At 49.4% G+C, this 141,643-nt stretch overlaps 2 protein-coding genes and 2 long non-coding RNA genes across 18 annotated transcripts; 1 reads left to right on the top strand and 3 right to left on the bottom strand.

Annotated features, from left to right (window-relative positions):
• Positions 1 to 2,866: 2,866 nt before the first annotated feature.
• On the bottom strand, positions 2,867 to 19,668 carry LOC113937948. Of its 3 annotated transcripts, none has more exons than XR_003524767.2 (5): positions 19,519 to 19,668; positions 17,693 to 17,847; positions 12,390 to 12,482; positions 6,615 to 6,740; positions 2,867 to 6,353 (listed from the first exon to the last, which is right to left on the bottom strand). It is a non-coding gene; the product is annotated as an uncharacterized LOC113937948 (long non-coding RNA). The 3 variants fall into 3 exon arrangements; XR_003524765.2 differs by having other exon boundaries at positions 17,693 to 17,853; XR_003524766.2 differs by having other exon boundaries at positions 2,868 to 5,827; positions 17,693 to 17,853.
• Positions 19,669 to 19,758: 90 nt separating this feature from the next.
• ST3GAL5 (ST3 beta-galactoside alpha-2,3-sialyltransferase 5) lies at positions 19,759 to 68,909 on the top strand. 8 transcript variants are annotated; one of them, XM_027622935.1, is made up of 8 exons: positions 19,763 to 19,961; positions 45,005 to 45,128; positions 48,248 to 48,359; positions 56,100 to 56,144; positions 57,531 to 57,874; positions 61,965 to 62,151; positions 63,929 to 64,087; positions 67,692 to 68,909. In XM_027622935.1, the coding sequence occupies exons 1-8, from the start codon at positions 19,877 to 19,879 to the stop codon at positions 67,938 to 67,940; spliced, it is 1,305 nt and encodes a 434-aa protein (XP_027478736.1). In that variant the 5' UTR covers positions 19,763 to 19,876; the 3' UTR covers positions 67,941 to 68,909. The 8 variants fall into 8 exon arrangements, with proteins under 8 accessions (XP_027478739.1, XP_027478736.1, XP_027478740.1 ...); XM_027622937.1 differs by lacking the exon at positions 19,763 to 19,961 and adding an exon at positions 40,411 to 40,467 and having other exon boundaries at positions 67,692 to 68,089; XM_027622938.1 differs by lacking the exon at positions 63,929 to 64,087 and having other exon boundaries at positions 19,759 to 19,961.
• A 1,378-nt stretch (positions 68,910 to 70,287) lies between these two features.
• LOC113937950 lies at positions 70,288 to 83,945 on the bottom strand. Its single transcript, XR_003524768.2, has 2 exons — positions 83,683 to 83,945; positions 70,288 to 71,782 (listed from the first exon to the last, which is right to left on the bottom strand). It is a non-coding gene; the product is annotated as an uncharacterized LOC113937950 (long non-coding RNA).
• Positions 83,946 to 108,472: 24,527 nt separating this feature from the next.
• ATOH8 (atonal bHLH transcription factor 8) lies at positions 108,473 to 140,016 on the bottom strand. Of its 6 annotated transcripts, none has more exons than XM_027622902.1 (6): positions 138,503 to 140,016; positions 129,883 to 130,074; positions 126,483 to 126,715; positions 125,455 to 125,612; positions 124,983 to 125,031; positions 108,473 to 109,539 (listed from the first exon to the last, which is right to left on the bottom strand). In XM_027622902.1, exons 1-3 carry the CDS (start codon positions 139,271 to 139,273, stop codon positions 126,503 to 126,505), a joined length of 1,176 nt encoding a protein of 391 aa, XP_027478703.1. In that variant the 5' UTR covers positions 139,274 to 140,016; the 3' UTR covers positions 108,473 to 109,539; positions 124,983 to 125,031; positions 125,455 to 125,612; positions 126,483 to 126,502. The 6 variants fall into 6 exon arrangements, with proteins under 6 accessions (XP_027478703.1, XP_027478702.1, XP_027478708.1 ...); XM_027622901.1 differs by having other exon boundaries at positions 124,983 to 125,038; XM_027622903.2 differs by lacking the exon at positions 108,473 to 109,539 and adding an exon at positions 122,313 to 122,755 and having other exon boundaries at positions 124,983 to 125,038.
• Between the last annotated feature and the right edge of the window lie 1,627 nt (positions 140,017 to 141,643).

Here is a 141,643-nt window from a genome sequence, read left to right on the forward strand (position 1 = left end):
CCCAATAATCTTTTTCTTATTTACGTACATGTGTTTTTTCCTCGGGATCCCCCATGGAGTCTACCACATGCCTGGTTCAAAGGAGGAGTTCAAGAAGGGAATGAAAAAGAAATCAACAAAAGCCAACCGATGTCAGTTTGCCCAAAGGCCTTTTTTCCTTAAGAAAAATGTATGAGGCAGCTCTCAACCCCAGCACATCTATGTGTGACAGAAAGACTCCTCCTGGGGTTTTCATCTGCAAAAGAGAAGAGCACCAACTGCCCTGAGTTGTTGTAGTTTGAGCATAAAGTGGGCAGAGGAGGATGGGGTGGGGGTGGGGGGGGAGTAGAAAAGCTGGAGAGGTGTTGCTTCATCTTCTTAGAGGCAATCGGAGCCATCTGGACACCTGCCGAGGAGATGGAGGGCAAGTGTCCTGAGAGGGGAGTCCCTTGGGAGTGAGGGAAGTGGATTGAATGATAAAGAAACTCACAATCTACAGAAAGAAAGGGAACGCTGGAAAGGCCGGCAAGATGTAGAAACTTTCTTGCGAAACTAACATCATATAATGTCATTTACAATACTTCTCCCCCCTTTCAAAATGAATTGCAGGTAGCTGGGCCCTGGGCCCGCTGCCGGGGCCACTGTCATTGCTGGCCCTGGGGCCACCGAAGCCACAGGCCACTGGGTGCCCTAGCGGTCAGCCCCACCAGAAGGGATTCTGATTACATTGTTCAGTCTGGATTTAAAAGTCTCAGGGGAGTATCTGATTGGCTGTCTTTAGTTCATATGTCCATGCTTCTGCTGCCAAAGGTCAAGGGGAGTTTTCCACTGTCCCAGCATGCAGAGTGGGACCCTCTTGCAAGAGCAGATGCCCCACAATCAGGAAGCAGCCTCACATGCTGCACAATTATGACAAAAATATGTCTTCTCTAATTGAGACAATGATACCTACTTCTCAGGGTTGCTGGGAGTATTGAATAAGATCATTTGATTATTCTACCATCATATATAGAGTTATCGATAGTATTTCCAGCACTGTGCTAGGTGTTGGGTAGTGTCTCTAAGTTCTGCCATATACTAAGAATTCGATAAGTCATAACCATGTTAAGAAGCTATGACATGGGAGCGGAGGGGGAGAGAATGATGCTTAGGAGGGTTCTCAGCTAAACGCTTGATTGAGATCTGCCCTCTGTGCTTCCTGGAAGCCAAGAGAAATAGTCTAATGACAATAACCATAAATAGCTGATTTCTTGGATACTTTCTATGTACTAGGCACTGTGCTAAACATCACCCATGTATTATCTCACACTTAATCTTCATGACGATTCTATAAAGTAGATGTTATTATTATTACTCTGATTTTACAGATTATGAGAAAAGGTTCAGCATGGTTAAGTAACTTGGTCAAGATCAATCAATGAGTTAAAGGTGGCACCGGAATTTGTCTCATATCCCTTTGACCCCAGAGCCCAAACTATTAATCACTGCTCTATAATCCTCTCTAGCACCAAATGTCTGGGACAGACTACTGAGGGGCTGCCAGCTTCCACCGCCATGGACCAAGGCTTTGCAAGGCTCCTGAGGTCAATCTATTAAAGCTCCCATCTTTTTTCACATTTTTGTTCACCGGGCTGGTTTGCATTTTATGCAACTGATTTAAAATTCCCCTTTCTTTTTCCTTGCCTGGGAATAGTGGCAGAAGTAAATGAGAAGTAAGTGAGAAGGTGCTGAGGATGGATGGGGAGGGAGCGAAACCATTTACCCAGTCATGGTAGATTTGCCATGGCAGAGAGCCTGGCAGGAGATGGGCCTTTAATCATTAGTTTCCCATTAAATCTTGGAACCAGACCCTCCCTGGCATAATGCTGAGGAAGACAAGGGTGATTTTATGTTCAAAAATGTTGAGACTGGAAGGGACCTTAGAACCTTCTAGGCCAGCTGTTTTCCAACAGTTTTAAAGCGATGGAATCATACTTGAAAGGAAATCTTCACAAAAGCCCAGATTCTAAAAATAGACAAGAGCTATTCTGGCCAAAGGGAAGCTGGGGACCCAGAGCAGTTTGAGAATTACCGAGTCCAACACCTGTGATATGGGAGAGGAAACCTACCTGAAAGTGAGAATGACTTGTCCAAGGTCACACAGCCATTTAGCGGCGCAGCCAGCCCCCGGCTCCAGCCCCCAGCCCGAATGCAGCGCTTGTCTGTGAGAGCATGGCGCCCTGGCTCCTTCCAACTCAGCACCTCCCACTCTTGGGACTCCTCCCTCAGCCTCATGCGTGTCAAACAGAAGGAACTGTTTCCCTCAAAATGCTAGAAACCACTGGGGCCACGAGTAGTACCTCTCTGAGACCCTGTTGCAGAGGGACAGAGAACAGGGAGAGGTGGTCCCTCCCGCATTGCCAGAGGCAGCTGTGCACCGCTGGCATGAGGGCAGCTCTGCTTTTTAATAGGACGCCGTAGGATCATTGGTGATGTCCCTGGGGAAGGGGGTGGTTCTGAGGATGTGTATCCAGTGGAAACAGCAGTGATGTCTGTGCTGTGTGGTCAGGGTCTCAACAGGAAGCAAATGGCCTCTCAATGTGGCCATCTGAGGAGAGCTTGAGAAGGACCATTTACAACGCTGTGGGCAGTGGAGAGGGAAACCCACAAGGGGTGGTGAAGCTTTTACCTCCTCCCAGCCAGGGGACGAGTGAGGGAGTGGTTAGCATATGGGCCACCTGATAAGAGCTGTAGTCTCTCTCTCTCTTTTTTTTTTTAAGAATTTATTTATTTATTTGAGAGAGAGAGAGAGCGTGTGCACACAAGCAGGGGGCGGGGCAGAGGGAGAAGCAGGCTCCCCACTGAGCAGGGAGCCCCACATGGGGCATGATCACAGGACCCTGAGATCGTGACCTGAGCTAAAGGCAGCGAAAGCAGTGGCTTAACCCACTGAGCCACCCAGGCGCCCCAGTGCGCCAGCTGTAGACTTTCTTAGGAGAATCAGCCAACTCCCTGCAGGGAGGGAGCAGGGAATAAATACCCTGACCTCACGCTCCTCCAACCCCTGCCTCCAGTGCCTACCATGGGCTGAACCTGACCCAAAGCCAGGACAAAATGGCCTGGATGATACAACTCATCCGGACAGGCAAGCAGAATATATCCAAAATGGTGTCACCCCGGGGAAGCAGCAGTGTCCAGCAGACCTCGGAAAGAGCAGACCAGACTTGTTCATGAACAAACCTGAGCCACCCAGGCACCCCCAGAAATTCCCATGGGCACGGGCACTTTGCAGGGCTGGATGTAGGGAAGAAGCTGAGAAGTAAGGTCATGAAAACAACCTCATTTGTACCTATCAGGCCTGGGGAAACTCGCATAGTCCATTACATATGAGGTTGGCCGTGGAGGGAGAAGGCCCTGGTTGCAAGGGCAGGGGAAGTCCGGAAAGCTTCACTTGGCCCTCTGTGACCTCTTCATCCCCAGCACCTGGCTGTATGGGCAGGACTGCAATGCAGTTCTGAAGCTAATTGCCCTGAGTTAGTGCACACTACACGGGTGAAGGACGGTCTCCAGCGACACGGCCCTGGCTTCACATGCCAGACACAAGTTCAGGGGTCCCCAGGCCACCCACGCTTTGATCAACTGGCTACAGATTTGGGGGTTCCCACTCCCCCTGTGAGCATGTTTACTGGCATAATGCACCGAACTCAGAAAGGTGCTAGACTTACAACTTTGGTTTTATTATAAGGGTTATAGATCAGGACCAGCCAAATGAAGAGGCCCACGGGGAAAAGTCTGGGAGGGTCTCAAAGTCAGGGTGCCGAGTTGGCTGTGGCAGGTCAGGTGGGTGGACAACTCTCTCCAGATGCATCAACATCAGTTAGCCCACGAATGTACATGCAGTGATGTTTCTCAGGAAAGGATTTTATGAGGAGACAGCAGCACTAACATTTTGGAAGTAGGAAAGCAAACAGATGAGGAATAACGGACCAGGCAGACTTTTGAGCCCGATTCCAAGCCTGACCTGGAGAAAGCTAGGATGAACATTTCATTCCACAGGCTCCTCAAAAGGAGAAAGTGGGAGCCCCAGGAGCTTAGGACCAGCGGTCAGGGGGTCAGAAGGTCAGACTCAGATGGGTGGGGTTAAGTGCAGAGAGCTGGGAGAAGTGTGGTTTGAGGGGTAAACTTAAGTATGTGAATATGTAAATATATGCTTATATATGTAAATTACTTTGAACACACTGCCAGCAGTGTTTGCACTTGGGAGGCAGTCTCTAGGTCCCTTGAGGCAGGCTCTGACTCCTTCCGGCTGGGTGCCTGTCCCTGTCTTGCCCCAGCAGAAGTCTGTGGTTTTCCTCCCACGAGAGGGTAAGAGTGGGTCTCAGGATGGGGGGCTCTAAGTGCGGCATACAGCATGGAAAACAGAAGGATCAAGGACTGATGTTATTGATTTTTAAACTTAGGGACTCCCGGCCCTTCTTGCCGCTTGGGGCTTAAACACACACGCAGCCTGACCCCACCCTCCAGGCAAGAGCCTGGAAGATTCCTCTCTGGGGAGTCTGAGCAGCCCAAGAGGAAAAATCTAAAGACACGGCTAGCAGCTTGGGTCCCGTGGTAAACAGCCGGTCCAGATCCCCTACCATATGAGCGTGCTCCATCCATGCTCCCTTGGCTGATGAGGAAGTGCCACTCAGATGGGCTGCGGGGCTGGGGCAGGGGGGCACTGTGAGGGGTAAATTAAAGAACTTTGGGTGGAAGGAATGGTATAACAAATGTATAGAGACAGGCTATGGAGAGGTTTTTAAGAGAGGCGTGGGTAGGGCACTGGGCCAGGGAGCAGGGCAGGCAGGAGTAAGGGAAAAGTAGATGAGGTCCAAAAGGCTGGCTGGGCCTAGCAGGTGCCTGAGAGAGCACCGAGGCCAGCAGGAACAATGGGCCAATATCTGGGGTCAAATGCCTCTTTCTGGGGCTCTATACCCTGAACAGGCTGTGCCAACCTGGGGAAACAGTGTGGCCAGCCCAGGTCTGTACCAGCAGCTTCCCTGGGGACTAGGGGGAGGACAGCCTCCAAGGCCAGTCTTAGAGGATGGAAGTTAATTCGGTAGATAATGAGGAGCCTGAGGAGAGTTGGGAAACAGGAAGGTGACGTCTAGGATTGAGTTAGACTGATGGAAGAATGAATTTATGAACCAGACTCTGGGAGAGGCAATGGGGGGCTGCGCCAAAGTCAACAGGGAAAGTCTCAGATGAACCTGGGTCCGTATTCACGGGAGGAGGAGATGGGGGCCTAGGGAACAGAAATTGCTGGAAAAGGAGTGGAGGCCTTTGGATGGGAAACAAGAATGCGGATGGAATGCAGGAGGAAGTGTTGAGCAAGAGAGAAAGCAGCCACCGACCTATCCGAATACAGACAAATACCTGCACCAGGACAGGGGTCTTCAAACATTATGAAATTTTTGGCAGTCTTCTCTCCCTTCACCAGCGTAACACAGGAATTCAAGGAAAGAATTCTTTCCCTTTCCCAATGCTGTGGTGTGTTCGGCTCAGAACAGTCTCATGGACGCATCAGCTGGGTACCAAGCGAGTGTGACCAATGAAGGCCGTTTGTGAAGTTGGGTTCACCAGCAAGTGTTTGTCCTTGGACATTCTTCTCCCCTCAGCCTTCTACACAAAGACTTCCCTGACGTAGATACCAATGTCCATCCTTTCATGAGGAGAGATGGTGATGCCAGCAGAGTATCCAGTGAAGGAAGCAGGACCTCCCGCTGGGAGGATGCTCTTCACCAGCATGCCTGCGAACCTCGAATTTATTCCCTACTCTTTCCTCTGAAGGCAGGCATGGAACATCTTGGTTATAAGTGCAAATAATTGTCTGGAAGGAGAAACTAAAAGTTCATTATTAACCATTCACACTTTGGTTCACTTAGCAGGGCCCCGAGGAAGGAAGAGTTTCCAGGATAAATAATAATAAATGCTAATCACATTTGGAGTAACTGAAAGATTTTCACACTCATTATCTTGATCCTCAAGAGTAACACCGAGGGCCTTACAGGATTATTATCTCCCTCTTACAGCTGAGGGAATCAAGACCCAGAGAGGTTAAGGGACTTGCCCAAGAATACACAGTGGTTGCTGTTGGCAGAAGCGAGACTCGCACCCAGGGCTCCCGATGTCCAGTTTGGGGCCCTGTCCTCAGTGTGCATGGCAGGGAGGGGACTGTGACGGCCCCGGTGTGGGGCAGTATCCCAGGGTAAGGTGCAGTGGGGAGGGTATCCAGAGAACCCGAGAGAGAACAAGAGCTAGGGAGCTCCTCTGGGTACACCGCCACTGGCTAGGGTTTGAAGCCAAGGTCAGGATCCCCTAAATTCTGTCCATTGTCAAGGCCTCTTCCCTCAGCTCTGGGTGGGACAGAATAAAGAGAAGAGAATAGTGAGCAATAAGCCCCAGGCCACCCATCAATCCCACACCCAGCGCTCCATCCTAATTCTTTGCTCTCCTGGGGGGAGCCTGCCCTGGAAAGCCAACCTCCAGCTTTCCCAAGAGGTAAGATCACTGGGTAAGATCTTGGCCCCTTTGGAGAACCCCGTCCTGACAGCATGCGACCACCCTAGCTCACAGTTCAAGGTCCCTGAGGTGCTCAGAGCTGGGAATTGACTTACCTACGGGTGAGCCCATCATCAGTGGTAAACATGGAGGCCCCTCTTGGTATAGTGTGGCTGGATGCTCTCTACAACAGACTTGCCTCCCAAGCTCAGGCCCTGGACAGCTGCTCACAAGAACTATGTCTGAAAGAAAAAGGACATGGTCATAATTCTACATTCAAATGCCTAGATCCCAGATAAGCTGCCTCCTGAGGCCAAAGCTACCTTTCTGCAAGGAGGATCCATGCACATCCCTTCCCCCATGGGAGATCCATGCACAGAGGAAAAACCCAAGAGAAGGGACACTTTATAATTCCCAGGAGCTTTAACTTGACCTCAGACACTGGAGATCAGGAAGCCCTCCTTTATGTTCGAAGTCCAAGTGCTCTTTGGAGCTGGGCGCCTTCGGTCATTCAAAGAGCACTCTGAGCCCCATCCCCCTTCTGTTCCCTCTCATGCACACAGTGCCTGCACACTCACTCCGCAGTGTATGGGTCCGATGCTGCTCATCTAAGGACCTCAGCTGGAGGACCCATGACCCATAATGAAACTAGATGGCCATTTCCTCACCCCTTTCCAGCAGGGGAAGAACAAGAGACTGGGGGAGGCACCCCTGATTCCACCCTCAACTCAGACCCTCAACGTACCATTTTAAAATAAGTAATCGTTACAAGTTAGTAGGGTAGGAATTCATCTGTGACCTCTTAGAACATCTTTCATGCTTTAATGTTCTTAATGGCCTAATGAATGCAATTTAATTCAACATAGCACTGTGAAGGGTTTGGGTCAGGCTCGGGGCTGGGTGCTTGATCATTCCAAGGGGCTCAGCATGATCGTTCAGAGAAGGGACTGCGGTGTCGTCAAGGAAAAACACACATACAGCTCGTTACCACTTGGGCCAGTGCTAAGGTAGAGCTATGGGAGAATAGGGGAGGCAATGATTATTTCTGGACAGAGGGGAAAAGTTTCCACAGCGGGCTCATAGAGGAAGAGATGTTTGGGTCAGGCCTTTGGGCCTTCCCTGGGAGGGATTCATGATCAAAGGAGAGAAGTGAGCTGCAGGTATGTCTGAACAAAGGTATGGGTGCTGGGAGGGCTGATGCATGCCGTATTAGCAGTATTAGGTTAGGGGAGGGAAGAGATAAGGGAGCTGAGATCCGGTTCGGTCTGGGGCACAGTTAAAAAAAAAAAAAAAGATGATGACAGGGAAGAGAGGGGAAGAGAGAGGATTAGAAAGAGGACTTGCAGTATTGAACACCTGGGCACTGTTAGCAGAACTGACCAGTCTCTCCCCTGAGGAGCAGCATCCACTGTGAAAAACCCATTGAACCAGGGAGATCATTCCCAGCTCCGGCACTCAGCGCAGCGGCGGGGGGAGCTTGGATTCATGAGCTCCCTCCTGGGTCTCAGCTAGCACCTGTACAGAACAAGGACTGCATGCCTACCATTGGTGGTGCTTGATAGCACGTCCCTCCTAGCCGGAAACAGATGGCCGCATGAAAGGGGAAGTTGAAGAAGGCTGAGGAAGGGATTGTTTATAAAGGGATGGGCACAAAAGGGAGCCAAGAAATGGTAAAATGCCAGGGAATTGCAACATCTGGAGAGGCAAGAAGGTAACACTATTCACTGTAGAGACGGCTGCCCGGCCAGACCTATAGACTCTGATAGAGAATGGAGCCAACAACCAGCTGGGCTAGGGAGACATGCCCTGACTTCTAGCCCCGCTTCAGTGCCTCTCAGCTGAACACATGCAAAGGCAGAGGGCAAGGGAGCTGATGGAGGCAGTCCGTGGAGGTCAGCTTCCAGACAGAACAGGGGAAGCAATGGACCAGAAGGAGGCAACAGAGAATATCTCACACAGGTAGCCGACTGACAAATGTATTTGAATAGTTACATGTTTGTTTTAGTGTATAATAAAAGCAACGTAGCCACCCATCAAAGCTATGAGCTCATAGCTGTTATTTCTTAGGATAAGGCAAGAGTGGATATTTTATTTTAATTAATTTATTTGAGAGAAAGATAGAGAGCGTGCACAAGCAGGGGGAGAGGCAGAGGGAGAGGGACAAGCAGACTCCCCAATGAGCGGGGGACCCTGAGATCATGACCTGAGTGGAAGTCAGATGCTTAACCGACTGAGTCATCCAGGCGCCCCAAGAGTGGATCTTTAAATGTTAAAAGTTAGACAGTTGAAAGAAAAATATGAAGTGATAGTCCAGGTGGTACAAGAATATCGCAAAAATCACAAAGACCGCCTTTGTAAAACTGAAGTTTGGGAAATTTGGGCTGGGTGATAGAGAGGATTGCTTCCATTTCTGACTCTTTTTGAGTTTTTAAGTGTCTACATGTAGCTATACCGAGTACAAGGAAAATGCTGGGAACTGTCACAGGGTATTTTCAGATCATTTTAGTTCAGTAAAATGTTATAATCATGAGTAATTATGGTGAGATGAACCCAGGACTCCCCATCATTCCACTACTCTTTTAAGATTGCTCTTTGCCTTCTCTCGGAGGTTTAAAAACAAACCCTAAGCCACCAACAGACAGGAGCAAGAACATTCACAGCAGCACTCTTTGTTATAGTCTCCGACTTGAAACAACCCAAATGTCCATCAAGGGGATTTTATAAATTGGGGTATTTCCATACTATGCAACAATGGAAATGAACAAAGTAAAGCTGTATGCAGCAACATAGATGCAACTCCCAAACTCGATGTGAGCGAAAGGAACCAGACACAGAGTCCACACTGCAGGATTTCTTTTATGTAAAATTTGAAAACGGGCTGAAAAAAATCTAAGGGCTGGCAGTCACAAGAGTGGCTGCCATCACAGGAGGAAGGGGAGGGTGGTGACCAGAAGGAGCCACAAGGCAGGCTTTGGGAAGGTAGGCAATGTTCTGTTTTTTGACCAGTTTTTGACATGGTCTGTTCATTTAGAGATAATTCACTGAGCTTTGCATTGAAGATTTTGGAACTTTTTGGTAGGTCTCTTACCCTTCATTAAAAAAAAAAAAAAATCATTATTTTAAGTGTATATAAAATGGAAAAGCTATGATTTTTCCTTGTTGACTCTAGGAAAATGATCACAAAGGATGAGTGCCCCTCTGGGATGAGCAGAGGTGGTGACATGTTTCTGGTGATCCAAGGCTTGGTCACTTCTCCCATTTCTACCAACTCCCCTCTCCCACCTCCCTCAACTTCCATTGCTGGTAGAGCTCCTGCCATCTACAAACATTTCACAGGTGCCCACAGGATTGGCACAACAGTGCCAATTGTTTTCTAAATCTGCTTGTGTCTGGTTGACTAGATGACTGACATTAGCCACTGTTGGGAGTGTCCCTTCTTCTCCCAGGTGATGGTAGAAGAACTCTAGACCTTATATGGTACCAGGAAAGTAGGTTAGGGTCCTCCTCTGTTTTTTGGTTACCACTTACCTCTATGTCTGGTTCTGGACATCTGCTGCTCCAGGGCCCATGGAGAGGCCCTCATCACACACAGGCCAGCCATGGTCTCTACCACAGGACCTCCAGCTTCCTGCCCAGTTGTGGCCTTTAGTGGTCAGCACTTGGCCATCTTCAGGCATTCCTATAGAAGGTTCTTTACATCCAAGGGCATTTTAGGGGAATTGGGCATAGGTCTCACCTTCTTTAGGAGGCCATTCACTAGAGGTTGGGCAAGGGAAACCCAAATCCCTAGGGTAGAGCAACCCTGAGCGGCTGAAGGGAGGAGACAATACCCCTAATTCTTTGAGGACGAGACTTAGGGGAGTGAGAAGAAGGGAGCTAAATTTCTCACCAGGTTGTCTGCCCTACCCTCTGACAGCCAGGCAGTGTGCTCTATCCTGTGGTGTGTTCAGAGAAGATAAGACGCCCACCTGTAAGGACTTAACAGCTTTGTTGGTAATATGAGAGCATCGTTGAGTAAAGAAATGAAACCAAACCTGACCAAGCAAGGTAAGTTTTGAAGAGGCAGCAGAGCCGGGAATAGCCTTGCAAGCCGACCTTGCACACTCCACCAAATCAGTGTTTTCACATCATCACTTTTATTAGTCCAAATGTCACAAACCCTCAGGCCCTCCATGTGAAAGTTTTGTTTCACCATACATGTTCATTCTTGATGCAATTTTCTCAAAAACTTGAATTTGTGGCTTTATTTTAAAAACTGAGAAAACCAAAACCAACCAAAACCTCAGATTATAGCCTCTCTGGAAAACCAAAGATCTGGCAACACAGGGTGCTCAACGGTCACATGGCAGCGGTGGGCCAGACCTGAGCAGTGACTGTCCCCTTAGATAGGGCTTTCCAGCTGTGGAGTTCCCTCCTCTCGTCCCCACTTCCTATTGTCCCACGCCCAGCCCCCCTCCCTGGGTCCTGCTCCCAGGCATCTTATCTTTTAATAATAATAATAATAAAACTCAGTATCTTCCTCCTGCCAGGAGAATAAAGTCTAAACACCTTCGGCTGGTAAGCGGCTCAAATCCTGGTCCGTCTCATCTCCCATTGCTCCCCTACACGTTTTCCTCCCAATCTCAGGGTGCTCATGAATGATTTCCACGGTGTTGTGCATCCAGCTGGTTTTCTCAGAATCAAGTTTCACTTTTTAACTCTTTCACTTGTGCCTTTGATTCATATTCTACTTCTGACATCTCAGACCTTCCAAGATCATTGTCTTTCTCTCTAATGCATATCCCTTGGAAGTTCCACTACTTAGGGTATGTCCATCAATTTTTGTTGTCAGAAAATGCTTTTATTTTGCCCTTGATTTTGCAAGACGACTTGCTTATCTATTTATTTATTTATTTATAAAGATTTAATTATTTTAGACAGAGAGAGAGAGAGACAGACAGAGGGTGTGAGTGAGCACGAGCAGGGGGAGGGAGGGGGGAGAATCTCAAGCAGATTCCCGGCTGAGTGCGGAGCCTGACTGCAGAACATGGGGCTGGATCCCAGGACCCTGAGAACCTACGATCATTTTAAAAGGTTTTTGATCACAAAGAGGGTTTGAATTCCAGCCCCAAACATGCATAAGGACAGGCTTTTGATTAGAAATTCTCAGGGGAAATTTTGTTTTTCTTTTGGCTCCATTCTGAACTAAAATCGGGTATCTTGGGGTGCCTGGGTGGCTCAGTCGGTTAAGTGTCTGCCTTCGGCTCAGGTCATGATCCCAGGGTCCTGGGATGGAGCCCCACATCGGGCTCCTTATTCAGCGGGGAGTCTGCTTCTCCCTCTCCCTCTGCTGCTACCCCTTCTTGTGCACACACTCTCTCTCAAATAAATAAAATAAAAATGAAATAAAATAAAATCAGATATCTTAAGGCAAGTAATGGTCTATGGTGTGTAGGCCACTGTTTCCCTTGGGGAGCAAGATCTGACAATATCCACTAAAGTTTCTATCTTTTGAAGGTTCTGGGTATTCATAAGGATTTCCAGTCTACTCTCATATCCCACTTCAGTCTAAGTTTGTCCTCTTTCTAGCCCATTTGGCCAGAATTAACAGGGGCTCCACAACAAAGTCTGGCTCCTGCTCACTTCTCCGGGTTCACACTTGCCTCTGAGGGATTTCCTCCCATTCTTGCCAGCTCAGCCTTGCTGTATGTAAAAACAGGCTTTTAATAGTTTCCCCAGGATCTTAGGGATTTTTGACTTGGTGGATTTCTCCAGAATCTACTCTTCCATGTTTGTTGGAAACATGGCACTAACTTTTCTATCGTTTCCCAGCAGTCTCCCAGAATCCTTGCTCACCCTGTACCCTCCTCCTAGATTGATCTTCCTCATCTTCTCCATTTGCTAAATCTTACCGTGGTAGGCAGAATTCTAAGATGGTGCCCCAAATCTCTAGCCTCTGGTGGATGCACATTTTCTCCCAGTTATTCACTCGAACACGAATGCTGCTGGGAAGAGATTTAGCAGGTGTAATTAATGTCCTAAATCAGTTGATCTTAAGGATATTATCTGGGTGAGTGGGTCTGACTTAATCACACGAGGTTTTTTAAAAATAGAAAGTTTTGTCCAATTGGTAGTAGAAGAAAAAGTCATATAGCTGTTCTCTGGCTAGCCTGGAAGAAAGCAACCATCTATGTTGTGAACTTTCTATGGGGCCACACGGCAAGAACCCCTGGGCAGCCCCTAGGAGCTGAGGGTGGTCCTTGGCTGACAGCTTGCAAAGCAACCCCGAGGACTTCACTCCTGTAATGGCAAGGAAATAAATTCTGCCAAAACCCGGTGAGCTTGAGTGAGCACCCTGAGCCCACTTGAGAACTGCAGCCCTGGCTGACACCTTGATTTCCACCGTCACCTGAGACCCTGGGCAGAGAATTCGGTTACACTGGACCTGGACTCAAACTGTGAGGCTGTAGATTTGTGCTGTTTTAATCTGCTAAATTTGTGGTGATTTTTGACACAGCAATAGAAAAATGAACACAGCCCGAACTAATATACCTACCAATATACCCACCTCATCCTTCAAAGCCAGATTCAGTTGTCCCTTGAGCAGCTCTGAGGCAGTTCCAGTCCTGTCTCCACCCCCCCCCACCCCCCATGCCATGCTCTCATGACTCTTTGTGAATAGTCCTTCTGTTATATCTCATTGTGTTACTGGTTTCGCTTGTTCATTTGTTTTAAAGTGTCTTTCTCTTCGGTTAGACCATCTGACCTTTCGAGAAAGGACTGTGCCTTAGGTGAACTCTGGTGTCTGATGGCCCAAGTTCCAATCCTGGCTTTGCTACTTCTTAGCCATGTGACCTTTGGCAGTTTACTGCATGTCCCTAAGTTTCTCAAGCCTCAACTTCCTTAGATAAGATATGGGGATAAGAAGACCCTACCGCAAAGGGGGGTTGTGAAGATAAAATGAAATAGTTTTTGTACAGCACTTGGTGGCTTACCTGGCACATGAGAGGCCCTCGGTAAATGTTTGTGCAATGAATCTATGGGTGAAGGAAGGATGGAAAGAGGGCCTGCGGATGTGCCTGAATATGGGGCTTGCAATTTCTAAAAGGATTCAGTCTGTGTGGAACAGTTTCCTCAATCCAAGCTGCCCTCTGTCAACAGACAGCCTTCCCCTGATGTTTCCCTCCTTTGTTTCACTCCTGCTTTTTCCCCGTGATTGCTCACAGGAAACAATCCTAGAAAAACCTCAAGGGATTGACTTCCTTTGTGCTTCAGGGCAGCAGACGGTCTGTTCTGTTGGCTGTAGTTTGCTCCAGCCCCTGGGGACTGAGCCGGGGACAGCACTTCAGGAGGATGAGGATGGGAGTAGAACGGGAGGTGAAGCTCGCCAGGAGAAAAACACAAAGACAGTACCTGCAGGGAAACCCGACGAGACACTGGTAGAGGGTGAGGGATGGCTGACCCCCGGCCCCCGCCCCCCTTGCCTCCCATACAGCCTCAGTCTTGGCTGCTACAGCTGCCTTCCCTCCTTTCCTTCTGGCCACCTACAAAATAGTCACAACAGCATCACCCCTAACAGCTTCGAAGATGCCAGGCCCTAGGGAAGGCACGGCTTCTGTCTTGGTGTCAGATGAGAGCCATTTGGCAGGCGCAAAGAAACAGGCCATCTGGAAAAGCCTCTGAGACCTCAGTAATTGGAACCAATGACTCCCTTCAGTCTTATTTATTGTAAAAAACAACATTATAACAACATGAAAGGACATCTCTTACAAAGGAAAAAAAGATTACTCAAGATCCTACCACCCTAACACCACAACTGTTTTCTTTTTCCAAGTTTTCTTCTCGTTTTTGGCCACATGATAGAAGTTTGCATCAATCTGTGTCCTGTTTTTTGTTTTCACTTAATGTGGTATCCAAGCCTTTTTTAGTGTTGACCTAATCTTCACATTGGTCTCTCTCTCTCTCTCAACTGCAAATATTCCAGCCACTTTGATGGAGGCATAATTAATGATTCCTTAACCCTTGGGGATTCTTGCTCATCCCCTTGAATCTTTGAGGTTGGCTGTTGGCAAAGCTGTAAATGAAAGGAAGTTTGTCTTCCGGGCCTAGCTGCATCCCTTACAGATCCTTCTTCCTGCTAGCAATTTTAGCCCAAGATTTCTCTTGCCATATCCTGATGCCAATCTGCTCTCTAAGCTGGTGCCCTTTTCAAGGGCTTTTCAATAAATAATAAAATAGTTCTATTTTTTTTCCTTAAAAGAGCAATGCATGCTCATGTTGTCCAATTTGAGAAACACATAACAGCAAAAGAAAGTAAAACTCTGCTTTAACTTGGCTATGCAAGATCATATGCCACTGTTCCTTATTGTTCTCATAAGTATTGTTGGCACTTTTGACCCCAGTTGTCTGTGCTAGGTCCCTTTCCTCCCAGCCTCTGCTCTGCCTTCCAGCTTCCCTTCAGAAGCTACCTTACGTTGATGACATGATGAAAAAGCTGAATGAATAAACCCTAGAAAGTATACTATCCTGAGGCCTTAGGCCCCTATTGAGATAAAAATATTCAGAAACAGGTACACAAAACATCAAGGGGGCGCCTGAGGTTGCCTCCACTGACTCATAAACCTGGAGTATATAGAGGTAGGATGGGCTGCAGGGCTGGTTTGATCTAGTGGCTCAAAAATGTCATAATGAGAATGGTTTCTTTTTTTTTTTTAAGATTTTATTTATTTATTTGACAGAGAGAGACACAGCAAGAGAGGGAACACAAGCAGGGGGAGTGGGAGAGGGAGAGGGAGAAGCAGGCTTCCCACAAATCAGGGAGCCCGATGCGGACTCGATCCCAGGACCCCGGGGCCATGACCTGAGACAAAGGCAGACGCTTAATGACTGAGCCACCCAGGCGCCCCAAGAGAATGGTTTCTTTCTAACTTCCGTCTGACTTCCCTCAGCATTATTCTCTTCTAAGGTAAGTCCTTGTAGTCTAAAATGACTGCCTTAGCAGCAGCTTCCGAGGCTACCTACTGCCTGACTCCTGTATAGCTAGAGATGAGAGCATCTCTCTCCCACATCCCATACATTGGAGATCTCCTCTGACTGGGTCAATCTCATTCCTACGGCCACCCATGAATCAATCCTAGTGGCAAGGAGGATGGGTGGCTCAGACCAGCAGGTCTCAAGCTCTAGTCTTAGGACCCTTTACACTCCTAAAACTTACTGAGGATCCCAAAGAATCTTTTCAATGGAGGTTTAATCAATTGATATTTGCCAAACTATAAGTTAAATTTATTAAAATTAATAAAATAGGGCACGTGGGTGGCTCAGTCTGTTAAGTGTCTGCCTTTGGCTCAGGTCATGATCCCAGAGTCCCCAGGACCCCTGCTCAGTGGGGAGTCTGCTTCTCCATTTGCCCCTCCCCCTGCTCCTTCTCTCTCTCTCTCTCTCTCACTCACTCTCTCTCTCAAGTAAATAAATAAAATCTTAAAAAAATAAAATTAATAAAATAATAAAAAATAATAAATTTACATGTTATAACAAGTTAATTTAAAAGTAACTACGTTTTAAAAGGCATTAATATCCCCTCCAAAATAACTATGTTTTCCAAAACAAAAAGATGGTGAGAAGAATGGCTTTTTTTCCTACTTTTTAATTTGCAAGTCTCTTTAAATCTGGTTTAATAGAAGACAGCTGGATTTTCATATCTGCTTCTGTATTCAATCTGTTGCAAATCGTTTGGTTCAAGAACAGGAAGAAAATCTGCTTCACATCCATATGTAATTGGAAAAGGGAGGAGTATTTTAACAGCTTTTTAAGATAATTGTGGATATTCTTCTTTGGTACTATACGAAAACTCTACAAGAGGTCATATCTTAAAGGCTTGTTGCACTGTGGAATCTGAAACCTTATCTATGAACTTTTCATACGGTTTAAGTCCATTGTCTGCCTTGCATTTAAAATTAATCTTTAACCCATGTGTGATTTTGTAACATCACGCATTAGTCATCTGGAAAACCTTGATTCACTGAGTAAATGCAGGTCTTCCAAGTGTTGGCGCATCACACATGATCCATTATCCCCAAATCATATTGGTTAACATCACCATCAGTCCCATCAGAAAAGTCCTTAAATATTGAGAAGCTGTCCCATGGTTTATGTTTTATGGTTTATGTCCCTATAAACTCTTCCAAAATTCTAAATTTCTTTTGAAAGCTGGAATTTTTTCATCATTGGCAACCAGTAGGCCATCGTTGTCCTTGAAGAGACAGGCTCACTTAATTGATTGTCAAGAAAATGTCTACCAAATAACCATAATTTGTCAGGTGCTTTCTCAAGTAAAAATGGTGCTCCATGACCCCGACCCGTCACAAAACCAGCTAGTTCAGCTTGCAGCTACACCAGAGCTTTCCCCTGGACAACCACCATGCTTCAGTTCCCAGCAGAAGGGTTTTATATGCATTTTCCATTTTGTCATATAAAATACTAAAAAGATACATGCTTAACAGTTCAGATTTTAATAAATTTAGTAATATTCTTAAATGAAACTGCATTTTTTTAAATTAAAAAAATATAGGGCGCGTGGGTGGCTCAGTCGGTTGAGCGACTGCCTTCGGCTCAGGTCATGATCCTGGAGTCCTGGGATCGAGTCCCGCATCGGGCTCCCTGCTCAGCAGGGAGTCTGCTTCTCCCTCTGACCCTCCCCTCTCTCATGTGCTCTCTCTCTCTCATTGTTTCTCTCAAATGAATAAATAAAATCTTTAAAAAAAAAAGACTGAATATATTAAAAAAAAATATATATATATATACTTTTTTACCATGAGTGTGATGGTGAAGGGTATTAGTACAGTTCAGTGCCACCAAGTTGATTTGCGAAGGTACCAGTAGTTTTGCACACCTTCACCTCTGCACCATCAATGAGAAAGGTAAATTATGTCTTAGATAATTATGAAATAATTTTGACTTCAGAGATTCCCTGAAAGGTCCTCAGGGACCCCCTAGGGGTTCATGGACCATACTTTGAGAACCTCTGACCTAGACCAATCAGAGCTCACTCATAGAGTTAAGAGTGGGGCAAATTTACCTAAACCATATGTTGCATCACAGGGGAGGGGAGAGGGAGTGGATGTTGGGGGCAACCACAATGCCAGCTATCAGAATGACCTAAGTAATGAACACAAGGAACTAAAGAATTACAAAATCATGGTAGCTGTCCCGGACTTACAGTTTGGCCACTTTGCTCGTCAGGGTCCTGAGCTTTTTCTGAGACCAGCCAATGACTTGAAGAGATTCCAGGTAAGGCTTTGAGATCTAGTGGTTGATCCTAATCAACAGTTGGAGGATCTCTAGCTCAATGCAGAACAGTAGCTGAGGATGGCTCTGCAGCTAGTAAAAAGGATGCTTTAGGGCAGGGGCTTGTCAACTTCTCTTCCCACCAAATGTGAACGGGGTGAATGAGGTAGTGGGTGCAGGGTAAGCTTAACAGCCGGCCTGTTAGGCTAGGGCAGGAGGCAGTTTCAAGCTCTCTTTCTTTCTCACACCCACCTTACACCCACTCTTCCAAGCCAGGATACCCTGATCTTTATGTCAGCCATAATGCTTTCAAGGCATTTTATCGACAGGAGTATCTGGGAGAAAGGGGAAGAGCAGCTGAGGCAAAGAGAGGTAAAGAGTGTCTGATCAAGCTGGCTGGCCTTGGGCTGGTCTCCAAGAGAGAAGTGGTGAGGTGCTCAGCATTCTCCCTGCAGCTGTCATTACCATCCCATCCCCCCCCCACCCCACGCGCAGCTGCTCTGCTTGGGCAACCTTGGCCAATCCACTAGATTTAGATCTCTCAGTGACAGCTTTTCCTCCAATATTTTCAAAATGCTCCCGTGTCCTCACCTTAGAATAACCTGGAAACATTTTTATGGCAAATCCCTTTGGAAAGTATGACGGCAGAGTCCCCCCTCCACCCCCACCTTTTCCTTTCCAAGATTTCGCTTCTGACCTTTGTTACAGAGGCATTTGGTGGCAGAGCAAGGATCAGAACCTGCGCTTGGAGTGCCCCTTTCCATACCTCAGGAGTCTCCCTTGGTTCTGGAGAGGAAATGTCATACAATTTTTAAGTCATAAATATTAGTGAATCTCCAAATTCAAAAATTAAAGGGAGTTACAAAGAATTACAAAATTCTGTAATTTTGTAATTACAGAATTAATTACAGGTTACCTGTAACCTGTTGTTACAGGTAACAAAGGTCAGAAGCGAAAAAAATACATTTTTTCCAGCACCCCTGCCCCCACCGGGGAAAGAACACAGACATTTCCAAATTCTGTTGGGAGCTGTGCAATCTATTGCAAAAAAGAGAGACAAAACTCTCAGTTGACGTAAATACATTTGGCTCAGTGTCTAGGATCTTCCTTTTTAAAGCGGAACCGGTATCACCGGCACATGACCGCGATGCCCTGTACCTGAAAGGACATTCTGAAGGCAGACCAATTTCGCTGAGCTCACCGAGGAGTCAACAAGTCCTAAGGCACAGAAATGTCGCAGGCGCATTATACACATTCAGCTGTGTTAAAGAAATAACATACCAGTGCTTTAAACTCCCTTTAATTTTTGAATTTGGAGATTCACTAATATTTATGACTTAAAAAATTGTATGACATTTCCTCTCCAGAACCAAGGGAGACTCCTGAGGTATGGAAAGGGGCACTCCAAGCGCAGGTTCTGATCCTTGCTCTGCCACCAAATGCCCCAATGACTTAGGGTAACTCACTTCTGCTCTCTCGGTCTCAATTACCCATCTATGATACTAGGGGGTAATCACTATTTCCTTCTTCTCGGACACGTGGAACAACATAAAGATGTTTTGCCAGTCCCCAGACACACGCCCAGGCTGCCCTCGTGCAGTTCTCGAGGTCTCAGGGCCCCAGGAACTCTGAACCCTGGTCGGCCTGGGGGGTTGTGCTAGCAAGTGAAGCACGTGACTACGTAAAGCCCCTCCATTCACCGGCTCCGCAAGTACCAGTCCTACGCGCAGTAAAAGCCTACAATCATTCCAGCTGTACCTTTCGTGTCTTCACCAGCTAACCGCACGCAGAGTTCAAGTGACTGTGGGTGCCCGACACCCTAGCTCCTCCCAGGCCAGCAGCTGGGCAACGTCCTGCTGGGGACGCCCACCTCCCCCAACCGCCCTGGGTGGAGGGAGTCGCGCGTCCAGCGGGCGGGGCGGCAGCGGGACACCCCCCCGCGAGCTCCGATTGGTCTCTCCTGTCCTCGTGACTGCCGGTCCCGCCCCCACGTCCCTCCTCCGCATCCGCGCGGGGGAGCGGACGGTCTGGTGCTGAATGGGCGCGAGCGCGGCGCCGGGGACGGGCGGGGGCGTGGGGCCCGGGATTGGCGGCCGGCCGGCGCCCCCTCCTTAGCATGCGGACGAAGGCGGCGGGCGGCGCGGAGCGGCGTCCACTGCAGCTGCGAACCGAGGCGGTGGCGGCGGCACCTGCCGGCCGAGGTAAGTGGCGCAGCCCCCGTCTCGGCGTAGCGGGGCCCGCGGGCTGGGGGCGGCGGCGGCGATCAGTCCCTGCCCCTGCCTAGCTGGGCCTGGCGGCTCCGCCCCTGCCCCCGCGGGCAGCGCCCAGGGCACGGCGCCCCTAGACGCGCCTCGCGGGGGCGCAGGCTGAGCGTCGTGGCCGCGGGCCCCGTGGAAGGGGCGGGGGGCGCCGCGCCAGTGTGGACGTGGTGGAGGCTCAGGGGTGAACCGCCACGATGTCGGGTACAGCCGCAGTGGCCCTTTCTCCCCCGGCTTCCCTCAGCGGCTCGGGGTTTAATTCATTGCTGGAAGCTTCCTAGCCAGCGGAGCCGAGTTAACTCATTTCCCTGGAACGGGATTGGGGGACCCTTTGCAGGGTAACTAGCAGGTCCCAAACTGCCCATCGCATCCTTCGGAAAGGCGCGATGTGTGGCGTCTGCAGGTAGAAATTCGCCTGTGACCTTGCTTGCCCCCTCTCTGCAGTCAGCCCTACGGGAGAGACACATTTTGGTGACCCTTTGCTTTCCTCTGAATTGTAAGCGGTGACTTGACGTGGGCATGCATTCATTATACGCCGTTAGTGTGTAAGTAACGTAAGGTTTTCCGAGGGCATCTCTCAGAGGAGCCTGGCAAATAGGGGGAGGCGGGATCTTGTCCCTACCCCACACCAGCTGGGTGACCTTGGCCGACGCTGGTCCCCATGTGGGGCTCTGTTTCCCGGTCTCTACTGGAGGCTTGAGCTGCTGATGGCTGTGGTCTCTTCCAGGCCTCTGGTTCAGTGGTTCTCATCAGAGAATGTGTTTACCAGTGAAGAGAGTCCTGAAAATCAGTAGATGACTTGAAAAACGAATTTTATGTCCTCATGTCTTAATTCGTGTTCGTGGCCTTTGCTTAATTAGGTATCGTTCTTCTAAAAGAGAGAACAGTTTATGTGCTGCGTTTCAATCTGGCACACTTGGCTTGCCTGCTCGTGGTGCCAAGCAGGGAGCTGGGTGCTGGGGTTACAAAGAGGACGGAGACTCATCTCCTGCCCTCTGTTATTTAGCTTCGCTCTCCTCTTGGTTTATAACTGCTAGTTCTCTTCCATAGTGGGATGCGTGTCCTGAAACTGGAAGAGGAATCCATATCTGTTGAGTGAAGGAGCACAGACCCAAAAACATGATGGGTTGTGGTTTCACTTGTGTAATCCGGAAAGCTTGACAGCTTAGAAGAATGTCTTACATTTCTGGTCTTAAGGCCGGGATCACCTAAATTCCAGCCAGTGCTTGGACAGGAGACGGCTGTGAGCTGCCAGAGCCGTATAACCAGGATGTCATGAGGATTTTTTCGTGTCTGTCCATTGTGTGAATGCTGCTGCTTTTGTAAAATGAAATGAACCTTAGTTATGATCAGTAGCCATTTCTTCCTCAGGCCAGAAAAGAAATGGGTGAGCTGGGAAGGTGTAAGGGGGTTAATGGAAGAGTGAGAGGGCTGATAGGCATAAATTCCAAAAACTCACGTTTATGACTACCTATTTTGAAAATGCTTATGATTTTGGCACAGACTGCCAAGGTAGCCGCATGCTGTTTGGCAGCAGTGAGGGGAATGTATCTAGCAGGTTGGTTCCTGGGAGGTAAACAGACAATAAAAAGAGGTTCCCAGTTCTCGGTGGGAGTCCATCCAGGTGCTGGGGGTGGGGCAGAGGGGTGTGTCTTGGCAGTTCCTGGGAGTGTGTCCCAGCAGTTCCTGGGAAGGATCGAGGTTCATCTTCCACACCGTTCTAGCTCCTGAGGAATGATTTAATCTGAACTGCCTATGGAGGGTTGAAATCCTTCCCAGAGGGCATGCTCTGTGTCTTTAGTTTAGCTGGGCAGTGTTGGCAGAATAAAACCGCTGGGAAGATACACAATGATGGTACAAACTTCCTGACTGCTGAGAAAGAAGCTAGGGCTGGATCAGCGTGAATGGCCTAAGTTAGCAAAGGTATTCAAAATGGCGAGGGGGGCACAGATCACCAGCTGGGGGGGGGGCGGGGGAGAAGCCATAAATATGGGTGGTGACATGTGGACTCCCCAAGGAGAGAGACCCAGCTTAAGCACACATGCAGGGGGGCGGGGGGGCGGGGCAAGGAAGTTGTATAAGAGAGTGAGAGACAAATGAGGTTAGATGGGTCCAAGGACACTATGAGGCTTATCTGACCTGGAGAGCTTGCTTGCTTGCTTGCTTGCTTGCTTGCTTGCTTGCTTGCTTCCTTCCTTCCTTCTTCCTTCCTTCCTTCCTTCCTTCCTTCCCTTCCTTCCTTTCCTTCCCTTCCTTCCCTTCCTCATACACAATAGAAAAGTCGACATACTATAAGTGCACTGTTCACAAATTCTCCAAGCTGAACACAGCCATGCACTCAGATCAAGAGGCAGGAGCTCCCCATGTGCTCCCTTCCAGTCCCTACCTCCCCGAGGATAACCCGTGCCTGACCAAGGATCCCGCAGTGTCTACCATCTTTCCTCATGAGTAAGGTTTCTGATATTCACTCATGACGCTGCCTCTCGTTGTAGTGTGCTCACTCTCCTGGCTGATTTTGGTCATTGGGTGAATAATACGTCACGTACTTACTGTGCACTGTTGATGGACATTTGGGCTGTTTCCAGCATTTGGCTATCTATCACACGTAAGGCCGTTGTGACTGTTCTCTGATCTATCTTTGGCATACATTCCTGATGGGGGTATAATAGGTGTGTGATAAAGGGGTCATGGATGTGTGTATACTCAGCTTTGGGAGCTGCAGGCAAAGCTATTTTATTCTAATATCTGAGTAATTACATTGTTATTAGTATAGTGATCAATATGGTTATTAAATGGTAATTAGTGGTTCCTTTTTATTAGTATAGTGTTAGTACACCCTTCTATTAGCTGATGAGTGCAACATTGACTTTTCACCAAGGACACAGGCAGGAGTCCCCACCGGGAGTCGTGATCTGTTTCTACCTGGCTATGCCCCATATGCTCTTGGCAAGTGCAGTCACCTCCATGCCCCAGTCACCCCTGAGTCAGGCAGCAGGACAGGCTGAGCCGTGGGGAACCCAAGAACAATGTTGTCAGGGAAGAATTTCTCCGGCCAAACTGCTTTACCTTATCTCAGCTCTCAGCCTCCCTGCTGCAAACACTTCTGGGAACCTCTTCTCCCTATGCTTTTGTAATATTGTACTTTCTGTACTTGTTTCTACTTCTCTGACCTTCCGTCTCTGTACTTCTGGATTTCTGTATTTCTGGAATTCCCCCACATCCTAGAGGAGAAGCCCATTTCTTGGTTGGTCTTTTGAGGCCATACAAGATATTTTTGTTCTCTTCTTCCGGCATGGAAAAAATATCCAGGATTAAGTTATTGGATGGCTCACCAACTCCTATAACCTATAAATCCATTTTTTCCCTTCAAGTTTTTAGTATTTGGAATCATAATAGTTAAGTATCATATGATATGACTTGATTAATTCAAAGAGAAAATTGATAAAGATAACAAATAAAAAAGCTCTACTTTAGTGGAATAATAGTTCTGCCTTTTGAACATTAAGGCTGTTTTTAATACTAAGTGTCATTTTCATAATTAAAGGCTTAAATGTATTGAATTCAGACCAGAAATAGTTGTTCTATTGTATGTGTAGAATTCCTTCTTCCCTGGCCACCTTTTCTCAGCTTCTGCTTTTTTATTCTCTTCTGTCTTGTTCTTCACCTCCTTTTGGCTTTTCACAAGCATCTTGGTCTCCTTTCCTATCTAGACTCCAGCAGCAAGAGAGAAAGACAGAGTATGGTACTTTAACAGGTCTACCAACACTCTTCTCTCTTTGCTTGTTATTTTCTGCATTCAAGTCCTTAGTCTTCCAGGACTTGGTGGTTGGTGCAGGCTCCTTGCTTATCCTTTCTCTAGACCAGTGCTGTCCAGTGGAAAGATAATCCAAGCCACACATAATTTAAAATTTTCTAGTAGCTACATTTAAAAAATTAAAAAGAAACAGTACATCAGAGTTTCAATTTCTGAATAATATAAGAATTTCTAAACTTATGCACCTAATAACACAGCTTCAAACTATATAAAGTAAAAAGTAACAGAAGGATAAAAAAAGTAGACAAATCTGCCACCATAGTGGGAGATTTTAGCATACATCTTTGAGTAACTGATAGAACAAGCTGACTGAAAACAAATAAGCGATTATTCCAACAAACAATAAGCTTGATCACACTGATTATATAGAAAACATGGTCCCAGTGAGTGAAGATTATACTTTGAGTATATACCTGGTCATGAGGTAAGTCCTAACATATTTAAAAGAATCAGTATCATACAGACCAAGTTCTCTGAACATAATGCAACTAAATTATATCCGTTTTAAAAGATACTTTGAAAAATTTGAAAATTTCAGTTTGAAAATATTTAGATTTGAAAGATAAGTAATAATAATAAACATATATGTCCAAACTTGTAGGATGAGTTGTACACTTAAAAAAACTTGTGAGGTGCAACTAACTTGATATTTAGGAGGAAATATACAGTCTTAATTGCTCATATTAACAAGAAAAACGTCAAAAAGTAATGATTTAATTAGCTAAAGTAAGAAGTTAGGAGCATAACAATTAAAACAGATCCAATGAGGGGTGCCTGGGTGGCTCAGTTGGTTAAGTGTCTACCTTCCACTCAGTTCATGATCCTGGGGTCCTGGGATTGAACCCTGCATCGGGGCCTGCTTCTCCTTCATTACACTCTCTGTGCTTATGCTCTGTCTCGCTCTGTCAAATAAAAAAAAATTTTTTAAAGTAGATCCAATGAAATATAAAAAAGGAAACTTTAAAAAAACAGGTGAAATTAATATTTTTTTTTTAAGTAGGCGCCACGCCTAGCATGGAGCATAGCTCAGGGCTTGAACTCATGACCCTGAGATCAAGACCTGAGCTGATATCAAGAGTTGGACAATTAATCAGTTGAGCGGCACCCCATGAAATAAATTTAATTTTTTAAATAAGATTTTATTTATTTATTAGAGAATGAGAAAGAGAGAGAGCATGAGAAGGGGGAGGTTCAGAGGGAGAAGCAGACTCCCTGCTGAGCAGGGAGCCTGATGCGGGGCTCTATCCCAGGACGCTGGGATCATGATCTGAGCTGAAGGCAGACGCTTAACCGACTGAACCACCCAGGTGCCCCTGAAATTAATTTTAATAATATATTTTAGTTAACTCAGTATGTCCACTATATTATGAAATCAATATAAAAATTGTCAATGAGTTATTTCAATTCTTTTGTTCATACTAAGTCTTCAAAGCCCGGTGTGTATCTTACTTATATAGGGCACATCTTGATTTGGTGTGGCCACATTTGGAGCACTTAATGGCCACATGTGGCTAGTGGCAACTGTGTTGGACAGCACAGCTCTGCATCTTAGCCTGTAAACACTGAGCTGATTTGTCTTGATAAAGGGGGCAGAGCTAACCAGAGCTAACTCTGGTGGTGAGGTTCAGTTGTCTGCCAAGCAAATAATAGGATCATAGGAATCTAGCAGTGTTTTTTGGTTGGCAAAGAGGGAGTGTGCCCTTCGTGAAAATCTTGTTAAACTCACCCCCCTCCCAGCAAACCCACATGCTACAACACATAGATAGGGACAGAAAAAAAGATAAATGCTGCCCTGACTCACTTTATCCTCACCTGTTCTAGACATGTTTCATATATGTATGTCACATTTATTTATATCTGTCAACTCACTTAACTTTCACAAAAGCCGTGTGAGTTTGGTGTCATCATTATCCCCATTTTACAAATGAGGATTTTGAGGCTCAGAGAAGTTAAGAAACTAAGAAACTATAGGGGACAGAACCTAGAGGAAGTGTCTAGGGGGCATTCTGACTCAGGCCGTCTGACCTGGAGGTGGTAAGGAGGCAGATGCATCCCTCCCATGCCTGAGAACAGCTCCTGTCACCATTCTTGAGAAGGTCAGCTGTGGTGGCTGAGATGGCTCTGTTCCCTGTCCAGGTTGGTGCGTTCCCGGGCACACCATCATCACTCCCCTGAGTCTCCACCGCAGCCTCCTAACTGGTCTCGGGGCACAAGAGGACTTCCCCATCTCCAGTCTGACGTCAAGAGATGTCTCTCCAAAATCCAATTCCAGTTAACTCCCTGCCCCCCACCCCCACCCTGTTGTTCCTTTTATCTTGGGATAAAATTCCAACCTGCCATGTCATGGCCTGCTTCTTTTTTCCAGCTTCTGTTGGTACATTATTCCTTCCTGGGCTGGACCTTCAGACACTCCATGAGAAGTTTTCCACTCGGTGCCTGCTGTCCCTGCCCACATCCACCAAGTCCTGCCCCTTCCTTCCTGGGAGGACCTTTTCTAACCCCTTCCCAGACACCCCCCCCCCCAAATCTAAGACATCTTGTAGCACAGCCCTCATGTCCCATGTAGAATAAATCTGAAAGAAATACTATGAAAATAATGACACTGGTGGTAGAGCTACTTGTCTGATTTTTAAAATAAGATTGTTAGAGCCTCTGGAGAAGACACTGTGTCCGTGTTGCTAGTGCTGTAGCCCCAGGCCCATACTCCAAGCCTGATTAAAACTGCTTATGTGAGTGGTAGTGTGCCTCCTTAGGGGCCTGCCCAAATAATGGCTTCCCAAATATTTGGAGCAAAGAGTAAAAGAGGTGTGTATGGGGTGTAAAAGGAAATTCTCTGTTTTAGCCATGCCTCTTACAGACCTAAATTTGTTTTGTTGGTTTTAAGAGTTCAAACATACTTCACTTGTTCTGAGCTTAAAGTGGTCCAAACAAAACTTTCCTTTTCCTTCTATGGGATTGTTTCCACTTCTTCAGTCTCAAAACTGCCAGGGCCTGCCAAGCTTCGGGTTCCAGTTGTGGTCCCTCCAGTTCCTTTTCTAGGGTCATTCCCGCCTTCTGATTTGGGTTGTATGTGACTAGTCTGCTTCTCCTAGGACAGTGAGGCTTATCGAATTCTGGATTATTGCGTGAACTGCCTGTCAAATCCTTCACCTTCCCTTCCCTACTCACAGCGGGTCCCTGAGGAGTATTGCTCAGGTCTGGTTTGGTGATGTCTCTTCATAATGCCGGGAGTTAGGAATCCGACCGTTTTGTGTCTTTCTGGGGATGGGGGAGGATCTTGGTTCTTGTAGAGCTTGCACGCACACTTTCCCATCATCTCATACCCTGTGTCTCTCACTTTACTCAGGTTTGGGGGTAGGTCCCCATGTTGGAGCCTGTTTATGTTGGGTGCCAGAGTTGCTTTTGTTAACTGTCAATTCCCCTGATTTTCATTTTCTCCTATTTCTTATTCAGTCCAACTACTTTTATTTTCTTTCAATCAAGAGGGAGATCTTCCGTTAAAAAGGTAGTTTCTAGGGGCACCTGGGTGGCTCAGTCAGTTAAGCGTTTGCCTTTGGCTCAGGTCATGATCCCAGGCTCCCTGCCCAGCAGGGGGTCTGCTTGTCCCTCTCTCTCTGCCCCTCCCCTCCCACTTGTGCTCTCTCTTGCGCGCTCTCTCAAATAAATAAATAAAATCTTTTTTAAAAAGGTAGCTTCTAGGTTTTGCTTTGTTTGTGGTATTCATGGGGCTGCCACAGACTTGTTCTCTGGGAGTGTATTCTGCATGTATAATTTGCTGCCACAGGCGCCCCCCACTGGAAAGCTATTATGTAAGGTGTTTTCTTAGAGCCTGGAGGGACCCAAAAAGGAGGGGCTGTTCTATGAACAGTTTTCCTCCGTTTACTCCAGTGTCATGTCTCATTCCCTCTGGCCTCCTCCTCTGAGGGGTACCCCCACCCCCGCCATTAAATCATCTCAGAGAATGGTGGAATGGTGGCGCTGTGTGGCGCCCTCTTGCGTGGGCTTTGCTTTTTTCCTTCCCATTACTGGCCTGAGTTTGTTCATGCAGGCTGGGTCTCAGCTGGCTGGGCGCTAGAGGAACAGCCCCTGCTGGCTCAGTCGCCAAGTTCCCTGTGGCATCTTCCTCCACGTCTCGTGATCAGCCTCCTTCTCACTGCCCCTGCTCTGGCTCGGGGCATCACCCCCAGCTGCAGCAACCTCCGTGACCTTTCCCTTAGCTTCCTTCATCCCAGTGTGAGCTGGCCACCCCGGCTCCAGAACCACTTAGGGCCGCCTGGCGCCTCCCCCTTGGGGCCCACTTGGAGGGCCTGGTTCCTTCTCATCCCTGTCTTCTGCTACTCTCCAGGTCCCCTGTGATGGGGCCTGAGACTGCCTCTCTGGGCATTTTGGCATGGCCTTCTTTCCATCTGGAATGCCTCTTCCTCTCTTCTGTCTCCTCTGAAGTCTTGCCTGTCTTTTTAGGGACTCGTTTGCCCATTACCTCCCCAGGGAAGCCTCCCTGCTGTCTGTGATGGAGGTGACGGTTCCTGGCTGCCCCTCTGTCATGGCGCTATTTGGTGTTTGGGGTATTAAGGTATTTTTGCTTTTCTGGCTGGATTATTCATTTAAAGAAGAAAGGGGCGGTGCCATATTTATCTTTATATCCCCAGTGCCTGGTGCTTTATTTAAATGTTTATTTAAAGGATTATTAGGGAAATAAAGCAACTTATCCAACAGTACACACCAGCCCTCTGCAACTGGGCTCTGGGAGAATTGAGCCCTATTATTCTAAGGCAACCATCATAGGTAATGAATTAACTTCTCTTCTATGCTTCTGGAATGATTCTAGTTATAGACTGTCCTTGGGAGAATTGAGAAAACAGGTATTCAGATCCTTTTCTGTTGGGCCTAATTCTCTAGTGGAACCCAGCTTGAAGAAGGCTGGTGTAGACAGCTTGATCCATGTCCTGGTAAAAATATACATATGCCAAGAGCAAAGACTGATGGAAGATAGACCAGAATGTTAACAGTGGATATCACCAGGTTGTAGTATAATAACCAGGACGTGATTTCAAAATGTTCTTTCTGCTGTTAAAGAATTTCTGAAGTTTCTCACCTTGTGATAATAGAGCTATAAAAAAAATACTTCTTGAATAAGCCAAGTCAGAGTTCCTAAACCTGACTGTGGCTCATCTAAGGCAGTAGAGAGTTGGGGTGTTCGTTTCCAGATATACCTCCCTGCGCCATGCTGCACCACGCGTCAAATCACTGAGATGAGCCCCTCGGCATTGCTGCCAGAGAATCAGGCCTTGGGGTGGGGATGACTCTGGCCGTCAGCTCTCTGGACGTGGGTGTCTCTTTTTGCTGCCACCGGACACCTTGTGAATCGAAGGGCTGAGTTTCCAGCAGGCGTGGCTCACCAGGAGAGAGACTAGCATGCTCATGGACACTCACCTATATTCTCAAAAGTAAATCTAGCAGTGTTTTTGTTTTTTCTCCTTAATTGCTAAGAGTGAACTTAACCCAGGGTTATTTGAATTAAGTCTCACATGCTAATTCTTGCTCATGAATCACTGCTTCAACCAGCCCTAGTTTTTTCCCTGAAGTTTGACCTTATTTGTCCTCACACAGGATTTTACCTTTACTGGGGCAAGAATCCACCAGTGGGTGCTGAAATAGGTATTTGATGAGGAAGGGGGGTATTTACTTTGTCTCTAAGTGTCATCCATCAAGTTATTTATTAATTACAAAGAAAAGATAGTAACTTGACAGTGGAGAAACCTGCCTTCCACCACTTCAACCAATTGATCAAATTTAACATCACCATCAGCAGGACAGATCAACATCGTATGCCCGTTGAGAAAATGCATTGAGAGGAGCCCAGCATTAATCTGTGATATTTCGGCCAAAAATGTATAACTTCAATCGAATCATGAAGTAGACAAATCTCAACTGAGGGCCATCCTACAAAAGAACTGGCCTGTACTTTTCAAAAAATGCCAAGGTCATGAAAGATAAAGCAACTATTTCAGGGTAAGGGAAGTTGAAAAGATATGACAGCCAAATGCCACGTGCGAATGCTTTTTGCTCTAAGACCATTATTGGTGGTCTACTCAATACTCAAACTACTCAAGAAGTTTGTATCAGGTCTTTAGATGGTATTGAAGCAACAACAATTTCCTGATTTTTATCATTACATTGAGGTTATATAAGGGGAATATCCCCGTCTTTAGGAAATACTAAAATATTTGGTGGGGGGGGAATATGTCATGTTTTCAACTCCTTTCAAATAGTTAAAAAGGTAACGTGCATATTCTCTTGTATTATATAGGATGACAGAGAGCAAATATGGTAGGTTGTTAACAGTTGGGGAGTCTGGGTGAAAGGTATATGGGAATTTTTTGTATTGTTCCTGCAATCTTTCTGTCAGTTTGAGGTTATGTTGAAAAATAGAGTTTAAAAATTCGGAAGCCTGCAGGTCATCATGCTGTGGCCTGTTTAGCAACAGAAGGCACATGGGGGCTTTTCAGGGGCTCCCCTTTCCGTGGTCATTAATGAAGTCATTTTCCACCACACTGAGCTCTCTTCACCATTGGCTTGGCCCCCCGCCCCCCGGCATCCGTGGAAAACAGGGTGGACGAGCATTAATAGAGCAGCTTCGCCTGACAGGAGGCTTGCTTTCTGCCGGAATCTGCTGCTCCTGTTCCAGAGACTTCACTCGGGCCGGTGGTCCTCAGGTAGCTAGTCCGCCACCAGCGCTGGTCCACGCATTTAACTTGGTTTAAAGATTTTATTTATTTATTTGAGAGAGAGAGAATGAGAGATAGAGAGCACGAGAGGGAAGAGGGTCAGAGGGAGAAGCAGACTCCCCGCCGAGCAGGGAGCCTGATGTGGGACTCGATCCCGGGACTCCAGGATCATGACCTGGGCCGAAAGCAGTTGCTTAACCAACTGAGCCACCCAGGCTCCCCATTTAACTTGGTTTAGACTTCACTCCTGCTCCCACCTCCCACTGTCCTGGAGAAGAGGCTTCCCAGGCAGAATGTAACTTCAGAAATATATTTTAAACATGGTGGAGAGTGTTGATGCATGAGATCAGCACACTTCACCAAGATGCTTTGGTCTAGCGCTTGCCAGCAAATAAGGCACTGGGCCCTCAGAGGGTGTGCTTTGCCCAAGGCCTTCGCATCCGCCTGTTAAAGATGGACCTCCTTCCTGCCTTGACAGATCCTTGGGTTGTTTGTTTTGGCAGAAATCCTGCATTTCTGTGTGAGGAGGGGGTCCTTTTCCAGCCCCCACTGCATTTTATGCCGTTGAGGGCAACCTCCTATGCTGTGGCTGGAGTCTGTCCTGGGGGCGGGGGGCCGGAGGCAGGGGCAGTGCTTGGATTCTGAAGGGGAGCTCTGAGTTAGGGCCTGAGGAGGGTGTGTGGGTGGGTCTGCGTATCAGAATTTGCAGAGAGGAGTTCCTGGGAAACTGTCCAGCCCCAGGGAACAGAATATGATAAGAACACTGAAGCTTCTGTTCCTCCTTGCTGTCTGTCTTTCCCTTCCAGCTCTCCTTTCCCAGAATTTCCTGTCCCCCAGCCCCCATTCCATTTTCTCCACTCTGTGTCCCCCCCACTCTCTCTTTCCCTTTCTATTATTGTTTTTCAATCCATTTCCCTCCACTTATTCCAGCTTCCTATTTCTCTCTCCTAAATGGTCATAATGTATGAGGGTCCATTGAATCAGCTAAGTTTTATGTTTCCTGTTCTTACTTTGAAAAGTAGGTGAAACTCATAAATTTTAGTGGAAGAAGAGGCAGTAGAAATGTTCTCATCTGAACCTGCTTTTCATGTATTAGCGAACATCCTGAAAGGCGTGACTTGGCCATTATCAAACTGCCAAACTGTTGACTATTTTATCTCTTTCCTTTCCTCTTAAAAAACAAAACAAAACTGATCCAGCTGCCCCTTTTACTTCCCACTGTGATGGGTGGGACAGTCATTTGACTTGGTCTATCATCCCTTCCCCAACACACACACAGTGATTCCCATCCCCATTCTCCGTGTATCAGGCATGCTCTGGACACTTCACAAATGCCCAGTGATTGTGATATCTGGACACAGGGAAGGATCTGGTTTTCACGTCTGCCTCTTGTTAGGACCATGGTGACTTTGGGTTAGCTGTTCTGCAGGGACCTGGGTGCCTTCAGCAAGGGTTTAGTGCCTTTTGTGTGCTAGGTACAGTTGTAGGTCTTGAGGTTATAGCAGTGAATGGAATCGCCAGAGCCCCCTTTTCTAGGAAGCTTATATTTAGTGGGAAGAGCAGATAACAGGCAAATATGTATGAGTAGTAATGAGTGCTGTGAAGTAAAGCAGAAGTGAATAACAGGGCTCAGGGTGGAAACACTATTTTACAAGGAAGGTCACTTTTGAACAAAGACCAGAATAAAGAGGGTGAAGAAGAGAGCCACCTGGAGGTGGGGCGGAGGCAAATGAAGATCCTAAGGTGGGGTGGGGGTGGGAGCAGGAGGCCTCCAGGCTGAAGGGGAGTGAGGAGGAGGGGAATGGGAGAGAGAGGTGGGGAGGGGGAGAGGGCTCTGGATTTGACCCTGCAAGAGGCGCTACCCTGTCGACATCTTTGTCACTTCAGTAAAATCTTGGAGAAATACCATGTGTAGTTCCTGGGCATGTTCTAATTTTGGAGAATGTTTATGTATTCCAAGGACTCAGAATTAATTGCCTTAGCACTTTAAAAAAAAAAAAAGATTGTATTCATTTATTTGAGAGAGAGAGGGCACAAGCAGGGGGAGCCGCAGGCAGAGGGAGAAGCAGACTCCCCGCTGAGCAGGGAGCCGGATGCGGGACTCAATCCCAGGACCCTGGGATCATGACCTGAGCCAAAGGCAGCCACTTAACGACTGAGCCATCCAGGTGCCCCTGCTTTAGCGATTTTAAACATATAAAAAGCCAGCAATTGAATGACAGTAACTATGTACTCTCAACCTTAGAGGAATACTGGTTGATTAGCAGGAGATTTAAAAAGCCTACCTACCTCAGAATCACTGACGTGCTTGCATTTTGGTTGGTGGTCAAAATTAGTAGAGCGTGGACTGCATTCATGGAGCAACACTTTTATTTTTCATTTCAGAAGACAGGTTCTCATATAACTGCACAGTTTGTAGAAGGATCTGAAAATCTTTAGGCTAAAGATGTAGCCTTAATCTGTTGTTAATTACAGCTATGAGGCACTTGCTGCAGAGTTTCTCAAAGTGTCACACCCACATAACTCCAGGGAACTTGCTTAAAATGCACATTTGGCATCCTTCCTTGGTCCTACCAGGTGGGACATTCTGGGGGTGAGGTCTGGGACTCTGCATCCTTCACGGCGCCCTCCAGTGGTTCTTGGGCCTGGTTAGCTTGCAGAACCACTAGCCAGGGCAGTGGGGAGGCATTGATGATTTATTTATTTATTACTATTTACTTAAACAATAGACATTCATTTCTCAGTTCTGGAGGTGAGGGAGTCCAAGATCAAGACACTGGCAGATCCTGTGTCTGGTGAGAACCCCTTCCTGTTTCATAGAGAACCATCCCTCTGTGTTCTCACCTGGTGGAAGGCACTGATAAGTACAGTTGCACAAATCTAGAAGACGGGAGATGATTGGGTGTGGTCTCAGCAGCAGAGCTCAAACCCGCACTTCCTTTGTGGTTTTGAAATCATGAGTGAAATTTCATGTTCCTAAAAGACAAGTAAGACACTGGCTGCCCAGTAGAAACAGGAAAGGACCGTGCAGAGAGTGTCCCCCCTTCAGTGGTGGGAGTGGAGTGGGGTGGTTAAAGGTGCTCTGCGTGGGTCACTTGGATCCAGGAAGGAGTGCGCGCTTTCCATCCCCATACACACCTAAGAGCTCCCTCCTGCAGGCTGGTGCTCTGCCCTCCCTGCTCTGTGAATGCAGGCCTGTGCCTGTCTGTTGGCTGGCACGTTGTACAGGTGAGAACACGGCCATTTACCTTGATGAATCAGGTTTCTTCAGGCCAAGCCCCCAAAACCAAAATTAAGAAGACTAGATACTGAAACTCAAGTATCTTCAATTTGTAGTCCACAGTTTTGAGTTTTCAGTTTTTGCAGTGAGTTTAATAACCCTTAATACTTTAGAAATGTGGAGATGTTTGGAATTTTAATATAGACAATAATTTTATTCCAGTGGATAAAGCTGGGGGCAGTTTTGCCCCCCCCCCCACCTGGGGGGACATTGGGCAACGTCTGGGGACAGCTTTGGTTGTCACAGCTGGGGGAGGGGGAGGACCAGGGATGCTACTGAACATCCTACACGAGACGCCCTACATGAGATTGTCTTCTACATCAAAGAATTACCCAGTCCCAGATGTCAGTAGTTCTGAGGTAGAGAAACCTTGCAAAAGATCAATTGCATGCCTCTTTTTTTTTTTTAAGATTTATTTATATATTTGATAGAGCGTGTGAGAGGGAGGGGCAGAGGGAGAGGGAGAGAGAATCGCAAGCAGGCTCCCCACTGGGCATGGAGCCCGACATGGGGCTCAACCCCATGATCCTAAGATCATAACCTGAGCCAAAACCAAGAGTTAGACGCTCCTCCAGCTGACCACCCAGGCGCCCCCAATTGCGTGCCTATGTGTGTTATGTCTTCGGATTCTAAGTGAGCTTTCCTACACACCAAGAGTTCCACAGCTAGAACTGGTTTGGAATTAGCCACCTGGACTGTCTGCTTGGGTGGACAAGGAGGACAGATTGACTTCTGGAATCAGTAGGAGAGGGGTGACATGTCACCAAGAGCTCTGGAAGGTACAGGTAAGGCCCTGGGCTGGTCTAGTCTTGAGCTTTTCTGGCTAAAACACTGCCCCCCTACCCTCCGCTGCCTCTCCCTGGAGGGTGAGGTTAGGAGAAAGATGAGTGGAGAACTTCACTTGGACCCACAGCTCCCCAGCTTCTGGCCCCCAGCCCTGCCATGTTTGTCCTGTGCCCACAGATGGGCCTTGGCCAGCTGGCCTAGGGAGTCAGCTCTGTGACTAAATCGTGTCTGTGTCTGTCTGAACAGTCTCCTTGCTCCCATGGCCCTCCCCATACCGCTTTGGATACATTCCTGTTATCACTTCCCTTGACCTTGGGTTTCTAGAAGGTGGGGACTCATTCCAGACTCAGTCCGTCAGGCCATCTCTGCATTCCTACAGAATCAATGAAATGGACCTTTAGAAATCACCCTTTTTGGTGCAGGCACCCATGTTACTTGTTTAGGGTAAAGCAATTTAAAATGCATTTTGCGTTGGAGCTAGCATGCTGCTTTCTTAAATAATTGGAATTTCAGACTGTGCTGAACCCAGGCATGGTTTTGTCACATCAGAGTTACTGATTTTTGCTTAATATTTCCTTTTCTGATTTCCAGTGGCCCCTCCTGTGCTTCTTCCTTTCCTCCCCAGCCCCTTGAAGGTGGGCTTCCTGGGGTGAAGATGGCCCTGCACTTTGTTCTTCCCCTTGGGGATCTTATCTCTTTAGAGCAGTCTTAACTACTACCTTTATCCAGATGCCCCAGGACCTTATCTCAGTCGTGGCACATCCTACTGTTGACTACTGCAGATCCCCCCTTTCCTTCCTTACCGACAGAACCCTGATCTTGTTTGGGGAAGTATCCAGGCCAGCTTGTCCAAAGTTCCTGGCTAACTCTGCAGCTGGGGGTAGCCATGTGCTGTCATCCGGCCAGAGAGATCTACATGGAGGCCTGTCCGTTTCTGGAAGTTTTCCCTCTCCTGATATAGGTGCTTCCCCTTCCTTTCCATCTCATCCCTCTTCTGCTTCCTGCCTGGACTGTGGGGCGGAGGTTGGCCATGTACTGAGGCTGGAGGAAGAGAGGCTGGTGGGAGCTGGGGACACTGGTGGCATACCAGAGCCACCACACCAGCCCTGGCCTGCTTGTCCCTGGACTTGCTGTTCCGTGAGAAAAAGAAACCCCCACTTGGCTAAAAGCCATGATACCCAGGTTTCTGCTACCTGCAGCCAAGGGCACTCCCTGACTGATAGTCCAGGTGAGATTCCCCCCAACAGCCCCAAGCCTGGGTTTTCATCTGTCCCCAGCACTTATCAACCTGAGGGCCCACAGGACTTTGGGACTCGGCAAGGCCAACCTGATCTTAGTGACTCCAAAGCTTCCATCCGTGTGCCCTCTCTCTCCAGAGCACTCCACCATCTTCTCTGTCACTTGAACTGTCTCGCTTCCTGTGTGCTAAGCACCTCTGATCCATCCCAAGGCCTGTCGGTGCTGCAGCCCAAGCCCTTCCTGTCCGCCGCCCACCCGGCCCCCGGCTGCCGCTGTCTTTGCCGCGGCACACGGGACCTGCGGCTGCGAACCCTGTGCTGGCTCCCCAGCAGCCTCACATCTCAGCCTCTCCCCCCGCTCTTCTGCTATCCCTGCTGCTTTCCCTGTGATTCTCCTGCCCGTTTCTTGACCCCTCTTGAATAAAGTCCTCAAGGGCCTCTTGTGATCGTCCGTGACCGTCTGTGATCTTCCATACATTGACCTGCTGACCTAATGGCCTGTCTTAGATCGGGTTCGGTAGAAGCAGAGCCTGGAACAAGACGTCAGGGGCCCCTGGTTCATTGAGGGGGCTGCCAGGAGAAAGGGTGCCAGGTTGGGGTGGGGGAAGGGAGGGAGGCAGGGAAAGGAGCTGCGCAAAGCTGATCCCTGAGGGAACGCTGGAGCTTAAATTGTTTTCCCGGGATGATCCCACCTAGAGGCCAGAGGGCTAGCCTTTTGTACCTCCTCAGTCAGCTGTTGGGCAGATCTGCAGAGCGGGGCCTGATGTGTGCTGTTGGCAGCCAGCACCCACAGCCCAGATACGGCACCGGCCCTGGGACGTCCAGCAGGACCACGATATTGCCTTACCTCCTGCCTGCACCCCTGCACCCATCCCATGCCATACTTTTTCAGCTGTACCCAGTCGTTTGCTGTTCCCCAAATTATCCGGGCCTCTGTGCTTTGCTAATTCCATTTCTTCTGTCCACAGCGTACCTCTTCCCTCCCCAGCCAGCTCCCCTTTGCCACGCTCTCCGCTCGTGCTGTGCCTTCTGCTGGGCACCATGACATGTCCGGCATCCGCGTATCCCAAAGCTGGCTTCTCCCCGAGCGCAGGCTTCCTGCCTTGTCTTCTGTTCTCCTTTATCAAGTAGAAGTCTTCATCTAAAACACAAAACCCCAAACACAATTTGAGGGACTATTTTCTCAACTTTCACTGGATGGTATATAACTCGTACCAGTCTGGTTACAGGAGAAGTTCATTTATTTCATACTGTGGATGCCTTAGGGCTTAGCTCTCTTGGACCTGGTGGGCAGGGCTGGCTGATGGGCTGGATGTTCTGTTGAGCCTCAAGCCATACTTCCAACCGCCTCCTGGGCATCTCTGTCCAGTTCTTTATCATCTCATATTAATCACATCATCACAAAACTACAAAAATTGACTTCCGAACCTGTCTTTCCAGAACTGGGATGCAGCTTTCCGTTTGCTCACGTCTTGTTGCTGATAGTCTTCTTTTCATCATTTCTCAGTAGATCTCTGTCCTGTCCCTCCCTCCTGCTCCTCACCAGGGCAGGCCTCAGGCTCCCTTTCCATCTGGGCAGCAGTGAGCATCCAGTACCCTGCCTCTCTGCCCTGGGCGGGCAGCCTCGCAGGCAGCAGACTGGTGTTCCTTCTCTCCTGCTGTGAAGGAGAGACCTCTGCTCTCAGAGACCTCCCGCCTTACCACGCATGTTCTTTCAGCTGCCATATTCACATCGAAGCTTCCCTGTTCGCCTTCCCAGGCAGCCCACTCCAGCTACGTTGGCTTACTCCCTGCTTTCTCAGGTTCAGATTTTTGTTTCTAACAATCTGTGCCTTGTCAAGCCTTCATTATTAGAAACAAAAGACCCTTCACGTACATGCATATCGGCCGTTCCTAAGCACCCCCAGGTGGAAGGGCATGGACTGGGAGGTGAATAGATGTGGGTTGGAATTCTCAGCCCCTTACTTCTCCACGCATGACCTTCGGCAGATTAAATGCATAGCAGTCCAGCGAAGTAGGTGTTGTTAGGATTTAGTGATATCCTGTGTAGGCTTTACTCCCAGTGAATATTAATGCCCTGTCCACTCTTGTACCAGTAATTGTCTCTGTAGGTAATTTGGCAGTTCATCATGTCCTGCTCGGTGGTGCCGAGGACAGGAGGGTGCCGTGGGATGGAAGAAGATAAGCAAGCCGTTGGTGATGGCCTGCCAACAAAAGGCCTGGGAGGAATGCCCGAAACCACCATCACTTCTGAAACTCTCATAAGAAACTGAGTATTTATTCCACAACTATGTACTAGATGCCTATCATGTGCCTCTCTTATCATCCTCGGCACTGTGAATTCAGTGGTGAGAGAAGTGAAGACCCCTGCCCCCATGCCATCTATATTCTGGTTGGGGGGACAAGAGATGAATTTTATTAAAAAGGAAAGACTTTATAGATAACAGGTCTCACGATAGTGATTGTTATAAAGACAAAAGTAAGTATGCATATAGGAATCTCCATATAGGCGGTTTTGGCAAATAAGGCATATCTGTAGTGGTTTTTTAATTCTAAACTAAGCATTCTTCACATTAGGTAAATGAGTTGAATGGAGTGGAGGGTCCAGATCACCAAAGTGAATGCGGTCTGTGTGTGCGTGCCAAGTTGGTGGCGGGGGTGGGGGGGGAATGTTTGCGACACCCTCCTTCTCCAGCCAAGGCCGCAGTGCCAGGCCAGAGCAGATGAGCGCGAGCCCTCTGAAGTTCTAGGAGGGCCTCTGTCACCCTTTGTTCATCCATTGATTTCACTCAGCAGTTTTTTGAAGTTCATCATTTCAAGTTCAAGTCGAGCTGGGCATGAGGTTCCATACATCGAATGGCAGGGGGAGCTCAGTGTCTGCTCCTCAGACAGACTGGACTTGCTGAGTTGTCAACGTTCTTCATTTTGCTTCTCCATAAATATATATTTTTTCCAGCTCAGCAGACTTCCCCCAAACACAGTAACTTCGTTTCGACTTTTTTGCCTTTAACTGCTTTATTTATGAGATATTTTTCCTCACACACTAGAGATGCTTCAGGGTTCCTAAGAATATTTCCCCCCAAATACAGTAACTTCATTTCGACTTTTTCGCCTTTAACTGCTTTATTTAGGAGATATTGTTCCTAACACACTAAAGAGATGCTTCAGGGTTTCTAAGAATATTTTTTGTTTAAGTGGTCCTCAGATTTCTTTTCATCATGGGTAAGGAGCCTCCCCCCATGAAAATGTCTTTAAGCTTTCAGAAATAAAAGTAGTAATGCCAGAATTCAGGGAGTATAAGAAGAATGCAAAATGAAAAGTGAGCTTACTCACAATTGTTGGTAACATATGGGTGTGCTTCCTTCTAAGTGTCTTTAGACCTATATAAACTTATGGGTATATAAACAATCTCCTGCATTCTGATCGTTTTGCTAGCTAAAAGTATAGTTACTTTTAGGATTAATGGTGCACAGTTATGCAGTTGTTAACAAAACATGCCCATGGCTTAATGTTTGTGTAACTGAACCTTTAAATGCAACCCATCCTCCACCGAATAGAACATTAAAGACAAAGGAAGTGAATGAACAGTGTGGATGTTGCAGAGCTAAACAAGACTAGAAACTGGCTCTCTGAGGGAGCATCTCAAGGCCACCTACCTAACTGTATATCAGCTGTACGTTTGTGAAGATGAATCAGGTTGGCTGTCCTTTTGTGATGGTGAGGGGCATGGAATCTGAATGGTCTCTTGTAAATCAGAAGAATACCTTCCTGGGGCGCCTGGGTGGCTCAGTCGTTGGGCGTCTGCCTTCGGCTCAGGTCATGATCCCAGGATCCTGGGATCGAGCCCCGCATCGGACTCCCTGCTCAGCGGGAAGCCTGCTTCTCCCTCTCCCCCTGCTTGTGTTCCCTCTCTCGCTATGTCTCTCTCTGTCAAATAAATAAATAAAATCTTTAAAAAAAAAAAATACCTTCCAAGCTCAAGTAGGAGGATTTGATAAAACTTGGTGGGAAGTCAGATTCTCTTACCTCGAATGGAAACATCCTGGAACATGATTCTGTGTATATCTCTATACAGATGGGACTGTATTTTATTTTTATAAAACTACTTTTTTTCTTACAGTATCTTTGTGTCAGTGTATATACCCGATACTTCAAGCTAGTGCTTCCCAAACTTTAATGTTCATACGAATCCCTTGATTTAGCAGATCTGGGGGGGCCTGAGACTCTGCATTTCACACTTGCCCCCAGGTAATGCTGAGGCTGTGGTCACAGATGCCACAGATTCTGCCAGTGATGACTCGCAGTGATCATTTACCAACAGATTCCTGTTGTTGCACATTGTAGATGCTTCAGTGGAGCTTATACTTTATTCTTTGCTATTATAATTTCTGTTAATTTTCAGGGGTTTTTTTATTTGTTTTTTGTTTTTTAAAGATTTTATTTATTTATTTGACAGAGAGACACAGCGAGAGAGAGAGCGCAAGCAGGAGGAGTGGGAGAGGGAGAAGCAGGCTTTCCGCCGAGCAGGGAGTGGGGCTCGATCCCAGGACCCTGGGATCACGACCTGAGCTGAAGGCAGACGCCCAACGACTGAGCCACCCAGGTGCCCCTTAACTTTCAGTTTTTATCTTAGGTGTTTTTGGGGAAAATAACATTTTTGGAGGATGTTTATCTTGTTTGAAGACAGGTCACAGGCATGCAACGCACATTCCACTCAATGCGAGATGTTTCCTCAGGACCTGCTGTGTGCCAGGCCCTGTCCTAGGCGTTGGGGATACAAAGATGAACAAAATTCTGGCCCTGCAGCTCATCCTCCAGGTGCTTGCAGAATGATAGAGGAGACCTAAAATATACACAGACAACGTCAGCTCATTGCAATCAACAAAGATGGGGAAGTGTCCGGGGATGGCCATGGTGTTGAAAAATTATCTTCACAGAGGAGAAGGGTTTAAGGATGAAAAGTGGTTCACCAGGCAGATTGTTGGGGTTCACATTGGAATTCCATCATGTGCAAAGGCACTGAGGTAATAATCTGGCACATCTGGGCTTCTAACAGTACTTTTTTGTGGCCAGAGTGTGACAGGTTTGTCACCTGGAGTCATAAAACCTGAGATGAGCTGGAAACCGTTAAACAGGATACGTTTTTTTTTTTTAGAAAGATGGCTTTGAGGAGGCAGAATCAAGACAGGGAGTCCAGGGACTTGACTACTGGAGGAATGTCAATAGGCATGAGAAGTTCAGGAAGGTATGATCGAGAGACCCTGGAGATTGACCAGGACTGGGAATGAAAGTTAGAAGCCTGAGTTGGAAACCTCTGTCACAGAGGTTTTCAGCTTGGATGGCTGCATGGATGGCACAGCTTCCAAATAATGTAAGGAATAGAGGAAAGTGCCAGGTCCTGCTTCTTAATGTTGTCTGAGGTGAAGATAGCAGGCAGGTTGTCGGACGCATAGTCTGAGCTTAGGTGAGAGGTCTGCACAGAGAGAGGGGCTTGGGGGGGTCTCTCCCTTGAGGCAATGAGTGAAAGGCAGATGGTGAAGCCTTGTGGTGAGTATTTGTGGGAGAGAAGATTGTGCTGGTGGTGGAGACCAGGACCCTGGAGTCATAAGATGTGCGTGTGGGAGTTTAAGGGAAGGTTCAAGAGGTTTTAGAGGAAATGTGGTTGCAAGGTATCCCAGGCATGGTGTGCAGATGGAGTGAAGGAAGGTAGACAGGCTGGGAGCGGCTTGGCCATCACAGGGAGCAGGGACAGTGAGAGGCCAGTGAACCCTGAGCATTTAGAGGTTCTGCAGGTTGAGGAAGGGGGTGGGGGAGAGAGAGGATACTGGCCAGGACCTGACCCTGGGGGAGTGTGTGAGGGGCTTCAGGAGGATGTTGCTTCTCCAGAGACACATGGAAGGGAAATGGGATGGACGGAAGAAAGCACTACTCCATGATAAGGCTAGAGTCAAACCTGTGTCTGGAAGTGAGGTTGACCAAAAGACACGAGAGCCTTAAAGCCCCAATAGATGAATCCTGTCAGATGAGACTGGGCGCCTGTAAGTTCCCTTTGTATGTGATAATAGTAGCGACAACCAGCAGGTACATAGTGCTTGTGATGTGCAACCACTTTCCCTATGTGAATCCTATGGGGTAGGTTATATGACTACCCCCATTTTACAGATGAGGAAACTGAGCTTGCAGGAGTTATAGTGACTTGCCCAAAGCTTTCCCACTGGTAGAGAGAGGAGCTGAGCCCAGGTGTTGGGCTGTAGATTCTGTGTTCTCATACTCCCTCTCCTGAGATCCTCTCCAGTGTGGTTAGAAAAAAAACCAAAACAGCTATTTTTGTTTTTAAGCATTTGAATGGATTGTATGTCAGTGATAGTGAGAACAGGAAGGATTTCAGGATGGTAGACTCCGTCACCCCCAGAGCCCCTCCTTTCCTTGAACAATCCTACTTTCCTGAAAGTGGCAGGAGAGCATCATCTGATAGACCAATCAGTGCCCAGCAGGAAACCAGAAACCACGGAGATGCTTCCGGCAAGGAGGGCTTTTATGCAGGGGATTGATCGCAAAGACGTCAGCAGGCCTGAAGATGCCAAAGTGATAAGTGTTAGCCAGGGGCGCCTTCGTGGCTCAGTTGGTTAAGCATCCCAACTCTTGATTTCGGCTCAGGTCGTGAGCTCAGGGTTGTGAGATCGAGCCCCTCATTGGGCTCAACACTCAGCTTGGAGTCTGCTTGAGAGTGTCCCTCTCCCTCTGCCCCTCCACCTGCTCTCTCTCGCTCTCAAATAAATAAATAAATTAATTAATTAATTAATTAAAATCTGTAAAAGAGGTGTAGAAGTGTTAGCCAGAGATCAGGAAGTTTCTATCATCCTGGGCTGAGGCTTGTACTTGTCACAAAGCTGTTGGAGGTGCCATCACTTCTCTGGAGTGGAAACCGGGGATGCTAGATGCCCACCGATGCCGCTGGAGTCACATGTAGTCACCCTCTCTTGCCTGTGACTGTCACCACCCCTGCTGGGGGCTGTGCTGAATCGGGACCGGAAAGCCTGCTTCTTTCCTCCTGTCTTTCTCATGTCTTCTACCAGGAAGTCCCACAGTGACAGCTCAGCAGGAAGTGGGTGGGCAGTGGGGGAAAGGAAGTTCATAGGCTTATGGCCTGTGGGGACGGCCTGCGGGGACGGCCTGCGGGGTCGGCGCTGTCCAGTGCAGCAGAGACAGGCAGAGGTGGAGAGGGGCTCCTCTCTGACACCGCAGTCACTGTGTTTGCTGGGGGTCCGCCTCGGGGTGAATTGCATGTCATTCTGGTTGTAAAAACACAGACATCTTAGAAACGTCTGTTTTATATATGTACTGGTTACAGGGAGCCTCCTGGTTCCCACCACTTGGCTGGCCATGCGTTTAAGTAACCCCAAAGTTGCGGTGTTTGAAAACTTGCAGGTCTCAGTTGTTCTTCAGCAAGGGTTTACTGGTGAGGTCCTTGGTACTGTCTTTTTGAAACTATTCAGAAGGATACATATCTAGGAAAATTCTTGCTACACAGTTAGAACTGGAGTGGAGGGAGGGATTGTTTCCAGTAGCAAAAACATTAACTACTTGAACATCAATTTGATAAAAGATTTTTTTCAAAGGAAATGACACTTTAATGGAAATAAAGGGTATAATGACATATAACTGCCTCTTGGCTGAAAGACTATAGTAAAGATATTGTTTCTTAATATATAAATCTATCATAATAGCATACTATAATAGTGCCTAGATTAGCTGAGCTATGACTTCACTTTTAATTAACAATTGCTTAAGCAAGATAGAAGTTTATTTCTCCATCTTCTGACAGCCCAGAGGCAGGCAGTCCAAGGTGAATGGCAGCTCTGTCCTTGGGGTTGTCTGGGGACCCAGGCCCCATCTCTGCTGTTGCTCCACCATCCCTTGGTGGTGTGCTCTCTGTGTGGTCCAGAGTGGCTCCTCATGTGTCAGTATTTCAGCCAGCAGGAAAAGGGGTAAAGGTGTATGCCAAGGCATACACTTTGGAAGTTGTACAAGTCACTTTTGCTCATATCCCATTGGCTAGAACTTAGTCATGAGGCCATACCTAGTTCCAAGGGAGGCTGGGAAATGTAGTCTTTATGCTGGGAGGCCACGCACCTAGCTAAAAACCCAGCGTTTTACCAAGTTGCAAGGAAGGGGGAAACTTACGCAGGGGTAGACATACCGATTTCTACTGTAGTACCCTGTAGAATGTTATTTAGAAATTGAAAACTTGAGAATACAATTAATTCAAAACAATAAGGAAGCAAGTATACTCAAGAACATATAATTTTTAAAGAAAAATATCTTTTAAAATTGCCATTTTTTTCTTTTTTTCTTAGTGTAACACTTTTGTTCTGTTTTTAATGTAACACTTCCTCTTTAAACTTTTTTTAATTATGGAAAACTTCAAATGTACAAAAGCATGAGAATATTGGGAATATGGTATAAAGAGCCCCATGGACTCAGTGCCCAGCTTTGACACTGAATCAGTTTAAAGCTAGTGTTGCTCTATCCATTCCCCCACGTGCACTCTTATCCCCTTCCTGACTTTTTTGAAGCTGATCTCATTTCTCCTGTTTCATCTGTAAATATTTCGTGTGCACCTCTAAAAGGTAAAGGCTCTTGAAAAACATCAGACTTCTTGTTTGGTGATAACTGTAGTTTCATGTGCAGTTGTAAAAAATAATACAGAGAGATCCCATGTACCCCTTACTCAGTTTCCCCCACTGGCAGCATCTTGCAAAACCATAGTATACTATCACAGCTAGGATATTGATGGGGATACAGTCAAGACACAGAATATTTACATCATCACAAGGATCCAGCCACACTCAGCCCACTCCTTCATAACTCCTGACAACTACTCATCTGTTCTCCATTTCTATAATTTTGACATTGCAAGAATGTTATATACCTGGTATCATACAACATGTAAACTTTTAGTATTGGCTCAGCATAGTTGCCTTAGATTCATTCAGGTTGTTGAGTGTATCACTGGTTCATTCTTTTTTGTTGCTGGGTAGTATTCCATGCTATGGATGTGCCCCCTAAAGGCTTTTTATAAACATCACCTGCTTGACTCTCCCTCCTTTCCCTGCCCCGGCTTCTTCCTCTCTTCACAGCAATGCCCACTGAGTATAACTGTGTGAAACTGAGAAGTGACCGCTCAAGACCCTCTGTGCAATGGTACACCCGAGCTCAAAACAAGATGAGAAGACCCAACTTGTTGCTAAAAGACATCCTAAAGTAAGTATGAGCCCTCGGGCCTTATGATCTGCCTGGCTGGGTCAGGTGTGGGGAGCTGGGAGAAGAATGCAGTAGTACCCAAAGGATGGCTCTCGTACTTGGTCCAAAGGTCATATAAAGGCACATTCAAGTGCAGGTTCCATACACAGACGTCTGGGTTTATGCATCAGGCTGTACTTCTTGAGAGGGCAGCGCCAGCCAGGGAGCGCCCAGGCTCTGTTCCTGAGCCTCAGTGCCTGAGAGAGTGGCTCTTACGTGCACAGTGCTCCCTGCCATTACGTAACAAAAGGGGGCTTTTCCCCTTAGCCATTTCAAGTTCATCTAAAAATACGGTTAATTAAAGTGCCCTACAGGCTTTTGAAGAGCCTTAAATATTGAACACTAAAAAAGATGATAGGTGTTTTAGCCAGGTCACCCTCATGTCCTAATAAGTGGTAGAATTGTTAAGGGCGGGACTTGGCAGTTGCATTTGGTAGCAGCCAAACCAAGTTGAAAATCACCCTTTTGGGGCGCCTGGGTGGCTCAGTCAGTTAAGTGTCTGCCTTCAGCTCAGGTCATGATTGTAGGGTCCTGGCATCGAGCTCCACCTCAGAGAAGGCCTGCTTCTCCCTCCCCTTCTCCCTCTGCCCTTGCCCCCCCACCCCCTGCTCGTGCTCTCTCAAATAAATAAATAAAATATTTTAAAAAAGAGAAACAAAAAAGAAAATCACCCTTTTGAAAATACCCCTAATTTAGGGGGTGTAGAAAGAGGAAGGTAGAGAAAGGAAATGTACATTAATATTTTCCATCTCCTTTTGTCATCAACCAATATTTACTGAGACCTGGTATGCCCAGCACTGTGTGGGATGCCGGCCCATGGCAGTGAACGAGGTCAACCTGGGCCCACGCTGCGCATAGTATGGGCATGACAGAGTCGTGACCAGGCATTCCAGTGCAGTGTCCTCAGTGCTCGAGGTACCGGGCCTGCTTTTAACACACTGTTCTTCCTTCCTTCCTTCCTTCCTTCCTTCCTTCCTTCCCTGTTTGTTCGTAATCAAGATAAGGGAATTATATGCACCAAATGTAATGCCTTTTTGGGGGGCTGGGGAGAAGAATAGGTAATACTATATTCACAAGATTTAAAATTCAGAAGATATTAAAAGTACTCAGTAAAATATCCTCTCTTTCCTGCCCCCCACTGAAAGGTAACCAATATTACCAATCCTGTGTACATAAGAAATTGTGTGTGTGTGTGTATGTGTGTATGTGTGTGTGTTACTCACCCCCTGCTTGTCCAGGTTTTCACGGGAGAGCCTATTGAAAGAAGAATCAAGAAGTCTTGAAAACACTTCTTAGCAATACTTTCTTGCATCATCCTTAAATATTAAGAAATATTTAGCATCTATTGTGTATAGTATATTGTGCTAGATGCTGTGTTTTTTAAACTGTCCCTTCCTTTAGAAAAGGGATCATTTTCCCATTAAGGTTATTCCTTAACTCTTTTCAGTAACACAAATTATTTAAAACAACGGTTCCTAAACTTAGGTTTAAACTTTTTTTTTTTACTTTTAGTTTATCAGTATCACTTAGCTTATTAAAAATGAGGTTTCCAGGGGTACTTGGGTGGCTCAGTTGTTTGGGTGTCTGACTCTTGATTTCTTCTCAGGTTGTGATCTTGTGGATTATGGGATTGGACCCCATCAGGCTTCATGCTCAGTAGTGGGGAGTCTGCTTGAGATTCTCTCCCACTCCACTTGCGCTCCCACTCTCTAAATAAATAAATAAATAAATAATCTTTTTAAAAAAACGAAATTTCTAGAACCAGAACTAGACTCAATTCTTTAATCCTGTGTGTGTATGTGGGTGCATGTGTGTATTTTAAACTATATAATAATAGGAGTTTGTGGGATCTTTAAAAGCAGTTTTTGTAGATGGTCTTAAGGGTGACTGGTGGTTCTGTTTCACCTCAGTTAGCCTCATTTCTGGGTTGAATCTTTAGAGGCAATAATGAGTAGATTATTTATTTTGTTTTCTTATTTTTTTAAGGCCTCCCAGTATTTTTCCCCCATTTGTTTTATTGTGGTAAAATAGCCATAACATAGTATTTACCATCTTAACCATTTCTAAATATACAGTTCAGTGATAGCAAATACATTCACCTTGTTAGGCAACCATCACACCATCCCCCTCCAGAACTCTTTGCATCTTGTAGAACCGACACTCTCTACCCATTAAACTCTGACTCCCTCCCCTCGCCTGGCCCCTGGCAGCCCCCATTCTACTTTTTGTCTCTGTGATTTCTGATGATGTGCTTTGTATAAGTGGAATCATACAGTATTTGAAAGACTGACAGTATTTTATTTTATTTTATTTATTTTTTTTAAAGATTTTATTTATTTATTTCACAGAGAGAGACAGTGAGAGAGGGAACACAAGCAGGGGGAGTGGGAGAGGGAGAAGCAGGCCTCCTGCTGAGCAGGGAGCCCGATGCGGGGCTCGATTCCAGGAACCTGGGATCATGACCTGAGCCGAAGGCAGATGCTTAACTGACTGAGCCACCCAGGCGCTCCAAGACTGACAGTATTTTTTTTTTTAAAGATTTTATTTATTTATTTGACAGAGAGAGACACAGCGAGAGAGGGAACATAAGCAGGGGGAGTTGGGGAGGGAGAAGCAGGCTTCCCGCGGAGCAGGGAGCCCGATGCAGGGCTCGATCCCAGGACCCTGGGATCATGACCTGAGCCAAAGGCAGACGCTTAATGACTGAGCCACCCAGGCGCCCCTGGCAGTATTTTAAAGTGGCAAAAAATTGAAGCTGAGATTCTGTAGCTCAAAAGCTATTACTTGGTTTTGTAAAGTCCAGTGGTCTGCATTGTGGTTCATATTTTATTAGGGTGCCTTTGCAGAAAAATGTTTTCTCTGTATTCACTTATAACAAAGATAGTCGTAAATGACTAATTTTTCTTGTCAGGAAAGTAAGAAATGGTGCCTTAAGTCAGCCACAAAGGTCCCCTTAAAGGCTGTACTTTCATGTTACCTGGCAGGCAGACTGAAGCTGGGATAGGTTTTCCCTTATTTCACATGATTTCTCTTGATTATCACATAACTGCATCATTATACCTAATTGATTTTTTTTCCAGGTGTACATTGCTTGTGTTTGGAGTGTGGATTCTTTATATTCTCAAGTTAAATTATACTACTGAAGAATGTGACATGAAAAAAATGCATTATGTGGACCCAGACCGTGTAAAGGTTAGATATGCCATTGGTGTGGTTTAAATTAAAATATTTCCAAGCTTATACTTAAACAGAAATATCATCTCTAAAGGGTTATAAATGAGTCCTCAGGAAAGTTATAAACAGAAAGAAAACACTTCATCTTAGGCACTCCAAAATCAGAGACAACCCCTCCCCCCTCCCAGCAAAACACATAACCAACCCACCCACCCCACAGTATTCTTCCCTCATGTACCGAAGTCACTGGGGGGAGGTGAGTTGCACTTGACCCACTCTAGGCACCACCGTGGGGCTAGCTTGCTGTGATGTTACCAGCATACGTGTCCTTAGAACAGGGGCAAGTTCTTTTAGTGTCACGTCATTCTTATTTTTCATTTTAATGATTTCACACTGTATTTCAAGCTTTTTCCTTTCAATTTGTATTTATTTTTCTAAATCAGTTGACCTATTAAATGCTAATTTCACGGATTATCTGAGTGGTTAGATGATCCAATCACGTTCCGTCCTGGATGAAAGAAGAGATGATTTGAAGTCAGGTAGCATGGCAAATAATGGTGACCAACATGTATGGGCACATTATTATCATCACGACAGGGAGATAGCCCAGTATTCTCTCCCTCTGACCGATGAAGGCTGGGAGGTTAAGCTGCTTGCCCAAGTTCACATCTAGTTTAGTTAATCTAGTTTAATGTATACTGTGTAACTATTCTAGAAGTGCTTCAGCACTATAAACGCATTTAACCCTCATAGCTGGAACTGTCATTACCTCCCAGCTGAGGCGATGGAAGGACAGGGAGATTAAGTGGCCTGTATAAGGTCACCCTCACTAGGCAGCGGTAGAGTCGGGGCTTGGACTCAGTAGCGTGGTCTCGAGTCCGAGCCCCTGCTGCCCGCTCCCTGCCCGGGTAGGGGAGGGCCACAGAAGGAGCCAGGAGTTACAGTCGGCTGATGCAGAGAGGAGGGACCTTAAATTTCTGACCTAGATTCAAGTCTAAAGGCCACTTAGTCAAAGACGAGACCTTGGGCGGGTTTCTTAATTGTTTTGAGTCCCAGTTTTCCCAGCGCTGAAATACAGACAACATCTGTGTGACAGGGCGGTCCTCAAGAGTTGAATAAGATAACGTGCATGGAGCTCCTTTTCTAGTCGTTTTTCGTCACGTGTATTTTTTCTTCAATCTGTATGTCCTGCGAATCAGCCTCCCCTCTTCTGTGAGACAGGCAGGTAGAAGAAAGTGAAGGGAGTATAAATAACGCATGCGCAGCGTGGCCCCTGCAGAACCGTTGTGTCTCCCAGAGCCTTCCTTCCCGTGCGGGGCCGTCCCCGGAGGCTGGCTGACTCTTTTCATTCCGCCGGCCTCAGCTCCTCCATGCTGGTGGAGCAGGACATGTCCCATGCCTCTGCTCGGGCCTCCCGCCTCCCGCCCCGGCTGGCCTTGCAGACGTCCCGACGGCCCTGAACTCTTGCCTTTGCTTCTTCACTGTGCTTGTCTGCATTCTCTTTGTGGCCTCTTTCTCCTGCCCATCTAGTTAGTCACACTATGGACCATCTGACCGACTGCAGAGATAATCGCTCTTGAGACCAGGCTAATTGAGGAGAGACAGGAGCTCTGGCGTGCCAGGGTCCAGCCCACCATTTCACAAGCACAAGATGGAGGAGATGTGCTGTAATAACACCGGGGGTAAAATCAGCTTTGCGGGTTTAGGGCCTGGCCAGCGCCGTCTGCATCGGCCTGTGCCGTGGCTGCCTATAACTGTTTCCCGTAAGCGACATTAATAGCCCAGGGATGGTCTGCCCGTCCCTGCAGGGCTCACAAGTGCTCTGATCATTACAGCTATTACTCTGGAAGGTTCCCCAAGGAGTCCCAGTGACTTCTGAGGATGACCAGAGAAGAGACTCAAGACCATGTCCCCGAGGAACCTTGGAAGGGATGGGAACGTTTGCGTAGCTGGAAGGACAGAAGGCCTGGTGCAGGGCATGTGGCAGCTGCGGGCCTCTGGGAGGGGCAGCTCCACCCAGGTGGCCTTAGTGACGGACGTGTGGATCCAGGGAAGGCAGCCCAGCTGAAAGGAGAAGGAGGTGATGGTCCCGGGCATCAGAAGATGGGATTAATGGGCCGCATTAATGGGATCAATCTGGCGCATCTCTGGAGCTCTTGAAGCAAAGCCAGGGTAACTGTTTGGTCCTGTAGATAGAATTTAGGCATCAGACAGTTGGTGGCGCAAGGGCTTTTCTGATCCCTTCCAGGCCCGAAAGTGTGGTTGTCTGTAATTTTACCAGTACCGGGCTGGAAAGGATAGGCTGGTTTCTTCCCTGCTCTCAGTGCTGGTCCCCAACTCAGTGCCTTCGACGCTGCACCTCAACCGTACTTTGAAACTCCATCTGATACAGTAGTTTACCTAAGTGTTTTGTTGTCTCATCCAAAATAGAAGTTATTTGAAAACAAGGATGGTGTTTATAAAAATAGTTTCTGGGATTCTGGGAGCAGGAATAATGCTCCAGTTCCTCTGCTCCCACCCGTTGCCCCAGTTTCATGTCTCCTTACCCGCCTTTCTGCATCCAGGCATGCCCCACTATGGTGGTAGTAGTATTTCCAAAAATTGAATCCAGTACGGTGCGTCCTGGTTTCAAACTCTGATTTGTTCCCGTTACCTTTAGAAAATCCAGACTTCTGAGTCTGGCCTGTGGGACTCTTTGTGCCTTCATTCCCGCCAGGCTCTTCAGCCTCCTGTTGCCGCCCAGCGCTGCTGGTACCCGGCGCTAAATCCCTTCACAACCCCTTGGTCGAGCTTCTTTCTTTCTTCCTCATTATGGTTTTCATTTGTATTTCCCTGGTAACTAATGATGAGCCTCTTTTTGTGTGTGCTCATTGGCCATTTGTATGTCTTCTAAGGAGAAATGTCTATTCAAGTTCTTTGTCCAGTTTTTCATTTGGCTATTTGTCTTCATATTACTGAGTTGTAATAGTTCTCCATATATTCTGGCTACTGGTCCCTTAATCAGATATATGGCTTGCGAGTATTTTCACCCATTTTGTGAATTGTCTTTTCACTTTCTTGATGGTGTCATTTTCAGCACAAAAGTTTCTTTTTTTTTTAAGCACAAAATTTTCTAATTTTGGTGAAGTCCAGTTTATCTCTTTTTCCTCTTTGTTCCTTGTGCTTTTGATGTCATATCTAAGAAATCATTGCCTAAGCCTGTGTTTTCTTCTGAGAGTTTTATAGTTTTAGCTCTTAACTGTAGGCCTTTAATTTATTTTGAGTTAGTTTTTGTATGTGGTGGGAGGTTGGGGTCCAGCCTTTTTCTTTAGAAAGTGGTATCCAGTTTTCCTGGCACGATTTGTTGAAAAGACTTTCCCCTATGTTTGCTCTATTCTTTCTAACTTCACTGCCTGGAGCCCTTCCCTCCCTTGGCCTCTCTGCTCCTTATCTTTTACATCAACTCTCAGCTCAGAAGTTACCTTTTCTAAGAAGCCTTCTCTGATCATCCTACTCTGTCTTCTAGAAGCGCCTTCATACCTTAATCCTAACACTTAACCCTGCAATATTTTAACTCTTTCCCACTTGTCCTTTCAGCAAGCCCTTGGGAGATGGGGATTGTGTGCTAACATTTTGTGTTAATGAATATGTACCTAGGTATATTCAACTCCAGAGGGAGGGGAGATATTACTGAACCATGGTGTGGTGTCTCATCTCTGAACTCCGATTGAATAGAAAAGCCACAGTTAAATAACAGGCAATTCTTTGAGTATTTTCAGTAATGTACATTAAGTTTAATATCCCTTCAAGGAATAGGTCAGATAGTTTCTGTTCAACTCTCCTCATATCCACCAGTGGATAGTAGACAGGAAAAAAAAAGAATCTCGCCATCCCCTTTCCCCTAAACCATGAAATAGGAGTCCTCCATTTAGGCTGATGGCGCCAGTTTCAAAACCTAAGTTCACTGTGGGACCAATAACAGTCTCTCAGGGCTGCCAGTGCCCTGCCCTGATTGGTTGCAGTGAGGATTCCTAACCAGTCCCTGACAAGGGGGATGGGAGTATCTGATGGGCAAGGTCAGCCTTCTAGGCCCCACTGCCCGCCTGGAGCAGGGCTGTTAGCTTCCTGCACAAAACTACGGTTCCCTAAGAAGGAGCGGGGAAATGGAGACCCAGTAGGCAGCCCACAGTGACTGCCACATCAACCCAATTCTAAAAGATGTCTAAAAGATTATTATTTTTTCCAGTCACAAAAGTAAGTGCAAAACCAGATGATACAGAAATGAATAAAGTCGAAAGTCCCCTGTAGTTTGTAGAGAAAGAGGAAAGAATCAGGGGGTAGTGATACAAGTCAAACGTGTTTGTGAAAGCCTTGGTCAGCTCAGAAATGAATAAAGCAGAAAATGAAAGTCTGCTGTAACCGCGGTGGAATTAGGGGTGCTTTTTATCTTTTTACTTGAGACTTTTTTTATAGCTTTTTCACACTGTTGACACTGTCAGAATGCCCCACTTTTCACAGTGGTCCTGACAGGTTGTCCTGCTTCATTCCAGGCCGAGGGAGCAGTGTGTGCAGAAAGCATGTGCCCTCCAGGGCTTTGCAAACTAGGCGTACATCGAGAGTTGGATATCACTGAGGATTGGGGTGGGGAACAGCAGGATGGAAGACTGAAAATGAGCCAGGACCAAAGAGGGAAAGGCCTTGAATGCCACACTCACCAGGTCCCAAATTTGATATCTGGTCATGTTTCATTAAAGCAAAATCAGAAACTCTCTCTCAAGTCCCCAGAGTAGAGGAAACGGCCACAGAAGCTGGCCGGTGTGGTCCTGGTGTTCTGAATGGCTGTGAGGTGGTTTGAGCTCTCTTCAAAGAAGACCCTGTCTCCAGGCTGTTGGTGGAGATTGGTCTTTATCACCAAGAGCGTGTAGACAGATCTGAATTGTTGTGGATGTAGGTTAGCAGAAGAGGGCCTCAAAGCCATGAGGCCCTGTTAGCTCTGCTGAGGATATTCAGCAGCTTGCCATGTTAGGGGGACCCTGCTGACCCTGTGGGAGTCTGAGCATTGTCTGGTTGTGCTGGACCCGGCCTGTGTTAATACAGCAGCAGAAGTGTGGCCGTGGTGGTTGTGGATTTTGTCTTTTCTATTTAAAGATGCCCCCTAATGTGCCATTTCTTTAAAAAGACTAACAGTGGTCTCTGCCAGGATCTAGATACTTTGAAAGCGCATTTCAGATGTGAAATTGCATTTAAAAGATGTTGGAAGAGAGGCGAGGGCACATTCCTGTCAGTTTAGGTTTGGGCCACGTGGTCGCAACAGTTTGAACTAGGCCCTCTCTCTTCTCAGCTAAAAACCGCATACCACCCAGGGGACTGCATTTTATGCAGTGTAGTTAATTATGGCCAAATTTACTTCCCTCTGACTCTGCAGATCTACACTCACGTAGCCAAGGTAAGCAGAGCGACCTGGGCTGAGTTTTTAGTCCAGGCGCCTGTACCTCTAGACCAGTTCTTTCCTGTCCTCGGCACCAGCCCTTTGCCCCAGACCATCCTCGAATGTCAGAGATGAGGGAACTGAAGCTTTGACCTAGGGCTGGATGCTTTAGTCAAGGCTACACTGCTGGTTAATAGATCTAGAACTGGATGCAGCATCCAGGTCTTCTGATTGTTTTTTCCTAACCATTTACCACGACAAAGTATACGCACCATAAGATTTACTCCTTCTAAGCATACAGTTTGATAGCATCCGTGCGTTTACAGTTACACCCCCATCACCCCAGTCCAATTTTAGAACATTCCGTCCTTCACCCAAGTGAGTTCCCTCACCCGTTGTAGTCTGTCCCCACCCTCAGCCACCAGTCCCCGGCCGCCCCTGACTGCTTGAGTTGTTACTGTGGTGTTCTTTCTGTGACTTGGTTATTCAGATTTTGCCCCGCTGGTAGCCAGGGGAAGGTTCCGGATGGTTAACTTGAACGTGAGTTCGGGGTGGCAGTAGCTTTGCCCGCGGTCGCTGTTCTGTGATGGTATCCATTCTTCACGTGACGTCTCGGGCACAGTGCAGAATGTGGGGGGTGGCAGAATGGGCCCGTGAGGAGGAGAGCAGGAGCGGCCTTTCCCAGACCTAACTCATGCCCTCCGTTCACGTGGCCTGTGGCTGAGTCGGGCGCCCACCCCGGTTTGGTTAGTTCCAGCCCCCAAACTCTGCCTCAGCCTCAGTGCAGTGCCCTGTCCTGTATTTAAAGAAGGAAAAGAGAACGTTGCCTTTTACGAAGAATTATGCCATTTACTTATATTTCTGAGAAGTACTGTCCTAAAAGTTATGCAGTAGAAACGAAAGTGGAGACTTTGCCGAGGAGAATTACTTGGGTTTTTTTAAACACCCTTCAGTGAATTGTCACATGGTGGTTTCCCATGTCAAACGGCCACCTCACTGACAATTGGAACTACCAGCTGTCTGTTTATTCTTAGTTGTGGGCAGCCAGAAAGCTCAGCCTGGAAGGCTTGTAAAAACCGAAGCCCTCGTTTCCATGCCTTGGTTTGAGAGAAATGGGAGTTCCTGTATCTTTGCAAGAGTCTCTGGTTCTCTGCTCCCCCGTGGCCCTCACCCTGGATGGATGCCACCCAGACCCCTCCGTGTCCTTCCTCTCCGGCCTGCTTCGGCTTCCAGCGTTGGAGCTTTCTGCAGCAGGGGGAAGAGAAGGGTCACAGTCCTTTCTTTGTCATGGCTCCGTGAGGCGAGCTTCTCCTCCCCAGGCTTTCAAGGCATGGAGGAGTCAGGGGAGAGGCTGGACCAGCTTCTGGTTAGAAGAAACGCTCCCCGGGGCTTTCTCAGGGCTTGTTACATGTCTCTAAATGAGGTGAAACAGAAGGAGAAAAGGAATTGCTGTCGCCGTAGATGGTTCCAGTGGTGTTTCAAACACTCGTTCCCCCGGATCGATGTATTGCACCTCGCTGTGAGAGAGTCATGGTCAGAGGGTGATTACTAAGCCTTGTGCTCTGCTCCCAGCCTAGAAAATTAAGTTTGAAGCCTGAAATGGAGCTCTTTGCCAGAATGGAAATGGAATGAAATTTCCCTCCTTCCAAGTGAAACTTCTAAAGAGGAAATTTGGCAGCCCAGGAGAGCTGAGCCAAGGTTTCTGGCTCAATCACCTACTTGTCTTTCCAGTCATGCATCGATCCCGAAGCTGCTCTGGGTTCCTCCGGGCACTTCTCAGACGTTCATTTCTGTCCTAGGAGATCTGCAACACCAGATGCTTGACATGTCGTTCTATAGCGAAAGATTCAACCTCTTGTTCTATACGACTTGCTGTTCATAACCTTCAGCCCTCGGGTCTGGGGCAGACGTGTGTGGTGTGGGTGGCCTGTCTGCTCACCCTGCCCCCACTGACGGGGCAGTGAGGCTCTGCGGGCTGCAGAGTGACATGGGCTTGGCAGGCCTTCCGTTCTGGTGCTGCTCAGGGTCACGACTGGTCCTTGCGGGGCTTTCCCACTGATCTCTCACGAAGATACCGGTTCGTATTTAAACTCTTGTTCTCTGTGGTGGTGTTTGTGTGCTGCTCTGTGTAGACAGAGGCTGTGGTTTTAGGCGTTCGGGAAGTCATCAGACTGGGTTAGCACGCCAGCTCAGCCCTCTAACTGGTTATGCCCCCTTGAGCCCACAAAGTGAAGAGACTAATGGCCATATTTTAAAGTGTGGGAGATTCGGTGACGGGAGACCCAGACTGTGACTGTGTATGGTGTCTGCAGCCTCATCTGTGCTCAGAGAGTATCGGTTCCTCTTTTCAGAAACGGAGCCACGTCCTCAAGATGCAGACAGTGTGCTCTTACCAGGTACTGATAACTCTTTGAAGCTGTAACTTAAAAAGGGAGGAGCAGGGGGCCTTCTGCTATAATAAGCTAGGTGTTTTCCTACAAAAATATTCATTATTCAAAAACCAGACCATAAAAATAATAAAACTTTGAGGAAAAACATAGTTGGGGCGTACATTTAAAATAATATGTAACAATAATAATTCTCACTGTAGTGTAGACATGGTTTAAAAGACACATTCAGTCCTAAAAATAAATACCGCAGGAACTCTGGGACTTCATCCACACAGACACGCACGCATGGGTACGTGCGCGTGTGCGAAGATAGCCTGGTGGGAGGACGGGGAAGGCAGGGCCAGCGGTGCTGAGTGTGGCGATCGGGGCAGAAAGCACAACGATGAGGGAGAACTGCTGGCCAAGCGGTTGTGAGCAGCATCTGGCCACACTGAGCCAGGAGGAAGCCGGGGGCAAGTGGGCCTTTGGACCGTGTCCCTCCGAGGGGCGCTCCATTCAGCTGGACCACTGTACTTGGCCTACAGTGGCCGTTCCTTGTGGAGGCAAAGCATTAATGTGCAGGGAAAATCGTATGCAAAACCAAGGCCACTCCTATGTTGACATGACATTGTGCCTGATTACATTTAGAATAACTTGCATTCCAGACTCTATGAAGCTCATTGCCCAACTGATAAATCAGCCTGTTTCTCATCCTGCTAGATAAGAACCTGAAATACGAAATTTTATTAAATTATGGTAAAAAAAAAAAAGCAAAACACATAAAACTTACCATCTCAACTATATTTTAATATGCAGTTTGGCCCTGTTAAGTGTATTCACATTGCTGTGAAACAGATTTCTAGCACTTTTACATCTTGCAGAACCGAAACTCTGGACCCATTAAACAGCATCTCCCCATTTGTCCCTGCCCTGCCCAGTCCCTGACAACCACCATTCTACTTCCTGTTTCTATGAATTTTAGTACTTTAGAGACTTTACATAAGTGCAGTCAGACAGTCCTTTTGTGACTGGCGTATTTCACTTAGTACAGTGTTCTCAGGTTCATCCATGTGGTAGCATGTGACGGGTTTTATAAAATGTGAGCGACTTCAAAGTACATATCTCACCCCAAATTTATTTGGAGAACAACCTTAGGCTAGGGGTAGGAGGTGGGGGTACAAAGACATGCTTTCCTTGTATAATGAAGTAAATATTCTTGTTGAGTTTATCTCCCTGGTTATTTCTTTACGTTTCTGAGCATCAGTTAGCTCTAAAAAAGCAGACATTTTATGCTGAAAGACAGGACTCAACAGGGAGCTCTGTCAGACATCACAGGACACAGTGTCGTCTGTAAGAGGATATTTCTAATGCCTGAGAGTTTCTCCAACTCAGATTGGTGTGATTTCATTCCAGCGAGCTCAGAAATATGCTCAGCAAGTCTTGCAAAAGGAGTGCCGACCCAAGTTTGCGAAGAAGTTGATGACGCAGTTGTTTGAGCACAGGTACAACCCGGACTTACCGCCTTTCGTGAAGGAGGCCCCCGAAGTGAAGGAAGCCGAGTACAAGTACGATCCTCCTTTTGGATTCCGGAAGTTCTCCAGTCAAGTCCAGACCCTCTTGGAAATACTGCCTGAGCATGACCTGCCTGAACACTTGAGAGCCAAGAGCTGTAGGCGTTGTGTGGTTATCGGAAGCGGTGGAATACTCCACGGACTGGTGCTGGGCCATGCCCTGAACCAGTTCGATGTTGTGATAAGGTACATGGGTTCACCTCCAGAGTTTACCTCACTGCTGTTGGTCCTCGTTGAACCAGCAGCAGCAAGGGACACGGGGAGTGAGTGCCTGCAGGGGGCTTACTGCTTGAGATGTTGGAACAAAAACACGAAATGATTGGATGCCCCAAACTGTGCCACACTGACCCTAATTGCAGAGGAGGTGAGGTTTGGAAGGCTGGCTAGATTCAGGAGGAAGCCTGAGCTAGGCAGGACCAAGAGGCACACGCGGTGTTGGGGGGGCAGTGAGTTGGTGGGATGCCTGGCTTCCGGGAGCAGGGCTAGGTGTGGATGCGTCCCACAAGACAGGGCCGGCGGGGATCTAGGACGCACACAGCCTGAACTCCACTCATCCTAGATTCTTTTTGGTTTCACTGGCTAAAAATTATTTTCCTTATAAAAGCAAAATATGTTCATTCTTGAAGATTAAAAAAATACAGAAAAATGTAAGGAAGAAAATAACCCCTCGGAGCCCAGATAACCAACTGCTATTAATTTGCTGTGTTTTTTCCACTTTTGTTCTATACACATACTAATGAGTGCATTTATATTCTTATCAAGTGTTTTGCTTTTTGAACATAATATTATGAACAGTTTCTGAGGCCATTAAATATTTCTTGGAAAATTAACTCTTCCAAGTGCTTAGCAGTCCTTTAAATGAGAGTATCATAAGTGATTTCTATAGTGTCCTTCTATTGCTGGATATTTTGAATTTTTCAGTTTCTTTGTTATTGTGAAAATGCCTTGCATATCTCATACTTATGACTTTATCTCTGATTATTTCCTTGGAAATAATTCTAAGAATCCTTAGAATTGTTGGCTTAAAGATATTCGATTGTTTTTAAGGCTCTTTAGGCATTTTAATCAATTCTCCCTATCAGAAGGAAGTGCAGAACCAGGAGTACAGCACGTGCTGGGTCTTCCATCACATTTGTTCAGCAGGAGTGTGTGAGTTTGACTGAAGGCAGGAGAGGCTAGAGCCGGGGACTGGGTTTTGAGGTTGTGGTCAGTGCATGCAGTGTGTGGGGACCTCAGAGGCGGAGAAGGTGGAAATGGAGACTAATGTGTTTCCAAGAGGTATACTGAGAAAGTAAATTACAGGACTTTCTGACAGCCTGACAGTTAACGTCGGAGGACACCAGGATTTCTAGTCTGGGGGTCTCAGACGTTAATGGAACTGCTGTCAGAAATGGGAGTAGTTGGGGAAAATCTCAGGTTAGTGAGGGAGGATGACAAGATCCATTTCAGATATTTTGAGCCTAAACGTGATGTGTTCACATAATGCCTTTGTCCCCAGTCACTGCGATCTCAGGCAAATTTCCTAACTCTCCTGTGCCTCCGTTTCCTCATCTGGAGGCAGTCACAGTACGCATCTTCTCGGCTTACCGTGAAGACAAAATGAGTTCACAGATGTAAAGCCCTTAGAACTTAGCGTAAGACATTTAGTGCCGGGCTTGGGGTAATTGCTCAATAAATGTTAGCACCTATTTTTGGAGAATGTGTAGGAAGGTGGGGGCTCAGGAGGAGGGGGCGGGGGGCGTAAGGGGTTTGTAGGAAAGAACCAGATTTTTGTAAGAGCCAAGAGATAGAAGAAACAGGTTAAGAGCCTAGTTTAAAGGTAAAAGGGGTGCTGTAGGCCCCAGTGGCCAGAAAGCAGGAATGGTACAAGGTGAAGGAGTAGGAGTGGGGTTGGGCTATGAGGACTGTAAAGGTTGGGGTGAAGGAGGCTATAACCACTGCCTTTCACTGGATGCTTTCCATGTGCCAGACACTGTGTCACGTGCTTTAGAGGTTCTCATTCCTCCGGGAAGCCATCTCTGTTGGTGTCACCAGTGAAGACGTTGAGGCCCTAGAGGGCCCCGGGTCCAGGCCAGATGCCAGCAGTCCAAATGCAGGGTCGGAGGCTTTCCGAATCTAAGCCCTGGCCCCGTGTGAGCAGCTGAAAGATGTGTGCGCAGGCAGACGGGGCCCCGTGCCCATCTAACGGCACGTGACTGATACAGGAAGAGGAGCGGAGAGAAACCAGGGGTGCCAACAGTGCGCACTCTGGGCCAGAGGAGAGGTGGTGGGAGAGAAGGGGGGGCCTTGCCGAACAGTGGCATTGGGCGCTCCAGGGAGGAGGCAGGCAGGGAGATCTCGGGTGTGGAGCCCTGCCCTATTGCAGGAGTGTCAGGAGCATGCTCTGGAGGCACACACACGAGTGTGTCTTTCCCCAGTGTCAGCTTTATTCAGTCACAAAGCAAAGTTAATCACGATTAGAAAGCAGGTTCACGATTCCAGACTCGATGATAATTCACATGTGGTTAAACTTGGCTTCTTACACAGCACACAAAGCAGGAGAGAAGACAAACCACACAACAAACAAGCTAACAGAAGGGTGCAGGAAGTGAACGAACCAAACGCGAAGTCAGTCTGTGGGGTGCAGTTGAGATAAAGCCTCGGTCTGGTCCGCGTCAGCTCTCAGCACTTCCTGCTTCTGATGTTCCAGCAGCGAAGCCTCTCGGTTCTGCTCGGAGATCATTTGGGCAGAGCCTTCGGCGGCAGTTGCCTTTTACAAGTGGTCAGACATAGAGGGGTCAGGTCTGAGGAGTCTAACAGTTTGCTGCCAAAATCCTTCCCCTTTTAAAGGGATTTTATTGGTCTTGGGCCCCCGCAGACCTCCTCTGGTTCTGCTTGTTATCAATTCTGGGGGTCAGCTGATGCTGGTCTCTCCTAGCTGCAGTACCTTACGTGCTTGCGTCATTGCTTGACTCAGGCCCCTGCCTCACAGGAGAGATTCCATTTTGCTCACTACAAGGAGAGTGGGGCTGGGAGAGTGGGGAAGGGGCTGCAAGGTGGCCTGATGCCCAGTGGTGGCCTGCAGATCACCAGACTGGGGAGCATGGCCACTGGGAGGCCACTGAGTGCTGGGGACAGAGGAATGGTGGCTTAGCCTGATGATGAGGGAGAATATCAGTTAAGAAGCTTTTGGGGGGTAACTTTTAGGTTTGGAACAATTCCAAATTTAACAGAAAAGTTGCAAGAATAGTACAAAGAACCGCCCATTCACCCTTCCCCCAGATTCTCCAACTTTATTACATTGCTTTATGTTTTTCTCTTTATATATACGATTATTCTTTTCTGAACCCTTTGATAGTTAGTTGCAAATATCAAGCCCCTTTACCCTTAAATAAGTCAGTGTGCATTTCCCAAGAACAAGGACATTCTGTTCTAGAACTGTAGAACCACAGAACATTGTGCAGAACTAGGAAATGAACACTGAGAAAATATAGGCCCTATCTAGTCCTTATCCAGATTTCACCAACAACCCTGATAATGTCCTTTATTTTGAAAAAGAAAAGAAAGGGGGGGGGATAACTGCCTCAGGGGCACGCCTTGCATTTGGTTGTCATGTGTAATAATTATCTTTTGATAATCCAGGGGTAGGTATCAGATCTAGAAGTGGCAGTGGAATAGAGAAGAAACCCGAGATAGAGGTGTGGTAATATAGGGGAAGGACCAAACAGACTTTGAGGTTACGAAACTCTTAACTGGGTGAGTGGTAGTGCTTTCAGAAGAGTTCTTAGAATCTGCCCCAAAACAACCACGCTGGTAAGAGCCTTTGTTGGTCTAACAGTTTTAAGTGTCCCAAGTCCTTGCTTTAAGGATGCACCTGGGCCGAGTGCCCTCCTTGGTCCCAACCCTGTCAGTATAATTGTGGTTTGTGTCTGCCTCGCCCTGGTTTCCTGGTTTCCTTTCTGATTACCTTTCTGAAATTCTGGCAAGATCTCCTAATATCTGAGCACAGCGGGAAGCTTTCGAGGAAACATTACTGATGCCCAGAGAAAGCCCGAAGTATAATGTTTGGGTTGGCTTAAAATGGTAGGACTGGATGGAATTGCTTGACATTCAGAGAGGAGGTGTGGGCGTCCCTTGGGGACTTGAGGTTGCCGGGAGGGAGGCCTTACTCCCAACCCACAGCTTACTCCCAGCCCTATAAACGTGTGTGGGACACAACAAAGAGATCTTGTATGATGTGATACAGTAGTTGATGGTTTGCTTTGTCAATTCATCTTTGTCCTTTTTATTTAAATAGGTTAAACAGTGCACCAGTTGAGGGATATTCCGAGCATGTTGGTAATAAAACTACTATCAGGATGACTTATCCAGAGGGCGCGCCACTGTCTGACCTTGAATATTATTCCAATGACTTGTTTGTTGCTGTTTTATTTAAGAGTGTTGACTTCAACTGGCTTCAAGCAATGGTAAAAAATGAAACCCTGGTAAGCACTAGAAATTCAGCTCTCCAGTGTTCCTTCGTAAAAAGTGGAGGGGTCTCTAACTGTAATTACAGACTTTTATTTTTAAACAAACACAGTGGAATGTATACGGTTGACCCCTGAACAACATGGGTTTGAACTGCATGGGTCCACTTGTACGCAGATTGTTTTTGATAAATACAGTGCAGTACTGTAAAGGTATTTTCTGTTCCTTATGATTTTCTTAATAACGTTTTCCTTTCTCTAGCTTGCTTTATTGTAAGAATACAACATATAATACATATACAAAATAATGTGTTAACTGTTTATGTTATCGGTAAGGCCTCTGGTCAGCAGTAGGCTATTAGTAGTTATGTTTTTGGGGAGTCAGAAGTTATCTGTGGATTTCAGTTACTCGGGGAGGGGATGATGGTGCCCCAACCCCCACATTATTCAAGGGTCAATTGTACTTTTGTGTTGTCTTTCTTTTTTTTTTTTTTTTTAAAGATTTTATTCATTTTTTTGACAGAGACACAGCGAGAGAGGGAACACAAGCAGGGGGAGTGGGAGAGGGAGAAGCAGACTTCCCGCTGAGCAGGGAGCCTGATGCAGGGCTTGATCCCAGGACACTGGGATCATGACCTGAGCTGAAGGCAGATGCTTAACAACTGAGCCACCCAGGCGCCCCCTGTGTAGTCTTTCAAATAGCTACTGCCTTTGTAGAAACTATCAGTATTCCTTGTTGGGAATGACTTTCAGAATTTAAGATTAATTGCAATCATTACTTAATGAGAATATCAGGTTTTGGACCAAAATTGTTATTACTGATCACCTACCTTATTCACCAGGCTTGAATTTACATATCTTTTGGCTAATCCAGAAATTAGACTTACTTGGATGAATATAAACCATTATTGAGGATTTTTAAAAGAATATATATATAAAACCTCTGAGGAATATTCCCCAAGAGATTGTCTAAAAATGCTCTGCTGGCAGTCCCCTTGTTGGAGGAAATTCACAGAATTCCAGAGGGGCAGATGTTGAGGAAATGGCCCTCATGAACTCCCTTTTGTTTGTTGTAATAATTGATCATACTACTTTATGGCCCCACCCATTATGCTGAAATAAATTTCAGAGGTCAACTGTCAACGTTTATAGACACACATAAAAGCTAGTTGTCTGCAAAATTAATAGGATATATTAGACTTTTCACATAAGCACCATCTGATGGAGAATTTCTGTTTGCAAAGCCTGATTCTGTATAGCTTATCATGATCTGGATTTTCCATTGGGTAGAAGTTGGTCTAGTTGGAAGATGAAGCACATAGGAAATGACTTACAGTCGGTTACCAGGAGACTTCACAGGACTAGGAACTAGAGCAAGTCAGTGGAGGGAGGATGCAGGGGGAGGGCCTGATCCAAGTGGGGCACTCATGGCCCTTAATACCCTTAAATCGGATCTGTTCGCCTGGTCTTCCCCGGGGACAAGTGATGCCTTTCGGTCTTAGAAAGGCTTCCCCTCTCAGGTCATTCCCTGGGGAATTTCTTCCCCAAACAAACCAGAGCTGGTTCTGCCGTTCCTCTTCTTGTCCAGTGCCACCTTCATAAGTCAGGTCCTTTGGGGTTGCTACTCTGAGCTGGGGCATCGGACTGGCATTGATCTCAGTGACTGCAGTACCCCAGCCCATTTGGGGTCGTGCCCACGGCTCTGGGCTGCTTAGCAGGTGTGCACGTTCCTGCCTTCTGATGGCATGATAACTTTATTCAGTCCGCCTAATGATTGCTTGCTTTCTTCCCTTAGCCATTTTGGGTGCGGCTCTTCTTTTGGAAGCAGGTGGCGGAAAAAATCCCACTACAGCCAAAACACTTCAGGATTTTGAATCCAGTTATTATCAAAGAGACTGCCTTTGACATCCTTCAATACTCAGAGCCCCAGTCAAGGTTCTGGGGCCGAGATAAGGTATTTTTGTTGTAATTGAAAGTTAACTGTTCTTCTCCGTGTTGGAAGGGAGATCTCTGTACAAATTTCACTTAGGCTCAGCTGTATCCCCAGAAGCATCTCCCAGTGTAGAAATGTAGTCACTGATTACAGGCCCCGTGCGTGTTTGCTGTTCTGCATCTTGATTTCAGGGCTCCTCATTGTTTACTTGGCTTTTCCCCTGGTGACTTATCTCTTTTGTGTAGTCCACATGTTAACATTTAGGTCACTGAGATATTATTTAAAGTATTCTGACTCTGGGACTCCAGAGTGAAAGGCACTTTGGTGGTCTGGAAAGTTCTTTACATTTTTAACTCAGTGGGCCACTCAGGTCAGACTTGACATTTATCATCACTTTATAGGTGATGGTAAGTAAAGTTCGCCCCCTAGAGCAGTGCTTTTCAGTTGACCCTTGGGTCCCATCCCAAACTTTCTATTTAATTGTTCTCTGCTGTGGTCTATATATTGGGATTTTCAAAGTCCCCTGGGTGATTTTATTTTGTAGCCTAACTTGAGAACCTTTGTGCTCTCTCTAGTTCGTTCACTGCAATAGAAATTCTTTACCTGCAAACCCTGTGCCAACACCAGGAGGGTGGTGATGCCTTTATTATCAGTTTCTTTATGAGCCGAATAGCTAAGCCTGTGTCTTTAAAGATAACTTTTTTAAAAGCAGTGGAAATCATCCTTAAACTTTTTTTTTTTTTTTTTAATGCGGGGCTTGAACTCATGACCCTGAGATCAAGACCTGAGCTCAGATCAAGAGTTGGATGCTAAACCACCTGCGCTACCCAGGCACCACATTCTTAAACTTTTAAGCAAAATCTCCATATATAAAGGAAAGCCAGGAATTTAGAAATGGGGGTGGGGTGCTGCTCACACTGGGGGCATGAGATACTGCCTAGCATATACCTGGAGCTTGTCAGGGTCACAGTTTACAAACATTGAGTTATTAGAGTCTTAGATATGGTTAACCAGTAACCAGTAGGCAGATTAGCAGGTTCTTCCGTTTGCCCAATGAATCAAACTTTTTGTTTAAGATTTTATTTATTTATTTGAGAGAGAGAGCATGAACAGAGAAGAGGACAGAGGCAGAGGGAGAAGCAGGCTCCCCGTGGAGCAGGGAGCCCAATGCAGGACTGGATCCCAGGACCCTGAGATCATGACCTGAGCCGAAGGCAGACGCTTAACCAACTGAGCCACCCAGGCGCCCTGTAGGTAGATTCTTATTTAAAAAGTAACCTTTATAAAAAATTAGCAGATTTAATTACATAAAATATGAAGTTACTGAACAGCAAAAGATATCAGAAACAAAGTTAGAATACAAAATAAGCAGGGGAAATTTTATCATATATATAATAGCAAATACTCCTAAAGTATAAGGAGATCTTATTAAATCAAAAAGAAAAGATGGGCCAATAAAAAAAAAATGGGGAAAAGATATGAACAGACATTTCACAAAAGAAGAAATTAATACAGCCAAGGAATACATGATAAAATGTTCAACTTCACCAATAATCAAAAGTAAATTAGAGCCACAATGACATTTTTTCCTGTTTCCTTAGCAGAGATTTAAAGGCTTGATAATGTCCTTGCCTGGCAGGAATACAGGTAGAATTATAAGTTGGAGGGTAGTTTGGCAGTATATATATCAGCTTTAAATGTGGATGTGAATAGTCTTGACCCAGCAATTTTACTCTAAAAATTTTATCATAAGAAAATTAGAGGGGCACCTGGCTGGCTCAAGTGGTGGAGCTTGTGACTCCTGATCTTGGGATTGTGAGTTTGAGCCCCACGTCGGGTGTAGAGATTAGTTAAAAATAAAATCTTTAAAAAAGAGAGAGAGAGAAAAGAGAAATCTGCAAAGGTGGCTATTCTAGGATGTTTACCATAATGTTAATAACAAAGGACTTAAAAACGGCCTAAACATTTCTCATTAGGGGATGATTTAAACATATTACATAAAGCTGATGCAGTATTTTGTGACTGTTAAAGGATGAAGAAAAACAAATGGATATGGAAACACCTCCATAATGTAATAAACAAGAAAATCAAGTTACCGAGCATGTATACCATTCCGTTTTTATTTAAAAGTAAAAATGCGTGTCTAGAGATGCCTAGGGCAAAGCTTGGAAATAAACAGTAAACTGGGATTTTGTTGTCAGGAAGGCCTGGTGACACGTCCTTCCAGCGGAGAGGGAAGTCTGGTAGTTGAGGAGGTGTGATCTTAGGGGATGTGTTCTGGAGATAGCATGCTCTGAGCAGTTTTTCATAGCTGCTGAGTTTCTCTCCATACATTGCCCCTACGCGCAGCTGATTTCTTGTACTCCTTCTGTAAACACTGAGTCTTCCCGATATGCTAGGTACGGAGCTGGCTGCAGGTAAGACAGGACACTCTTTGGGTCCTGTGGCTGAACAGGCAGAAATCTTTCTTTGGGTTAATTTCTCTTGTCTTCAGTAACTGTTGAGTTTCTTTTTACCGAGTGATGAGTGACACAGATGCCACACATCAAGGAGCATAGGTGGCTTTGAACAAATGAGTTCTGTAGAGGTTCCTTAATCCACTTAAACTGTCAACTCTGAAGGGTTCACTGTTGTTCGAGTTGACAGACAAAGAGAGTTGTTTCTGGAAGCCACAGACTCAAGTAGGATGAAAAAAGGCACATTTACACATAAAAAACTGTATAACAGAATGTCATTAGTAGATCAGCAGGGGCCTTCAGGGAGTGCTTAGACCACTGTAGGTCTTTCTGTATTTCTCTCTGCCCTGTGTGCTGTTTTTGCTCAAGACTGGGACAGAGATCCAGAAAGCATGATTCCAGATTTGCAAGTGGCGATTCCAGATTTGCAAGTGGCGAGATAGCGGACACGAGGGAGGGAGTGGTGATGTCATCAGAATCCAGAACAGTTCAGACATTTGGCACCTTAGGCCACAGTCAGTAGGATACATTTTAGAAGGAACAAATGTGGAAACTCTTAATTTGGGCCTAAAAATTGCTCACACAGAGGGTGGGCAGAAACTGGTATAGCAGCGTACGTGTGAAAATGGCCTGGAAGCATTATTTGCCAGAAAAGCAAATGAGGGTCCGCGGTGGGATGCAGTTCAGGTGAGAAGTGAACATGGTCTTCGCTGGTGGGAGCGGAGGGTGCTCTCTTCTCAGGCCGACACTGTCCCCGGGAGCCAGCAAGGAGGGGCCGGCCTCCAGAAGCAGGTCCCAAGAGCGATGGTGGAAGGTCCTGGGGATTTTCCTAATTCCAGGGCAGACCTTATAGACTTCTGTTGTGTAAGAAAGGAAATGGACTTGCTTTGCAGTTCTGGTCATCACGTATAGGACCAGGAGGTAGAAGTTTTACAAAGAACACCTTCTCATTTGGTGTAAGAGGACCTGCCAAGTGTGTTAAGAGGTTTTCACATCACAGACCCTGTTTTGGAGTCTAGATTCAGACTTCAGGAATTCTGTGACCCATAAAACTACGCGGTGTATAACATCGCAGCGCCCAGGGCAAGCGTCTGTGACTTAGCAGAGCATGTGTAGCACTTAGAAAGCAGTGAGTGGTGCTAAGCCTTGTTTTGTCTCCTCTTTTTCAGAACGTGCCCACCATTGGTGTCATCGCTGTTGTCTTAGCCACACATCTGTGTGATGAAGTCAGCTTGGCAGGCTTTGGATATGACCTCAATCAACCCAAAACACCTTTGCATTACTTCGACAATCTCTGCATGGCTGCCATGAACTTTCAGACCATGCATAATGTGACAACGGAGACCAGGTTCCTCCTCAAGCTGGTCAAAGAGGGCGTGGTGAAGGATCTCAGCGGAGGCATCCATTGTGAATTCTGAACACAGAGCAACCTCATCTGACAATGCAACTCTGACTCTGAAGGCTGGTTTTCACAGCCTTCTTGATGCATTACATCCTGCAAATCCTTTGAAGTGCAGCTGGTGTTTTTAACTTTTAATTTAAAAAACGAAAAACAAGTTTCGCTCTTCCCACTTTGTCCCCCCTATTTATTTGAGGTCAGTGTTTTTGCACAACATTTTTGTAAGATAATTTTGAGAATTGAATTGGAAAGACTTTTCAAAGAGACTTGTATGTGATGATGTTTTATTGTATTTTCAGAACGTCATTTAATTTATAAAAACTCTGTCCATGTCTACTTAGCACAGAGAATACCAGGTAATTGAGTGGAAGGAGAATGGAGGTCACTCCTTCGATGAGAGCCCTGAATGCCAGATTCTGGTTCCTTGTCACTGTTGGGCGGGACATATGTCCGAGGAGCTTCCGGGATGACGTACTCAGTAGCCACACCACGGGTACTGGGTCGGCCGTGCGGCTGCGTGTGGCCTGGGCTGGTCGGAGAAGTTCCCGGCCCCTCTCTGTTGGTCTGCCTTCTGCCAGCCTCGCAGCCATCAACCAGGGGACCCGTCCTGGCTGTCCCTGGCCGGGGAGGGACACAGAAGACATTTCCTGTGTCCTCTGAATATATGAAGCCACCCTGGGCTGCAGAAGCCACTCTCTCCCCTGAAATGATGACAATTCTTGAATTTCTTGAGTTTTTTCACTGCCCTTCCAAAGCACTTAAATTTACCTAATCGGAGGTGTTCCTCTGCCTGAGGTGGTTTATAAAAATGAGGACACACTCTCCGATCTCCAGAGTTGTAGAAGTACAAACCCTTTCCAATAATAGTCACGTTTTCTGAAACATTGAAATAAAATCCTCCCAGTATTATAAATTGCCTATTTAAAAAGAAATTTTTTTTAATGCCTACCTGGCAATGTGTACCAGGCAGTGTGCTGGTCAAAAAAAACAAAAGCTTTTGAGGAGCTCTCATAGTCTACTTAATTTGAGCACTTAAAAAAAAGTCTGTAATCTCCCTGGAATGTCCTTGGATGCTGCTAGGTGGAGACTTCAGTGGGGGATGCCGGCAGTGAGCCACAGAGTGGGGGGTGCCTCGTCCTGCCAGGGGCCGCACCCCAGACAGCTCGGGACTCTTCGAGAGACGTCAAGTGTCAGTGACTTCCTTCTGGAACACAGGCTTGTTCCAGCTTCTGTCTCTTAACTGCTCTAGTCTTTGTCATCAGAGGCTGGGCAGCCACTTTGCTCCCTTCCCGCCCTGTCCGGTTCTCACCTGTGCTCGCCACTTCTGCGGTCCCGGTCCCCTGCAGCTCTGACCCCCAGCCCGCTCTGATGTCTTTGGCCTCCGCCCCCTCCCAGCACACGGGTCAGGGAGCCTGTCACAGAGTGCACACAGGGCCCTTGGATCTCCGGGGCACTGGGGTCAAGCTCAGAGTCGCCGGCATCACCAAATAGTACTTCTCTGGATTGGTGACTTCGCATTTTCTATGGATTTTGCTTTCTCTTTTATAAAGTGCTGTTTAAGAGAAAATGCTTAGAAATGCTCACCGGCTAAATGACTTGGCGTTGAAACTTGAGACTCGGGAAGATGGTCCACGGTTGTCCTGTGACTCAGGGAAGGCCAGCCCTACACCACCCACCTTCAGCCCCTTGTCCTTCAGGGGCTAATTGAAATCTGAATTTTTTTTTTTATTTTTTTTTAACAATTTGACCGAAGCCAGGGTTTGGAACTTCCTTAGACAACTTCCCCATGGGCTCACGTGGACTCAGGTGCTGCTGCCCTGCTGGGCCACTGGGAAATATGTGGCTCAAGGCCCAGCACCTGGCAGTGTCCAGCCCATGTCAGGCCTGGTCCCCTTACATTGCTTTTTCCAGGCCTCTCGCCTTTGAATTCCTAGCAGAGAGTAAGTGCTCGAAGTGCATAAAAAGGTGTACTTTTTTCAAAACCATTTTATGGAGTCCACCCAGCTGGTCAGAGTTGATCAGAGACCGTCTTCAAGAACTTTGAGCACTTTGGCAGCTATTTGTTAGAAGTGGCTCCTGGGCTTTGGAGTTACTCCTCCCTTACTTGACCCCCCACACACTCGCTCTTTGGGGAACACACCTCTAGGTGCTTCTGATGTCACAGGTGGATCTCCAGTAAGAGGCTTCATGTCGCCCCTCCAAATGTGTAGAGCTTTGTAGGCACATGCACATCCCTCTTACGTGGCCGTGGTCCTTGCTTTTGAGGCAACCGAGGACAACTACGCATTCTGTATTGTAACCTACATCTTACCGGAACTTTGGGCCACAGAAAATTTCAGTGAGTTGTATGGTTTGGGTTTTTTTTTTTCTTCTTCTTCTTCTTCTTTTTCTCTCCTACAGAGAGCAGATTGTCTCCAGAAACCTGGGCCGGCCTTAGGAAAATGCTTGGGAACTGGATGAATATCTTCTGATGATGTGTGTCATGTTTTTAGGCAAAGCTGAACTGGCATCTTCTAGACAACTTCATGTACCCTAGGTGTCCCCTTCCCTTCCTCATGGCTTCTTTTGTGTTGCACGGGGTTTTTCCTTTCCCAAGAGTGTATCAATAAGGCATTGACGATGCATGTTTTCACAAATTTGGAGGGTGTCATCACTTGTTGGGCCCATTAGTTAAGTTGTCAGACCAGCTTTTTGACTCAACTGCTTGTGTTGAAGGGGGATGAGCTCTTGGCCATCGATGGTCAGTGTGGTTTGCGTGGCAGGCAGAGGCTCAGTTGTAAAAGAAAAAAAGGTGGTCACGCCCCAGTCTCCTCAGGTTATTGAAGATTTCTAAAACCAAGGACCACTTTGTTGTAGCTGTATTCCAACTCCAGTGCTTTGGGACTTGATTATCAAAGGGACTGTTGACTTGGCCTTGTTACTGTCTCAGGAGACCCTTTTAGACCAGCATCGTAGGAAAATTAAGAAATGGCAACTTATTCTCCTCCTTGGCGGGTTTCCGGCATCCAAGTGTGGACTACCTTTTCATCTTTTCTTTGGGACACTTCAGTAAAGTCCACTGAGCCGGAAGAAAAAGACTAGTTCCTGTGAGTTAGCACAATTGCCCTTGGAATCCAGTGAGCTTTTAGTAAGGAACCGTGTGACACCCGGCCTTCCTTCCATTCACACACGGTAACAAAATGCTTCTCTCAAACAAAGGACCCTGTGTTTCCTGCCATGGGACCAATGCCCTCTCCCCAGGCACTGACCCTCCGTGAGGGCATGCCCAGATGACCACACACTTGGCTCTCAGACTGTAGCACAAAGGACAAAGGGAAGCGGGTTCCAGTACACAGAGCACCGGAACACACATCTGTCTCTGTCCTTCCCCACTTCCCAAGGTCATAGTAGACAGCATGGATTTGTGCACTCAAAACATGGTATTTGCATTTACCTACAACAAACACCCAATATAAGACTCAAATAAATTGGGCAGGAGAACTAGTCTAAATGTACGCTCACATTTATGGACTAGAAATTAACGTCCCCCACAAAGGAAATTGCAGTCTTGGTAGTTCAGCTTTCATTATCGAAACGATTCGATTTGACCAATTCCCAATATTAAATTTCAACCCATTGAGCAGAGAAGAAAAGCATCATCTTTAGAGGGCTATGGTGGACCAAAAGTAAATAACATGCTAGGAAATTTGGCTCTTTTTTAAAAGCAGATCTCTCCAGTGAGCTGTGTCAATGAAACATGTAGGAAGGGAGACAAGTTGACAAATTTTCTCTGGGGGAAGAAGTGGGCTGTCAGGTTTTGAGCTGGCGTCAGGCCGCGGACCCAAGACACTGCAGGTGTAGCCATGCCAGCCTTCTGTGGGCCTGGAAATGGAAGGAAGTGAATTGTCAGTGCGGACATCAAAGACACCGAACAAATATTCACCAGATACGCCACAGAAGCAATGCTTGTAACGGATTATATATACACCAGAAATTTGTAATTTCTAGAAGTAATATGTTTTCACTCTCCTGTTACCTGACTTAGTTTTTTGACTTCTTGAAGAAAATTGGTTCCAAGAAAAACTGATATTTAAAATGATGAGTTCATTTAAAATGTTGGTTAGGTCCTTGATAGGAAAGACCATGCTACACTCCCAGGCGGTAGCATGAATGTGACAGGTGATGACAGCATGGCAGTGAGGGCCAGTTGGGGTGAGTAAGGACAGTAATCAAATGCAAAAGTCATTTTGAATGGACTGGTAACATCAAGATACCAGGCTGGCTCATTTGGGGTGGGAAGAAAAATCCCCCAGAGCAATGAGAATTCGAGAGGACCTCTGTAATTAAGGGATGAACTCTCTAGTGACAAGATTTTGTACTTTATTCCATTGGTAGCTCCTATAACAAGGCCTTGCCTATTACAGAACACAGGTAACTAAAGCAGGAAATGAACACAATCACTTTTTCTATATGTCATTGTCTTAGTGACTTAAATGAATCTTAACACGCCAGAAGCTGAACAGGCCTGTTTAGTGGCTATATACATATCCATACATTGTGGAAAACCAACTTATCGCTGTAGCTTCCAAAATAAGTGTGTGCCTTATCTTTTCAAAGACCTGCTGTGTTGTTGGGATTTATCATAGGAAGTATATGGATATCTTCATCTCCGTTTCTTGACACAGAACTCCCCAGACCCTTGGAATTTCCCAAGTGTTGAGAATGATTAAGATGTTTTGTGTTGGGGCGCCTGGGTGGCTCGGTCGTTAAGTGTCTGCCTTCGGCTCAGGTCATGATCCCAGGGTCCTGGGATCGAGCCCCGCATCGGAGTCCCTGCTCCAGTGGGGGGCCTGCTTCTCCCTCTCCCACTGCTTGTGTTCCCTCTCTCGCTGTCTCGCTGTCAAATAAATAAAATCTTTTAAAAAACAAACAAAAAAAGATGTTTTGTGTTATGGTAATGAGATCCCTTTTGGAAAGCACCTGAAGATGGGGTCACCAGAGGACCTAACCAAGTGATTTCAGTCCCACCCCCTGACCTCTGGGGAAGAGAGGGGCTGAAGGTTGGAATCATTCACCAATGGCCAATGACTTAATCAACTGTGCCTATGTAATGAAGCCTCCACAAAACCCCAAAAGGATGGGGTTCACATAGCTTCTGAGCTGACAAACACATGGAAATTGGGGAGAGTAGCTCACTTAGAGAGGACATGGAAGCTCCCAGCCCTGTACCCATACCCTGCCCCATGCATCTCTGCATCTCATCTGGCTCTTCCTGAGTTCTATCCTTTTATAATAAACGAGCCATCTGGTAAGTAAAATGTTTGAGTTCTGTGAAGCACTCTAACGAATGAGTCAACCTGAGGAGGGGCCCTTGGGGATCTCTGATTTATTAGCCGGTCGGTCAGAAGTACAGATAACCACCGGGGCTTGACGATTTGCATCCTGAGTTGGAGGGGTTCACTGGAACCTCCAATCTGTAGCCAGTAAGGCGGAAGCCCAGGTAACAATCTGAGCTTGGGACTGGTGTCACAAGTAGGGAGGGTGCTTGTAGGACTGAACCCTCAAGACCTCTGGGATCCGAGTCTATCTTCCAGTGAATGGTGTCAGACTTGAGTTGAATTCTCGCACACCCTGTGGGTGTCAGAGCATTGCTTGTTGGAGGTGTGGGGAAACCCCCACCCCCGCAACACGCATTGAATTTGGGTGCTTAGAACACAAAAGACCTGCCAAAGTGTATCAAAGTGTGGATATAGGGGTTGGTGTTTCAGACTGTAATAGGGAAGGTCCTGTGGCAAAGGTTCTCTGTTTTGTAGTCAAGGCAGTCATAGTTTATTATATGGAATTTGGAAGCCAAGATGATCTACCTCTGTTGTATGTATGTACATACTTGTCTGCCATTTTTTTCTCTTGCTATACATCATTTACACGATAGACTACTTTTAAAAGACATAATTACAAAAGATCTGATCATTTTGAGTTATGTACTCTTGCTTTTAAAATAATGGTGAACAAAAGGTGTTCTGACGGAGGCTTTGCGCTGGAGTGGTTTGCTCTTCCAGTGTGATGTTTAGTATGAAGAGTGAGTGAGATTCAAAATAAGCACGCACACACGCACGCACACACACCAAGCAAGCAAAATTAGATTCTAGTCTAAACGAAGAGTGCTGTCCTAAAATGGAAGGTTGAGTGGAATGTCACAGCAGTGGCCTTTCCCTCCCCACCTTTTGCCTGTGGCTCATCTACGTCACTTGACCTAAGTTTAAGAACACAGGTGCACTGCAAACCCTGGGGGAGAGCTGAGGAGAGGTCAGAAGGGACAGGCCCCCATCTTCTTGCTGACCTCACCCACTGTCCCCACCCAGCCACCACTAGTGCCTCGGAAGACTGACAGGGAGTGAGGAAATAGCCAGTACACCCCATGGCTTCACAGACGAGCATCTCCTGTGGGGTTCATGCACGCCGACTGGGCACCCTTCATCTGGAAGGGGTAGGAAGTCCCGCTGTCCTGTCCAGTTAGCAGGTCAAATGTCCTGATTCTTACTTTGGACAATATAATCACCATAGTTATTGTTTTAAATACTTACTCCTAGAGACCTATTTTGTGTTTCTTAAAGTGTATATCCCAGGATGTTTGAAGCCACTTTTAGAAGGGGTGACTTCTGACCGCTTCCATCTCAGCCTGCAGCTACATCAAAGTCTCTCCAGAATCTTCCCCGGGCCTCTCTCCATTAAAGAGCCAGTCCTGATTTTCTTCCCACTCCCTTCTTTCTGTCCATCCCCACCCACTGCTTATGTCCTGTATTCAACAATGATTTGGCTTTCCTCCAACTAGAAAGAATCTTCCCTTTTCAGGAAGAGAGCAAAAATTGAGCTGACAATCAAAGAGATTCTGGCCAGGGGCAAGGAGCAAAGACAACCACCTTGTTTCTACTTGTCAGATGTCATAATTTCCTGCAGGAACAAAGGACAGTCCAGTTTTTATTGTCTAGTTTTGAACACTCCTAAAATAAGATTTTAAGTATTATTTAAAATTGAAATATGAAACAGAAGAAAAGCTTATTTCAATAATTTTTTCATTTCTTTAGCCTTTTTGAAGTCTTCACGTAGTGGAGACATGACCTCCTTTCTGTCACAAACTTGTATTCAAGTAGCCATTTGGCAGTCCTGCCTATGCCTTGGAGAAATACAAAACCTCTATTAAGACCCACTGATGCAACTTTGTTACAAGAGAGCAAGGAGAGGGAAATATTTTGAAGAGTTCATCCTATGAACAAACAGCCCAAAGTTGGTGTATCCACAGGAATGGCATGGTGGGGTGCTTGTCCACCATCAGCTTTGTGACATTTTGTCACTGTCTGGCTCCAGGGTCCATTGGTCCCACTCTGGGAGAGCTCAGACCAGGTCAGAACAGAGGCCATGCTGAGACCTACCTGCTCCAGATACACCCCCACATTTTCCAAAACTTGCAACTGAAATAGAATCCAGTGGTTGCTTTATTTTCAAACACACTAAAATATACCAGGTCTTAGAATATGGAAGTGAAACGAACAGTGGATGGCCCTTGTGTCAGGCGTTCAGTTCTGTAGCTCTGGCTGACCATTCTGTCCTGAACACCATTTGCTCAAACGCTGAAACAGTTGCTACTCTGTGCACCATGCCTGACGGACATTCCAGCTGTATCTTAGTACGGAGCAGCAGTGTCCTAAAGATACTGCCCTGTGCCATCAGGCCCCAGCTCCTCGCCCGCTCTGCCACCACGGCCACCTTCATGTCTATAGCCTTCCAAGAGCCATGGCTGGACCCTGATGGACAGGCTGCAAACCAAATGGACCTTGTCCTACAGCTTTGGAGTTCCGTTTAGAGGGGAAACCTTCTTTTTTTTTTTTTTAAAGATATTTATTTATTTAACAGAGAGAGAGAGAGCACAAGTAGGCAGAGCGGCAGACAGAGGGAGAGGGAGGAGCAGGCTCTCCGCTGAGCAGGGAGCCTGATGCGGGGCTCGATCCTGGGACTCCAGGATCATGACCTGAGCCGAAGGCAGCCGCTTAACCGACTGAGCCACCCAGGCGCCCCAAGAGGGGAAAACTTCTTAAAGAAGTAAATGATAAAGGTATGTGTTGAAGCAAAGGGCAAGGGCACCATGGACGGGATGAGAGGATGTCAGGGAAGTCAACCTGAGGCCAAAGCCATGATGAGCAGAATGAGAGGAAGGGCGGGGAAGAGAGTTCCTGGCAGAGGGAAAGGATTTGCCAAGATATGGAAGGGACCCAACACAACTTTGTCAGACAGCTTCCAGAGGCCAGACTAAGACGAACGTCAAGGTAAACGAGCATTTTGGAGCCACCAAGTGTGTTAATGGGAGTGACTTGATCCAACTGACATTGAGAAACATCCCTGTGGCCGCAGGGGAAAGAGGATGAGGGGTGTGGGGGGTGGGGTACCGGAAACAGAAAGGATGGGAAAACCAGGGGAAGTGACTTCACCATGAGCAAGACTGAAAAGTGGGTGGTGCTGGAGCTCTGCACCTGGTGAGCCTCATGACCCAGGATTCTGCCAGCCACTTTTCTAGATCTGTTTCTGGGGTGTGACTGGAGAGAGCCTGGGATAGGAACCAGGAGGCTGGGAGGTAAGCCTACCTTTGCTACAACACCCGCATATGCCTTGGGGCAAGTCACAGCCCCTCTCTGGGCTTCTCATCTGTTAAACAGGGCATTGGCGGGCCCCCAGAACACATTAATTTCTCTTTAATGAAAAGAAAACTGCCACTGGAAAGGTGTGGCATTAGAGTGGACCACAGCGCCACCTAGTGTCCATGAGGTGTGTGCACAGCTCTCGACGCGGAGCTTCCAGACGGCCCCCGGGGACAAAGGGTGGAGCCCAGTACTCAGAAGTCTGGCCTGCCGGCTCCCCTGCCCCGTTGGCTGTCGGGGCGCTACCCCTCTTCCTGCTCTCTCTCACCACTTCTCGGGCTCCCCCACCTCCTCCCATGCTTTTGCCCTCCATCCTCTTTCCTCTCCCTTTCTCACTGATCTCTTCCTGCAAGATCATCCATTCCCATAGATCTGATGCTACCTCTTTTTATTCCATTCCCAGGTCTGCAGGGGGACCTCCCTACCAAGCCTCCAGTATGTCCTCCTTCTTCAGGATGTTACCTCCTCCCTGGCTACCAGGCTATCCTGGACCTCAGACTCGAGGGCTGAAAATGTTGTCCTGACACTGAAGCTCTTCTTCCACTGACCAGCTTACTGACAGGCAGGACCTCACAGGTGCCATGACTCAGTCCTGTCCAGCTGTTGGCAGGCCAGGTGGATTGTCCCTCTGCGGTGTCTCTTACAACCAACTTTGTCACTTGTTAAATGGATGGTTTAGAAGAGTGAGGTTCTGGGAGGCAATGGAGCTCCTACAGACCCTGCAGAGCCCACATTGCCTTGACACATTCCTGATCTGCGGATCTCTGCCTACCTACAGCCCCTGACTCCTTCGCCTGCCATCAGTAAAAAACCCAACTTGGGTTTTTTCTTTATGGTACAAATAACACATGTCCACTGGAGATCCATTTTAACATACATACTCACAGAAAGACAAAAATTTAAAAATTAAAATCAACCACGTTCCCATCCAGAGGTATGCCCCGTTAAGAGTTTAAGATATGTTCTCCAGGGTAATTTTTTCTATGCATGTGCATACATAAATGATTATAGGTAGATTAGATTTTACAGATGGAATCATATAAGCCATACTTCTCTGTAATAATCTTCCCCACCTTTAATAATGTTAATTCATATGGATCTACCTCATCCTTTTTATAGCTATGTTTGAATACACCATAATTTATTAAACCACCCTCTCCAGGAAGGACAATTAAGTTGTTTTAATTTTAATATTATAAATAATATATATTTGAATTCTTGTTAGGTAATTTCCTTGGGTAAGTTCCTTGTAATAGGATCACTAAGTCAAAGGGACACATGTTTTAAAAAAAATCCTGGTGTGTACTGTCAAACTGCTCTCCAAAAGAGTCACCCTAATTTATACTCCCCTCAACCATGTGGGAAAGTGTCTGTCTACACATGGCCTTGATAATCCTGAGTATTGTTCTCTTTTTTGACAATATGATTAAAAAAACAATGTGTTACTTTGAATTGAATATCTTTGACTGCTAGAGAGGCTCAATATTTTTCTAATTGGCTATTTGTATTTTTTCTAAAGTAAATTGCCTGTTGCTCTTTGCACATTTTTCTGTGGGGCATGTTCATTTTTTTCTAATAATTTCACAAGAATTCTTTATATGTTTAAAAAAAGTTTGGTTCTACTTCCAAGCTGAAAGCATGGGGAGCTGCACAGAGCCCCTCCCCAGTGACACAAGCAAAGCAGCTAAAATTGTTTTTAAAAAGTTTAAGTGTCTGGAAATTATCCTAAGAACATATAGCAAATGAAGAAAGATTTTTTTCAAGAAAATCTGCTAACACTCGGTAAAAACAGCGAGTATTTGAGCCACCACCCTCTCCCTCCTTCCCCACCCCTAACCGTCTCCACCTGATGGAAGCTCCATTTCAGCTGGTGTGGCCAAGAAGACAGGCTTCTTCTCCCCTCAGCAGCTGATTAAGAGCTATTTTATCTCACCAGTAGGGACAGGCTATCAGCATTTCTCGTCCCCTTCAACTTTAAATTAAAGAAGCGAGTGTAGCCAAGAGGTTGGGGCTTCCTTTCTTCTACCCAGCCCCTAGCCATAGGATGGAGCCTGGACCCTAGGCGTGACAGGCCAAGGATACCGGGGCCGCAATCGTCCTCATCCCAGCTCACCCATTCTGTGATGAGGTTTCATGGCAGGCTGACAGAATTGAGGGGAGAAATTGACAATTCAATAATAATAGACTTCAAGACCCCGCTTTCAATCTTGGATAGAACAACTGGGCAGAAGATAGACAACTAGATTTCCATACGCAGAAGACTGAAGTTGGAGCCTTACCTCACACTATACACAAAACTCACTCAAAACGGATCAATGGACTAAACATAAGAGCTAAAACAATAAAACTTGTAGGAGAAAACACGAGGGTAAGTCTTTTTGACCTTGGATTTGGCATTGGCTTCTTAGATAAGACATCAAGAGCATGAGCAACAAAAGAAAAAAAAAAAGGATAAACTGGATATAATCATAAACTAACTTGTGTTTCAAAGAACACTGTCAAGAAAGTGAGAAGACAACCCACAGGATAGGAGAACATTTTTACAAATATATATTCAATAATGGACTTATATCTAGAATATGTAAAGAATGATTACAACTTGGTCACAAAAAGACAAATAGCCCAATTTTAAAAAGGGCAAAGGATCTGAATAGACATTTCTCCATAGAGGATATACAAATGGCCAATAAGCATACAAAGAGATGCTCAATAGCATTAGCCATCAGAAAAATGCAAATCAAAACCATGATGAGATGCCTCTTCACGCCACTAGGATGACTGTAATAATAAAAATAATAAAATTTAAAATTATTATTATTACAAAGATAATAATGAGTATTGGCAAGGATGCAGATAAATTGGAGCCCTCATACATGGCTGGTGTAAATATTAAATGGTGCAGCCGCTTTGGAAAACAGTCTGGCAGTTCCTCAGATTGTTACACAGAGAGTTATCATATGACCCAGCAATTTCATTCCACATGCATACCCAAGAGAAATGAAAATATGGGTCCACACAAAACTCGCATGTGGACGTTCACAGCAGCATTATTCATATTAGCCACGACATGGAAACAACCCAGATTCTAGCAACTAACAAATAGATGAATAACACGCGGCATATCCATATGTTGGAATATTATTTAGCCACAAAAAAGAATGAGGTCTGAGGTAGAGATGCAACATGGATAGACCTTGAAAACATACTAAGAGAAGCCAGTCTAAAAGGACCATATATTATACGACTCAGTTTATATGAAATGGGTAGAATAGGCAAATCTATAGAGACAAAATTAGATTAATGGTGGCCTAGAATTGGGATGATGGGGGGCGGGGAGCTACAGAAATCTCTGTTACCCAGCCACCAAATCCAGCAACAGACCTGGTTGGACCCTGAAGCCTGGCTCAGCTGCCTCATCAGATCCTCATAGCTACAGAATGTCCTTCTCATGTCCCGGAGCATAGTCACTCACACACACACACACACACACACACACACACACACACACACACAAGCCTGGCTCAGCTGCCTCATCAGATCCTCATAGCTACAGAATGTCCTTCTCATGTCCCGGAGCATAGTCACTCACACACACACACACACACACACACACACACACACACACACTGAGAATGAGAAAGAGAGAGGGAGAGAGGTTTGCCAAGGACAGCCACGCACAGGGAGGCTGACCTGGCCTGCTTGAACTGGGGTCACCATCAGAAGGAGATTTGCCTTAAGTCAGTGGAATTTAGGGTCCAGGGCCCTCACTTGTACTGGCTTTTTCCAATTCCACTGTACTTTGTATGGTTTCTATTTTTTAACATTTGTTAATGTGTGTTTTATTGCCCAGACTGTGATCTCCCTTGGGGTCTTAGTCTGCTCGGGCTGCTATAACAGAATACCATAGACTGAGTGACTTCAACAACAGAAATCTATTTTCTCACATTTCTGGAGACTGGAAGTCCAAGACCAGCAGGGTAGGTGTCTGGTGTGGGCTCTCCCCTTGGCCTCCCAAGGTCTTCCTTCTTGCTGTGTGCTCGCATGACGTCTCTTCTCATAAGGACACTAATTGTATCAGATCAGGGCCTCATCATTATTATCATCAACCTTAATTACTTCCTTAGAGGCCCCATCTCCAGATTTAGCCACACTGGGAATTAGGGCTTCCCTATATGAATTTCAGGGAGGGGACACAAACCGTTGGTGAATGTTCGGTGTGAGCTTGAGTAGAATGTGCATTCTGCTCATGTTGGATGAAATATCCTCTTAAGTGTCAAAGATCCAGACAATGGACAGTGCTGTTCAGTTCAACTATCTAGTTACTGATTTTCTGCCTCCTTGACCTGTCAGTTTGTTCAGCTTTTTTCGTGATAGGATGGGAATGAAAATTTCCAGGCTCTTTACATGTTGGAGCGGAAACAGGGGTTCCCCAGATTTACTTTTTTGAGCCAGAAGGAGTTAAATAGGTGTGAAAGTGTAGACAGCCCCTTCCCAGTTACCCCTGGGAACGTATGTAGATGAAATGTCTTCATCTGTGTATGATGGAGAGGAAAGAGATTGCCCTTTGAGTATGGAAACTAAAGATGGGCTAGAAATAGGAACAGAGAAGAAGGAAGAAGTTTCTGAGGGGACCCTGGGTCAGTGGCCCCAGTACCAGGGACAGAAAACAGCCTTGGTGTTCACACACGACCTTCTGAAAGAGGGTTTACAAACTCGGACAGATCCTGGGGCATAAGAATGAGAGGGCTCTGGGCACCTTATTTTCAGTGTGCAGGTTGGATGCTGTGATATAGTGATTTATAGAAAATATATATTTGGTCATTCAGATGCCAGATGCAGGGTTCAGAGAGCTTCTGGGTTGGTGAACAGGTGGAGACTGGCACTGTTAGCTGTCCTGGAAGGGCATGGAAGCTCTGCACCCTTTATCCATACCTTGCCTTCTGCATCTCTTCATCTGGCTGTTGATTTGTATGCTCTATCACATCCTTTAATAAACTGGCCAATGTGTTGCCCCGTGTTCTGTGAGCCACTCTAGCCCCCAAATTAAGAGAACCTGGTGAGGAGGTTTTTGGGACCTCCAGTCTGTGGCAGTTTGGTCAAAAGCACTGGTAACAGCTGGGGCCTGTGTCCGGCATCTGAAGTGGAGGGTGGAGGGCAGTCTTGTGGGACTGAGCCCTTAACCGGTGGAATCGGATGCAGTCTCCGGAGAGAAGGTGTTGGAATTGAGTTGTGTTCTTGGTGTCTGAGAATTGCCTCGTGTCATGTGGGAGGAACCCCTCCACCCACCCAGTGTTGAAATTGGGTCCGAACCTAAAAGAAATGCCAACCAGTCAGAATTTCCAGGCATTTTGGTGGTTTATAAGATCAGGCAGATGGAATAGTACTGAAACTGTGCCTATCAGCCATTAAAATCTCTACCGAGTACTGGGCTAGGCACTTCACAAACATTATCCCTAATGCTCATGGTAAATCGATAAAGGATGCAACCATTACTCATACAAATAAGGACGTGCTCCCTCTGTCCGCAAAATATTAGACACCAAGTCCCACTAGCCACAGCCTCCTTCTCTGGGCAAGGTCAATTCCTCTTCTAATTCAGTCACCCATCCCACCTGAACGTTGTTACCTGGAAACCATATTGTAATGTGAAACACCACCAGCACTTCTTATATAAAACATTAGGGGAAAGACAAGAGGGAAAATGTCGAATGTATATGAGGAAGAAAATATGCAAGCTCCCATACTTCATGCCCGGAACTGGTCACGAGGCCTTGACTGGTATCAGAATGTGTGTGTTGGAGGACACGAATATCTACAAATGGTACTTTGGGGTTCAAATCCGAGCATTCAGAAGTCCCTTCCCCATTTCTGGTGAGCACTGAAGTGGCTGGGCAGGGGCAGGTGCTGACAAGACAACATTCACTGGTATCAGTTAGGGAGAGCAAGCCCGTTCTCCAGGGAGCTCAGTGCAAATCCTAGAAACCCGGGCCCGAGAGATCATCCAACACTGTGGCTAATCATGTAGTCTCTGGACTCAAAGAGCCAACTCACGTCCATCTTGTACTACTTCCTAAATGCGTGGCCTTGAGCAAATTCCTGCCCTCCCAGAGTCTCCCATCTGGAATGGAAGATTAAATGAGAAAATCAGTGTAAAGCACTCCATAAACGTTAGCTATTAGTATGAATAGCTGTCACAGTGAATTATTTTTTTTATGTTGGAGGGCAGTCCAGAAAAGACTACTTACAGTTACTTAGGTTTTAAATTAATGTTCCTTTCGTTAAAATAGAAATAACCTAGTTATCCTTAAGCTGTTATGTTCAGTTTATAAATCTTGTTATTCTGTTTATAAAAATGGCAAGATAAGAACAGTGACCTTCAATTTTTTTTTGATTAATGATCTATTAACTCAACTTGAAGACCCTAAGCTCCCTTTAGAGATCATCTGTAAACTTAATTAAATTCCTCTAAACACTCTGAACTGCATTTATAAATTTAATATATTACATTTCCTTCGTAAGCACTGCAGTTGCCTAACAAAGCAAACTAACGACTCTAACAAGCAAGTAATAAAGTCTTATATGCCTAAGAAATAAAGTGTATTAACATAGTGAAAGAAAAGAAAGAAAAATTAAAATGTATTAACATAGTGAAACACCAGTTTTCTTTAAAATCCTGTTAGTATTCACAAAAAATAAAGTCAAGTTTTCATTCCCCTTCCAACTTAAAATCACAGGCCTATATTTATCACACATCTAAACCTGGAAGCATCAGGCTAATACGTCAGTCTTTATATGCAAGATTCTCATAACTATTACAATATTTTAAAGAAACAACTATGCACGGGTTACTCCTAAACTTAACGTGACAGTTTGGTTGTAAAAATTTCATTTGCTTCCGCATCCCCATATTTATTCCTTTCAGACAGCGCTGGCTTTGCAACCCATGTTCTCTAGACGTTCAGGCCCTCACCCACTTTCCCATAACCTCTTTTTTCATTTTTATTGTTTTCATTGAGGAGTCCGCATGCACCATTCCCCGTGCTCAACTCCCCCACACACACTTCTCCGACTGGATTCAACCAACCAACTCACTGTTCCAGTCATGTCCTGTTGGCTTCAGCTGCAGCATGAAGGTCACTCCAAGGACATAGCTTTTTCCCATAGGCGTATGTTACTACCCAGCTGATTTTAGTGAAGAAGGCACTTGTCTTGAGATAATCATTTGCTCTTTGCTCTTGATAGATTTTTCCTCTCCCCTATTCAACCTGCCTTTCCCACTTTTATTTTCAGGATCTTGAGCAATTTAAGGGGATTGGGTGGGAGTTGGGGAGAGGAGAAAGAGGTGGTTTGGGAGAATCCCGTGGCCAGGATATGAGCCCCCACCCCCACCCCATGGAGGGAACAGGACGTCAGGTGGCAGGGCTGGCTGTGTAGGGCAGCAGGGGGCGGAGTGAGCACGGGCCCGAGCTCCAGGACTGCCAACCTTGGCAGGGAAGCGACAGAGCCTCCCTGAGGCTTCCACATGAAGCTTTCCACAGCGGTCCTGACACACAGATTTTAAACCTCCCCACCCTACTCCTATTTCTAGCATCATGTCAGGCTCCAGCTTCTTGCCCAGGCCTGGGGAGGAGGGGCCCCACTTCCATTTCCAAAAGCAAGGAAGAATGCATTTTTCTGTAGTCCTGGCAGAGGTGGAGTCAGATCTAATTTGGTTTTAATGAAACAAATAATAAATAATTTGATTTTAATGAAATAATAATGAATAAAGAGTGGTCTTTCCAGCATGCCCGAGTTCTGTTACATTCACACAAGATGAGTCTCGCAGGAGTAGGAGGAAGAGCGCTGACGGATGGGTCTGGCTCAGCCATTCAATAGCTGTGGACTCCTGAGCTCCACTGCTCCACTTCTCCAACCCTTAGTTTCCTCATTTGTAGAATGGGAATGAGCTTCCCACCTACCAGGCTTTCTCCCAGGCCTCCCACCTGCGGGGCTGCGGAGGCGCCGCTCACGCGGGCATTACGTCCCCCTGGCGCTGGCCCCGAGACGCCGGTGGCAGCCCAGCATGGCCAGCAGAGGGCAGTGTCGCGCCACGCAGACCGTGCTCCGCCGGCTCTCAGGGCTGTATGAGCAGGATGTGGCGTCCGGCATCCATCCCCCTCTCAGAGGAGCGGTGCAGACGCCCGGACCCTCGGGCCTCACCAGCCTGTAGGCAGAAGGTGATAGGCACCCAGGTTCTCCCACCTGCAGATCCTCAGCCCCTGAGCACTGTGCCCTGTTTGGAAGCCCTTGGGGTGGCTCATGTGTGGTCACAAGCCAGTCTGCACTCACAGGGCACCACTGCAGCTCTGCCAGGCCTCTGCGGGGGTCCCCACATGGCACCCGTGGCACCCCCAGACTTGCAGCAGCTTCCACCTGTACACGGACACCACCCCTAAGGGTCAAAGCTGAGAGGTACTCAGGGCAAAAACCACCCCCTCCACTCTCTGTGGGAGGAGGGAGCACTCAGCTGTGAGTCCTGCAGGGGCCACGGTTCTCCCCAGGACCAACTCCTGCCTTCTCATCGGGGGGCCGGGTCACCGGGTCATCCCCTCCAGCTGGGCTCCCAGACCACCTGGAGGGTCCAGGTCACCCCAGTGGTGTGACTCCTACTTAAACAACCAACACTTCTGCTCCCGCTGTGTGCCAGGTCCTCTCATACCTCTCATGCCACCTAATACCAAGGAAATGAGACAGATGCTATCACTCCTACGGGGAAACTGGGGCTCAGGAGAGACTAAAGGGCATGCCCAAGACTTCATGGAACCACCGTGCTGGGACTGAAACCCAGCCTCCAGATTCCAAAGCCATGCTATTTCCACAACACTGTGGAGCCTCTTGAGTGTGGGCACTGGGGGTTCAGGCTGTTTTGGGGGAAGCAGGGCAGGGGCACTCGCAGAAGTCCGGAAGACCCACCAAGCAGGTGCAGGCCAGCTTGGCTCAAGCTGGGGACAGGCTGGAGAACAGATGCCTTTTGTGGGCTGCTTGTTTGGGGGAGCCCAGCCAGAAGGAGCTCGGACCCCTGAGGCATCTGTCCTTACCTGAGACTGAGCAGGGCTCCTGAGACGCCCAATGACAGGACAATTAAGGGGGGGGTAGAGGCAGGGGTGGGCAGGGCCCTACAAACCCCTGTGGACAGGGGAGCCAGACCACACTCTCACCGTCCTGGATGTTTCTTGGTCTGGTAGCAGATGCCAGAAAGATGGGGCTGATGCCCACCTTGTCCCTCACCTCCCCAAAGCAAGTGGGCTTGGGCCCCTCTTCTGTTTCCCTCACATAGGACACCGGTGTGATGTCACCCATCAGCTCAGAGTTGCCATCAGTAAAAATTCAATTTCCCCAAATGGGAGACCCTGCTTTGCCCAAGAGTCTGGGCCAGACCTGCAGGGATCTTAATGAGGGACAAAAACAAGGAGAACAAACACATCCACACACCAAAGTGGCCCAAGGTCAAGGGGTGGGAGACGTGAAGGTGCACATGTTAGGGGTGGGGGTAGTGTTGGGGCAGCTCAGAGAGGGAGCGGATCTCTCTGGTGGGAGGGCCAGGCAGCAGACAGAGCTTTGCACTAGGAAGAGCTGAGCCTGGGCTGCGAGCTGGGGGGGGAGCCCTGGTTCAGAACCCCGGGAGATGACTGGGCAGCAGCAGGAGAGGTGCTTGAGAGCCCTTGGCAGGGGTGACACTGGGCGGGTGGGCTGGGGCCCAAGTGTGGGGAGCTTCGTGCCAGGCAGAGGACGCCATAGGCAGAGAGGGATAGCTAAGCACCTAAGACTCTGAAACAGACTGCCTGGGTTCAAATCCTGACCCAGCAACCGCTGGCTGTGTGACCTTAGGAAGGTCATGCATTTCCTTGAGGTTCTAGTTTCTCCCCCACAAAATGTAAACTGTACGTAGCATTTAGCGTTTGCCTGGATCTTAATGGCGCTATTACTATTACTTCACACAAATAATAACAAGGGCTACCATTTAGTGAGCACCTATGATGTGCCAGACTCTGGGCTGTTTCCCTATCACCGTCCTCTCTTGAGTCTTCACAGGAAACCTGAGGAAGCTGACCACTACTGCGCCCATCCTACAGATGCAGAAAGGGAGGCCCTGGCCAATTGTCCGGGAGCTGCAAAGTGCTGAGCTGGCTTCCCCCACCAGGCCTGCCTGATTCCGAAGGCCCTCTAAGCAGCACCAGTCTGCTGGGCCCGAGGGGCCAGGGGCCTGGGCCATGAGCATGTGTGGCTTAGGGATCACAGGGATTCTGCACCCAGTTCTGTGTGCTGGCGCCTGGGGGTGGGAGACAGAGGCAGTCCCACACCCAACGATCCGTCCTTCAGCAGCTCACCGGGCCTGCAGCCCCCTCCCCAGGCCCACGCCCCGGAGCCCTGGGTTTGGGCGACACATCCGTGATCCCATTAAAAACAGAGCGGCAAAAGGAGCGGAGCCCTTAAACAGTCCAAATGTGTCCCCCGTGCGCCCGATGCTCCTGGAGCCCGGCACGCACAGACAGAAGTTGCGCACACAGGATTTTAGTATTTCCTCTCCGGCTCCAGCCCCAATTTGAGGGCCTGTAAAAGCTTGAATGGCGTCCAGTGCGGCGTGGTTTGCCTAAGCTCAGCTCGGGCACGGAGTCAAAGCAGCCCACACAGGGACGGGGCGTCCGCGGGGGGGAGAGGGGCGCCTGGGGTGGCAGGGGGTGCCTACACCCACGGTCAGGCCACCCCACCTGGGCCGGCAGCGCCCACCAGCACCCCTGGGGACGGGGTGCACTAACGGGACGCCAGGCGTGACTGAGTGACCCTTTCTCCCACCCTCCACACTCCCCCCACACCTGGAAGTGTGCGATGGGGGGGAACCTCTCAAACGTCATTGGGGCGGGGGTGCTCCCTTTGCTAGCGGGCTGTTCTGAGGTCTGTAGCCGGGGTGGGAGGCTTGTCTAGTCCCAGCTTTTAAACATGCCCCCAGCACCTCTGCCCTGTCTGAATTCCCCCCCCTCCCCGTCTCGGTTCCCTGGCTAGCTGTGTGAGTCTACACCAGTCCCTCACCCTCTCTGGGCCTCCACTCTGTCGTCTGTAAGAAGGCACCGGCAGGCTCGCTCGCAGACCCCCGCCAGCCCGGGCTCCAGCTCCAGCCGTCTGAGGAGCTTGTGAGCCGCCCGGGGAAGCAGGCAAGGGGGCCTCTCCTCCAGTGGCTGTGACCTGCACGACCGGTCTGTAAGGACAGGCGTGCGTCTCAGGGCCACGCAGAGGCACGGGAGGGCCCGCACACTCGGGCACTGGCCATGGACCTTCGGGGGCGGGGTCACGCACACCCTGAGCACAGCGGCCTCTGCGGACACAGTCCAGGTCACAAAGGGCTGCACACGTGGAGAAGTCACAGCAGCCACTGTTGCTGCTCTGTGGGTCCCAAGGCCCAAAGTTCTGGCCAAACGTGTGTGCCCTCTCAGGGTATGTCATGTCTGGGGCTAAATTGGACCTGAACAGGCTCCTTGGTGACTTGAACTGACACTTGACAATCTTAGTCTGTGTGTATCCCATTTTCTGGGAAAGTTCATACAACGCATTCATGAATATTGATGTGTGTGCTTGGTTAAGGGAGGCCGCCCCCCCCACCCCACGGGTGGGGAGTTACATGAGAAATGTCACAGCACTATATTACTTATCTAAACCCCTCGAAAAAAACCTTAAAAACTTCCTGGCCCCAAGGGTTTCCCATAAAAAGCTGTAGACCAGTGAACGCCGTAAAACAAAGAGACAGGGAGAAAGGAATGGTAGCAGGAATGATTCAGGTGGCTCTGTCGTGCATTCCCAACAATGACACTTCCGTCCCACCATATTGGGAGCATCTTGTAGACGAACGAGTGGTTTTTAAATACATAGATGTTATGGATAATATGGCTCCTAAAGCACATTTCTTTATGGGTGGCTGAAGAGATGTTTTTTAAGTCTTATTTTGCAATTATTACAGATTCTCAGGAAGGTGCAAAGACATGTGTGGGGAGGTGCCATGCACCTTTCGCCCAATCTCCCCCAGGGTGAAGGTCATGCATTACCGTAGTAGGATATCAAACCCAGGAAACCTACAGTGGTACAATCTTTAGAATGTACTTGGATTTTCACCAGATATACATGTATTTATTTGTGTGCATGGCTCTTTGCAATTTTATCATGTGGAGCTCTGTGTAAATTGTCTTCCACATTCTCAATGGGATCTTCTGCAGAGCAAAAGTTTTTCATTTTATTGAGGTCCAGTTTATCAATGTTTCCTTTTGTGGATCATGCATAGGCCTAGATCCTATGTTTTTCAAGTTTTATAGTTTGTGTTCAAGCCCAGTTAAGTCTATGATCCATTTTTGAGTTAATTTCTATATAAGGTGTGGGGTTAAGTTGAGGTTCTTTTGTTTTGTTTTGTTTATTTTTGTTTTTCTGCCTATGGATATCCAGTGGCAAAAGGGATTAAAAGAGCTACTTGGACCATACCCAGTTTTTGCCTTAGAAACACTACTTTTAGATGAAATAAAGGAGACCTGGAGAAATTAGGCAACTTTCCCAAAATTACTGTAGTCATCATGAATGCTGCTCACTAAACATTTCCTGCTATCTCTCTTCCAGGCACATGGCAGCATCACACCTTTGGGCCCCTCTGTGATTGGGTGGGGCCAGGTGATTTGTCCTCACCAGGGAGCTGTGAGTAGAAATTGTAGGAGTCTCTCCCAAATTGGAGCATTTAAATGTTGCTGTAAGACCTTCCAGATCTTTTCTTTCTCTCTGTCCCAGCAACCACTAAGTTCAAAATGGCAGCCACTCCATCAGCCTGCGTCCCAGAGTGGGGAGAAATGGAATGGGGGCCCCAGTGGATTCATGCAGATATTTAGAATGAACAAGAAATAAACGATGTGTTTAAGCCATCACACTTTAAGCCTATTAGTTACCACAGGATGACTCAGCCCCTCCTGACCGATACAGCCACCAAATTGGACTTTAGAAGAATCCATGTCCCCTCACCCAGGGTAAGTACACTATGTGCTTGTTATAAGGGGAAACCAGCAAGAGAGTTTATGGCTCTCTAGGAGCCCTCTCTGCTACTAAAACATCAGACTCCAGCACCTGCTTCATCTGGGCTCGGGAAAGGCCCTCAGGAAATTCAGCAGTGGTGCTCCCAGCAACCCATGGAGCCATCCCCATTCTGCGCAACACGGGTCACTCCCCCCAACACAGGGACTGGATCTGCTTCGAAGGGCGATGAGGACAAACTGGGCCCCACTGAGGTGAGGGCCTGGAATGGGAGCGGGGGACAAAGACGACTTGACAGTGCCCAGTCCACAAGGCAGGGGTTCTGAACCCTTGCCCTGTCACCTGTGAGAGGTTCCATTTCAGGGAAAAAGAAAAAAGGAACAAAAGAAAACATCATTTTAGGCTATGTCTTGAGGACGTGCCTGAGTCCCTGTAGCAGACTCTGCCTTTGTTTACCAACATCCACTTTTCCTTCTTCCTTGCTAAACTCAATTTGTTGGAGATAGAAACGCACCTAGGGGCGCCTGGGTGGCTCAGTTGGTTAAGCATCTGCCTTCAGCTCAGGTCATGATCCCGCGATCCCGGGACCGAGTTCTGCATCGGGCTCCCTGCTCGGTGGGGAGTCTGCTTCTCCCTCTCTCTCTGCCCCTCCCCCTGCTTGCTCTTTCTCTCTCTCTGTCTCTGAAGTAAATAAATAAAATCTTAAAAAAAAGAAAAAAGAAACACACCTAGCCCCAAGCACAGAATCCATGGCTGGTCTAAGGCAGGCATGACAATCTTATTCCTCTATTCCCAGTCCCCTTGCAACCAGGATTGGACCAGAAGACATAGGTGACAGTGTGCACCCATGCACGTGTGTGTGTACATCAAGTCAAGTAAAGCTTCTGCTTTCCTGATAAAGAGACAGATTCAGCTGGTGTGTCCCCTCTCTGTCCATCTCTCTGTGTTCATTTCCTCTTGATTGTGGGCATGATATCTAGAGTTGTGCCAACCACGAGGAAGAGGCCAAAAGAATCTCAGAGCTGTTGAGTTAAGACTGCAACGTTACAACCACCACCTCCTGATTTCTTGTGAGGAGAGAAAGACTCCCCTGTGCATTTAAACCTCTATAACCAGGTTTCCAGCTACTTGTGGCCAAATGCCTTCCTAACTGGTACAATCTCTAGCAGGGGAGTTAGAGGAAATGACTTTTCCTGATTATCCTGTACTTCTCCTCTTTCCCCGTCTGGGGTTGTATGGCCCCCAGATCAATCCCGTCCCCAGAAGCTGTCCCTAGATCAATTCCGACCTGCAGCAGGAGGGATGATTTAAGCAGCCCCACATCCTGAGCTCTGCAGCAGGAGCCTTTGGCATCTTCCACATCAACTCCAGAGTTATCTCCCCAAAACACAAACCTGAACATGGCACTCTGCTGCCCAAAATCCTATTAGTTTCCCTCAGACCTTAAGAATGGCATTCAGATCCTTTCCCAAGTCCTCAAGGCCCTTCCCACCTTGAGTTCAGCTTACCTCTGTAGCTCTAAATCCCCATCCTTCTCACTAGGCACTATCCCCATCTTCTAGCCCAGCTCTGTCACACCACGTCCACCGTCCACCATGGGCTGATAGGCCTGCTCCCTCCCCTGCACTCTCTGCACACCTTCGTGACAGCAAGTGACACTTTACCTTGTAATTACTTGTTTACAAATCTTTCCTTCCCAAGATCGTGAGCTCTGACGACAAGGGCCAGCTTCCAGCATAGCTAGGACTCCAAAAATAGGCTGTTCAATAAATAAAACCCCAGTGCCTTTGGTTATACTTTGGATAGTAACCTTGAGTTTCCTCTTTGGGCTCTATTTGGAGCCACTCTTCAGGTAACTTGTGAAGTTCCTCATTATAAGGAAAGGGCTTACTCAGTTTCCTTTTAAGTGATATTTATTGAGTACCTACTATGTGCTTGTATCAGTTAGCTATGTGCTGTGTAACAAATATCCACAAAAATCCCAATGGCGTATACTCATGGGCCTTTATTTCTTGCCTGTCCTTGGGTTGGTGGGGAGTATTACAAGGTGTTATTACAAGCCCCATTTTTCAGATGGGGAAACCAGAAGTATAGAGAAGTTAAGTAATAGTCCACGTTTGCACAGTTGACAAGGAGCAGAGCCAGAATAGAAAGCAAGGGTGCCTGGCTTCAGTCTGGATTCTTAACCGTTATCTTGCACTACCTTTCTTCTCTAGGCTGCATGTTTTTGTCCCCTCAAACTTCACATTTTGAAACCTAATTGCCAACGTGATGGTATTTACAGGTGGCGCCTTTGTGAGGTGACTCAATCATGAGGGTGGAATCCTCATGAATAGAATCACTGACCTTCTAAAAGAGATTCCAGACAGATCTCACACCCCTTATGCTATGTGAGAACACAGGGAAAAGAGTGCCATCCATGAACGGGTAAGCAGTCTCGCACCAGGGGGCGAATCTGCCAGCATCTTGCTCTTGAACGTCCCAGCCTCTAGAACAGTGAGAAATAGATCTCTGTTGTATATTTATAAGCTACCCAGCTTTTGGTATCTTGTTATAGCAACCCAAAAGGACTAAGACACTCTCCATCTTGAAGAGTATCCCACTTCTGTGCATAAAAAGTTGGCTCATTTTAAAAATAACTGCCTAATATTCCAATGAATGGATGTTAATATACCATAATTATTTAGCCAGTCTCAACCGATGTGCATTTTCCCCCCAAACTTTTGCTATCACAAACAATGTTGCATGAGTAATTTGTGCCCAAGTTATTCAGTGTCTTGTGAAGTATATCTGTAGGGAAAATTTCTAGAAGTGGAATTGCCAGCTCAAAGTCATGTACCCTTATAATTTTGATAGATATTGCTAAATTACTCGCCAACAATCTATGGACTGTCAGTTTTCCCACACCCTTCCCCACATGGTGTGTTAGCAAGCTTTTTGATCTTTAATAGCACAATGGATTAAAAGCAGTATCTCAGTGTTGTTTTAATTTGCATGGTTTTTATTATGAGCAGTGTTGAAAAAATAATGTTACATCATGGGGTTGTGGTGAGGATTAAATGATTTAAGACAATTAATACATATCAAGTTCTTAGAACAGTCCTCAGTGCTTGGTAAGCACTTACTATATGCTTATTGCTATTACTATTATATATTAAAGGGGGGGAAAGGAAGCAGGCAAGAATATGCATATATACACACATGCACACACATCCATGCAGACATCGATATGTGTGTATACATGCATATACGTACTCGCATGTACATGTAACATTCTTCAGGAAAGATAGAGAAAAGTACAAAACACTGATGCCCCTAAGGAAGGAAGTGGGTGTTGGTGACAGGAGAGATTTTTCACAGCATTCCCTTTGCTTCTCGTCATATTTGAACCACTGCATGAATCATTTATCCTCACATCGGCTGTAGTTACTGGCATTTCCTGTAGGAAGGCCACACAAGTAAGGAGAAGGCTCCCAGCCCCATGGTTTCAGCCCTGAGTCCCCGGGAGGTGACACAGACGCGTTTGCCACCTTCCTGCCCTTGCCTCTTGAGGGCGCCAGACTCAGTCCTAACGGGAGCACAAAAAAAAGCTGGGTTTGCTACAAGCTGAGGAATGAATGGGAAGGGCCAGTGTTTATTCTTCCTTCTTTCTCCATGCTTTCCTAACCCTGTCACTCCATCCAAACCCTGCAAGGCAGGAGGAGGAAGGATTATGCAAGAGAAAGGAAGGCTAAAACTTTTGCTGCCTTCGAGATGCCCCATGAGGTAATAGAATTCCTGGACTTGAGTGCCTTTGTCCAGTCTCAAGGAAGCCACTGACCTCCTGGGGAGGCAAGAACCATCACCTCCCTGGGCCTTAGTCTCCTCGGAGTAAAAAGGGGTTGCTGACACCCAGCCTACATCATGGGGTTTGGATTAAATCAAATAAGAAACATGAAGCCACATTGAACACACCAAAGCATGATGCTACACAGGCTCACAGAACGTGGGTGTGGTATGTGATGGCGAGTATTCCTGAGCTGTCACCCAAGAGAGAGGCTTCTCATGTGTTCTGTTGGTGCCACGCCACAGGACATCTGTTCCCAGCATAGACCTCCAACCTAGGAACATCTCTTCTCATCCAAGAGAACCGAATGAAACACCTTGCCCAGACACTACCAGATGTCAGACGCCATGTAGAGAATAAAGAGAACAAAGATGCTGGAAAGAGAGAAGACAATTCCAGGTTTAATAAATGTCTGTGGGAATTTTGCAGACTGTATTGGAAACATCAAAACTTGGTGTTGATTAGAAACTTAATCATCAGCCATAAGCAGGAATGGAACTTGAACACACGCTACAACATAGAAATCATTATGCCGAGTGACATCAGCCAGACACAAAAGGACAAGTTCAGTATGATTCCACTTATCTAAGGTACCTAGAATAGGCAATTCATAGAGGCAGAAAGTAGAATAGAGTTACCAGGGGCTGGGGGAAGGGAAAATGGGGAGTTAGTGTTGAATGGGTTCAGAGTTTCAATTTGAAGTGATAAAAAAGTTCTGGAGATGGAGATTGGTGATGGCTATACAACACTGTGAGGGTACTTAATACCCCTGAATTGTACAATTAAAAATGATTGACATAGGGGTGCCTGGGTTTAAGCATCTGCCTTCGACTCGGGTCATGATCCCGGGGTCCTGGGATCGAGCCCTGCATCGGGCTCCCTGGTCGGCGTGAAGCCTGCTTCTCCCTCTCCCACTCCCCCTGCTTGTGTTCCCTCTCTCACTCTCTATCTCTCTCTCTCTCAAATAAATAAAAATCTTTTTAAAAAAATAATTGACATGGTAAATTTTTATGTGATGTGTATTTTACCACACTAATAAAAAAAAAAATCTCCCAAAAAAGAAGGGGAAAAAAACAAACTTCTATGGCCCTAAGCCAATGGTATGCAATCGCCTTGGCAGGTCCTGAAACTAATCAGAAAATAAGGGCCCTGAAACAAGAAAAGACCCAGTCTCAAGAGCAGCAATAGAGAGAGAGGGTGGAAATGGCCTAAGGGAGCAGCAGGGCTTGGCTGGAGAGGAGCTCACCAGGGCCAAACCAGCACCCTTTCCTGGTCACACTGCTTGGAGTTCCCATCAGTCATGAGTGAGGACCCGCTGGGCAGTGACCCCAGAATGCCATACAGTCATGTAGATTTGAGTTTATGTTTGCATAAGCAATACCATAAGATGTATATGGTTTTCACTTCACAACATGAGGTCATTCATCCTAAAACAAATCCTTTTGTTGACTTCCTATAGTCCTTAGTTTAAACACAGGGGAAGACCCTTTAGCTGGTTACCTGGGGCAGGTGAACCTTACCTAGCTACTAAAATTGAGATTCTGCTGTTCCGAGTAGGTGAAATCAGGAAAGCCCCAGTCCCCTCCCTCTTAACAGAATTCTGTCTGAATTGGGGCACCTGGGTGGCTCAGTAGGTTGTGTCTGACTCTTGATTTCAGCTCAGGTCATGATGTCAGGGTCCTGGGATGAGCCCCATGTCAGGCTCCATGCTCAGCGCAGCTCCATGCTTGGGATTCTCTCTCCCCCTTTCCTTCTGCCCCCCCCCCCCCCGCCTTGCACTCTCTATCTCTCTCTAAAAAAATAAAATCTTAAAAAAAAAAAAAGGATCTGTCCAAATGAGGCTGATTCTGTCAGGATGTGTGACCCATGACCGTCATCAGGGAGAAATGACATGAAATAGTATATGAGAAGGAGCAGGTCCACCTCAGATCTGCCGCCACCTCTGTTCCTGATGTGGGCAGAGCCCAAGAAGAAAAGGGATCTTGGGGAACGGATGCGGTCAGGAGGAAGAGAGCCAGAATCAAAGGCAGCCGGAAAGTGATTCTCTGAGGCTGGCAAAGACAGGTCGTTCCTGTTGTTTGCAGAGTTGGCCCTCTGCCCAGACAGGGTGAGCGACCGCCAAGGCGGTGGGCCCCTTGGACCCAGGGAAAGCCTGACCACCTGCAACACCCACCAGCCTCACCTGCCAAGGTGTGACAGAACACTTCAGGGCATGACTACCCATGGGGCCTTATTACGGAGAATGCATGTTAAACATACTGAGTGACATCTCACTTTGCAGAGTGTCTTTGTTAGGATAAAGTTTGGCTGTTGTCACAGAGATCCAAAGCTTCCCAAATTTTATTTCCATTATGGCACACACAGAAAATGATAACAATTATATAGCTCAGTGGTGTAAAAGAACAAGGTTGCTGGTGTGCAGAGGCCACTGGCCCAGGGATGGAGGCGTCAGTAGCTTCACACACCTGGAACTCATTTACACACACCAGGAGGCCCAACACTGGGAAGGTCTGGCTGTATTACTACAGCTATTGATTTCCCTCTCAGATAGACAAGTGAGTTGTTATGCTGACTCTGCTCTTCGAAGCCGTCGAGGGCCCAGACCCCATCCATGTTGTTGCTCCTCCATCCCCAGCATGTTGCTCTCATTTGCAAGATCCAGGATGGCACTCCACACATCCACCTTCCATCCAGAGAGAGGGTAAGGAGGAAGGGAAGACCTGCCCGTCCTCTTAAGGGTATATACTGGGTGCTTACTGCTGCATAGCAAATTCTCCTAAAACTTAGTTGCTTAAAACAATAAACAGTTTTATCATCTCAGTTTCCACTAGTCAGGAATTCAGAGATTGCCGTCAAGATATCAACCAGGACAGCAGTCATCTGAGGGCTAGCCTGAAGCTTCAGGATGTGTTTCCAAAAAGGCTCACCCGTGTGGCTGTCGGCAGGAAGCCTCAGTTCCTCGCCACATGGGCCTCTCCATAGGGCTTCTTGATTGTCCTCCTGACCTGGCGGTTGGCCTCCCCAGGGTGGTTATCACAAGACAGAGCAAGGAGGAAGCCTCTTCTGTCCTAATCTTGCAGGTCACACACAATGACTTCTGCCACATGCTGTTCATTCGCAGCAAGTCACAAAGTACAGCATACACTTAAGGAGAGGGGAATTAGGCTTCACCTTAACGGAATAAAGAGCATCAAAGAATTTGTGGACATATATAAAACCACCACAGGACACATCTGGGAAGTTGTAGGTATACTTCTTCTGCTCGTACCCCATTGGCTAGAACTCAGTCACATGACCACACATAGTCCAGGGGGAGACTGTATAAAGACGTATTGTCTTTATTGTAGTGGCTGTACACCCAACTAGAAAGTGATGGTCTGTTACTATGGGAAAGAAATGGGACATAAATTAATTTTCTGCCTCAAAAGAAGCAAAAATGCAGATGTGCCAGGTGAAAAAAGAATCCAGTGGAATATAATTTACATTCTAGGAGAGGGAAAGCATGTTTTTCATCAGTGGCATCCTTTATGATGTTCATGACATATGGATGAGTGAAAAACGCAGGTTGAATAATAGCATGATCCCATTTAAGACGATTTATATACACATATCTCGGCGGGTGTGGAGGCGGAGAGGTGACTGGGAAAGGTGTTTGCCTGCTCAATAGCCATGCTTATCTCCAGGTGGTTAAATTACTGCCAACTTTTTCCACACATTTTTATGTAGTTTTTCTAGATCATTTAGTGTTTTTCCCCAAACAGAAAAAGCTGTAAAAAATATTTCCTCCAATCCTTTCTAATCATCCTACCCGGTCTAGAGGAGGAGGGTCAGTGAGGAATTTGGGCATCCTGCAGTGAGTCTTGGTGAAACTGTCGGCTCCGAGGCAAGTCAAGTGCAGAACAAGAAGGAGAGGCCGGCAGGGTTAAGAGCCTGTTTAGATAGTCAGGATGTGCCAGTGGACACAGGGAATCATAGCAGAAACCATGGGGTAGAGTCGGGGGCAGGCCAGGAATCATGAGAACAGACATCAGAGGCCAGAGAGTCAGACCAATCGTGGGAACAACCAAGGTGTGGTACCCGAGGGGAAGTGCCAGGGTCTGGACGAAGTCACAATCCTAGCATCCAAGCTGAGGACAGTGTTCCCAGTTCCAACAAGTCCCAGGGTCCAGAGGAAAAGGGATTCCAGAAAATGATGCTAGGTACCGGTGATGGGGGCCAGTGCAGGTTGTAAAGCCCTAGGGGCCCCTTCTGGGCAGAAGCAGCCAACTGGGGAGCATGAGAGGCCTCTGCAGGGCTGGTGCTGACTGCATGGCCTCCTGCCTGGACAAGAATGGATGAATGGGTTAAATCTTGCCAGCCAACTCTGATCTGGGGCCGGTAGCTCCTGGCCTACCAGGTTGAGAAAGATTCTAAGACTGAATCTGGACCTCAGTGAAACAACTGAAGTGATTGATTAGTGATGTCTGCCAAGGTACAGCAGAGAGTGTTGTGGACTGAGTGACGTCATTGCAACAGCTTATCCTTTTCCACTAAGGATTCACCATCACCTCTTCCCTGCCTCCCGTCATAGGGAAAAATTATCCATAATCCTCCCTCCTTTCCATTTCGGCTGATTCACTGCTAGAGTTTCTACATAGAGAGAGCCTTTTTATTTAACTGTCATCAAAAAGTACATCCTAGGGGCGCCTGGGTGGCTCAGTTGGTTAAGGGTCTGCCTTTGGCTCAGGTAGTGATCCCAGGGTCCTGGGATCGAGCTCTGTGTCAGGCTCTCTGCTCAGCTGGGAGCCTGCTTTCCCTCTCCCTCTGCCCCTCCCCCTGCTCACGCACTCTTTCTCATAAATAAATAAAATCTTTTTTTAAATGTGTATAGGGGCGCCTGGGTGGCTCAATCGGTTAAGTATCTGCCTTCGGCTCAGGTTATGATCCCAGAGTCCTGTGATCGAGCCCCTTGTTGGGGTCCCTGCTCAGCGGAGAACCTGCCTCTCCCTCTCCCTCTGCCGCTCCACTTGCCTGTGTGCACGCACTCTCTCTCTCTCTGTGTCAAATAAACAAAATCTTAAAAGAAAAAGTACATCTTAATTGTAAATACTTTTTCTACTTGGCATGACAGCACAAGGACTTTCCTATGATTGTTTTTAGTCTTTTTTTGAAGTAACAACAGTAGATTGTAGAAAATATGCAGAACAAACAAGAAAAAAAATCTTTAATTCTAAAACCCCCAGGAGACCCCTGTGGCAAATCAGGAGGATACTCACTCTAGGGCAATAGCCCTAGAACCTTCATAAGTGTCAGAATTATCTGGGATTTTTTTTTTTTTTAAAGAAACGAGGATTCCCTCTAAAAACTCATTGGAAAAGGTAAACCTTTCCCCCACTCCCCCCCAAGCAACACCAAAAAATGAGTAAAGGTTATGAACAAGATAACAGAAATAAGAAAAATTCAAGTAGTCAATAAATAAGAAACACAGCCTTCTCTAATTAGTCGGGAAAATGAAAATTAAAACAATGAGATGCCTTCCCCCTCCCTAGCACGTTGGCAAGAATTCAAATGTCATACGACATCCAGCACAGGCAGGGAAATGGGCATGACTTGCTACAACCCCTTGGGAAAATAATCTAAAGTTGTTTGTTACAATTAAAAGTACTCCACACTCTGTGCATTTGACATAACAACCTCACTTCCAGGATTTACTCTGCAGAAGTAAAAAGCCCAGAACATGAAGATATATGTGCAAGGACATCTGCTAACGCTCCCAAGTCATTTGTTGTTCTACTACTATGTGCCAGGCACTGTTCTAGACACTAGGGATACATTGAATAAAACAAACAAAAATCCCTGATCCCATGGAGTTGACCTTTCAGAGGGAGGAAAAAAATCAATAAGCAAACAGATACATTTATAAGACATAGCATGTCAGTCAGTGAAGAGTACTGGGGAGAAAAATAAAACAGGGAAGAAGACCGAGGATGCCAGGGGCAGTGCAGTGTGGGTGGGCTGCAGTTTGAAATAGCGTAATAGGGGAAGGCCTCACTGAGTGGGTGGCATCTGATCAAAGAACTGAAGAAGATTAGCATACAAGTCATGCGGCTATTCTGGAGTAGAGCATTCCAGGGTGGGGGAACAGCTGGTGCAAAGGCCCGGAGGCAGGCTGGGCTGGTTTATCAAAGAACTAGAGAGGAGAGGAGTGGGCCGTGAGGTCAGGTTGGTAACTGGGGCAGGTGGTGCAGGCCTTGGAGGCAGCTGGGCTTCTCCAGGCAGCAATGGACCACACCGCTGTGTCCTTGAGCGCCTGACGAGGTGCCTCTCACCCAGGGCCAGAAGAAAGCAGATCTCTGTGTTAATGAAGTATCATCTAGAGCAGGCCGGTGCCTGCCATGCTGACCCACGCCCTGCCTCTGGGGAAGTGTCCAGGCAGCAGGGACAGGCACTGGCTCCTTGGGAAAGTGCTCAGGCCCAGGGGAGGAAATGAGCCCCTGACTGAGGACTGAGGATCGGGCCGGAGGAAGGCCGCAGCCTTGGGAGGGACCCAGAGGGCCAGGGGAGAGGACAGGCCAGCCAAGGCCAGTCCTGAGTGAGAAAAGTAGATGGAATGAAATGCCTCTTCCTTCCTACGGTGGGGGATGCCTGGTGGGGCAGGCAGGCTTAAAACGGTGAATTTAGAATAGAACTTAGGTAGATTTTTTTTTTTTTAATTTAAGTAGATTTTTACCTCAGCCTGGTGTTGACTGATACCTTCTAGGGCGATAGAATTATGTAGCTGGAAGCAGCTTTAGTCATCATGTCCTCCAACCACATATTTTGTGGATGAAAACTGAGGCTCAGAGAGGAGTGATGTGCCCTGGGCCACACAGGAGCGAGCAGCAGGGCTGAGCACCAGTGTCAGGGCCCCTGGTACCCGTGATGACTTGCATGCCAGGAGGTGCCTGGGGTGGGGACACAAGGGACCTTGGACACCACAGAGCCACTGGCTACTTGTACTCAACAGAGGCGACTCATGGAGTTGAAGTTGCCCCCAAAACCCATACCTAGAGGAAACCAGGCTGGGAAAGGGCAAACAGCACCCAGGAGAGGCACAGTGGGCTCCCACAGAGGACAGATAAGAACCGAGAGAGGCAGGCCTCTCCTGGCAGGGCTGGGCTCTGTGAGCAGGGGAGAAGGCATTCTGAGAACAGACTGGCTCAGGTGGGAGAGGAAGATGGAGCTCTGTGAGAATGCAGGTCCCAAGGTGGGCTCAGGGCCTGGGAGGCAGGTGCACACAGGCCCTGGTAAAGACGAACACACACCCCTCACGCGTCCTGTGGCTGAGGCTAGTTCACGCCAATCCTCTGAGAGGCTTTGGGCTGGAGAAGCTCAGTAGGCACTGGTTCCCCTCACTGCGTGCTCCCTGTGGCTAGGGCTTCTTATTCGTTGCACACCGAGAACACTCATCTTCCTTGATGCTTTCCTCCCTCACCTGAACCTCTGCTGGGCTCTGCAGGACAACCCGCAGGCTGGAGTGGGATGCGCAGGACCCTCTGGGCTCCCCTTGCAGCCCCCCTCACCAGGGCAAAGAACCCCAAGGAGCCCTCCCATCCCAGAGCAGCAGTGCTTTCTGTTAAGGCCTCAGGTCCTGAGAGCTGTCCTGGCCCAGGAAGACAGCCAGACCCGCTCCCTGCCCTCCTGGAGCCCACGACCGAGCCAGGAACATAGAGGGAGAGGCAAGCACCAGTGTCGTGAGGGGAAAGGAGGTGTCCTGGCAGGCCCAAGCCATGGGGAGTTTGGACCAAGGGTGAAGGGCCTTCACTTGGGGGCGCGGGGCTGAGGAGGTGAGTACCCAAATTAGAAGGATGAACGCTCGTTTATTTGTAATTTTCTCTAAAGATGCTGTTGCTTTTTTGATCTGTTTCACAGCTCTGGAAGGGCTTTGCTCCTTCAAATAATTCTCTGGTTTAACAGATCATCTCTCAGGAGGAGAAATACAGCTGTTCTAGCAAGACCAAGGCAGGACTCCCAGCTCCTCGCAGTGTAGGGTGTTGTCATCTGAGCCATGACCTCCAGCAGACAGGCAGAACCCATTCAGTTTGGGACCCTGGTCGGACAGCGCTGTGAGGGACCCTGGAGGCCACAGGGCCACCGGCTACTTGTACTCAAGAGAGGCGACTCATGGAGTCAGAGCTCAGGCCAAGCTGGACTCCAGGCCTCTGGGTTCCTGGAGGGGCCCATGTTCTTCCTGCGGACTCAACTCTGGGTGCTGCCTCACTTGCCTTTCCCAGACCCGTTCCCATTCCCAGGGGAGGAGAGAGCTGCCTTGAAGACCCTCTGAAAGGGAGAGCGAGCCCAGCATGTCTGCGGCTGGAGAGAGGTCTCTGTGGAAAGTGCTGACAGGGAGGGGCCGGGAGGGGCTGTGGTTCAGAACAGTTCGTCCAGCTCCCTGAAGGAACAGGACAGGGCGCACCTGTGAGGCTGCCAAGAAGGGGCCGGGGCCTCTCAGGCAACTGCTCCCCTCAATCTTGGCTCCTGTCCAGGCCTATCATCAAAGCCAGGGAAGGCAGCCCTGACAGATGTCACCAACACTGAGCTGTCAGTCATCCCAGTGGGTCCCCACAGCACAGCAGGGCCATGTGTCCTTTGAGGGATGGAGAGCAAGGCTCTCCCTCATTTCCCCAAGCGCTAACCACAGACCACCCCTCCAAGGTACTTTCCAGACAGCTTCGCCTCTCGGGGCTTCAGCTCCGCTTTGAGTTTGGAGACTGAGCAGACCAGAGCCCCTCTGGCAGTGCCTGGGGCAACCATGTGGGTAAGAAAGTCCTGGCCCATTCCCAAATCCAAACATTCTAGTGGCTCCATATACCAGCAGTCACCAAACTGTGTTCCAGGGAACCCCCTTAGTGTCCCATGAGAGATAAGGGTATGAAATAAAGATTAAGTGTGCTCCATCAATAGAAGAATGAATAAACAAAATGTAGTATATACAAACAATAGAATATCATTTGGCCATAAAAGGGAATAAAGTTCTGATACATGCTGCAACACGGACAGATCTTGAAAACAGTATGCTTAGTGAAATAAGCCCAATAGGGAAGGACAAGTACCGTACATTTCACTTACGTGAGGTCCCTAGAATGGGCACATTCATAGAGACAGAAAGTAGAATAGAGCCTATCAGGGGCCGGGGGCGGGGGGAAGGGGTTTTTGTTGCGGATGACAACAAAGTTTGGGATACAGATCGCGGTGATGCTTGTACAACATTGTGCGTATATTTATTTAATGCCACTGAATTGTGAACTTAAAGAAAGGGTCAAAATGACAAATATTATGTTACATATATTTTGCAACAGTAAAAAAAATTTTTTTTTTAAAGAATAAGTGCCAAAATAAGTTGGAGAAGCCCTCGGTTTTCAGAGTTGAATGTTTTCCTACTGCAGGACTTTTCAGAACCCTTATGAAGGGGCCCCCGATGGAGAAGATCATCGAACACCTTGTTCTTAGAAGGCCCAGTCCTATTCATCATAGACTTGTTCCCCAAATAACAAATCTGGCTTCTAAGGCTGCCTCTCACACCTGGAAGAGGCACTAAAACTTTGTCAAACCTGGATTTTTATTTAGAAAACTAAGGTCAACAGAGCTACCCCAAAGTGTACCCCAAAAAACTTGCCTTTTTGTTTTATTTTCTTCTCCAAAAATGGAGATTTCTTTCTTGGGACTTGGAAGCATTTTGAGTTCTTTATTTAAAAAAAAAAAAAAAGACAAGTGTGTGTTGCATGAATGTATGTGTGTACAAGAGGGAAATTCTCTAGAAACTTCTGGTGTGGAGCTGGAAATGAAACCCCAGAGGATGAACGCTTGTTGTCTGTGGGCCAGATGGTTTTGAAGGTGGTTTGGGGTGTGGGCTTGGCACAGGGCTAAGTTCAGGGCTCTGTCTGCCTCTTGGGGGAGGGGGCAGGCTTTGTCTTGTCCCCTGCTCCTGATGGTGTTGTCAGTCAGCTGTCTTTGGACATGCCTTGGTTATAGGAAAGCCTGAAGGGAGAAATGTGGCTGCTCCAGGGTGTGCATCTCTCCTCCTGGAAGCAAGACCTCGGATACCTTCTCAGCTGAGGGGGCGGGTGAGAGCCCCAGTCAGCTGCCCTGTTTGCTCATGACCTTTCCATTAGATACCATATTTTATAGTTTCATGTTTTCTGGCCTGGGTTTTTTGGGGACCTGGGGTCGGTTAGGGGGATATTAGTTTGAAGAAAAAAGGCTGGATTCAAGCCCCAGCTGTGGGACAACTTAGGGTGAGTCACGGCCCAGAAATGTAGTGTCAGGGACTGAAGCCAGAGGGGAAAATATTTATAACTGCCGGAAACATGATGAACCTGTCAAAAATACATGAAATCAGCTAAATAAGTTGGGAAGAAAAAAGCAAGGTCTTGTTTTGTTTTGTGAGTGTGAACATTTTTTAAAAAAATCACCAAGAAAGAGAAAAATAACTCCTCTACATACAACTGTCTTATGTGAATGATGTTTGGGGAAAATCGAGGAAAGTATCTGTTCCCTTGAGCTGAAGCAGGTTAGAGAGAAGGGATTAGCCGTAGGAGGCAATTGGGAGAGAGATTATGAATTCAGTGGACCCAAGAGATCAAAGCCGACATAACCATGGGGCTACAACCCCCCCCCCCGGGGAATCTTGGGAGATTCGGAGTGATGCTGGTCTCCTGTGAATGTGGAGTGGGGGTGGAGATGTTTTTATTTATATCTGAGCAGGAGAAAGGAGCTCTTAGGATGGATGGACAAGCACCTAGGCCACTGCTGTTGGGTAGAGCAGGGTCGCTCTGGCTGCCCAGGTTCTGGGACTGAGAGAACTTGTGTTCTGGGAGGAACCAGGGGGGCCTGGGTGGATCTGAAGCAGAGGAAACTTAGATTGAAAAGGAATGGTTTCCACTGCAGCAAACACTAGGGTTCAGAAAGAATGTTGTTTCCTGGGCAGCCAGAGAAAGGGAACCTGGGATTCGGCCAGCTCCCCAGGATGCCAAGCTGGGGTCATAGAGACTGGGGAGGCGTTGGAGACGCTGGAGGAGAGGAGGGACCATTCCTGACAAGTCTGATGGGCAGCTAAGGAGCCTGGACCTCGACCTGGCCGCGGTCGGCCCAGGGGAGGGACTTCAGAAAGAGACTTCTATGGGCCACAGCAGAAGAAGGGTCAGCGGGAACAGATCAGGGACAGAGAGGCTGGCCAGGGGGCACCACACAGCCCCGTGAGCAATAAGGAAGCTGGTCTCCGAATCTAGCCTCCAGAACTCTTCCTTGTGGTGCGCCTGGAGGCTGGCGTGAGGGGGTTCCCACTGAAACTCGCTCCAGGAGGGTAAAGGGGGAGCGTGTCTTCAACTGATTAATAGTGACTGCCCCAAGCCTTGTCAGGAGCTCCAGCCCGGGAGAAGAAGAGCCACACTGATGGGTGATGTCTGCCGTGCGGGCGGCGCGGGGTATGGCAGCGTTCATTCATTCATCCACACACGGTCAAGAGCTGTCCACCGGCTCTGTGCCAGGCCCCTGCACTCCGAGGCAGTCCTCTGCAGGTGTTCAGGTCCCAAAGGCTCAGCTGCAGAAAGAGCAAAACAGCCCCAAGCCCAGGCTCCACTCCACTCTAGACCTTCTCCCTCGGAGCCTCTTGAAGGTTTTGGAAAAGGCCTGTGTCCCATTCTCTCAGGGTCTTGAACAAATTAGCTGCTTGGTAGTTATTTGTGGAAGGAGAAAAAGAAATGCGTGAATCACCATATTTTCCACTTTTTATTCATTTAACAGAGAAACCAATATATACATTTTGCAAGGCCTTTTCGAGGATTTGGAAATGAATTAGACCCAATCTGTGCCCTCTAGGAATTCATAGCACCATCTGGCGGTTAGACATGTGCCCTAATATCTGTAAAACCAGGTCGTTGTGGGTAAATCCAAGTTCCTTGCAGGTGCCTGGCTTCAGGAAGGCCGACAGAGCTTGTCTGGGGCCTGGGATCTCAGAGGGGAGACCAGTGCCAAGGTGAGAACCAAGATGGGGGTGGGTAGCGGAGGATGAAGCCAGCTGCCCTTCCCCTCGGCCCCTCCCCATGCTCCCCAGGGAGGGCTCCCTCCATGCCTCCCTGTCCCCCTGGAGCCTGGAGACAGACCACAGCTGAGCAGGAGGGGCGACAGCAAGAGGTCAGAGTGAAAATGGCAGTACAAATCCCCTTCGAGGAAACAGAGATGTCCAAGTCTTGTTCTGTCACTGGGCCACTGGAGAGGACTTTGTCACTCAGAAAACAGCATGGCAAGAGGGAGGCAAGTGCCGAGCCCAGCCCCCCTAGCTGGCCTCCATGGCTGACCACAGCACAGCGCTGGCCTCAGCCTAACGAGCGGCGCCCACATCACTGCCCCAGACCGTGGGCACAAAGGGCCTCTGTTCCTCCAGCTGCTGTCTCAGTCCCCACACACAGTCACCCAGTTCCTCAGCCCTGGGTCCTGCCCCTCCTCCTCACTGGCTGGTGAGGAAGGGGAGAGGGGCGAGGGTGCGGTAAAGGGGAAAGGACAGCCCAGGGCCTTGGAGGACTTGGGGTGGTGGAGGGAGGGGAGGAGGAGGTCTCAGGCCGGAGTGGAGGGCCACAGGGACCCAAGGGAGTATGGAGTCCACCCGGGGCCCTGGCCAAGCTGTGAGCCCAGACGGGGGCCCAGGGGCTTGTGGACCGCCCTCCCCAGAACTTAAGCCTCTCTTCTGGGATGGTCCGAGGCCGGAACCAGGAAGCAGTGCAGCCTCCATGCACCGAATTTTTGAAGAGCCTTGTGAAGCTCAGTGGAGTAGCAAGCTCTGAGTCCTGGAGCCGTGCTCTGGAGTTTTTGTCCTGCGGAGAGCAGGGAGCACGCGGGCTGCACGAACCAGGCACACACACAGAGGTACACGCGCAGACATGTGTGTGGGCACACTCGCGCAGGTGCCCTGGGTCCCTCTGCGGCTGGTGACTGATGAGCCATCACGGGCATGTGGGGTCGCGGGACCCAGAGCAAACAACAAAGCAGGAGGGTGTGCCACAAACAAGCCTGCAGGGGCTCCATGACCAAAACCCTCAGCTGGACTGGGACATGAAGAGGGTGGCTCTTCATAACTTTCATTTGGGCGAGGGTCTTCTTGAATAGTTGCTTACGTAAAACCATCTAAAAGACTGTCGAGAAAATCTGAACCTATCTTAAACCGATTTCCCTTCCCTGGGAATATATGCAAGTGCGTATATGGGTGTGCGTGTGGACACAAGAAGGAGTGTATGTTTGTGTGTGTGCGTGCAAAAACACAAACTGCTGTGCTGGTGGGGAAGCTGGAAAAAGAAAGAAAAGCGTAGGCTTTTAATCAGTCCTATACATACGTGTGTGTGCATGTGCACACAGAGCCATAAACACACACACATCCAGCCAGCCGCATTTTTGGCCCAGTCTGCATCCCCTATCAGTGATTCTAAACTGCTTTTATGTCCGAGAGCTGAGCCCACTTAAACCAGTAGCTCTCAGCCTTGCTGGCACATTGGAACCAGGGAGTTTTTAAAAATCCCAATGCCTAGGGAACCCTCCCAGACCAATATATCAGAATTTCTGGGGATGGGACTTTGGCATAAATACCTCATAACAATATTTAATCATCTCCTTAGGTGATTCCAATGTCCTGCCAGGGCTGACTGTTCCTATGCATAGAAAGCCGTTCTCTCATTCCTCTGCACAGAAAACTTCTATTCATCCTTCCAGACCCAACTCCCATGGCCCCTTTGGAGGAAAGCTCTTCCTGACACCTGCCTAGGGAGAATTAGTTTTTTTCTTTCCTGAAGTTCCCAACAACATCTTAGACATCTGACTGCATCATAATTCTTTGCTTGTCTGTACAGAACCATGACTTCTGTGAAGACAGGTGCTGTGTGAGATCCATCTCTCTATTGCCAACAACTAGCTTGATGTCTGATATGCAGCTGATGATCCATAGATGCTTCAGAATGAAAGGGAAGTATGTAATGAAGGCCAGGAACAAGAGAGGGGTGGGGAGTGGAGGCCATGTGTTGTTTCTGGGTGGGAAGGCCATAGGTCTGATCCCCTGGCAGCAGGTTGGGGGTACCTCCCCACCTTTTAATAACAGAAAGGGTCCTCTTATGTCAATAAGTTTGAGGCTCATTGGTCCACATCTCCTGTTTCCCTAGGAAGTGCCACAGGTATTACTCAGAAATTCAGAGAGACAAGTGAGTGGGGTTGTGACCTGTGCCTGGTGTCCTAGGTGACCAACCTTTCTATTCTTTTTAGATTTATTTAAAGAGAGAGTGTGTGTGTGCGAGCAGTGGGAAGGGCAGGGGGGGAAGAGAGAGAGAGAGAGAGAGAGAGAGAGAGAGAGAGAGAGAATCCTCAAGCAGACTCCCTGCTGAGCATGGAGCCCAACTCGGGGCTCAATTCCAGGGCCCTGAGATCACGACCTGAGCAGAAACCAAGAGCCAGCTGTTTCACCAACTGAGCCACCCACGTGCCCCCAGGTGACCAACTTTTCTTAAGCGTCCCCTTGTTGCCCTTATCCCAAGCCCACTCTGTCTGGCTGGCTTCCAGGGCACCTTTGCTCTGAGGAGTGCTCTGAGCCATCCAGATCCCCTGCTTCTGTCCCAGATCCAGGCCCGCCCAACAACCTGGTCCTTGGCAAAGGGTTGTGCCTGGGAAACACTCGTGCAAGGGAAGGAGGCTCCTGTCTGGGCCTGCAGACACTCCGGCCCCAGCCCAGGGGCCTGAGGAGCAGACAAGAGAGGGCATCCCTGGGCTGAATGAAGTGAGTGAGGTCTGAAGTGGAAAGAGCTCCTCACGTTTCTGACCAGGCCTCCTGGTCACTAGTCCAGGCTGAGGTCATGGTGAGGGCCCCCTATCCCCTTGCACACACAGACGCACACACTCACACACTGCCCACTTCCTGAAGGGTCCTCGACCTCTAGGCCAAGACCAGCCTCTCCCCTCCCGCACAACTGGCCCTCGACTGACCAGCCAAAGTCCTGGTTACCCACAGAGTCCATTCAACACAAGCAAGTGTTTTCTTTACATGTTGGGGCTTTTACTTCAATTTGAAGCAGATGGTTGAGCACAGATGTGAACAGCTTTGGCCTTTTGAGCACAAGGAAGGAACAGGCCTTGGCTTTGAACATGCCCCCCACCACCGCACCTTTCCCGACTTACTGACCCATTCCCCTGGTCCCTTCTTCCCCTCTGCCCCTCTGCATAACTGGGAACAGACTACTGGCCTTCATGCAGGGAGCCATCTTGTTTTCCCAGCCAGGAGGGTGGGCCACAGGCAAGGAGTGGCTGGCTGGGCTGGCTGGGGAACAAAGACCCTTTAGGTGACCCTGGTGGGGCAAGTCCCTGGGGTAGGGTACAGGATGGTCAATATTGCTTCTTTCCACCCCCTTCCTCCCTTGCCTCGACGCTCAGGGCCCAAGGAGCCTGGACCCAAGGAACACTGAGAATCAGGGTCAGAGGCCTGGGCAGCCAGTGGGAGGGCAAGAAGAGGGCCAGGACCTCATATCCCACTCCACACAAGCACCCCCAGCCCTCTCTCGCCGCCCCCAGAAAGTTTATCTTGTACCCAGCCAGCTCAGGGCCCAATGTAGAAAGAAAGAGAGTTCCAGGTCAGAGGGTTGAGCACTTCCATGGTCACCAAATGTCCATCCCTTCCATGAGTTTCCAGTGGGATTGCTGACTCGTCTTTGGCTTGGGATGGCTTTGGCAATAGGAGGAGCAAAAGTCATAGAGCAATGGTGTGGCTTCTCACTGTGGGCTGTTATCGCCACAATTTGTTCAGTGTCTCTGTGGAATCTTTGGCAATGAATTTCTGCAGCCCTGGGCAAGGGGGAGGCTTTGCTCTCCCCTCCCCACCAGGCAGAGGGCAAAGTGCGGAGTCACCAGAGTGGCTGAGGGGGGACAGGAGGGTGAGAGGGAGGCCGATGTGCCCCTGCCTCACCCTGAGAGGCAGTGGTCTGAGCATCTGGTGGCATCTTGGAGAAGAAGACAAGGCTGGATTTGGAGAGCTCACCTTCTCCTCGGGCTTGACCAGAAAGAGGGCCCACAGCAGCATCCTTGGCCTAGCCTGGGGCCAGTCACTCCTGAAAGAAACAACCAACGGTCAGAAGAAACCCTACTCTCCTGACTCCTGTATCCTAAAGGCCAACGGTCCCATGTGCTGGCACCCTCAGCACCTCCTCTCATTTACTCCTTGCTGCTGCCCCAGGAGGGACTGGTATGGCCCAGGCAGGGAACTGCATCTTGATGGGCTCAGTAAGGGACGGAGCCAGCATCTGAACCCCAGGACTGGCCGCCCCCAGAGCCCACCCTCTCCCCTGACTCCCCAGTCTGCATTCGAGAGCCACTGCTCATTTTGCCAGTTTGGGGAAATGGGCAGGGCTGCAGGGGCTAGGGGGAGCTCAGGGATACCTAGTGCTGATCACACCATCCTCTGGGTCACACCCCATGGGAATGGTCATCCGCAGCTCCTTTTCCCTCAGTTGTTCAGACAAGAGCACCATACCTGGAGTCAAGGGGCCAACTCGAGGTGCTGCCCATCTACCTGCCACCTGGGGGTCCCTGAGACAAGTCACTTAACTTCTCTGGGCCTCGGCGTTCTCATCTATAAAATGACACAGCTGGACCAGGTCAATAATTGCCAAACTCTCTTTTAAGCAGTAGAAATGAAGTTTGACCTGGGGAGCCCTACACAGAAAACAGAGAATCATGGTCTGGTGTATTTGCAGCAGCAGGGTGGGGGGACACAGGGCAAGGGGGTCGCACGGTGCATGCCCCCCAATGTGAAGCTTGGGACATCTCTGGGAACCCAGGGTGCTAAGGAGCACGGTTTGGAAACCACGGAGGTTAGACCATCTCTAAGGGCCTCACCGTGCTGACCTCTGGAACCTTCGCTCTGGCAGCTGGGCTCGCAGTTGCTCCTGAGAACAGTGACCACAGGGTGTGACTTGCTACCAGGAAGGGGCAGGAGATGGGGCAGGGTCACAGGGGCTGCTGGGACTTTAGGAGCTGTGGGGGAGGGTCTGTGAGGACACGACCTCCCAGAACAGGCCAGAATAATGGCAATGCCTTAACCTGGTGCAGCCCGCTCCTACTGAAGCAGCTCCAAATACAGCTTCTCTGTGACTCCTGCGACCACCCCGAACAAACAGCTAAGTTGCATGTTTTTGAAGCAAAACCTCTGCGGGGCACCTCCACCACGCCAGGGGGCTTGCTCGCATATCCCCCATCTCAGAGGTGAGCTGTTGCCACCGTTTGGAGGAGGCGCAGGAAGCTGGCCACAGCAGGATCTGAATCCGGATCGACAGTGTTTATTCTACCAAAGAGAAGCCGCTCTGGCTCAACTGCAGGCTTGGGGAGCCAGGACGCCGCCAAACCACGGTTCTGGAGGGCCTGCCAACCGCAGGCCCCGGGGAGCCTCGCAGGCCTGGGGCGCTGGGCTTGGCCGGCGGCAGGGCTGGAGGTGGGGGTCCGAGGAGGAGGGGGGTTCGCCCAGCTAACGGAGGCTGAGGAGGGAGGAAGGAACGCGGGAGGAAGGAGCATCCTGATGCGCCGCATCCAGGCTCACCTCCTCTGAGCCCGCCCTGCAGAGCGCGGGCTGGCCCCGGCAGGAATCTGCTTCCCGGGACGAGTCTGAGGAGGAGGATTAAGAGGCGGGAAGGAAACCCATGGGGAGGGCATGGGGTCTGTGGTCCAGGGGTGATTTACAGCCTGCGTCAGCCGGGCGCTGGCTGCCTGGGCGGGCCCTCTCGGTCCGCCCGCCTGCGGTCTGGGGGCAGGCGCAGAAAGCTGGCCCGGCCAGCCGCCCGAGCTGTCCTACTGGCCACTCCGTCACGGCGCCTGTCCCAACCCCTCTACTGGCTCTCGGACCCTGCGGAAGCCATGACTACCACCCAAGAGCAACCAAGAGCAACGGAGCTGGTTCCTCTCGCCAAAGCCTGACCTTCAGTGCTCCATCCCACCCTTGCCCTGGTGTCTACCCTGGACCTGGGCTCCCACCGCCCACCTCGGTGCAGGAATCCCAGCACATGCACCAACCATCCAAGGAAGTCTTATGTCAAATGAGGCATGGGTGGAAGAATACTAGGAGGTTGTAGGTGCCAGGACCTCCTCTGAGATTAACCTTGGGGAACTTACCCTCCCTCTCTGTGCTTTAATTCCTTCACTTATACAGTGAAGGGATGTGTGTATATGTACCATAAGTACATATACACGGACATGCACTCTCCCCAAAGGGTCCGCTGTAGAATACTAGACAGGTGAGGTATAGCCCACGAGTCTGGGAAACACCACAGACCTTGGCCCCATCTTGGAAAGTCACTGCATATATTAAAGCATATTAAAGGCTCTGAAAAGTCCTGCAGTAAAGAAATTTTGCCTGGCTTTATTTACCCACTATCTGATGAATTCTTTTGATTCTGTGATCACAACTGCACCTTGAGGCAACCTGTGGCCCTTCCCTGGACTTCAAGTATCTGCTTCTTTTCTGCCTCAGCATCTGAACCCAAATGCCCAGTGGGGGCTGCAGGTTGGTCCAGTCTCAGTCAGATTTCTTCCATAGACCAGCTATGCTTGAGGGATAGGAGACAAACCCATGGATGCCCCTTCAGAAGAGGCAGGGTATGTGTGTGTGTGTGTGTGTGTGTGTGTATTAATTACAGGCAGGTAATTACAAATACAGAGGAGATGGCTGACAAATACTCCCCACTGTGACAACCATACCACAGACCCCTTCTCATGGAACTGGGGGCAACATCCTATGTCACCACATGTGAGAAGCATGTGAGAAGGGCCTCTCGACTCCCATCCAGCCCTGGCCTTTTGTGGGTGGTCTTTCCTCTGTGGGCCAAGGCTCTGGGTACAGCTGGGAAAGGCTCTTGGCTCACTGCTCTAAAGAGCCCCCTAAGTCCCAGCCCCTTACCATAGAAGATGCCCTTTATTTTTGTGTGTGTGTGTTTTTTAAAGATTTTATTAATTTATTTGACAGAGAGAACAAGAGAGCACAAGCAGGGGGAGCAGTAGAGGGAGAGGGAGAAGCAGGCTCCCCGCCGAGCAAAGAGCCCGATGCAGGGCTCGATCCCAGGACCATGGGGTCATGACCTGAGCTGAAAGCAGACGCTTAACCATCTGAACCACCCAGGCGCCCCAGAAGATACCCTTTAAACAGAGTCTGCCGTGAAAATAAACTTTGAACGTGACTAGACAAGATGGCCTCTCAGGTCCCTTTCCGTGGTTCTGATGTGTTGAGTTCGATGGAGGGGATTTGGTCAGGGTGGCAAAGTGGTTGAGTTTATCACATTTAAAAATCATCTTTTGATCTGTTCATTCATTTGTGGCCAGAACATCAGCTCCACGAGGACAGGGACATGGTCTGTTTTGTTTGCTGATGAAGCCCTGGAGCCTAGAACCATCCGGATGCATAGGAGCACCTCGATAAATATTTGTTGAACAAGTGAATAAATATTTCCAGTCACAGGCATTTTATTTACTATAGCTTTTATATACCACAGAATATGTTTCCTGTTTCAAATGTAACTTAGCATTTTTGTAAATATGCCTATGCTTCAGGGAAACTTTGGGTAATTGTTATGAAACCTGGAACAGTGCTGCACCTTTTTCACTTTCGTTCACTTCCCATTTTTTTTATTTCTAATTATACCTCCTCGGCTTACCAAGTTTTTCTCTGGCTTTACGAGGACTGGCTTCCTCTCTCGATCACTTCTGTGTACTATAGCACAATTTTACCACTTTAGGGGCATTTGAAAAAATGACTCGATCTGCCTTCTCAGGTGTTTTACCTTTTAAATTCATTTTCAGTTTATGATTTTCATATTCATTTTCAGTCCACTCTACCTACTTAACCATTTTTCACTATTTTCAAATTATCCTTTTTTTCTATTTTAGCAATTTGGATATATTCTTGCAGATGCAGAAAAAGATCCAATGGAATGGAAATCCTGACAGTTTGTTTGTTTGTTTCTCTAAAAAGAACAGTCAGATTTCAAATGTTGTTTTAAAGCAAAACTATGAAGGACAAGCAGGGAGGGCGCCTGGGTGGCTCAGTCAGTTAAGTGTCTGCCTTCGGCTCAGGTCATGATCCCAGGGTCCTGGGATCGAGTCCCACATCGGGCTCCCTGCTCGGCGGGGAGCTTGCTTCTCCCTCTCCCTCTGCCGGCTGCTCCCCCTGCTTGTGCTCTCTCTCTCTCTCTCTCTGTCAAATAAATAAATAAAATCTTAAAAAAAAAAAAAAAAGACAAGCAGGGAGGACATGGGAGATGTATTTTCAAGACCCACACTATTAGGTATTATTTTATCTTTCACTTCTCAGTGCACCAACATGTGGGCTGGGAAGGGCCTTTGTGTTTGGTTGCAAATGCAGAACTGTGGGGTCCACTGTGGCCCCTAAGTCAGCAGGCCACAGGGCCCTGGGCAGGCGGGCTCATAGCTCCATGCCTCAATTTCCCCATCTTGAAAGAGGACACAGTAATAGTACCTGCCTTCCAGGCCAGTTGCCAAGAGTCAATGAGACAATGGAGCCATGCCCCTGGCAGGACCTGGCACACCGTGCAGGCACGGGAAGGTGCTGGTTCACATCCCTGCAAAAAGCTGGGTCCTCCCTTTGACGAACGGGTATCCGAAAATATAAAGATGGCATCACAGTCTGAAAAGTCTCAAGTAATCAGAAATAGTCACGTTGAACCAACTGTCATATTGACCAATTTGTTTTTGGTGGATTTAAAAAAAAAAAAAAGACACAATTTCTAAAATTACATAAGGCATGTCCATCACCCCATGACTGGATAACCAAAGTATGGTGTATCCATACAATGGAATGTTATTCAGCCAGAACAAGGACGGAGGTACTAATACATGCTAGAACACGGATGGACCCCAAAAGCAGTGTGCTAAGTGAAAAGAAGCCAGTCACAAAAGGCCATGCGTCCTAGGATTCCATTCACATGAAGTGTCCAGAGCGGGGAAACCCACAGACTAGCGGCTCCCTGGGGGCAGGGGGCAGGGGGCAGGGAGGACTGTGGGGTAGGAAGGGAGAACTAAAGCATACGGGGTGTCTTTCTCGCCTGAGAAGAAAGTTCTAAAATGCACTGCGGCGATGGTTGCACGTAGCTGCGAAAATACCAGAAACCACTCAGCTGTACACTTCCAGTGGGTGAACTGATGTCATCTCAGTCAAGCAGTTAAGTTTTTAAAAAATTCCGTAGGTAGTACATGTTAATTACAGAAAGTGTAGAAAGTACAGAAGAGTGAAGAGAAGGGAAAAATTTCAGTCACCTCAATCTCCCCACTGGGAAAGTGGGGTGACTGTTGTTCCTTTACTTTTCTCAGGCTTAGACACAGCTCTAGAGTATATTTTGTTGGTTTGTTTGGGTTATTTATTTATATATTTAAAAAAATGTTTATTATTTACATATCCTTGACACCGACACAGAATTCTAAGAAAGTGGAATTGGGTTGTGCCAACTGCACTGTGAGCTGGTGCCTGCGTCCTAACGCTCCTGCCCATCCGCCTTTGCCTCTGGCGCATGCGTTTTCCCATCTTCTCCGTGGGCCAGGCACTGCTCAGGTTATTCTGGGCACAGGCACAGGCCTGGGCTTCTGGCCTCCCAACTTCCCAGGGAACTGGAAGCAGGTATGGACCAGCCCACCCCCAGAGCCTCCCGCCTCGCCTGGCCTGGGCGCCAGGGGTGACAGGCAGGAAATTTATGAGCAGTTGGAGTTGGCTGCTATGTTCCGAGGGCGGGAACATGGTGTGAATCAAGGATCCCACTGTGTCCGGGCTGGGAGGGCCCTCTGAGGTCCCAGCCATCTAAGAGTTGCAGAGTTGGGGCCAGAGCCCCTGGTGAGCAGGGAGAAGCCTCCTGGGGACCATGAATTGGGAGAATTCATTTATTCAACAAAGACATACTGAGTCCCTACTGGGTGCCAGCCCTGTGACAGGCACGGGGTCAGAGTCCCAGCCTGGGGCAGCTGATACCGTGACTCCAGGGTGAGGCCGCAAACCACTGCGGCTGGTCCGCACCGTCGACCTGCCCGGTCGCTGTTGTGTTGGCTCCTCAAGGAGCGGCCGAGCTTGCCAGGAGCTCCAGGTTACAGTGTGCAGATAGCTGTCTATGCTGCTAAGAGGCTATCTTACCCAGCGGGCGCCAGCCCCCCAGGCCGGGAGCATGAGTGGGTCCAGGAGTCTAAGCCCCTTGTTTCCCAAGGCCAGTGGATCCATTCCAACCCGAGTCAGTCCATGACATAAGAAAGACCTACCGCATCAGACAGTGTTGAGGCTGGAAGCAGGTAGCCCTGGGGCCCACTCCTGTGCTAAGCTGCTAGAGGCGGAGCCGGGTCCCAGGTGAGCCAGGCGAGCACTGAGAGGGCACTGTCCACATACCCCACGCTGTCCTAAAGCCTTACCAGCTGGACTATAACCTCCAAAAGGGCGGGGTTTTGTGGCCGGGTCCCTGCTGTCTCCCCAGTCCGGGATAATCAGAGCTAACTGGAGTCCAGTCTCTTAACCCGCCAGCCCCCACCTCCACTGCAGGGTGGGAAAAATGTGCTTCTCCTCTGTGCTCCCAAGGCACCATATATGGACTCCTACATCCCTCCGTGCCATGAATTACTGGTGGTATGATGGCCACCATCCCCTCGCTCACCCCAAGCACCTCCACCATGAACTCCTGAAGGAAGGAAGAGGCATTGTCGTCCTCGGCACCCCTATCCTCCTAGGCCTAAGGACAGAAGTGAGTGAATCAGTGCTTAGGGCTACTATTTATTTACTGAGGGTGGCCTTGTGCCGGGTGCCACGCTGCACTCCTGTGCGTGTGCTGTCTTACACACTCCTGGGGAGGTGGCCATCACTGCTCCCATTTTGCAGATGAGGAAATGGAGGCTGGCACAGCTTCCTGGCTTCCTTAGGTCACCCTGCCAGGATGCAGGGCAGCAAGGCAGACCCCTTGACCTCTGGAGAGTTCAGCTTCTTCACTGGCAAGCAGGTCTGGCAAGTCCCCAAGCCATCCACCCAGCCGCCACCTTCCTGGGTTCTAAGAAAATCTCAGTCTTTGTCCCTTGAGCCTAAGGGAAAGGTGGCTGGCACTGGGAGGCCTGCCACTCCCAGAGCCAGGGCCAGAGCCCATAAGGAGCTCACTGAGCCTGCAAGGGACGGCCAGGGAGACCCACAGCCCCCGCCATGCTGACGCCTTCTTGGGCTACAGGCCACTCTCTCTGGCTGCCAGTCTCTCAGTTTCTCTCTCCATGCTTCGCCTGCATGTCTCTGTGCCAACTCTCTCTTGGCCTCTCCTTTGTTTATCTCTCCCATCCATCAGCCTATCTGTCTTTCTTGGCCCCCACCCCAAGCAGAGCACAGGGCACTGTGAGGGTCGAACTGGCCCGAGAGAGGGCCTGAGGCCCAGCTGCTGCAAGCTTCCCATCTGCTTCCCATTCTGCGATGTTGTCCAGCCAATTCCACTTGGCTACCCACTGCTCTTCCAGACCCCAGGAGCCCAAGGAGCCCATGACCTTGCCCCCACAACCAGAGGAGGCACTCAGACAGGAGGGGAGTGGACAGCTGGGCAGACAGGTGGCCCAGCCAGATGAGGACGGCCCTGCTCCCTTGGCAGCTCCCCGGTCGGCCCTCACCCATGACTCTCACCCCTCACTCCCACACACACTACACACATACACTCACACCTAACCATCGTGTCGACAGATCCCCGTCAGGCCTGCTTCTTCCCCAGCTGGGGATCGCTCCCCACCACTCCTCTGTATCCTCGGTGCCTCCCTCCCCAGTCCTCACCGCAACTGACAGCTGGGGTGACGGCACACCAAGCAGACAAGCCAGTTCTTGCCCAGTGCTGGCCAGCAAGCCTTTGCAAAGACCGCAGGGTGTCTCCAGGAGACCCCAGGAAGAAGCCTAGCTGTGGCTATTTCAGGACCAAGTGGGGGAAATAATAGGTGGTCATGAGGCCCCCAGACAGCCCCCCAAAATCAAGTGATTTCCATAAAAACTGTGCAAATGCAGTTTTAAGGTGAGAAAAACACCTCCCCTGCCCCTTCTCACCCTAGGCCCCTCACAGCTAGATTCTGGAGGCACCGTGGGATCCAGGCCAGGGTGGGGTATCTCTGATCAGGGCTCCTTTACCCACTGCCACCCTGCCTGTCCAACAGCGACGACCCAAAAGTAGCTTCCAGCTGCACCAGGGAAAGGCCAAGACTGGAAGAGAACTGAATAGTTTACCCACATGCACGTGCACACACACACCTACTCACAGGAAATAAGCCCTGTCGTAGGAGCACATCACACGGCCTCTGTTTGAATCCTGACTTCCCCATTCTACCAGCTGTGTGACTTTGAGCAAGTTACTTCACCTCTCTGTGCCTCCGTTTCTTCACCTATAAAATGGTAATAACCGTGATCTACTGCACAAGGTTGTAGGGAGGATTCAGGAGCACAACAGTGGCAATGCAAAGCACTGGGCATTGGGCAGCCCCATGTCAGAGCGCACGTGTGTGTGTGTGTGTGTGTGTGTGTGTGCGCGCGCGCGTGTGCGTGTGCGTGTGTGTGTCTCCCTGCCATTTGCCCCATTAGCTTGCCGAGGCAGGACTGCATCTGCACCTCAGCCTGCCAGGGTCCCAGTCTGTACTGGGCGCAGAGGAGCTGCCTGTTAGACGCTGTGGACAGCAACTGGAAAGCCCTCCACCCCTCAGTTCATTCAGCAACTATCCACTGCGTGTTTACACCGTGCCCGCTCCCTTTGAAGCACTGGGGATTCTGCAATGAGCCAAAGAGACAAGGAGCCCTGCCCTCCCCGCACTGACATCCTAGAACCAGCCCTTCCCCGGGAGCAGAGTTCCCCAGAGAAAGGAAGCCTCGTGTTTTCTGTGCCAAACAGCTTGGACAGGTCCCTTCCCGATAACTGATGCACTTCCCCGCATTCTCAGTCAGACGTTACTGGATGTACTTTAGCTTCCTCTTGACAACCCAAGGTCAAGCCCAGCAACATCAGGCCACAGGAGACTCCCCAGGTCCTTGAGGCTTCTGGGGCCCCCGCCCCCCCGACACTACATGGCACGAGTCTCTTGGCCCTCCAAAGTGTCTGGCATTCCTCTTTTTGCTTTTCTGTTTCTTCCCACACCATCAGGGCACCGGCTGTGACTCCAGGTGCTGTCCCTGCACCTGCTCCAGGAGCTGGCCTCCCACTTCAATGGGCTATTTCTGTTCAGCTGCTCTAGTCGGAGACACCAAGGAGTCAAGCTTGTAAGAACTGGGCAGAGATTAAGGGTAGTGGACTCTGGAGAAGACCCCCTGGGGCTCTCGCATGAGCTTTTATGCATGGCCTTTGTGTCCCTGAACTCTGCACTCCAAGGGGTGGGGCCTTTGTTTGTTTTGTTCTCTGAAGTGACCAGCACCCAGAACAATGCCTGGTACATAGTAAACACTCTAAAGTATTTATTCTTAAATAAATGTGCAGGGCCCTCATGCTTTCTTCATCTTTTTCTGCTTAGGTAACTAAAGAGACTGAACAAGTAAGAATCGCTGTGTGTCTATGCCGAGAGTGGGCCGAAGCGGGTCAACCTTTCGCAAATAACCACACTGGCTGCCCAGGCACGTGCTGTGTGTGGTGGGGATGCAGGGGCAGGGGAGCGTCAGGGTCGTGCAGTGGGCGGGTGGTTCTCAGCCACACCTTCTACCCCCTGGACAGGAACTCAACCCACCATGTAGGAGACCCCCCACACGACCCTGACAGATGGTGCCTACAGACTCACCAGGACACCTGTGCGTACACACACACACAAACACACACACACGACAGCAGAGGGACAGACAGGGTGTCCTCTGCCTGGCAATGGAATCAAGTCCTAGGTGGGCAGCCGAGTCTGGTATCCCTTCTCTAAGTCACTGGGTGCAGAGGGGTGGCTGGGCTGACATTCAGACTCACATGTCCCAGCCCCTGGGGTCTCGCACTGGCAGACACCTTCTGCAGTTCACATTCCCACCCTGGGGGCAGCAGAGGACAGAGATGGTCTAGATTCAGAAGCACCTGTGTCTGGGGCTGAGGAGCATGCCTCACCCCACCCGGCCTGCCCAGCTGTCTGAGCTGGGTGACTTCCCCTCTGGGTCCCAGCCTCCCCATCCAGTTGCCATGGTTAGAAATGTGCATCCTGGGCAGCTGCTGTAGGAGTCAAGCGAGTAAGGGGCACGAGAGGGCTCTGCAAACTCTAAGGCATAGTGCAGAGAGGTACAAGGTCACTAGTGGCCTGGCCTGGCCCCCCAGGTTCTTTTAACCTCAGTGCCGGCAGCTGAAAATGGAGCTACTGGCTCTGACTTTGCGGAGCCATGGTGAAGTGTGTGTGGTTAAGGTGGTGACCCTGGTTAGGCCCACTGAGAAGAAAACCACCCTGTCACAAAACAGGGTCAATCCTCCAGGGAGGAGCCACGTGGCTATTTAAGCCTGCTGCACTCCCAGCTGAGAGATCCTAGTGCCTTTCTCAGTTACAGGGGGGCACCCCTTCTTCCAGGGCAGGTAGGGAATGTCTGGGCAGGGTGACTGAACTGATGAGGGGAAATGCTCTTTCCAGCAAAGTTCCTGTCCTGCCTTTGGATGCAGCATAAGAATGAAGTGCTCAGTGCTGTGGCAGCCACTATGCAGCCATGAGGCAAAGACCAAAAGAAGCCTTGGAGCCCAGGAAGCAGCCACCTCCCTTCAGCTTTCCTGAGAAACAGGAGCCCCTATTTAGTTTAAGTTGCAGCTTGAGGGGGTCCTGTGATCTGACTGCAAAGCTTTCCTCACTGATTCAAGAGAATAAGGACACAAGCTCCCCAAACAGGGGCCTGAGGGAACACAGGGGCATTTCTCTGGTTGTGTCCTGAAGCCCCTAGTTTATCCTTCCCTCAAGTCTCTGCCTTCAGCATAGGAAGATTCAGCCCCTGCCCGCTATGTGGATTTTAGTTGAAGGAACGGTGCATCATTATTTGGGGGCCTACTATGTGCCAGAAGCTGGGACACAAAAGTGAAAGGCCACCCAGTCTGGCTAGAGAAGCACACTACACAAACACTGTATGACTAAATGTAGGGCAGGGGTTACAATATCACGTAATATATCATGTAACGTACCAGCTAAAAATATCATGTAATGACATAACACAAGCTCCAGTAGATCACACAATAGACCCTCTTATATCACTACTTCACAGTGTATCACAGGACACGTTCCTGAAGTAGACTATACACACCCCTGTGGTAAAGGCTGCAGCATGGCCACGCTGTGAGGCCCTGAGGAGGAGGCTGGGTAGGGGTCAGGGAGGGCTTCCAGGAGGAACTGAGCCTTCTAGAATGAGCAGGAGTTAGCCAGACAGACAGGGGAGAAGGGCATTCCAGGCAGAAGGGACAACATGAGCACAGAGACCAAAAATAGCCCCTTTGGGCGAGGAGTTCCTTGTTGCTAGAGTGTAAATTGGGACACGGGGAGTGACCGGCTGGAGCCAGGTCACTTGGGGGAGGGGTGTGGCCTCTACTCTTGGCCTGGGGGGAGCCCCTGAGGGTCCTGAGCAGGGATCGAGGCAGTCAGACCCGGCTTGTGGCTGAGCGGCTAGGAGGAGCTCAGGTGGGGGCCGACTGAGTTGGAGCGGCTGGGCAGCTGGGCCAGGTCCCAGTGGGCTGTGAATTCTGGGTGGAGAGCAGGAGGGTCTTGAAGGAAGGAATGGCTTCCTACTTCTCCCTCCAGAAATATTTTTACTAGGAGCTCAAGGAAGGCAGGGATTAATATTTTCCCCTAGAACCAGCTTTCTGGTCTGCTACGGCGGGTGGAAAGGAGATAATGGGCTCAAGGGCAGGCGAGGAACCGAGGTCTCCAGGCCTCCGGCTGTGCTGGGTACAGGGGCTCAACTCTGGGCGGTGGGCAGGCCTGTCCTCCTGCCTCCCTTGTCCTCTGAAAGCCTCAGGGCTGGAAAGCAATTTCTGGTCACTGGGCTGACTCCACATTACAACCAGGGGCCTGGGGCCAGTGGTCACTCCTCCTTGCCCAGGCTCTCCTCACCTTTGGCCCTACGAAGACCAGTTTCTCAGGCAGAAGACATGGGAGGGAGGAGAGAGTTGACAAGACAATTTCACATACTTTGTGCATCCATCCCTGAGCAGGTCCAGGAGGCAGGCCGGGCATCTTCCAGATAGGACACTTGAGCAAGGCCACCCAGTCACAGAGCCCCAGGGCAGAGTGGAGGCGAGCTTCAGAGTCCAGACCCAGACACCTGCCCACTGAGACCAAGCAGGGAGGGTAGATCTCAGCCCGCTCATAGCCCTTCAGACAGTGAGATTAATGGCCCTGAAATTGCAATAAACATAAATATTTGGCCTTTCCGGAGCTGCCTCTCTCCAACTAAAATGGGGAGGGAAGGAGAGAGGAAAGGAGGGCAAAGGAATGAAGTGCAGGGGCCTGGGTACAAGGTAGATGAGACACACAGATGGCCCTCCAATGCCCAGAGTCCTTGGCTTGGAAGAAGCCAGCCCCCACCCCCAAGCAGGATGTCAGGCTTTCCCCACTGCTGTGGTGAGGGGCTCCAGAGCTTCTGGGTCTGTTGGGATGGGGGTGGGGGGGGCAGTGGAAAAGGGGTGCAGGGAATTGAGAAAGGAAAGTGGAGACTCCCGGTCCCCTGGCCTTGACATGCCCCCGCCATTTAATCACCAGCCTTTAACACTTGGGAGGCATCCCTTTCCCCACCTCCACCTGGCAGCCCCCTGCCTGACTCTCAGCTCCACATCCAGGCTCCAGGGGGTATGAGGAAGGTGGGCCATGCCTTGCTATCTCCCTTCCTCCCCGCTGGTGTCCCCACTGCCAGCCCTGCCCCAGCACCCCGCGGGCTCCGGGCAGGCCACCCGGTGACTGCTCCAGGAGGTGCCCAGATTCCAGGCAGACATCTCCCAGAAGCTCCTGGCAGAGACAGCCAGTTCTTAAAAAAGCTTCATGTCATAGTGCAATCAGCCGAGGGGCCCGAGCACGAGGGTGTTTATTAACGCCACTGTGTTCCCCCAAGCACCTCTGTGTTGCTCTGAGGAGCTGATTGGGGGGGGGGGCGCTCCGCATTATCTCTGGCATCTCTCTGCCTCTCGTCCAAGACCCGAACACTGACGGCTGGGCCCTGCCCACAGTGTCCCTCTCAGGCCCCTTCCTTCCCGTCTGTCCCCTCCAGCCCAGGTTTTATGAAAACAGTCCCTTCCAATGATCCCCAATTTCAACAGTTTCGAGAAGGAAGAGGGTCTGGCAGCATCCAGGAGAACTAATTAGGTGGTCTTCGGGCACCTTAGAGGAGGAAGAAAAGTTGTAAGTGGTGTAAGAGGAGGAAGAAGCAACATAAAAAGAAAACGAGGGGAAACAAAATAAAAACTGGAGATAAAAAGTCCAGAGAAAACAGCGGCGCCTGAGAAACAAGGCTCCCAGCCGCCAACTTTTACGGCGTCCAGCCCTGTTATTCATAAGTGAGTTTCCTCTCTCACAAAGGACCTTTTGCACGGTTTTCCCTTCTGCCTCCAAACCAGCTGCTCGCGCTGTTGTATCCTGAGTGATGATGAGGCTCTGAAAGGGTTTTTTGGGAACAGATGGCCAGGGGAGAGCTGGGGAATGTGCCAGCAGCGGGCTGGGCGGGCTGCCAGGGCCTGCGGTGACTGAGTGCTTGGGCTTCCAGCTCGCGTGCTTTCCCTGCCCTCTGCCCTCCGTGGCGCCAGCAGGCCTTCCCAGCGAGCGCTCGGAACATCTGGAGTCTGGGGCTGCCAGGAGGGGGGGCCGCGGCGGCCGGGCGGGGGGCCCTCTGTTCCCGCGGAGCTCCCATGGACTCGCCGCCAGGCCCGCCCCGCAGAACAGCTAATCAAAACCACAGCGGCCCGAATGGGAACCAGGCGTGCTCCCAGCTGCAGCCAGAGGCCGCCAGGCGACGTAACCCGGTGTCAGGCCTGGCCGGCGGGGCAGCGCTGCGGGTGCTGGGGGCTGACTACACCCCCGGCCCACCCCAGCCGGCGCCACCCCCAGCACCGCCCCCGGCGGGCTATTGGCTCCCTGCAGCTGAATGGAGCCTCCACGTGCTGCAGCCCGGCTGCTTACGTAAGAGCGGCCGCTCCGGGCGAGGCGCAGCACCCAGCTATTTGCCTATTTGCGGAGGGGCCTCCAGGTGAGGGCCACCCCGCGGGGCAGCAGGCGAGTTTGAGGGCCCGGCAGGCCTTCAGAGTTGAAGAGCATGGGGCTTGGAACCAAAGGGACACAGGCTCGAACCGACTCCACCACTTGTTAGCCACGTGGCCCTGCTCATGTGCCACCCCCCCGCCTCAGTTTCCCCTCTGTGCAACAGGGGAAGTGGTCCTCACTTGCAGGGTTAGTGTAATATGAGGTACAGATAACGTATGTGCAGTGTCGGGGAGACCATGGACACTTAGCACACCGTCGACACGGCTGTTGGCGACAGTTTATCAGCCTTATGACTGTGCACAACCAAACATGAGGCATGTTTTGTGGTATGAATCCATGAACTTCAAAAGCCCAGGAATTTCTGGGTTGGCTGCACGCTCACCTCCCCTTACCGGTACAGGACCAGGGCTTTGGTTGAAGTGCTAGCGAGGGACGGGTCCCCCATTCAAAGCTATTCATCCTTATCTGCCTTTTGGTTGATCAGTCATTCATCCACCCCAGGCACTGCCCCTTCCTGAGATAGTCCTTCGTGGGGTTCCACAGGAAGTTGTTATCTTACTGCTGTAAATTCCTGACATTTCCTCTCTGGCACTCACTGAGAATGCGCCGGCCTTTTCTCAAATGGGACCCTGTTTAATCCTTCCAGCAAGGTGGCAAGGAAGGCATGTGGTTCTCACTTTACAGATGAGAGGATGGGGGGTGGGAATCAGAGAGGTTAAGTGACATGCCCAAGGTTACACAGCTAGAAAGTGCCAGTGTCAAAACTCAAACCCAGGTTTCCGGCCCCAAAGCTCTATACTTCTCCTACTTCACAGTCTCGCTGAGGGTCTCCTTGTTATGCTTTCATATGCCTTAAAGTTAAATGCCAGCACCACAGAGAACTGAAAAGAACGGTAGGGTTCAACTTAACTCCCACCTACACAGACATCCTTCCTCCAGCATTCTGAACCGAGGGTCACTGAGCCTCTTCAGGGATTTCCAGAGGAGCACCCTGGCTCAAAGAGGTGCTCCGGGGGGAAAGGGTTCTCTGAAGTGTCTCTGCGTCCCCAAGGGTGATCAGTTAGAGCATCAGAGGGCTCTTCCCATGTCTCTGTGGCTCTCTGATCATGAGTGGTTGGTTCTTTCTTGCTATGCCCAAAGCTCCATGTTGGGGAGAAGGGAGGGGTCTGTGAGTGCATGTCAGGAGGGGCGCAATTTGGAGAAGGGGACAAGAGGGGGTGGAGAGAGTGTGAGAGGAGAGAGGAAAGCAGCACCTTGCCTCTACCCCCCCCCCCCACCAGGACCACCAGGGGAACATCAGAGGGCCGAGTTCTGCCTTCCGGGGGCGGGGGGAAGCTGGCTCCCAGCTCACCTGTGAGGCTCCCCAGCCAGTGATCCCTCCAGCCCAGTGCCTGCCAGACCTGTGGACTAATGATGTCAAATGTGAGAGGAGAAACGGCAGCTGAGAGAACACTCCGTGTTAGACCAAACAGTTGGCGACAAACGTCTATGTAATTGGAATGCCAGAAAAAATATATTGCATCCATTTTTATGACTAGAAGGGAATTTGATGGTGGTTTCCCACCCACCCACCCCCCCTTTTCTTCCCAGCATAGATGGACTCTATGGGCTTTGAAGGCAAATGGTATTTAACTCAGTAACTTGGCCGGGAGGATATGGAAAGAGAAGCTCCTCTCGCACACCCACTTCCATGTGGGAGGCAGGACAGGGAAGGGCAGGGGCCACGGCACACCTCTCTCACTGGCTAAGGGAGCTTGGTCAAGTTCCTCAGGCTCTGAACCTCAGCTTTGTTATCTGGGCAATGGGACAGCACCGGTACCCACCTCGCAGGGTTGGCGGGAAGAGTCACAAGGCGATCCATCACAAGACCTAAGCACCATGCCCGGCATGTAATCCAGGCTCTAAGAACCTTAGGTATTATCAGCGTTCTTGGGATGCACTGCACGGGGGTCCCAGCAGTCTCTGGGAGCAACTTTTAGATCTGTGTGAAATGCCCACGCAGGGCACAGGGAAAGTAAGAGTGAGGCGTTTAGTCATTCAGACAGAAAAAGGAGCTGAGGGACCTCAACTCAGAAAGCCTGACCCCAAAACGCCTTAGAAATCACTTCTGGTGACAACTTACCTTACAGAAGTAGACCCTGAGGCCCCAGTGGGGGGTGACTATGTACATACAGGTAGGGACAGAGCCAGGGCAGTGCCCCTCGGTGGACACTCTGGGGACACAGGAGGCCCTGCACACAGGCGGCTGGATCCAGCCAGAGCAGGAGCTCTTGAGACTCTGCCTCATGAGCTCTGGGGCTTGGGCACGGTCCACATACACAGCAGGAGCCACGAGGTCCTGTCCAAGGCCTGGGCTCAGCTGCTCAGACAGTAAGGGGCCCCTCGAAACACCCTTGGCTCCAGTGACCCACAACCCACAACCAATGTACCACCTCAGCTTGTCCCCAGCACCAAAGCTACGAAGTCTGCACATGAGATGGGACCTGCCATCACCAAGAAAAGCCTCCCCTGTCTAGAAAGCAGCAGGAAAAGAGGGAAGACGTAAGTCTGACGGAGCCGCACCAGCCTCAGCGCTTCCTCCAGGACAGAGCACCCACAGGGTAAGGAGCAACTTCCCAACCTTGCAGAGCCAGCCTCCCTCCAGCCTCCCCACAGCTGGCACAGCCCCAGGGGGCCCTAATCCCCTAATCTCCGCCCAGGCTTCCGGAATAGCCCTGAACTCAGTGCATCATGACATTTTTTCTCTCCCCATCCCCAAATGGCCTGCAAGCAACCCTGAGGGCACAGACTTGCTGGCCATTTAGCACCAGGGTTGAAATTATGCCGTCAATGTTAGTAGCCGTTAGCTTACTCTGATTATTCCTCCAGAGGTTAAAGTCGCTGGAAAGGGGCACCCTGGATTGTGGGAAATTGGTCCTTTCTTATTCTGCAGGTCTGGTTAGCCTCCCTCCCGGCCTCGCTGCCCGCCCCCCCACACCCCAGCCCAGGTGTGAAACAGTCCTGCTGTTCTTCCTCTTTCTTCTCCTCCTCCTCCTCCTCCTCCTCCTCCGAAGCTCCCAGGAGTTGCTGCTTTAAAAACAGGAGCTGCAGAAACATGGCCCAGAGCCAGGTGCTTAGCGTGCACTATCTCCAACTACAGAGTCAGAACTGAGCTCTCTAGGGCCCATCCACCCCTCCCCCCACGACAACCCCCCCACCCCAACCCCCACCCCCATCCCTGGGCTGGGCAGCCTCCGACACAGGCCTCTCTGCATGACCCTGGCTTCCAAACGAGGCTCTGAACCCTCAAAGTTTTGTCCTATGAGGCCCAGAGACAGAGGACCCACGGGTCAAGGGATGCAGGTCTCCAGCCCTGGCAGGGAAGGGCTGAGATGGGCAAAAGGGGGCACCTGAGGCCTGGCAGGAGGTGGGGGGGCTGAATTCTCTTTAAATCCCATTCTTAACATAGGTCTGGGGCTGGGGGGCGGGGGGCGTCAAGGCAGCTCATTAGAACTACAAGGGATCTCAGAGGATGCTGCGCACAATCTCTCACTGAGGTGTCCTGAGAAAGGGTCACCCGGCCTCTTGAGGACACATTCACTGTGAGGGCGCCATCGAGGGGAAAACTGAAATTGCTATCAGTCGCGCTGGTGAGGGTCACCCCCGTCACAGCTCCCATTTACAGAGGACTTCCTTTGAGCCACTTACTTACATTGGCACGCGTTCTCTAGTTTCTTCCCTTCTTTGCTTTTCCTCTCTCTCCTTAGGATGTAAGCCTGGCTCACTCCCATCCCCAAACCCTCAGTGGCCACAGGGGAGGGGGGACAGAGGCTCGATCTGAGCCCTCAATCCATCCACTCTGTCTACAGGGACTATGGAGGGCCAAGCCCCAGTGTGGAGCTCACTGCACATGCGTAATAAACATTGAATGAATGAATCATCAAGTGAATGTCCAGGGACACCAGCCCCCCTGGTTCCGGTTAACAGAATGGTGGCCCGCCCCAGCCACTCAGGGCCATTGGGCAGGTCACTGGGCCCTCCCTGAGGACACCTCAGGACTCACCAACCTGCACGGTGACAGACGTGCAGGAAAGCGTAAGCCCCAGAAACAGGGTGGCCCCATGAACCCCCAGCCTGCCAGGGCAGAACACTGGGACTGGACAAGTCGTCGTAGACCCTGTCCATCTACGTCCTCCTGGCAGTGCTGACTGCAGGCACAGCCCCTGGGACAGCCACCCAGCAGGAGGGGACGCAGGATACCCCCTGCTCTTCCGAGGAGAGGCAAGACCTCCACTTGGGCACGGTGGCCGGAAAGGGCCAGAGAAATCACTGATGACGTTCCTACCACGCCCACTTATCAGCAACAGAACCGAGGCTCGAAGAGGTGGAGAAATGGGTCCAAGATGACACAGCTGGTAGGTGATGGGGAGGGACTTGGATGCCCGGAACCACAATCTGCCACCTCAGTCTCCTAATCGGGGCAATGGGGAGTTGGACCAGATGGTCTCTAAGGTGTCTTAGACCTGAAGGGATTTCAGGGGGAGCCAAAAGCTCATCTCTGCTGGGCATCTTCTTCACCCCACTCCCCTTCCGTGCTCCCCAGCCCAGGACTCTATCTGCTCCAATCAAGGAACAGGGAAGGGAAGGGTCAGCGTTCCTGTTTCAGCGCATGAGGGGGGATGTGCGAGGGGAGGTGAGGGGCTGAGGGGTGGATTGGGAGCAAACGGCGCCTGCCCACCCTGCCCATCCACACCTCCAGGCTGCCCGAATGCCATGGGAAGTTCACCCAGAGTTTATAAACCTCCTTTGTCACAGAGCCCTGCATGGAGCCATCAATCAGGCCCTTAATTTACCCGTGTCACTTTCCAGAGGAAAGCCGCCCTGCCAGTAGCCAGTGGCGCTTCCTCTCTCACCCGCTTGATGAGGATTTCATCTAATTGGTCCACGTTAAATCATTCCCAGGAATGCAACGTCCAATTACCGTGGCAGCGGCCGTGACTGGCTGGCGGGGAGGACGTGCGGGGCCCTCCCCGGCGGAGGCAGGAGAGTCCATGGGGGGCCTCCCTGGCTCAGGGCCCAGAGGCCTCTGGGAAACCTGGAGGACCCAGAGAGGAGCCTGCTGGGGGCGGGGGGAGGGGGGCTGGGGGGAGGAATGTCAGGGATGAGAGGGAGAGGCAGGCCAGGAAGGATGGAGGATGCCAGTCACCTGGATCCCCGACCCTCTCCCTCCCTGGATGCCCAGGGGGCCAGGCATCTCTCCCAGCCTCCACCCACCTCACGGACACAGGCTGGGTCCCGCCTTCTATGTCTCTTCCCCTCATAGGAACAGAGATCCAGAGGGCTGCCATAAGCCGTGCTCAGTGCTGCCCGGCGCTGACCCCCAAGTGGGAAGGCTGGGGGCACAGGCCATTCGGGGAACATAGCTGTGCTCACCATGCTTCCTCCTGCACATCTTTCTCCAAACCCATCAAGCTTGCTACAGCCTGGTTCCTCTGTCTCAGATGCTGTGCCCTGTCTCATCTTCCTGGTGACCTGGTTGTTCTTCTCGTCCCAGATCGAGGGACCAGACTAAGATGCCCTCTCTAACTCCCTTGGGCAGGAGAGGTAAGTTGTCCTTCCTCTGCCTGGCCTTCCACCGCCCTTAGCACAGACCTCCGAGACCACCTTGCCATACTGTACCACCCATATCCACTGGCAGAAGGGCCACTCTGGCCATCCTGGGAGCTTCATGGGGACTGGGACCACGTTTGTCACCTTTATATCCCTGCCCAATATGCGTGGTACATGGTTGGCAATCAACAAATCTCTCCAGAATGAATGAATGAATGACGAACCTCACTAGCCTTAATGCACGGCCTCAGGTAATGCACAGGCCAAGTCACTCCCAAACATGCTGAAGGGCTCTCCTGGTCTGTGACCCTGCTCAGAGGATCTCGTTCTGGCTCATTCTGATACAACATCTATCAGGGGCCACCTGGGCACATCAGCACCAGAGCACAAAAAACCAGAAAGAGCTTCAGATACACCATCTTCCACATGAAGGGAGCAAACCCAGGCCCAGAGGCCCAGGGTGCCTGTGCAAGGTACCTGCCAGCCCCATGACCAGGAATAGGGTCACCCCCATAATCCCAGGGAGCGACTCCCAGCAAACCTCTAGGAGGCTGACTTTGCTGGCCCCTTCAGAAGCCTGGGTGAGAGTGGGATGCCCCTATTTCTGTTCCCACCTCTCCCGACCCCCTCCAGAGACTGTTGCCCGCATGGCTGGCACGTACCTTGCGTTTCTTGGCGCGTCCCTCAGCCTGCAGGGTGCGGGTGCAGCGCTGCACACACTCGGAGAAGCTGAGGTTGCTGTGGTCGGCACTGTAGTCGAGGTCAGCCAGCCGCGCCAGGGACAGGATGTAGTTACAGGCGATCCTCAGGATGGCCAGTTTGGACAGCTTCTGCCCATAGGAGTAACACGGCACCTGGGGGTTGAGAAGGCATCAGGAGGGGCTGCCGGGGGCTCTGCACTGAGCACAGCCCAGCAGGGCACCCTGGCCAGGCAAATGGGGCCACTCACAATGATGTCCCGCTACCCAAGAGGGGACCGCCGGGGAGCAGAGGTGGCCTGTCGAATCCCTTGACCAGTATTCTATTTTCTGTTCTAAGCACCCACTGTTTTCCCACACGCATCTCAACTCGTCCACTCACAAACTCCGGGAGACATCCACGTTCCCACTGTGTAGGGGAAGAAACTGAGGCTCAGCTCACGCCCACAAGACAAGAGGAATGAAGCGTGTGAGTTCCCACCGTGACAGAGCTCTGTCCCCCACCCTCCCTAAGAAGGGAGTCTCTAAGATTTTTCAGCTCTGATACTCCATTCACTCATTCATTCAGCGACCCTTGTTTTGCTGGACACGCAGGGTCCAACTACGAATAAAAACTTGATTCCTGACTTCAGAGAACTCACACTCAAGAGAGATGTCATAAAAGAGTTAGGTACCCAGGACTCTGGGAACATACAAGAAGGAACGTGCCAGGGCTTAGCTGGGAGGGCTTTCTTTTTCTTTTCTCTTTTTCCTTATGCCCTCTGGACCTGCAGTGCTGCTGGGCATGCAACAGGTGCATCATAAATATTTACAGTCCCAACCAGACTTGACATGCTTGTCAGTGACTCATCGCCAAGTAGACGCTCACTAATTGCACACGGGTTTGTACGGGGTGAAGAGACAGAGCGTCCAACTTTCGAACACCGTCTGCCAATGTTTGTACTATGCATTTGAGAAAAAACAATGAAGACAATGGCTGAGCTCTGAGCTGAGATGTGGAAATGACCCCACAACGTCCATCTGATGGGGGCAAACCGACACAGCCTATACCACTCCTCTGATGTACCGCTCACCCAGCCCCCAGGGCTCCAGTTTCCTTCTCCTCTCTCTGGCATTCCAGATCTAGACCCAGCATCCACCCCTACCACCGACTCTGGTACCCATTAACCCCGTCCTGCAGAGTGGGTCGCCCCAGCAGGTCCACTCAACAAGTATTTGGTGAGTATCCCCCATATACCAGGCCCTGTTGGGGCCAATGGTTCTCAACTGCAGATGATTCTGTCCCTCGGGGGACTGTTGGCAATATCTGCAGACATTCTTAACTGTCAGTGTTGGGGAGCAGGGGAGGGAGGACGGTACTGGCCCCTGCTGGATAGAGGCCAGGGATGCTGCTAAACACCCTGCAATGCACAGGGTCCTCTAAAGCCCCCACTGCAAGGAACTGCCCAGCCCGAAATGTCACTGGTGCAGAGACTGAGAAAGCATGAATAAGACAGTCATCTCAGATGGGGCCCTAAATGCATCATCCACTTTGTTCTCACTTTGTCCGGGAACTCTCTCTGACCTTCCCCTCCCAACCCTAAACCAGGGGACAGGGGAGGAGTGCTGGAGTGGACACTTGCCCTTAACAGCGCTCTAATAGCCCCCCAACTGTCCTTAACTGCTGATTATTGTGACTCATTTAATGGCCAGTCTCCCTGTGAGCTGATGGGGGGGAGGCCCACGTCTACAGGGCCTAGCACAGGTCTTGCCCCTAATAGGCCCTCCAAAGGGTTTGTTCAATGAGAGAATGAATGATCTACCTCCATGTTCACCAGGGGGCTCCAGAATGTTTAGAAATGTGTTCAAAACCCTTTCTTCTCTCGGAGGATGAAGATTTAGCTATTCAGTGTAGAGCTTAAGCACACATACCTTTCGGTCATCTGGGCTCACCTCCTGCTCTAGCTCTCCCAGGCTAGCAGACCCGAGGCAACGGGGCAATGGACCTCACCTTTCCAAGTGCTAGCTTCCTCTTCATATGCTAACACGATGCCCTCACCGCGACAGGCACACTGCACAGAGTAAGGCCTGATACAAGTCAGCGAGTCCTTATGATTGGGGCTGCAGAACGTCTCCAAAGAGGGGCTCCAGAGCGGGTGAGAAGCAGGATACATGCCCTGGAGCCAGGACATGATGCCTGCTCATCACGCCCCCCCCCACCAGTGGGGATCCTGAAATGGCACCCACACCAGAGGCAAGGTTTGCTGTCCCCTTTTAAAATCTTCCAGCAGCCAAGGAGTTGACCCTCACCAGACTAGGAAACCAAAGGAGGGGCAAGTTGGTGACAGAGAGAATGCAGAGACTCCTGTGCAGTCCCCCGCCTCCCCCAGTCCTCACTGTGGCTCCAAATCCATCCAAGAAAAGCCAGCAGAACAATGCACTTTGCCTGTTCCCGACCAGGGTCCAGAGAATCCTGCTTATCAGCCTGAACAAATAAACAAGGTCTGTGGAACAGAAAAGGTTCCCGGGAGTCCTGGCACAGGGGAGGGGGGTGTCTCAAGAGCCAGCCCAGCACCTCTGCCTTCTCTGCTCCCAGGAGGGAGTGCCTACCTGCCAGAGGCCCCTGGGCACTGGGTGCAGCTCTGTGACACAGGTCCCTAGTGGTGTGTTCACCCAGGGGCCACGTGGGGAGTTACCCGGCTCATTGAGCCCTTGGCCCCTGAACAGATGGGCTTTCCTGCCAGTGGGGACCAGGGATCTCGGGAAGGATCTGCGTGTGGGGATCCAGGTCATTGCAGGATTACAGAATAACAGATGAGGCCAAGGCCAACCTAGGGGCTCCAGTCCAGGTTCTGGGCCAGTTTTGTCACTCTGTCCCATTGCTTCTATCCAAATCCAGATCTGACAAGGAAACCATCTATCCGGCTCTAGTGGTGTATCTGACACTATGGTAGCTATTCACAGGTAATCTGTCCCATTTAAACCTTCCCCAAAATAAAGACTCTTATCCCATTCTGCACATGAAGATACAGAGAGGTAGATACTGAGCTAAGACCTGAAGCTAAGCCAGGAGCTTGTCTGTCGAGTACCCAAGGAAGGTTCACGGCCACTGAGCTCCCCAGGCTCCCCCCAGCACAGGTGGCCATATGTAGGACGCCAAGGGCACCTTTTGGGCAGCTCACTCCTTCTCCTCCCCCTCCCCTGGGTGGGAGGTGCTCCTGGGCTCACCTGGTTAATTCCAGATCCTCCTGGTGCCCATGCCCCAGGATGCAGCCCCATGGCCCCAGAAGCCCAGTTCTGGCCTGGCGCTCACAAAGTAAGAGTCTGGCAGCAGGTCCTAGTTCTGGGAGGTGGAGGAAGAGTGGAAAGAGCTGGTCTGAACTGCAGGCACTTGCCAGTGACTTTGGGAGGTGCCTTCAATTCCCTCATCTGGAGAGTGAGAACAGCAATACCTGGGTACCCTACATGATTGTTGGGACCAGGCCACCCCTGACTGTTTATTGGGATCTACTAAGGGTATTTTTAACACAATGCCTGTATTTATCTTTAAACAGCCCAGTGAGGTAGAAATGATCTCTCCCACTCTACAGAGAAGCATTGGATGCCTTAGCTGGGTTCTTTCCAACTAGCTGGAAGCAACTGCTTGTGGATTTGGATGAGCCTTTACAACCAAAGGTGGGGGGAGAGGAAGCCCACCCTTCTGAGCTGGGGATGGAGAGGTCTGGACTGATCATCCCATGGGACTTTAGCCTTTGTGCATGACCAGCCACCCCACCACCTGCAGAGGACCCCCTCAGCAGCGCTCCGCTCCCCTAGTCAGAGGACACAGGGCAAAGGAGACAGGACGGTCACTTGCCTTCGATTCCTAACAGCTTGCCCAACTTCTAGGAAAGTAAAAGAACCTGCCTTGTGCTCACCCCATAGGGATTTTTAAGCTTCAGAGGGCCAGGTCTGGGGACTGTGACCATATGCCCCCCAAACATTCCATCCCACCCACCCTAGCCAAACTCTCTCCTGGCTCCACTCCTGGCCGTCCACTGTGACCTTAGACAGTCCCATGACCTTAAAGGATCTCAGCTTCCTTACCAACAAAATGATCACCAGAGTCCCCACTACCTGAGAAGGGGATGGCAGGAGGCAAATACAGGAAGCTGCTACAGAGAAACAATGCCAAGAAGCTACCAGCCCATGCAGGAAAGTGCTCAAAGCTGTCCCCCGCTTCAGATCTTGCCCAGGCTGCCCTCCTGGGAGCCCGTCGGGATCCTGGACCCACAGAGCTCCCACAGCACTGCGTTCACGGCCCACAGCTGAGCGTCTGATTCTACTGGAAATTCTCTCTAATCTCTCATGTCAGTGAGGGCTGGCTTCCTGGGGGTGAAGCCACTTGGTGTGGAGCTGTTCAAGGTCCTTGTCGAGTTCTACCGAAATAGGTTCTCTAAAATCCCTTCTCTGGGATTCCAGCCCAGAGAACCTGAGGCTGGACCCTGAGAACTGGGGTCTTAGTAGTTACTAGCCGTGGCCCCAGGGCCAGACAGGCCTGGGAAGGGTGACCATAGAGACACGCAACAATAGGCTCAGGTAGGGCACTTCCCCCAATGCAATGAGGCTCAGTAAGGAGCCCCCCTGGTAACCAGTCATGAGGGGACAGAGTAGAGGCCACTATCACCCCTCAACCACATGGATGGAGTCCCCAGAGCAGGCCTGTCCCCATTCCCTGAGGTGTGCCCTAGCTGCTGTGGGGTCATGGCCCCCTGGCATGCTATGGGGTCTGTGACTGAGGGAAGGATAGGGTTGGGGGCATCATCTCTATGCCCCCTCATCGTCCATCGTGAGTTCCCTTGGTGAGGATACCCTGGGAGACTCCAGGGGCAGCAGAGAAGGGGGTGCAGGCCCAATTTGCTTGGCACCCTCTTCCTGCAGAGGCACCTCAGCAGGTCTTGAGGGCTCCTCATTGCCACCTCAGGCCTCTGCCCTGCAAGGCTGCCATTCCTCCATCAAGGCTGAGGGGCTTCAAATTTTGAGGGGAGAGAGGAAATCTGCACACACACCAGATGTCCCAGGGTGCTGCCAGGAGGCCAAGGCCAGAACACTGGCCTCTCCCCTTTCCCCCTCCTCCCCCCCAGCAAGGCCAGGCTTTCCTTTCGACCCCCTCCCACCTGGCCCTGGAGCAGCCCTGCACACAGGCCAGGCCCAGCTGTGCACACATGGCCTTCACATGAGGCGGCTGGGAGGGCCGTACGCAGCTGGGCTGGTGGCATGTGCTGTGGCCTGACCATCTGCCCCGCACACACCCCAGCCCCTCACCAGACCAGAGGGCCTCTCCCCCACCTGCACTTCCTTGGCCAAACAGCTCCCTCCTCTTCCCTTCCCGGTTAAGAAGCAGAGTGGGTTGGACCAAACAGAAGGCTTCAGGATGCTGGTGCTGAGGGCAGACAGCAGGGGTATTCAAGAGGCTGAGAGGAAGAGCTCTTAAAAGCTTGGGCATTGCAGTGACTCACTGACTCTGATTTGAATCCAGGCTCTACAGTGACAGGGGCACCCACTTTGCAGCCTGTGACTACACCAAGCCAAGCAGGCACGGCACACCCACATCTAGTGAGGTGCTCCGAGGAGCCGTGAGGCACAGAACCCACAAGGCCCCATGTGCGCAACCTTGGCCGACTTAGGTAAGCTTTCTGAACCTCACTTATCTGTGAAACGGGGGAGGGGGGAGGATAATATTTATACCTATTTCATTAAATGAACTAATACACATAACATGCCCAGCACAGTGCTTGCCACAAAGCAAGCATCTGATAAATGGTAGTTCCTATGATTGTTATTAAAATGATTACAGAATGTTTATTTCCACATCTCTCAAGGCCTTGCCTGGCACTGAGGACTCTATAAATGCTCAAGGAATGTTCACTCCTCCTACAGCCCCCATTACTTTCTTCATTTGCTTTTTGCAAAGAAGCTATGTGGGGGGTAAGCCTTATCTCCATTTTCCAGCTTTAGCAACTGAAGCCCAGAGAAGGAAAGTGACTTTGCATGGTGGCGCAGAAAGCAGGCAACAAGGCACGACTCAAACCCTGGCCTCTGGACTCCTCACCCAGTGCTCTTTTAACCATACCAGGAAGCTAGCTGCTCAGGGAAACAAAACCCCAGACCAGAGCCACAATCCCAGAACTGATCTCGGTGCCGTGATGGCCAGGCCTTCATTTCCGGCAGAACCATCCTCCTGTTCCCTTCTTTGCCAAGGGCCCATTTCAAACAGTCGAACTTGAGCCTAGATCCAGAGCTACACGCATGTACCTCTTATGTGTGGGGGACAGAGGATTTTCTCCACTGGATGGGTGCCTTTGTGGGGGTGGCCTCAGCCCCTGGCTCTGAGATCACAAGTGCCCTACCTACGTTTCCTTCCCTCCCAGACAGCAGGCAGATGCCCACTCTGACCTGGCAGCTTTCTGGGGAAGGGACAGAGTGGTCTGAGCGGGGACAGAACTAACAGGAGCAGGCCCCTCTGTGACCATGTATTTGTATGTGCTCTTGGGCATTTGTAATGATCATGTGTAGAGGCATAGGTATGTTGCTGCATCTGTCCTTGTTATGTAGAACTTCCCCACAGAAAGCAGAGATGTGAAAGAACAGGGTTTAAATAATCTCATCTTGGACTCAGTCATGGGTAGACCAGCTTCTGATTGTTAATAAACATGACAGATACAGATGGCACTGTGGGAAGCATTTGGCCAGGCAGGCATTCCAGAAACTGCTGTCATCTTCCCTAACCCACTAGGTGATCTTGGACCAGTCTCCTTCCTTCTTTCTCCAGGCCTCAGTTTTCCATTCCATTAAATGGGGTAATTCAACCTGATAGGATGTTAAGATCAGGCAAGGTGGAATATTACTGAAGGAAGCAAAAGCCACCAGGTAAATGAGATGTTTAGTTGAGTTGAGTACACAGAGACCATGAATACTTTCTCAGAAATGAAAGAGGCAACCAGAGAGACAAAAGGGGCCCTGAACTGGTAGTCAAAGGACCTAGGTGCCAGCCCTACCCTGCTACTCACCAGCTGTGATGTCCTGGGCATGTGGCCTCCCCAATCTTTCCCTAGTTGCAAGGTTTCCCTAGTTGCAAGGTAAGCAGGTGGACAGGCATCTTTCTGCCCAGTCTGTCATCCTTCTATCCTGGGGGTAGGCTGCAGGATGCTCTATAGGTTGCCACCCTCCGTAGCCATTCAGACAAAGAGCTGCTACCCAAGGGTAAGCCTGAATGTTCCACTGGGCCCACTGCCCGGGGTCCCAGCTGGTGTGGCTGGCCACATCACTGACCAAGCATCTTACCCAAATCCAAGCAAGACACTTTGACTCAAGTCATAGAGCCTCTTTCCTCCCAGGAGCTCAATTCCCTTCCCATGGATGGACACATGCACCGTCCACTCTGCCCACAGGAGGAAGAAGAGAGTGGGATCCAAAAAGAAGATCATGTTTTCTAAAACACTCTGTTGTTGGCTAAAGCCCAGAGAGGTTGAGTAACTTTCCTGGAGTCACACAGGAAGTCAGCTGTAGAGTAAGCAAAAACCTGACTGTCCAAACCAGTCACATCCACCCCTAGTCCATCCCTGTTCCCTGTGAGGGTGCGGGCAGGGGGCACTTACTACCTTCTTCTTAGATCTCCCTTCTCTCTAAGAAAACCAGAAGTCTAGAACCGCAGGGCAGTCCCAGTCTTGTTTAAAGTGCAATTGCAAAACTGCCCCTCCCTATTACCGGTAATTCTCAGATAAATGTTCTTCTCCATCCCCCTAGAGGACGCTGTCTGGTGAAGGCAGCACCCACCAGCCCCAAACTGAGAAGCCCCTGACCCACCCCAGAACTAGGCTCTGCAGATCCCCCAACTAACCAGTCCCCTCAGTAGACCTACCTGCTTCACCATGAGGTGAAGCGCAGCAGCGGAGGGTATCCCCTGAGAAGGCTCTCACCAGCCAGTTCCTGAGGCTGCCCCTGGGGAGGAGACGCAGGCTTGTAGCCCAGATCCTTAAGGATACCAGGGGGTTGGGTGCAGGGCCCCGAAGCAGCCTGAGTGTAAAGGCATCCCTCCTAGGAGGTAGGGTCTGAAGAGGGGCTGGCAAAACCAGTTCCACCCCTCCGCAGCATCGTAGGCCTCCCAAGACCCAGACCGCGCTAAATGCCTGAAGAGGAAAGGTCCCCCCCGTCCCCCGCCTCCGCTTCCTCGCTGGAGACAGATTCCCACATTCCCTCTCTCCACTCCCCACCGCGCCCAAGGGACTCGGGAAGACAAATACTTGCTGCCATAAAAGTGAACTATGAGGGCTGAAGTCAGGCGCGCGGAAGGGTCGCCCCGGGGGCTGGGGGGGAAAGCAGGGCGTGCCTGGGCCAGAGATCTCGAACCTTTGCCCCTACTTTGCAACCTAAGATCCGTATCAACGCTGTGGCAAAGTACTGCTCTAGGAGGGCTCAAACCTGTCTGGACCCTGGGGCCGACCGGGCGGGAACAACTCGCTCCTCACATACACCCTCATCCTTCCTAAAATCTCCCCGCCACTCACCCACCCACTCCAGCAACCATCCCCGGGCGCAGTGTGGGTGTGCGGCTGGGAGCCGGTACCTGCTTCCTGAGCGCCTCGAAGGCTGCACTGATCGTGTGCACCCGCGTCCGCTCCCTGGCGTTCGCTAGGAGCCTCCGGGTCTGCTGCAGGGCTTTGATCTCCGAGGCAGCGGTGGTCGCTTCGCCCGGCCGTTTCCTAGGCGACGCGGAGGAATCCGGGTGGTTATTGTAAATTACGTGTGAAATTGACGAGTAAGAACTTTCCCCGGGACGCGTGGGGGGCGCGGGGCGCACGGAAGACTCCGGGGGCGCAGGGGGCGCCGACGGCGTGGGGCGTGCAGGCGGTGCGCACAGCAAGATACGGGGACGAAGGCCAGGCTCCCGGAAAGGCTGCGCCTCGGGACCCCCGGGTACTCGGCCCTGGGGCGCCGGAGGCGGCGGTGGCGGTGGCGGTGGCGGCGGCGGCGGCGTGGGGAGTCCCGGCCCCACTGCACCCAGGGCGAAGCCGCGTTTCCGCGCGTCGGAAACCTCCGGCGCCCGGGCGCCCCGGCGCTCTCCGGCCGGGTCCGCGCCCCCACCTGAGGGAACAGCCGGCGCCACCGGGGCTGCCACCGGGGCCGCAACCGGCTGCAGCCTCTGGGTCCTGTCGTGCAGCCCGTTGGTGGCGGTGGCGCGGGGCTCGGGCGCTCCCAAGTCCAATCGGAAAGTTTTATAGCCGTTCGCGCGCCGCGCCGGCTCCTTGCCTTTCCGCTTGAGCTTCTTGAGGCCGTTCAGCTCCTTCACGCACACGGTCTTCCACGGCCCGTCCTCGAGAACCGGGATGTGCTTCATGGCGCGGGCAGCGCGCGAGGCAGGGGCGTGGGGCTGCCCGGGCCGCGCGCCCGCCGCGCTCGCTCTGCACGCCGCGCGCCGGCTCTGCCCGGGCGGCCGCCGCGCTCAGCGCCTGGGAGTCTCGGGCTCTCCCCCTTCTCGCGCCCGCCCTCCTCCCTCCCTTTCTCCCCCTCGCCCGGGGCAGCTGCGCCGCCGGCTCCGCGAAGCCGCCGGGCTGTCCGTTCCCGGAGCGCTCAGAGTGTCATCTGAAGTCGCTGCCGCCTTGCCAGCATTTCTGGAGAACGCCCGCTGCGCTCCATCTGTGTTTGTTTAGCCTCAGTTTACACAGAAGCCCAGTTCGCGAGATCAGTCAGCGCCGCCGCCCCGAGAGGAGGCAGCCCCCGCCGCCGCCGCCGCCTCCCCAGCCCCGGCCGCCCGAGCTGCGAGCGCCTTTAAAGAAACAGGAAGCATTTTTCAAAACAGCTGGGCTGCCGGCCGCCTCCTTTGTCCGCGTCCTCTCTACCTCCCCCCACCCCCACCCCTTCTGTCCAGAACCTGCCTCCTCTGGCTCTCCCTCCCCGCCCCCTCCTCAAGTCCGGGGTGCTTCTCTCTTCCCCAGGGGACAGTCCGCTCCCCGCAGAACTGCCCCGAGCACGTGGCTTCTGGGCCCTTCGGTCCTTCCCCAGATCGGAGCTGGGCCTTCTCTAGCCAGCCTCGCTGACCTCTGAGTGACGCAGCAGCGACCTTCTGCACCCAGCACCTCCCCGTCCCAACTCACCAATCGAGGAAAAAAACAAACAAAAAACAAAACCGAAGGGCGACTTCTGGACTTCTGCGAAGGGGGAAGGGGAGGGGGCCTGGTGGGGGAAGGGAAAGGCTCTGAGCTGCCCAGACCCTCACTCCCACAGCACCAAACCCCACTCGCTCCGTCGTCACTTGCTGGAGCAGGGAGGCCAGGAGTAGGCTATAGGGAAACTGAGGCTCTGAAAGGGAATGCGCTTTCCCACTGTCACACAGGGAGTCATAGAGGCTGGGGAGAGTGGACACTTCAGACTTAGGTAGACCTGGCATCTGTGGGATTCTGAAGGTGCCTCACCCCAGGCCGCCTGCCAAACCTAGGTTTACTCATCTATGAGATGAGAAGTGTGCAGGGCGTAGTGCCCAAGTCCCAGGCTTGCTGTAAGGAACTAAGCCCCGGGCACAGAGGAGGTACTGGTCAAATGGTGGCTTTGCCTATGAATGTTACTAATAACAGGGGCAGAGTAGCTCCTAGAGGCAGATGTCCTGGGTTCAACCCCAGCTCTACCACTTACAAACTGAGGGATCTTGAGCAAGTCACTGAACCTCTCTGTGCCTCCCTTTCCTCATCTGTAAAAGGGAGGTAATAATGGAACCGTCCTCCGGAGGTGGCTGTGGAGATTGAGAATATGTGCGCCAGCCCTCAGAGCAGGGCCTGGCACTAAGGGAGAGCTTTGCACGTGCCCACTGGTACTGGCAGGGAGCAGAAGTCCACTCCCCCGACCTTCGGTCCTCAGTGCCATCCCACTGGAGACTCTGGAAAGAAGAGGTCAAACTAGGGAGCCCCTACCTGAGGCCCATCTGGTCTGCCCCAGAGAACCAGCACAGGGCTTCACCCCTCCCGGTCCTTTCTCTGCGGCAGTTCCTCCTAAAGGCGGTGGCGGGCACTTTAAGCAGTTTGGGAGAAAAAGATGGACCCTCAACCCTGGACTTGGGCTCTGGCATCTGCAGCCAGTGGGTCCTCATCTTTCTGTTTCAGTCCTTCACTCCTGCTCCCAGACCCATCAGACCTGGTGGGGGTTCTCCTGTGAAAATGCAAGAGGAGGCAGGGTGCATGGTAGCCTGTGGCACGCAGGGTCCTGGGAGATAGGATGGCAGTCCAGGCGGAAGTTTGGGGCAGGAGCTTAGAGCTAGGGCCAGGAGCCCAGGATAGACCTTGGCTTTTCAACTTTTGAGCCCCATGACCACAGGCCAGACATTTCATCCCACTGGAGTTCTGTATTCTCCTCCGTCCTTGAGGATATTTCTGTCCAGCCAACCTCTCAGGGTAGTTGGGAAAGTAAAAAGAGATCAGAGATATAAAATGACTTTGACATAGGGCTTCAAAGATACACTCATGTGTACACATTCACACTCATGGAGGCATGCAGTTTTCTGACTATAGTAAATCCCAAACCTCATTTTTTCCACCAGGAGGAATCATCATAATGCATGGGCTCCCTGAGGCACGCCCCTCCATGGACACCCAGCATCTTCCTGCACCTTCTCTCTCTTATAAGACCATGGGTGTGCCCCAGAGAGGAGCCCTTGTTCACCTGCTGTCTCCCCACCCAGCCACAGGACCCTAACGCCTTAGCTTTTGCTCACAGGTCT

Source organism: Zalophus californianus, chromosome 8 (genome assembly GCF_009762305.2).
Source record: "Zalophus californianus isolate mZalCal1 chromosome 8, mZalCal1.pri.v2, whole genome shotgun sequence".
Lineage (NCBI taxonomy): Eukaryota > Metazoa > Chordata > Mammalia > Carnivora > Otariidae > Zalophus > Zalophus californianus.

Coding starts and splice junctions, on each gene's coding strand:
- ST3GAL5 (XM_027622935.1), top strand. CDS start 19,877: ATGCGGACGAAGGCGGCGGGCGGCGCGGAGCGGCGTCCACTGCAGCTG. Junction 56,145..57,530: donor AGACAGTGTGCTCTTACCAG/GTACTGATAACT, acceptor ATTTCATTCCAG/CGAGCTCAGAAATATGCTCA. Junction 62,152..63,928: donor TGGTAAAAAATGAAACCCTG/GTAAGCACTAGA, acceptor TTCTTCCCTTAG/CCATTTTGGGTGCGGCTCTT.
- ATOH8 (XM_027622904.1), bottom strand. CDS start 139,273: ATGAAGCACATCCCGGTTCTCGAGGACGGGCCGTGGAAGACCGTGTGC. Junction 130,075..138,502: donor TCGAGGCGCTCAGGAAGCAG/GTACCGGCTCCC, acceptor CTCAACCCCCAG/GTGCCGTGTTACTCCTATGG. Junction 126,716..129,882: donor GACGCGCCAAGAAACGCAAG/GTACGTGCCAGC, acceptor ATGTTTCTGCAG/CTCCTGTTTTTAAAGCAGCA.